Genomic DNA, 121,896 nt, shown 5'->3' with positions numbered 1-121,896 from the left:
ATGTCATGTAGGACACGTGTGTCTGCCTATTCAATTTTGTACAAGTTTAAGTCAATTTAAAGGGCATGTTTATATGACGATGATATGATATGATGATATTTTGAAGAAACTACAAGTTGTAGTGCCTCAATAAATTAGCCGTTGGTGTTAATGTGTTTGTTGATTAGTCACTTTCAAGATAGTAGAAGTCCATGTGAAGGAGGGTTAATAGTAGTACCTACCTAAAAGCCCTGCAATTATCAGCTTTCAATTTACTCTCAACCTATTTTCATTCTACCTTGTAACTAAGAAATCTAGTGAAGAATTAATCAATCAGATATGGAAATCTTATCTATTTTTGTGAAAGAGGTAACAGATTGCTTGATCCAGCCAATTGCACGAGGGATCGGGTATTTCTGTTACTACAAGAGCAACATCACATCTATGGAAAATGAATCTAAGAAGCTGGAGGATATCAGAATTGGGGTGCATCAAAGAGCGGAGGCTAACCGGAGAAACTTACAAGCCATTTCACCCAATGTTGAGGCTTGGTTTACTAGTGTTGATACCATTACTGCTGATGTGGCAGCTGTAATGCGACGAGGTGGAATTGAGGTTGAAAGATATGATTGGTGTCCAAACTTGAAGTCACGTTACTCGCTGAGCAGGAGAGCTAAGAAAATTGCGTTGAAGTTGATTGAACTTCGAAATGAAGGCAAAGATTATGGTGTTTTCTGCTATCATGCTGTTGGAAATGAACCTGTACCTATCAACAGTGCTGAGGAGTTTGATTCTAGAAAATTGCAAGAGGATGAGGTCATGGCAGCTTTGAACGATGACGGGGTCACTATTATTGGGATATGTGGTCTGGGTGGTGTTGGTAAGACGACACTGGCTGAGAAAATCAGACAAAAGGCGAAACAAGAAAGGTTGTTCAATGATGTTGTTATGTTAATTGTCAGTCAACAACCAGATCCTAAAAGAATTCAGGATGAGATCGCAAGAGGGGTCGGGTTTACATTAGAAGGGGATGATTTGTGGAGTCGTGGAGATCAGCTGCGTACAAGGTTAATGGATCACAACAGCCGTACTCTTGTAATCTTGGATGATGTTTGGGAGGCTCTTCATGATCTAGAGAAACTTGGAATTCCCACCGGTAGCAACCACAACTACCGGTGCAAAGTTATATTGACGACACGTCTCCGACCTGTTTGTGATATAATGAAGGCTCAGAAGATCATGGAAATTGGAACTTTACCTGAAGAGGAAGCATGGATCCTTTTCAAGGAGAAAATCGGTAATTCAGTCGACGATCCTTCTCTGCTTGACATAGCAAAAGATGTTTCCAAAGAATGAAAGGGGTTGCCGCTTGCAATTATTACAGTTGCAGGATGTCACGACCCGATTTCTCAAGTCATGATGGCACCTACTATAACCCACCAGCAGGTAAGCCAACCCGTAACCCGGAACAACAAGTAATGGGTCTAAGGGTAGAAATTAAACAAGAGTAGGAAAATAACAATATAAACAGGCGGAAGCAACCCAAAACATATATACAAATAAAGATCCCTCCCAGAACCTGGAAGTCACCAGTACAGAGCTACTACAAAATGAGTACAAGTCCCAAAACTGGACAACAGAGACTGGACTGTCTCGAAAGGAAGAAGACAAGTCTATAGATACAGATGGAGACTGAAATAGTACAAAACGCCGTGTGCTCACCCCCGTCTCCAGGTAAGTCTACTCCAAGCTCGATCAACGCTGGCTACTAGTGCTCGGACCTGCATCACAAAATAGATGCAGAGCGTAGCATGAGTACCAAAACAACAGGTACCCAGTAGGCATCATAGGCCGACTGAGCAAGATAAGCAAAAGTGAACTGAAATGCAAATAAAGGGTCACATCAAGTGCAAAGAGTAGTAAATGGGGGTATGTACACGAGCGTACAGGCAACAAAGACAAGTAATCTAACTAACTCCGCCGGGCTCCCATAAACCCGACGGGTACGCTCGTGCACAATAAAAGAAACCACCTGCACGGACCCCCATAAGCCCGGCAGATGCATCGACAGTTAAAGTAAAATAATGGAGCTAGAAGGTCTATCACAATATTACCAATTTCCGGACTTTTAACTGAACCATTCCTAATCATATTCCAGGATCTCATTACGTCCCGGACTTTAATCGGAATCTCTCCAACCTCCAAAACCTCAACCTACAGATGAGAGTAATCAAGACTAAACTGAAGCTTTAGTGAGGAATTGGGAATACACCACGTGCAAGCTGGACCACGGACTCGAACCGGGTACTATAGCTAATGAGTCAACCTATATGGGCTGGACCACAGACTCGAACTGGGTGCTGTAGCCAAAGGTCGGGCACGGGTGGGCTGGACCACGGACTCGAACCGGGTACTGTAGCCAAAACCAGATCACAGGTAAGCTGGACCACGGACTCTAACTGGGTACTGTAGCTAAGCCTGGACATAAGTAAGCTGGACCACGGACTCTAACCGGGTACTGTAGCTAATAGAAAAGCAGGGCATTATGGATACAAGGTCATAAGCTGAGTTACCGACTATCAGACTCAAGTCTGCTATATCAGTCTACAAGGAGCTGACCGTCTGAAACGACGTCGGAAAAAGTTCTACTACCCAACGACATCCGAAATCTCGCAAGTCTATGGCAACACTAGTCTAAGCCTAGACTAAGGCCAAACATACTACAAATCAATATTATTATATACACCACAAGATATGGATATTCAATAATATCAAGAGACATGTTGTCATAATCCAACACTTTCCCGAAATAACGTCTAAGGCAGGAATTATAGAAATTTAGCATGCTCGACACCCGAACCCCTCCATACTCAAGCAAATCAATAAACAATTGCCTAAACATGCTCAATCTCACGAGAGAAAGCCATAGCCTACCTGAAAGCCGACCACGCGTGCTCCAACTCACGGTACCAGATCTTTTCCCCTCCGAACGGTCTCCAAATGCTTCCCCACTAACAAAAGGTTAATCACCTCGTCATTACGAATATATTGACACTAAAATTATATTTTTCGGAGACGGACCAAAAATCGGGTCTAAAACGGGATTGTGGGGCCCACAATTGGAATCTCGAAAACGAATCCGTGAAAACGTCCCAAATACCTTACTAAACTAATACCCCAAAATTTAGCACAAACAGATGCCTAAAACATAGCAAATCAGCCACAACAATTAAAATGGGCAGCCCCTTGATCACCAATTTCTGGAAAAACGAGACCCTTTCAACCCAAACAGATTATACCACGACGATCCTTGCGAAAAACTCTACAAGTTAGCCTCAAGAATGACTCAAAACGGACCTAAGATGATCAAGATCTCACATTTCAAAATTCAACAACAATTCAATCCGGAAATCACCCTGGCAGTGGCTAAAATCGATTCCTTACCTCAAATGAAGCCTCCCCTCGCGTTTCTGAGATCACCGCTAGATTCCCCACGAGATTCTCTTGAAGTTAGCCTTTTGAAGCACCTAATTTGGACTCAAAATGAAGGAGCAATCTTATGTTGAAGTTGAGGGAAAAAAATGGACGAAAATGGTCCTAAAATCTGGAAATTTCCAGATTTCCATCGCCGCCACGTGGCGTCGCGTGGCTCTGCCACGTCACCGCCGCGTCAAAATTCTACAACCCTTCAAACTTAAATTTCGATGTTTCGGACTCGTTCGGAGTCGGAAAAATAGAAACCATATATGGAATCTGATTGGAAACGATATTTCGGACTCAACAGTGAAGGCGGAATTTCCATTTGGAGATTGCTTCGATGAAAAGTGGGTCCCACACCCAGTATCGTTTGAGCCAGATTCCACAACTGCCATCTAAAGCCTCGGGAAGTGAACAAAGGGTCGTTCTAGACCAAAATCGATCTTCCGAAGCTAGCCTAGCTGTCAGAATTTTCATCTGAGCACGACTTCCAAGAAGGTTGACCAAAGTCAACTTTTCAAGTTATAAAAATCTCCAAAACAGGGAAACGGGCCTAAAACCCAAACGAACGACCAGGCGACCGAACAGTCAGTGCCAGCAAGTCATAAATGACTTGGGGTCGCTATAGGAATGCTCTATACGAGGGAAAGAATTTTTTAATTTAAAAATGACCTGGAGGGTCATTACACAGGAGCACTAAAGCGTAAAACCAAGCCTTCCTGGGAGGATGCCCTTAAACAATTACGTGGTGCAGAAATAAGAAATATCCCTGGAGTGCACACAAAGGTGTATAGACCTCTGAGGCTAAGCTATGATCACTTGGAAAGTGATGAAGCCAGGTACCTCTTTTTGCTTTGTTCTTTGTTTGAGGAAGATAGTGATATTTGGATTGAAGAATTACTTAGATATGGAATGGGGCTTGGCATTTTTTCGGAAATGAACAATTTAGAACATGCAAGAAATAGGGTGTGTCTTTTGATAGAAATATTGAAAGACAGTTTCTTGTTATCCCAAGGTTCAAACAAAAACTATGTCAAAATGCATGATGTGGTACGTGACGTGGCTATATATATTGCATCTGAGGAAGAGCATATATTTATGGTAAGGCATGATGTGAACTCAAAAGAGTTCCCCAAAAAAGACTCTTACGAGCAATACAGTCACATGTCAATAGTTGCAAATGAATTTGAGGAGCTTCCTAGACCAATATTTTGCCCAAAACTGAAGCTTCTAATGTTGAAACTCTGTTTTGGAAAGCCATTCAAATTACAGGATAACTTTTTCAATGACATGAGTGAACTCAAAGTCTTAAGCCTGAGTAGATATAATATGTCCATTTATGGTTTTCCAGCATGGATTTGTCCTTTTCCAGCATCCATTTGTCCTTTTCCAGCATCCATTCAGAGGTTATCGAGTTTGAGGACGCTGCGTTTGATTACTTTAGAGTTTGATGACATATCTATTATTGGGGAACTTGTCAATTTAGAAATTCTAAGCATAAGAGATACTCGGTTAGATGAGCTGCCAGAGGAGATAGGAAATTTGACCAAGTTAATTGTATTAGAGTTTTGGAATAAGAAGAAAACACTTAAAAGGATTTCAACAGGTGTCTTATCAAGACTAGTTCGATTGGAGGAACTACATTTGGTGGGAGTAGAAGATTGTAGTTACTCCACCTTGAGGGAACTGGAATCCTTATCGAAATTGACTACACTGATGTTAGATGAATGTTCCAGAGATGTGATTTACAGTAAGGTGGTCCTTCACTCCAAGTTGACACGGTACAGTATTAAAGGGCGGTATGCTTACGAAGAGAGCATGGATGATTACGTCAAGAGTATTGCTCTCCATGTCATGGAGACCACCCCATTGGGTGATTGGATCTGCCACCTGTTGAAGGAGAGTGAATATGTAAGTTCATATGGAGAGGGCTCTAATATTGTGTTGACTGAGTTGCAGCTGAATGAATTTCAGAACGTGAAATATCTCCGCCTCTCTGATTGTGATTTAGTGACACATATATTCAACATCTCTCGGACGACACATGAAGTAATCAAGTTCCCCAATTTATATGGGTTGGAGCTTCAATCTCTGGTATGCCTCACTCACTTTTGCAGTGACAATGTTGACGGCATTGAGTTCCCTCAGTTACGGAATATGAGCTTCTATTATTTACCTGAGTTCCAAAATTTGTGGCCTACGGTCAACAACTCCATCACTCACTCAAATCCTCTTTTTGACGAAAAGGTTTGCTTCTTATCATAGAAAATAAAGACTTTTTTAAAATATGAAATGAGCTTACTTTTTCAGTTTTTATTTTGAGGGTTTTTATGAATTTAATTTTACTTGAGCATTAAAGATATTTACTACACAAAGTCTATTCTTTCACTGTTAAATACAAATGAATCAGACATACTCTTTTTGAAGTTTATTTTAAAAAGGTTATATAGGGCTATATTTGATTCTTCACACACCTGAATTTTTTTTTGACTTTTTTATTCAACGGCTAAGTTTTTAATATCTCTCTTATAAATTTATTTGCTTATCATTATTTGAGATTCTAATTCTTATTTCATTTTTTTTTTGAGAAAATAAATAGATATGGAAAAAGAAGAAAAAAGGTAAGAACAAAAATGTCCCATCGTTTCCGAAAATGACTTTTTCCTCAACACTTTGGTCCAAAAATGCCCTTTCCATTAATAGTTTGATCCAAAAATGACTCTATTGTTACTAAATAGGTCAAAAATTTACTTTTCTGAATAAATAAATTATTTCTTTTCTTTTTAACCAAATCTTATTCGTAAACTAACAAAAAATAACATTTTTCTTCGTAATCTCTTATCAATTTAAATAGAATAATTTCATGCTTCCTTTTAATGGATAATATATATATATATATATATATATATATATATATATATATATATATAAATCATAGTAAATCCATCATTAATTTTTACTTAGATAATTATAATAAAATAAATATTTTCAATATATAAGCGTGTCTAAGCACTTTTGGCATTGTTTTGTTTAAGTAGAAAAGGTTAAAGATAAAGAAATCCACAAGTATAGTAATTTAATGCTTCAAGTGTATTTGTAACAAAATAATAAAGTTTGCTACTTCATCCCTTCAACGTTTGCAGATTTCTTGTCCGAGCCTGGAATATCTATATATCAAGAAGGCCAACAATATAAGTGCTCTATGCTCTCACCAACTTCCAACTGCCTATTTCAGCAAACTTGAAACATTAAGTGTATTGAATTGTGGAAAGTTAAGAAACTTGATGTCTCCATCAGTGGCAAGAGGTCTTCTAAACCTCCAAACTTTATGGATAAAAGGGTGTCCATCAATGGAAGAAGTGATCACAAAAGAGGAACAACAACGAGAAGGAATCATGACCTTATTTCCCCGGTTGAAAGACCTGATGCTTAACAATCTTCCTAAGCTGGGGCATTTCTTTCTGGCGGAGCATGCTCTTAAATTTTCATTTCTCAGAAAAGTGTGGATTGATGACTGCCCGCAAATGAAGACGTTTGTCCAACAGGGAATATCTGTGAGTACACCGAGTCTCGAATGTGTGAATTATGATTATGGACTGAAAGTAGATGATCTCAATAAATGGACACAACAGAGGTTCAATTCTAAGGTTTGTCTAATGCCGCTACTTGTATAACTAATTAACTATAGTGCTCTCTTTCCATCTTAACTTAATAGTAATATTCAAATACTTATTTCTGTTTGCCAATTGAAGCAATTTCCTTATACAATAATTTTAATTAGAAATCTGAAGCATCACTATTCTTTGCTCCCAGGAACAAAAAGCTAGCCAAGGCACTACCAATGGCGACGAATCTGAGCTATTGTTGGCGACAAATCTGAAGCTGCCGATGACTACGAAAGGGTGAAACGTGATTTTGGGGTCATGATGTTGTTAGCACCATAGACATCTAAATAATTGTATATATTAATGTAATTATATAGTGCTATAAATTAGTATTATCATATAGATTTGTTGTAGAATCAGAGAAAATAAATATTGTGATAGAATAACTGATTTGGAGAGATAACAAAGCAGATTTAGAGGGATTAAAGACCAAATTTGTAGATATATATTAGTTGAGTTAATATCTCATATGGTCACTTAACTTTTAATAGTTTACTTAGAAAGTCACTCAACTTTGAGTTGTTCACTTCGAAAGTCACTCAACTTTGTTTTATAACTTAAAAGCTGCTCAACTATTAATAGTTCACTTAAAAAGTCACGTAACTATTGATATTTTACATAAAAAGTCACCCAACTAATTTAAATTAATTTTTTCATTAAATTTTGTAAAACACAAAAAAAATAATTAACTATTTAAAAAAAAGAAAAGAAGATGTTCATTTTAATTATTTTATTGAAGTATAATTTTTCTTTATACCTATTTTTTTTTTTTAAAATAAAGGCATTGTGCTGCGTAGTTTTTTATTACTTCTTACCAATTCCAACTTCTTCTTCTTTTTTGGATCATTTTTTAACATATTTAATTCTAGTTATATAATTGCTAAAACGGAAAAAGTTTTTTTTGGGGTCAACTACTACGGTACGTTTTTCAAAAAAATTATAATTTAAATAATTCGGATTAACAAAATAAATAAAATAAATATCTTATTATTTCTTTAAAAAAATAGTTTAACATAAAAATTAATTTCAATAAAATTTTATTAAAAAAAATAGTTAAATTGATTGAGTGACTTTGTAAGTGAAATATCAATAGTTGAGTGACTTTCTAAATGAAACATCAATAGTTGAGTGACTTTTGAGTTATAAAACAAAGTTGAGTGACTTTCTAAGTAAACAATTCAAAGTTGAATGACCATATGAGATATTAGCTCTAGATTAGCTAATCTTTAGGGATAGGAACGGAAAGACTATCTCAATTTGAGAGGCAATCAACAGAAAATTGACATGGTATTAGAGCCTTCTCTTGGTTGTCTTATTTCAAAGTGTCATTTGTGGTTTCTTCTATAAAAAACTGAAAATCTTGATTTTTTGTTGATTGTTCGTCGATAACCAGTCCTACCACCAAGGACTTTTGTTCTTGGTCATTCTAGTTACTTTCTTGAGTCTTTGTAGTTATCATAGCTATTCAAAAGCATGCATCACATCACTTTGAATCCTTTAGTGCTCGTTTCACTGGAATATAATATTCTTCTTGGGAGTTTCAATTTCAGTTATTTGTCACCGGCAAAGAATTATGGGGCCATATAGATGGAAGCAATTTTGCTCCTACTGATCTGACAAAGCTAGGTGAATGGAAGATTAAAGATGCGCGGGTGATGACATAGATTTTAGGGTCGATTGGCCCTCTAATTATTCTTAATCTCAGTCCGTACAAGACAGCTAAGGCCATGTGGGATTACTTACAAAAGGTTTGCAACAAAGATAATTATGCAAGATGCTTTGTAGAGTATGAAATTGCTAATTACTCTCAAGGAGGTATTTTTGTTCAAGATTATTTTTCTGGATTCTAGAACTTATGGGTTGAATTTACAGATATTGGCTATGCCAAAATACCTATTGAATATCTATTTGTGATTCAGGCAGTTCATGAGCAAAGTAAGCGAGATCAATTTTTGATGAAATTACGCTCCGACTTTGAGAGTATTCGCTCTAACTTGATGAATCATGACTCGTCTCCCTCTTTGGATGTTTGTTTTAGGGAATTACTCTGTGAATAGCAACATCTTGTTACACAAAACGCTTTCAAGAAAGAAAATGATGTCACTGTTGCATTTGCTGCTCAAGGTAAAGGAAATGGCAGGGTTATGACTAGAACTCAATGCTACAGTTGCAAGGAATATGGTCATATTGCTAGAAATTGTAGCAAGAAGTTCCGTAATTATTGTAAACAACAAGGACACATTATCAAAAAATGTTCCACGCGCCCTCAAAATCGTAGGGTCAATATTTTTCACGCTGGGATAAATGGTTCCACTATTGATAACTCATCTTCAGGACAAGTTCTGACTCCTGAAATGGTACAACAAATGATCATGTCAACCTTTCAGCATTGGGATTACAAGGTAATGATGTTACATCTAATTTTTGGATTGTTGATTTAGGTGCTTCCAATCATATGACCAACTCAACGAGCATCCTAAAAAATGTTCGTAAGTATCAAGGTCCATCAAAAATACATATTGTCAATGGTAGTAATTTACCCATTACCAAGGTTGGGGACATTACTCCAACTTTCAAGAATGTTTTTGTTTCACCAAAGCTCTCGACTAGTCTTATTTCAGTTGGACAATTGGTAGATAACAATTGTGATGTGATTTTTTCTCGTAATGATTGTCTTGTGCAGGATCAAGTGTTGGGGACGATAATCGCGAAGGTGCCTAAAGTTGGACGATTGTTTCCTATACACTTTTTGATTCCTCATGTTCTATCTTTTGTGTGTACTTCTACTGCTAGTAAGGCTGAGGTTTGGCTTAAGCGTCTAGGGTATCCAACTTCTGTTGTGTTGTCTCATTTTTCAAATTATGGTTTATTGCGAAATAAAAATCATTTTTCAGCTGCTTCCATTGATTGTTCTACTTGTAAATTAGGCAAAGTAAAACTATTCCTTTTCCTAATTTTGGTAGTCGTGCTACATAGTATTTGATGTCATTCATAGTGATGTAATTGGGACATTTCACCAATTATTTCTCATGCTCAATTTAAATACTTTGTGACATTCATAGATGATTATAGTCGGTTTACATGGGTGTATTTTCTTCGATCCAAATATGAGGTATTTTTCATGTTCAAAACATTTTTGGCTTACATATTGAGATTCAATTTTCTACGTGCATCAAGTTATTAAGATCTGATTCTGGTGGAGAATATATGTCTTATGAATTCAAAAAATTCTTGCTTGACAAAGGAATTGCCTCGCAACACTCTTGCCCATATACACCACAACAAAATGGAGTTGCTAAGCATAAAAATCGACATATTTTAGATGTCACTCGTACTTTATTGATTGAGTCCTCTGTACCATCTAAATACTGGGTGGAAGCTTTGTCTACTGCTTTCTATTTAATTAATAAACTGTCATCTAAAGTGCTAAATCTTGAATATCCATATTTTCGTCTTTATCACCAAAATTCTAACTATAGTGATTTTCATACATTTGGTTGTGTTTGTTTTGTGCATTTGCCTCCTTCGCAGTGCAATAAACTTTCTGTACAGTCTAATAAATGTGCTTTTATGTGTTATAGTACTTCACAAAAAAGTTTTATTTGCTATGATCCATGTTCTCACAAATTTCGTGTTTCTAGAAATGTTGTTTTCTTTGAGAATCAATATTTCTTTCCTACTATTATAGATTCATCTTCTACTTTTCTTCTTCTTCCTACTTTTGAGGATTTATTATCTTTTTTTAAAAGGTTCAAATATGAATTTGTGTATGAACGACGTCGATCGACTTTACCCCATACCGATATTGATCTGCCACGTGAAACTCTACCACAACTAGAATATGAGACTTCTTCGAGATCTGATTCTCTTGAGCCTACTAGGAGATCTACTAGAGTATCTCATACTCCCAATTGCTATGGCATTTCCTCTACTTTATTCAACATTTCTGTTCCAACTTGTTACTCACTAGCTTTCAAGCATAAATGTTGACTGAAAGCAATGGAGGAAGAACTTTTGGCTCTTAAAGAAAATGACATATGGGACATTGTTTCATGTCCTTCAAATGTCTTCCCAATTGGATGTAAATGGGTTTATTCAGACAAACTTCATTCTGATAGAACTCTTGATCGATACAAAGCTCAATTGGTTGTTCTTGGTAACAAACAAGAGTATGGGGTTGACTATGAGGGGACTTTTGCACCCGTAGCAAAAATGACTACGGTGCGAACTATTATTGCCATTGTTGCTTCACAAAATAGTTATCTTTATCAAATGAATGTCAATAATGTTTTCTTCATGGTGATCTTAAAAAAGATATTTATATGAAACCTCAACCTGGTTTGTTCTCATCACCTACATCAGATGTATGCAAGTTGAAGCGGCTTTTGTATGGATTATAACAAGCTCCTAGAGCTTGGTTTGATAAGTTTCGGTCTACTTTGCTACAATTTTCTTTTGAGCGTAGCAAATATGACTCATCTTTGTTTCTTCGGAAAACATCAACAAGTTGTGTTCTTCTTTTGGTGTATGTAGATGACATTATCATCACAGGAACCAATTCTTCATTAATCACTAGCCTACAACGGCAGCTTAAAGATTTTTTTCATACGAAAGATCTTGGTACTCTTACATATTTCTTGGGTTTGGAAGTTCATAATGATGTTTCAGGTGTGTTTCTACACCAACACAAATATACTCAGGATCTGATTTCTGTGGTTAGTCTTTAAGATTCCTCCTCCGTAGATACTCCATTGGAATTGAATGTGAAGTATCGTCGTGAGGAAGGCGATCTTCTTCCTGATCCAACTATATTTCGACAATTAGTTGGGAGTTTAAATTACCTTACTATTACTCGGCATAATATCTCTTTTGTAGTTCAACATTAGTCAATTTATGGAAGCTCCCCATCATCTCCATTTGGTGGTTGTTCGTCGTATCATTTGATATCTTCTAGGAACATTTACTCGTGGATTGTTCTTTCCAAGTGGTTCTCTTATTCATATTAATGCTTTTAGTGATTCTGATTGGGAGGGATGTCCTAATACTCGTCGTTCAATCGCTAGTTGTGCATGATTTTTGGAGAGATTGATATCTTGGAAGAGTAAAAAGCAAGATCGTGTGTCAAAATCTTCAACAGAGGTTGAATATCGATCCATGTCTACTGGTTGCTCCGAGGTTGTATGGCTTTGTGGATTACTTGCTGAGATTGGATTTCCTCATGAATCTCATCCTACTCCTCTCCGCGCTGACAATACAAGTGCTATTCAAATTGCTACTAATCCAATTTTTCTTAGGAGGACCAAACACATCGAAGTAGATTGTCATTATATATGAGAAGTTGTAGATAAAGGAGTCCTTACTCTTCCATATGTGTCCAGTGATCTTCAAATAGATGATGTATTTACAAAAACCATGGCACGACAACGCCATCAGTTTCTAGTAGGCAAATTGATGCTTCTTCATCCACCAACATCAATTTGATGGGGGGGGGGGGATGTTAGCATGATAGAAAACTAAATAATTGTATATATTAAAGTAATTATATAGTTCTATAAATTAGTATTATCATATAGATTTGTTGTAGAATCAAAGAAATAAATATTGTGATAGAATAGCTGATTTGGAGGGATAGCAAAACAGATTTAGAGGGATTGAATAGCATATTTGTAGAGATAGAATAGTTGATCTTTAGGGATAGGAATGATGGATTTTTAGGGATGCGAAATCTTTATACTCTCTATATAATGGAAAGACTCTCTCACTTTGAGAGGCATTCAGCAGAAAATTGACAATGACAACAATGCCAAACCTACTCATGGCAGAAGCTAGTGATGTCTATGAATCCAAAGCTAGCTAGGAAGGTAATAAGTATTCGATGAAATAGTCCAAGTTAGATTAAGCATCACCTGATACTACAACGTGGTTTGTTAATTTTTGAAAGAAGGGGCGGATCTTGAAGAAGTGACGCGAGCCTAGAGTAGCTGCCTATTACGTTTTGTCAGGCCCCTTTGATATCTTATTAGCCGAGCTTGAATCTGCATGTGGTTCTAAATTCTTCTTTCATTACATTTAACAGCTAATATGTAGCTTATTTTCTCATGACATCTTGCATTCTATATCGTTTTGAGAGATTTTAATGCACACTCTTTTGAGTGCTTGTTCATCCATATTTAATAGAGGCCTATATATAGCATCAAAAGAAAGCCTATGAATAGTTATCTTACTGCTTGTGATGGGAATGTTATATATTGTATTTTGGCTCAATATTGCATCCAAAAGCTCTTTAATATTGAGACAAAAACATATAGGTGTAAACAAGATGAATGAACAATGTTTTGGCATGTGAACTGAAGACTAAAAGTGAAGTCTTTGTTTAAAAATTCTTCTTTGATTTTTGTAGTCGCCAGTTGCCTACAATTATTATTTTGATTGCTCATTGCTAATGGCATTCTTGTATATTTCAAAGCTCCAAGCATTATCTGCTCAAGACTATTGCGATGTGAGTTAACATCTAACATTTATCCTTTTTTTAATAACCATGGTGCCTATGTCAACTTGCACGCACGTTGGTTGACTCAACTTGTAACTATATGGGGTAGCATTTGTTAGGACCGATATAAGCAGGTGTAATGCGGAAGCTAGCAAAGCAAACCTCGAAAGACCACGAGTAAGAAGACAAACGAAAAACACACCAAAAGAGACAGATTTAACGTGGTTCGGTCAATCGACCTACGCCACAAAGGAGATGAGCAATCCACTATAAATATGAGAGTACAAAAGATAGAGAGAAACAACCTCAATCAATTCATTCAGAATATAAGGAGGTACACAAAATTCTCCTCCATAACTGCAACTCTCAAAACCCTAGGACTACATTGTGAATGCTAATTAAGTTAGAAGGAACAAGCCTATATTTATAGAGTCATAAACCTTTCCTACAAGAAAAGGACTAGTTAAAATATTAAAACATTTTCCTAAAAGAAAAACCTATTTATGGTAAGAAATCAAGGCAAATAAATGCCAACAACATTGACTTGTACTTTCCAGTAAAATTCATTGATAATGTAAGAGTTGTTTACATTGCCGATGTATTCAAGTAAAATTCTTATTTGAAATGTCACTCAGACGTGTGAGATTCTATCATTTCCTTCAATTTGTGAGTTCTCTTATACTAGAATTTGTTGGATTTTTTGTGTTTGAATAATTTGCACAAGAATCATAAACACAAGCGCCAATAGTAGATACTAAACCACCACAAAACAACATAGTTGTTGATCAATACAAGGACATAAAAGTGACTGTTATAGTTATGTTGATCATTCTTATCATAGGTAATGATGATTCAGCTGTGATTCCTACCCATATTGTCGATATAGCTTTCCTGATTGGTTAAGGGTCTTGCAGTTCCATCAACTCGGTCATTCTTCAAGGGTGTTGAGGCATGGAAAGAAGAAAACAGAATGCATAAGGTTAATCTCTTTGAACCTTCTTTCTGATTGTAATGTGCATTAGAAATTGTGTTTTTTCTGATAAATTGTTCACTCGTGTTTCTTTTACATTCAGATGGCTGCCAGACACTTGCTACCTCCCAGTGAGTATTGGAACACAAAACCATATGAAGAAGATGAAGGTTTGACTATGTGAACACTACTCTTATCATGTAAGTATCAACAGAGATATTTGACCAGTTAGTAATATGTGGTATTATGGAACTGCAACAGATTATGGTGCTGAAGATATTATGTACAAACTTCTACCTAGAGGTCCAAGAATTAGAAATGAAGAGGTGATCACTTTCATATTTGTCGCTATCAATTTACTTGACTACCTACACGGTCAATGTCTAATTTTTCATAAACAAGCATTACCTCAAGTTATTTTGAACTTGATGTGCCTTTCGCTATACTGGAATGCTGACTTCTTGAGCTTCTCCAGGTCGTGTATACGAAGGATTTCAGCATACTTATTGCTGTGTGGGTCATTTTCCTCGTTCTGCATATCGTTAAGGTTTATTGCTTTAAATTGCTTGTCTGTTTGTAATACCTTCACATTTTCAGAACCACCTTCTGCACTATTAACTTTCTGACTAGAAGCTATCAATTTTTGGGTACAGACATATACATCAACTTGTTCAACGGCATATTGGATCTTAAACCTCTTACAGGTACTTATTGTTTGAAATGTAAACTATACTGTCTGTGTGTTTTCTCCAATTTTCACTCACCTGTTCCTGCTTCGGGTTGATATAGGAGGAATTAGCTTCTTCATATTCAAGAATATTTCTTTTCTACTTTTCAGGTCCCTGTTGCTGTAGGAGTTTGTGCATATGAAGCAGTTTTCTTGTATAACGGAACGAGGGTGATCAACGTCAAGTGGAAAAGAAGTAATAACCATGTATATGGGAGACAGGGTGGTCATGTCAAGTGGCGAAGAAGTGATAACCTGGAAAGTGCATCAGTTGATTCTTTACTGTTGCTGTGGCTTTTTGGATGGTATAGTTGGTGGTCTGCTAGGTCTTCATGGAGGATTCATTTTGGTTCCATTGTTTCTACAGCTAGGGGTTTTGCCTCAGGTGCATCTTGTTTTAGAAAGATCAGTTTTTTTGACTTCCAAGTTGCAACTATTGACACATTGCAAATGCAGGTTTCTAGCACCACTGCTAACTTTATGATGATATTCTCCTCTTCCATGTCTGTCATACAGTATTACCTACTAGGACACTTTCCAGTACCATATGGTAAGGACAGATCTTCGTTGGTTTTTATCGTTGATAGTTGAGAAATCATATATTCTATCACTATCTTGCAGCCTTGTATTTCGTAGCTGTGACCACTGTTGCTGCCTTGGTAGGAAGCCATGTCGTAGATGAAATAATTCGCCTTGTTAATAGAGTATCTGTGATCATCTTTATTATGTCCTTCACAATCTTTATCAGCGCTTTCATTAGGCAAGTTCCTTCTCTTTTCATTTCGCTTACATATTTTGAGCTATAATTTGAAGGAGGGGCAGTATATGGGGTTTGATAATATCTGTGCATATAAGCCTTAAGTTTAGTATCACTAGTGTTCTTCTGGAGTTTTTATAACAGATTTTGATTTTATTTGCAAAAAGAAATTGGTGTGTGATGGATTTAATCCTGTCTTTTGTAATGCATGGCAAAATTTACGAATTCACATTGAGCTCATGTGACTCGAAAAGCCCAATGATCAGAGTGTGACTGCTGAAGCTAACTATGAAATGACAATGTAGGGTCACTTTAATGGAGAACTTCCTAGAAGCCTTTGTAAAGTAGCTAACTGATTAGGAGGAATGAGTTACTAAATGTAGATGTTATAAACTTGGTAAACCAAAGAAGGAGAAAAGAAAAGAACTGCTGCTCAAGTGTGTTGACTGTATCGGCTCGATCTGCTGGACTTTGAATTTGCTACCTTGTGTGAATTCGGGCGTTAAAATATTGTTGGATGAAAAAGGCAAAAATAAATGAAAGAGTTTGAGAGACAGAAGGCTTCTTTTACTGCAAAACTTTCTTGCTTCAAAACCAAAACTCCTATTGCCCTTTTATAGGCTTACAATTAACTACTAAAGCTAAAATAAAGCAACACACAAATAATGGAAAACATGGAAAAGTGGTAAACATGGTCCACTACAATAAGAATATAATTTCATTGACTAAGTAAAACATAAACCCACTAATCCTAGAAAATAGACCCACAGACTGATTTCTGCAAACTAACTATTTTTGAAGAATTAGTCAACACTCCCCCTTTCTTCAAAATCACAAACTCCCATTTGTCATCTGAAGAAGTCATGCTTGTTGCGGGGCAGCGACTTCGTAAGAACATCAGCAGTCTGTGTATTTGTGCCACAAAATTCCAGTGAGATTATTCCACCAGCGACTAGATCGTGAATAAAGTGATAGTGAGTGTTGATGTGCTTCGTTCTACTGTGAAAAACATGATTTTTTGTCATAGCAATTGTTGCCTTGTTGTTACACCATATTTCCGTTGGACCAATCTGCTGTTGTTGAAGATCTACTAACAATTTCCTTAACCAAACAGCTTGACAACATGCTGAAGTTGCAGCCATGTATTCTGCTTCCGAAGATGACAAAGCTACTGTATCTTGTTTTTTTGAACTCCATGAGACTGCTCCAGAGCCAAGACTAAAAATGTTCCCAGATGTGCTCCTGCGATCATCCAAGCTACCTGCCCAATCACTATCAGTAAAGCCAATTAATCTGAAACCTGATACTTTTGAGTACCAAATTCCGTGACTTGTTGTGCCAACAACATATCGCAAGATCCTCTTGGCTGCACCTAGGTGTTGCTTTGAAGGACTATGCATAAACCTTGAAATCAAACTGACAGAAAATGCTATATCGGGCCTTGTGTGCGATAAGTAGTTTAGACCACCAACCAAGCTTCTATAATAAGAAGCATTTGCTGCACCTGTACCATCATCGAGTACCAACTTCTCATTCGTATTCATAGGTGTGGGAGATGGATTACAATTCAGCAGGTTGAACCTCTTTAAAAGTTCAGTTGCATATTTCCTTTGTGAAATAAAAATTCCATCCGAATCTTGTCTCACCTCAAGCCCAAGAAAATAATGCAGCATACCCAAGTCGGACATCTCAAATTTACTCATCATGCAACTCTTAAATTCAGAAACAATAGATTCACAAGAGCCCATATATATAATATCATCGACATAAAGACAAACAACCAGAAAGTCACTATTACCTTGCTTCTTCACATAAAGTGTAGGTTCATTGTCACTTTTTCTGAACTGCTGCTCTTGAAAAAAAGAGTCAATTTTGCTATACCATGCCCGTGGTGCTTGCTTTAAACCGTACAATGCCTTCTTCAATCTGTATACTTTGCTCTTTCCTTCAAGATGAAGCCTTTAGGTTGACAAACATAAACTTCTTCTTGTAAGTCGCCATTTAGGAAAGCAGACTTAACATCAAATTGGTACACATGCCAACCAAGTTGAGCAGCCAAGGCTAGAGTAGTTCTAACCGTTTCAAAGCGAGCTACTGGTGAGAACGTCTCATCAAAGTCGATGCCTTGTTGTTGAGAGTATCCTTTTGCAACAAGTCGAGCTTTATGCCTTTTGACACTTCCATCAGCATTGTACTTTGTTTTGAAAATCCATTTTAGCCCGATAACATTCTTCCCTTCCGGCAAATCAACTAACTCCCAGGTCTGATTTTTCTCGATAGCCTGAATCTCTTCAATCATCGCATCCTGCCACTCTGGTTGCTTTGCAGCTTCTTCATAACATGTTGGTTCAGCAGCTAACAGGGCAAAGCTACAAGATGCATAAACATCTTGCAGTGACCGGAACTTTGTTGGTGGCGTCTCGCTGGATGACGCCGAAGGTGGAGAACGAGAGCTTGATGGAGTAGAATTGTTGCCACTTCCATGAGCAGTATGGTCAGTATTGCTGCTACCAGGTGAGGAAAGATCAGAACTTGTTGTTTCAAGTATCCCTGTATGCCCTACTTCTGCGTGAGCTGGAATATGGATGACTGAATCTTCTTCCTTGTCGTTCCACTCCCAGGCTGATTCTTCATTAAATACAACATTCCTGCTAATAATCACTTTGCCACTAGTAGGATTATACAGTCTATATGCTTTGGATTGAGGACTATAACCAATGAAAATGCATTTCTCTGATTTTTCATCTAGCTTAGAACGTAAATTAACCAAAGCATAAGCTATACAACCAAAAACTTTCAAGTGGCTTACTTGTGGTTTCCGTCCCGTCCATGCTTCATATGGAGTTCGATTCAAAACAACTTTTGTTGGAGAGATGTTTAAGAGGTACACAGCTGCAACCACTGCTTCTCCCCAAAAATGAACAGGAAGTCCCCTTGCATTAAGTAAGCTTCTGGCCATCTCAACCACAGTACGATTCTTCCGCTCGGCGACTCCATTTTGTTGTGGCGAGTACGGTGTTGTAAGCTCCCTGCGAATTCCATTCTCTTCACAAAACAAAGTAAAATCATTAGATAAAAATTCACCACCACGGTCTGTGTGAAGAGCCTTAATGTTGCAGCCTATTGTTAGTGATTGGAGAATGAGCCATGAAGAGCTTACTTTCATTCTCTGTGTTCTCAGAGAAATTTGCTTGATTCTGCTCGTCCTTTTGCTTAGTCCAACAATATGTTTCAGTATGACCAGACTTCTTGCAATACTGGCACTGAAAGTCACTCTTGGGATGTCGAGTGTCATTGAATTGACTTCTGCCTCTACCGCGGCCTCGACCTTGGCCACGAAATCTGCCTCTTCCTCTACCTCTGCCAGATGACTCCTCTTTCACCTGGAATGCTTTTTCTTCAATTTTCTCATGAGACCTATTTATCCTATCTTCATGAGCTAATAAAGAACCCATTAATTCATCAAATGAATAATCAGATAAATCCTTGGATTCTTCAATAGCAGCAACCACATGCTCAAATTTTTTTGTTAAAGATCTAAACACCTTTGCCACAACAATTTCATCACTAATATTCTCCCCTTAAGACTTCATGAGATTAACAATGGAAGAAACTCTAGACATATAATCTTGAACAGATTCATTACTTTTCATAAGTAAAGTTTCAAAATCACGACGCAAAGTTTGTAATTTTACAGCAATTACCTTCTTATCTCCCATATACTCCTGTTGCAGAATTTCCCAAGCTTCGTGAGAAGTCTCTGCTGCTGAAATTCGCGGAAAGATATCATCATGAAAGGCTTGTTGAATCAGGAACAGCGCCTTCGAGTCTTTTTTGCGATTCTCCCGTAGCCGTTGTGCGTGGCCTTCATCCGAATCTGCAAATCCACTCTCCACCAAGTCCCACAACTCTTGAGACTTGAAGAGAGTCTTCATCTTAAGACTCCAAAAATGATAATTCATCCCTTTGAAAATTGGAAGATGTTGGGAGTTACTGTTAGAGTTTGTTGCCATTGTTTGTCTGGTTTGGTATTTCTAGGGCAAAATTTTTATCTCTCGTTACTCTTAAAACTGGCGCTGATACCAAATTTGTTGGATGAAAAAGGCAAAAATAAATGAAAGAGTTTGAGAGACAGAAGGTTTCTTTTACTGCAAAACTTTCTTGCTTCAAAACCAAAACTCCTATTGCCCTTTTATAGGCTTACAATTAACTACTAAAGCTAAAATAAAGCAACACACAAATAATGGAAAACATGGAAAAGTGGTAAACATGGTCCACTACAATAAGAATATAATTTCATTGACTAAGTAAAACATAAACCCACTAATCCTAGAAAATAGACCCACAGACTGATTTCTGCAAACTAACTATTTTTGAAGAATTAGTCAACAAATATTACCTTGTAAGAACACTTTGACAGAGGGGTGCAACCAGTAAACAATAGGGTTTGATTTCTGACCACATGTGATTACCTTTGTCAGGGTCGAAATGAGAGTGTTGGAAGCAGGTTCGCCAGAATCCAATAGTTGTAATTCAAATCCTGTATTTTTCTTTAAAAAAAATCATTTAATATGTCAAAAATTATTAATTTTGAACTCAATAACTCAAAAGGACTAAAATCCCTAACCCATAAGTTTCAAATCCTGATTCTGACTCTTCTGATCACACAAGTTTATTCATTCAAAATGTGATTAACTTTCTGCTCGTGTATTAACGTGTGCTGATTGTTGATTTAGATAAATATGATTTCTACCGAAACATCCTACATGTTGAGGAAAGTACTAGGGATCCCATGCATGTTGATAGAAAGAAATTCAAGAGTTCTCTCTTCACTGGAAGGATTCTTGTGCAAAAAAATAAAATGAAGTAGTTGGAAAAAGATTCATATCTCGTATGTTACTCCCTTCTATAACCTGAGGCTGGCATGCAAGCGAGGCTTGATGCACATGCCATCCAAAGTTTCAAGTGTTTTGGTCTCTGTATCCAAGGAAATGAGGAGATTGACAATGATGTGACACATCATACTAATGCAGGGTGGATGAAATGGAGGCTTGCATTTGTAGTATTGTGTAATAAGTAGTGTTACCAAAACTTAAAGGCAAGTTCTACAGTGTAGTGGTTCGACCAACTATATTGTATGGGGTAGAGTCTTGGTCAAGCAAGAACTCTCATGTTTAGAAGATGAAAATTGTAAAAATGAGGAAGCTATGGTGGATGTGTGGGCATACTAGGAGAGATTGGATTAGAAATGAAGATATCCAAAACAAAGTAGGAGTGACCTCGATAAAAGACAAGATGCGGAAGTGAGACTGAGATGGTTCAAACATGTGAAGAGAAGATGCATGGATGCCCAATTGCGGAGGTGTGAGAGGTTAGCTGTAGATGGTTTCAGTTTAGCTAGAGGTAAGCCGAAGAAGTATAGTAGAGAGGTGATTAGACAGGACATAGTGCAGTTGCAGCTTAGTAAGGACATGATCTTAGATAAAAGGTTATGGAGGATACGAATTAGGATAGAAGGATAGTAGGTTGTAGAGCGTTGTCTCACTAATCCTTCCATAGTAGTAGTCCGAGCATTTCTCTTGTAGTTTCTTGTCCTCTAAGTTCTGTTACTATGTACTGTCTCTTGCACTTCGATTATCGCACTATTTCGTTGTAGTCACTGGTTTTTTGTTTTCAGAATGTTTTTTCATGCTTTCTATAGTATTTTCATGATTTCTTCACTTCTATTATTTCTCTTTTTATCTGATTTTTCTTGAGTCGAGGGTCTATCGAAAACAACCTCTCTAAATCCAAAGGTAGGTACACTCTACCCTCCCTAGAACCCACTTGTGGGATTACATTGGGTATGTTGTTGTTCTTGTTGCAGAAGATACTGTTCCTTTTGTTCTTGATTTGCGCTAAACCATGCATAGATACTATTGATGCTTACGTTATGATCTAGTGCTTTTGCCGTCACATACTTCCACTCTATTGTGAAAACAGAGATTGAGAAGATAATAATTACTAATAAAATGTATGGAGTTTGGTAAATTGTTGAAACGATCTTATACTAAGGTAAAGTTGTGCAAATTTGTACTTAAATTGTATTCGTTTACACAATGATCTGAGGTCTGGGATGCTAGATATTTCCATTTAGGGTAAGGAATCAAATAGATCTGAATAGAAACAAGGAAAATAGGTCAATTAATTGATTGTTATTTTCAACAGGTGGTTGGGTACTACCAATCAGAAAAAAAAGATCAGGTTGTTGGATTCTTCTAATCGGCATGGCTAAGACCATTCTTAACAGGATTTGTATACCATCAGATCACGAAATGTAGCAAGCCATCAGACGAATTGCAAACATAGTTTCTATGTGAGGATTCAACTTTAGATTTCAGAATCTCAACCTCACGAATCACGAGTAGAAAAACTGTTTAATACATTTTGGACAAGCTTTTTAAATACTATGCCATACCTTAACATCATATGACTTGATGAAGGTCTCCATCCTTACCTTCTGGCGTGACAAATGATTCCCATTGAAGTATGTGGGTCTAGTTTGTGAAGTTCCCTCTTGGAATAGTGCGCTGATGGTAATTTGTTGAGACATAATCTTTTCTCATTGGCTGAAAACAAATAGACGTGAGACCTTGCTCTGATACTAATTGAAAGTGCAAAGATGGGTTGGAGGGTGGGTGAGTTTTTAGTTGTATTAGTCGACTTCCTGTTTCTAGTAGTCAACTATTTAACCGAAAAGCAACAACCAGTTAATCCAAACAATAAAGTGCTGAAAGGAAATTTAACACCATATATATTTTTTTGAGAATGAAACACCATATGTTTTTATATTGGTTGAGATTCATAATGGATCTTAGTCCAGTCCCCTTCATCGAGTTGCAAGGGTGTTCTCTTCTAGCTTTTGAGTATTTTGAACTTATACAGTGCTTGTCGAGTATAGCTCCTAAGTCTACACTCAATTCTTTTTTCTCCTTTTTCAATCTTTTGATACAAAGCTTTATCAACAATATTTTTCTCTCCTCTTTTTTAATACACCACTCAGAAAACAATGCTTGCTAAAAGTAGAATAGAGCTTGTGAGATGGTTCAGATGTATTGTATATCTTCTTCTTTCTTCAGTGACCTTCTTATAGAGGTGGATGATTAGCTTGAAGGTTTTTTTTAGAAGAGATGACAACCCAAGAGATTTGATCCTTGCAGAAGGAAGGAGGGTCCTGTTTCCAAGAATAAGGTCTTTATTGACTTTCAATCAATTAATCCGTTGATCAGCTTTGTGGAGCGATTCTCTCCAAGCGAGATTTAGGGACTCCAAATGAGATCTGCATCTTGGTCTGTGTCGTGATTTCTTCTTTATTGATGGGTTCTTGATAGCTTACTTTTGAATTCTCCTTGATTTGTGATGGTATCAATTATTTTTAATACCTTCCTTTGATTGATGAGATAAGAGGTCTTCCCGTTGATTGTAATCAATTTACAGCTTGCTGTTGGGATCCTCCTGTTGATTGTAATCAACATACAGCTAGCTTGTTAGCTGCTGTTCTTCTTTTTCCTTTTGTGCTGCTTTACTGAATTCTTTCTTGAATTCCTTTCCAATTCTTTAAAGCTCATAGGAGAGACCGAAAAACTTTGGATATCAGCAAAGCAACCAATCAAAGCTTTAAACTCCAGGACAGTGGATTATTGCAAATTAAGAAATATAGGAAATAATCAGTTAATAATGAGGCCGAGACAAAAAAGTTCTCTTTTCACTTCGTATTGTTTCAACTTGCCATCTGAGAATGATTCTTGTGAGAGGAAAGTATCCATAAAAGACCTCAAGACTATGAGAAATTATTTCCAGACTACAAGAAGTCCCATTTTTACCAGGCTGGCTAGAGAAAAATCCACAAAGTTAGGTGAATAAAAGAAGACGAAAACATAAAACTATCAAGTAAAAGTTCCTAAAGGCAGGAAGCAGTTATGGATAATTATTTTTGTGGCGATCGGCATGATGCATAGGATTCACAGTTCTCTTACAATTTACTCTATTGGATACCATTTCAAGGTCCACAATGATCCAACTAATAGATTTGATGCAGGAAGGCATAGAGGCCAATCTGAAGAAAGAATACAACCAAAAATATTTATGAGTGCAAGGCAGTAAAAGAAGCCAAATGTTGTCTGACTCGCAGGGAATATTTCTTTGCAACTTTTCTGACTACTTAATATGTCATATATCCAAGTTGAGAAGCTTCAACTTGGAGGAACTAATAGAGGTAAAGCGCAAGTGAAAGTGTCCTCCTTTGATTTATGACCGCTGACTAACAACTTAATACAATCGTGAAGACATGCATGTTTGGTCAACAAAGGCAGAGCTAGGATTTGAAGCATATGGGTTCAGGATTCTAGTTCTTTTGAGATATTGAGCTCTAAATTAATAATTTGTGCATAATCAATGAAGTTTTTAAGACAAATACAGGGTTTGGACCAAAGCTACTGGGTCTGGCTGTACCCTGTAAGCCATATTCTAGTTCCACCCCTGCTGGTCAAGCAATAGGCATGAAGATATGTTTTTATACCATGTTTGTGCATTTTTCCTCGATTTAATTCTATATAAATGTCTTTTTATCTTAGTATCTTTTCTTGAAATAAAATTTGTGCTCAAAGCAGCAAACAATCTGTTGCCATAACTTTACCAAAGTTTATTGAAGGATTTGATCCTTCTTCTTTGTGTTCAGAGAAATCATTTTTTAATAATGTTCGAGCATTTCTGTAGTTGTGACGGTCATCTGTCTTGGGGTTGAGTATGATGCTGTAAACTGCTTCATTGATGTAGCGGAACAATTGTTGATGCAATTGCTGTACCTCACCGCTTCTAGTGTTTCCCAGAATAAAGTTTCTTGTATTGTAGCTGCTTATGTAGGAGCTAAGTTTAAGAACCTACACTTCTGTATGCCTGTCATGACAAATTTATCTGTCTGTAAGCTACATGCATCTTTGAGAGATACTGTCTTGTTTCTTTTTTAAAACTGCAGTGTGATGAAGGCTGAATGTTTGCAATCTGTTGGGTCCAATAGCTGAATTAAACTTACAGTTGACCATTCTTTAGAACATACTATGACGACAGGCCTTATAAACTTAAATTGTCATTTTCCCCTTGTTTTGCTTCTCAGTGACGAGCTCCTCAGTTTTTGTCGACTTGCCTGCAGCCGCACTCTTAATTGTTTCCCTTCGTTATCTGTCTCTTGATTTTGATGCGCGGATGAAAGCTGTAACATATAAAAGTAAGTCATCCATATCAAACAGCACTTTTCAGAGGAAAAATATTGATATTCCAAGAACAGTTTGTTACAACGAAAAGGAAGAAGAACTTCAGATCTACAAGGTGTAAACAGTAGGAAATAGCAGCTGTAAATTGCTACAGAAAATCTGAAAGTGAAGAAGAAGGCTTAATTTTCTTGAGTTCAATTTTTTTCACTAGATGTTTCATTACATATGGTGTATTTATAGATAAAGTGTGAGAATTACAACCACATAATAAGCAAAATATCTCACACCAAACTATGTACCTATGTGGCTCACTATCTACCACTCATTTTAAATCAAGACTAACATATCTACTACAAAATATCTCCAACCTAGGAGTTTCTAGACAATTCTTACTTTTTTAACATATCTAATGCAAAATATCTCTAACCTAGGAGTTTCTAGACAAATCTTAATTTTCTAACACAGTTAATGAGTAGTCCACCTGGAGGAAGAAAGTAAATTCACCTGCTGTCGAAGAAGCAATAGATCACTTCACCAGGCATATTGTTTCTGAGTGGGTCACAGATCTCTGGTACTCCCGCATAACTTCTGCTACACAGGGTCCTGAGGAACTTGTGCAGATCATGAATGGTGTACTAGGGGAAATTTTATGTCGCATGAGAACTATTAATCTTATAGATCTTATCACAAGGTTTAAAATTTTAGTTCCTGGATGTTGCTGAAGATTTCCTCTCTACATTAACTTTTTATCTTAAAGAATTCATTCAACTGAACACATGCAGAGATATTATCAATCTAATACGCACTCACTTGGAGCTGTTTCGTGCAAGCAAAATAAATATTTAGAAGAAACGGCCAAGTTCCTTGACAATTGAAGAGCTAGATGTGGAGCTTAAACTGGTGTTGGCTGCAGACAACAAATTACATCCTGCTTTGTTTTCTCCGGAGGCTGAGCACAAAGTAGTTTCATTTTTATTATCTCTTAACAACTGATAATCAATTGATTTCTAGAAGTCCTTTTGGTTAGGATGTTTTATTTATCTTATACTAGTCTTCTTGATCTTCAGGTACTCCAGCATCTTATGGATGGTGTCATTTCATACACTTTTCAGACAGAGGATGCGCAGTGCTCTTTATTCCACAACATTGTCAGGGATCTTCTTGCTTGTGTTGTAATGCGACCAGTATTAAATATAGCTAATCCAAGGTAACAGCTTCCTAGATCTTGCTTGTTGTAGTCAAATTTTGTTTCTGCTCTTAATTTGTTCAATAACTTTTGTCAGGTTCATTAACGAGAGGATTGAGTCTCTAGTTGTTTCTGTAAAGAAGGGTGATAAAGGGAATACAGCAGGAGAAACAGAACCACAGTCTAGGCCGGTTGGATCTGGTAAAATATCAGCAGATCATTTTTCTCGGGTTTTAGATCCTTCTGCCAAGGGCGTAGAGCTTGTACAACTAAAAAATGACCAACCTAATAACAATGAGGAGCATGCCATGAACAGTATGAATGGAACAGATTTGTTGTTGGACCCTTTGCTTTCACTTGATGCTCGGTCTACTCGTTCTTGGAGTTCTTTGCCATCACAAGCCGATGCAGATGACAGAAGAGGTATTCAGAGACACCACTCTGGAGGAGAGTGGAGTGAAAGGCTAGATTTGCTTTCTCGTAGAAAGTCTGAAGCCCTGGCCCCTGAAAATTTAGACAATATATGGGCAAAAGGCAGAAACTATAAACGGAAAGAAGAGGCCAATTTAGCATCTGATAAACTCAAGAAGAGTTCATTGGTAAGTGCACCAAAATCGCCGGGACAGTCAAAGGAAGCTAAACAGAAAGAGAGTGAGAGAGAAAACAAGGTTGGAGATAATCATTATGTGACGGACAATGCTCCCTCGCAAGGTGATTTGAAAAGACCAATTTATCCTCCAGATTACTCGTATCAAGAGGAAAATGAACATAGCTCAGATGAGGTTGAATCAGAGAGCACTAGTTCTTACACTACTGAAGATGAAGAACCCAGCAGTGTGACTGGTTTTGACTCTCCTGGAACTCAAGTGTGGGATGGGAAAAATATAAGGAATGTCAATCACATTCATCATCCACTTGAAAATAATGAACGCCATAAGAGAAGAAAAGGAAAAGCTAGTAAAACACATATCCGCTCTAAACACTTAAATAGAGTACTGTCTGGACGGAAAAGGTCTAGATTAAGCAACCAAACGGAACACTTGTGGCAAGAGACACAAAGAGCCAGCTTCTTACAGGGGGGTGGACAAGATATATTAAATTCCAAAGAAAATGTGAAACCGGATGGTCTAAGTGATGACTCTGAGACAGAAATATTCAGTAGAATTTCTAGTGACACTAACGCATCATCATATGTCTCGTCAAGAAGCTTTTCGTAAATTCATAGTATGGGTCCTTATTCTACAACAGGTTCTATAATTGCTGATTCTTTTTTGAAATTAAGAAGTGAGGTATGAATTTGATTGTCATCCTTTTGTCCATGTTACCGACTTAAGGATTAACTCGGATGATCTTGGACGTCTACTGAATAAGCTTTTTCTCTGTTGCAGGTCCTGAGTGCTAATATCGTAAGAAGTGGCTCCAAAACTTTTGCTGTTTATTCCATATCTGTTACAGACATGAACAATAATAGTTGGTCTATCAAAAGAAGGTAGAGTGATTTGAACTTTCTACTGTTAGGCGGTGTGATGATCACTCTTTTGTAGAGATTGTCATCTCTAGAATCTCTTGCATCAAATTAAAATTTAGGCTGCTGGTTGCAGGTTTCAACATTTTGAGGAGCTACACTGGCGTCTTAGGAGTTTCCGGAGTACAATCTTCATTTACCTCCCAAGCATTTCCTCTCTTCAAGTCTGGATGTTCCTGTCATTCGAGAATGGTGCAAATCACTTGTCATATATTTGAAGGTGATACTTTAATAGACGGCATGTGACAGTCCCTTCCTTTAGCAATCAGTATTACTTTCTTCCAGATCATAGTGACATCATGTTAAACACATTTACTATGATATCTAAATAATGTTTAAATGTTACTCTTTCACTCCTTTTAAATATTGCTATACTTTGCGTTTTATCCAGTGTTATCAAAGGCGCGCTTAAGCCCTGAAGCAAGGCTCAAAACGTGTTGAGCGCTTCGCCTCGCTTTATGTGCGCTTCAATGTCGTCATCAAGATTCTAAGACAAACTTTGCCTTGCCAATGAGCCTCTTATGAAGAATTGACACTAAACAATTGATATTTCACTTTATAATAAAAATTTTTTGATTTCATTGGTCATATATTTGTCATTCATGTTTATAATTATTAGTCTTGGACTAAACTTATATATTTGTATTTTTTTTCTCCCTTTGTGCCTTTATTCATTAAAGCCCACGCTTTATTTGCGCTTCAAGCCCCCACGGACCTTAGAGCTTTTTTGCGCTTTTCGCCTTCGATAACAGTGGTTTTATCATAGCACTTAATCTTGGTCTTAGTTCTTTAATAGTACTTGGACTTTCATATCTGCCAAGAATTGTCTTTCATATTCCTGAAATCAATAAAATACCTTTACTATTTTGCTTTTATTTCATTTCTCTAATGTTGTCTTTGTATTTTTTTGGTTACTGTTTCTGCTTTCCTCAGAAACTTCTGCTGCTCCCAACTGTTTCCAACTCCATCGAAGTATGGGACTTCCTCAATGTGGATTCACAGGTTGAAAACATTATCAGCTTTACAGTTTTCTTACTCTGGATAGTTTTTAGAACAAAGAGAGTTGATTTTACATTCTTTCTTTGTTCCTTTATTTTGTTGTGCAGACATATAGCTTCTCAAACTCCTTGTCCATAATTGAAACATTACAGGGTGAGTAATCTGAGTTAGCATGATGAGAGGGAAAAGGGGTGGGGCATCGTCCTGTGTGTTAGTTATAAATAGTTTATATGGATACTGGATTTCAGCTGACCTAGACAGCACTGTACGCCAAAAGAGTAAAGAACCTCCGCATGGTATAAGCCCTCAAACTGATCTGTTATCCTCCAAGGGGAAGCATTCTAATACTGAAAGCAAGAATCCAACTTCAAGGATGGAACAACATCATGCAGGACATGAATCAAATAATGACAACAAGGTGCATGCAAACAGAAAATCAACCCCAAACATGCAGACGACATCAAAATCAGTTGAAAGTAACTCACGTGCATCACCTGAATCTCTTGTTGCTGCTCCCGTGGATCCCCCCTTTCCCAGTGAGGTAGTCACTTGTCTAATTTGGAAAGAATATACCTCCTTGCACTATTGAACTCTAAAGAATAGATTGCTTATGATTCATCGATTATGGAAAGATGAGAAGGTCCATTTATTCAAGGATGCTTTTATATTTGATGTAATTTCTACAATGGCTCTAAACCTCATTTTTATTTCACTGTAGTGGGTGCTACCAAATTTAACCGTGCCTATATTCATCTTGTCGACGTCATTTTTCAGCTCCAAGATGGTGGATGGATCAGGTAGTATTTAAGCTCTTGGACTTGATTTTAAATGCACTTGTGTCAGGGACTTCACTGGACCTGTTGTCTTGGGGCTCATTTTAGGAGGAATGCATTCTGGGTGGCTAAACAGGTTTTACAATTGGGAATGGGTGATGCATTTGATGATTGGCTGATTGAGAAAATCCAGCGTCTGCGCAGGGGTTCAGTAGTTGCTGCAGGTATCCAATGTGTTGAGCAGGTATTGTTCAAGTGCCCATTTGTTTATTTTTCAAGAAAGAGAGGTGCTAATGACAATTCTATTTGCATGTGGAACAGTAATGTTTTTGGCTCACTGGATAAGTGTTGTTTACTCTTAACATAATTTTGTTCGAGAAATTCTTGTGTCTTTTTATTCTTTTCTGATTGTGCTCTATGTTCTTTCTCCCCTTTTAGGGGGTGGAGACAGGGCACTGGAGTATGTACTGTCATCAGTCATCATCTAACTTGCTTTATTGATATATCTTGCACATCCATTCAAATGAAAGAGCTGGTGCATGCTTCTTTAAAATCCTTTTAAAGCAGTTTCCCATGACTCTGGACAGCCAAAATTTCAATGTTGGACCAAGTACCAGTTAACTATTTGTGCTCCATGTAGATTCTCTGGCCGGATGGTATATTCATCACAAAGCACCCAGCACGTCAACGTCCTGCACCTTCCTCATCCCCCAATTCTCCTCCAGGCATGCCTTCAACTCCATTATCTTCGCCTAGGCTGGAGGATTCACAGAAACTGGATGAGATGCAGAAGCAGGAAGCAGAGCAACGTGCAAAATTTGTTTATGAGCTAATGATTGGTTGGTTCTTTTACCATATTCTGTTGGATATATGCATTCAACTCAACTCATTTTCTTTTTTCCGTACTCTACAATTGTTCGACTCCTATTATCATTTGCAGATAAGGCACCAGCTGCTATTGTAGGACTTGTTGGTCACAAAGAATACAAACAGTGTGCAAAGGATCTTTATTACTTCATCCAGGTGATCACTATGCCATTACGTTTAGGAAACTCCCTATATGATCGATAGCCTTTTAAATTCTTTCATCTGTCTTAGTTTCTGTGTTTGACCTCTTCTAATTTCTAAAGAAACAACTCGTTGAGAGACTTTTTTTTCTTGTACAGTCATCTGTGTGTATGAAGCAGTTAGTCCTTGATCTTCTCGAGCTATTACTGGTGTCCGCATTCCCAGAGCTGACTTCTGTATTTAACACATTGCATGAGGAGAAGGAGAGATTTGGAGAACTCAAAATAGATTAAGTGGATCGTTTGCCAAAATGCCATTTCGTTATACAATTTTAAGGAAAATCGTCAACAAGTTTATCCCGTTAATCATGGTAAAGGTTTTGTTTGAGGATTTACCAAGACTTGTGTGTAATATTCTTCTTTCTGTGGAAGCACAAAATGCTAGGTTCATTTTATCAAATATGTAAAAATGTTGGGAGGGCCATGACTGTTCCAAATTTTTTGGCAATAGAAGTTATGGACCAACAGTCATAAATATTAGTATATGTTAAGATGTCTGGAAATCCACAAATGATGGATTAGTAGATAGCAAGATATGACTTATTTATACTGAATATGAATATTTAAGATGAAGCTAGAGTTTTGCTATTGATTCTCAAATATTTTTGACTGGTCATTTTTTGGTGAAGTTTCATTATGTGTTTTGATTATAATTTTTGTGAGAAATATTTGACTTTTTAAAGAAACATGATTTATATCCATAAGTTCCAAAAACTATTTAACATTCAAAAATTTACAAAAGCATAGAGAGACATGGACCTAACAACGAGGATAATCTAAACAATCGACAAAATGACTTAAATGGCATACTATAGGCAAAATACAATGGTTCAACTAACAAAAAAGTACATTTGTCGTATCCAGGGGCGGACCCACACTTGGTTAAAGGGGTGTCAGCGACACCCCTTTGCCAGAAAATTACATTGTATATAGAGGTCAAATTTTGATTTAATAAATATATATAAAAGTATTGACACCCCATGATAATAGTGAAATGTTTAGTCTAGTGGTTAAGAAATTGTAAATATTCCTTAAAGTTGTATCAGTTCATCGACCTCGAATAGCCAGCTTTCTTGCACCATCTGGTAACATATAAGGCCGCCATAACTTCATAATATTACTTAAAATAATATTTGAATGGTTTAGCTAAAGTTTTTTTTTTCTCATCTCGTATTCACATTGGAGCATGATTAAACTCAGATTCACATCAGAAAGTCCTATATTGAATTTGGGTGGGTAAAGTGATTAATTCTCGATTAAGATTGAAGCATGATTAAATTCAGATTCGCATCGGAAAGTCCCATATTGGATTTGGGTGGGTAAAGTGATTAATTTTCGATAGTAGACATTCTTTTGCTTCTGATAGAAGATTGGCTATTCAACATATTTCTCCGATAGAACCTTGTTATGGTCCAGCTAGAAATCGCGCTACTTCATTACATACTTTATCAACAGTTATATCTGCAGAAAAATAAAAAATTAAAATTGATCCTCGGTTAAACATTGTTCAAACAAATGATAAAGCATCTGATATTTCTGATAAGGATATTCCTTCTGTATCCGAGATGGATTTTAATCTTAATGATACTTAATGATAAGTGAACATCAAATTGATTTTAGTCCAGGTTCGCTGGCAAGAAAATATATTCAAAATGAATTTTTAAATGAAAAATGGAACCAGTTTAAAACTTGGTTTTTTGACACTTATAGTAAAGAAGATTTAAATAATATTTCTCAAGAGTTTTATGAAACTTGTGCATTACATAATCATATTATGTTCTTTGTGCCTTGGTTTATAACCACTTATTTGCCTTTATTCATCAATGTTCTTGAACGATCCTACAAAGATGAATCAGGTAATATTATTCAATCCATTTATCCTCCTCAAGCTCCGTTTATTTTACCAAATAATACTAGTATTACTTTTACTACTTTTCATAAATTTATTGATAATGATGTCACCGTTGTAAGTATAAATGAAATTAATCACCTTATTTCTCAAAATAATTATTTGGGTCTATATGTTAAAGTTATTGGTGAACATATTTGTTTTCTAGACAAAAAATTAGATAGCTTGTCTAATCTGATTGTTCAAATTGATAATAAGCTAAAATCTGTGAAACAAGTTTCAGAACAGGCTTCTTCGTCAAAACAGCCTGATGTTCATATTCAAAGGCCTCCTGAGATTCAGGATTTTATTCTTAGACCTTTGCATGACCTTGAAAATCTTCTTGATAAAAAGTTTTCTCAATTTGGTGCAAGTGCGAAACCGATAAGTCTCGCTGAAGATTTTGCAGATGAGATGGAAGCCACTTTTGATTTCAAAACTCAAATAGAAATGGAAGTTAATAAACTTCATGGGTATCCAAAGAAGAATAGCGGTAATACTGCTTATGCTAGAAAACCTAGCATGCAAACATATTACTATCTCAGGCCTACTCCTCAAGATGTTTTAATAGAGGAAAGAGATTGGAATCAAACTAACACTTCTTATAGTGTAAGTGAGATTTATGAATGGAATCTCGATGGGTTAACTGATAGGCAGTTGACGATTATGGTTCATAGGATGCTTATGTATGATACTATCTGCAAAAGTGTTAGTAACACTGACAAGACCATTTACAAGATGATTATTGCAGGATTTACCGGTCAACTAAGAGGATGGTGGGATAATTATATGCCCTCTGATGCGAGAGCAGCAGTAATTAATGCTAAGGCAGTAAATGAAGGAGTTGATAATTTAGGTTTTGCCCTTGTTCAAAATAGAGAAGACGCTGTGTATACACTCATTTTGACTATTCTTGAACATTTTAGTGGTAGATTTACCAATCAATATGAAACCATTAGATCTCTACTAAATGGTCTTAGATGTAGACATTTAGGTGAGTTTAGATGGTATAAAGACACTTATTTAAGTCGGGTCATGGAACTACCCGAAAATGGTTTAGAATTCTGGAAAGCCAAATTTATTGATGGCTTACTTTCTTTATTTGCAGAAAGAGTAAAAAAGACTCTTCGAAATCCTCAAGGAATTATTCCCTATAGTGATTTTACTTATGGAAAGCTTATTGGGGCTTGTACGCAAGAAGGCATAAATTTGTGCAATGAGTTAAAACTCTCAAGACAGCTTAAAATGGATAAGCTTAGAGAAAAGTCTCAATTAGGAGATTTTTGTACTCAATTCGGTTTACCGGATGCTTCAAAAAACACCAACCGAGAAACTTCTAAATCAGAATCTCATAGATCTCATCATAAGAAAAGAAGATCTAGAAGAAGGACTAGAGAAGAAAGAGATGAGCGTAGGGCTCATTGTAAATCTCATAGATTTACTAGGAATAGGTCAATGCGAAATCTTGATAAGATTAAGTGTTATAAATATGGAAAATTTGGGCATATAGCTCCAAATTGTAAGCTAGAAAAGCTTAAGACTCTAGAACTTGATGATGATATTCAAGAGAAGATTTATAGTTTTCTATATACTTCTGGTTCCGAATCAGATTATGATGATTCTGAAGCAAGTTATGCAACAAAGGATGAGCAACCTGAGTCATCTAGTAAGGTTCAACAAGATTCGAATGATGCTTGCAAATGTCATGGTGATAGTTGTCATTGCGAACATGATGAATTCTACAAGATACAATCTCAGTTCGAAGACATGAATATGTTCACTATCACTGTAGACAATGTGATAGAACTTCTTAAAGAAGTTACCGATAATACTCTTCGTGAAAAGATCATTCAATTGGCTGCTAGTAAAACTAGCTCTTCAACTAGTATTCCTAACGATAAAAAGGTTAAAGATGAGTTTAATTATTCTGCTCCTTACTCATTGTCTGAAGTTCATAATAGACTCTCTTCTAAACAAACCATGATTATTCGTGATACCTCTTTTGATGATTTAAAAGGAGAAATTGAACATTTAAAGGAAGAAATTAAATTTCTTAAACAAAATCATATTATTTGTGATCACCATCTTACTCAGATTGAGTCTGCTAATAGCAAAGGAAAAAATAAGATTGATGAATCTACTGCTGAAGAAAATACTCTTGCCAACACCTTGAATATTGATCCGAAACAAAATATGTTTTTAGGAATGATGCAAATCGTTATAGCTCATAAATGGTATGTTAAATGTACTATATTAATTGATAATACTTTTTCTATAACTAACATTGATATGATTGATAGTGACGCTGATGTGAGTTTCATTCAAGAAGGTCTAGTACCTACTAAATATTTTGAAAAAACAACTCATATGGTTAAATCTGCATCTGGTCATGCTTTAGATATAAAGTATAAATTATCTAATACTCGGATTTGCCAGAATAAAGTTTGTATTCCTCACTTCTTTTTCTTAGTAAAAAATCAGTTATACCCTCCTATTATTCTAGGAACTCCTTTTATAAATGCAATTTATCCTTTTACTAATATAAATGCTAAAGGATTTTCTGCTACTTATAAAAATCAAGATATTAGTTATACTTTTATCACCGAGCCTATTTCTAGAGATATTAATGCTCTAATTGAAATGAAACAAAAGCATGTTGATTATTTACAACTTGAGATATTTAGTATGAATATATTCGATACTTTAAAATCTGCTAAAGTACAGAAAAAGATTAAACTCATTTCTGAAAAAATGGCAATTGATATTTGTGCTGATCATCCTAGTGCCTTTTGGAATCGGAAAAAGCATATTGTAACTCTTCCATATGAAGATGACTTCTCAGAGGAAAATATCCCCACCAAATCACGTCCTTATCAGATGAATACCGAATTGGTTGAATTCTGCAAAAAGGAAATTGATAATTTATTACAAAAAGGTTTGATAAAACCTTCCAAATCACCATGGTCGTGTACTGCTTTTTATGTTAATAACGCAGCAGAAAAAGAACGAAGTGTTCCCAGGTTAGTTATAAATTATAAACCTTTAAATAAATTTTTACAATGGATTTGGTATCCTATTCCAAACAAAAGGGATTTATTATCAAGACTATATGATGCTAATATCTTTTCAAAATTTGATTTAAAATCTGGACATTGACAAATTCAAATATTTAAAGACCATTCTTATAGAACGGCATTTAATGTCCCGTTTGGACAATACGAATGGAATGTAATGCCCTTTGGTTTAAAAAATGCTCCCTCGGAATTTCAAAAGATTATGAATGATATTTTTAATCCTTATTTGGATTTCATCATAGTTTATATTGATGATATTTTAGTATACTCAAAGACTCTTGAAATGCATATTAAGCATCTAGACATTTTTAAGAAAATAGTTATTCAAAATGGTTTGGTCATATCTAAACCTAAAATGAGTCTTTTTCAAACAGCAGTTAGATTTTTGGGTCATTTGATTTGTCAAGGAAAGATGAATCCTATTCAGCGATCTATTGAATTCGCATCAAAATTCCCTGATATTATTACAGATAGGACGCAATTGCAGCGGTTTCTGGGAAGTTTAAATTACATTTCCCCCCTCTACAAAAATTTGTCTCGAGATTTAGCTCTGTTATACGACAGGCTAAAAAAGGATCATAAGAAGCCTTGGACTAATAGTCTCACAGATCTTGTAACGACTATTAAAGAAAGAGTTAAATCTTTGCCTTGTTTAACCCTTGCTAATCCTGCTTGGCCAAAGATCGTTGAGACAGATGCGTCCAATATGGGTTATGGTGGAATATTAAAACAGATTAACCCGCATGATTAAAATGAATACCTTATTCGATTTCATTCAGGAAAATGGAGCGATGCTCAGAAAAAATATGCAACGGTAGCTCATGAAATGTTAACTATCGTTAAATGTGTTTTAAAATTTCAGGATGATCTTTACAATCAGAAATTTGTGATAAAAACAGATGCTCAATCAGTCAAATATATGTTTGATAAAGATTTTAAACATGATGCATCAAAATTAATTTTTGCTAGGTGGCAGGCACAATTAGCCCTTTTGATTTCGAAATTCATTATAAAAAGGGAAGTGATAATTCCCTCCCAGACTTCTTATCTAGAGAATATCTTTCTTCTTAAAAAAAAATGGGTTTTCTTGACTTTTTTACTGATATTACTTTGGTTACAATTTTGAAGGCAGTTCCTCTTAATAGAGATTTACAGGAACGTATTTTATGGAGAATTATAGACGGAATGGTGATGGATATCGTCGCTAATTACATGATTGAACAAGAACTTTATGAAAGATTTTATTGTTCTAAAGTCTATGACCTTTTAGATGATTAAAACTAAATGCTATGTTTGCAGGATGGATCCTCCTTGGGTAACCAAGGCTAGAGGAAGGGGCAGTTATACTCGAGGAAGGGGAAGATCATCCTCCTCAAAATCATCAGGATCGTCATACGGATCCTCATCCAGCTCTCCAATTATACAAAGGGGAGGAATGAGCTTGGTAAAACTAACAAGCTCTTCAAAAGAAGCTACTTCTTCGATACATCTGGATGATATTCCAGAAAATAATCCATTATATGCCCAACTGAGAGCATATTTATCTCAAAAGCAAAGTGATACTTTTGCATCGGTGGTGAAAGAAGAGGTTGATGATATTAAATCCTATGAAAGGGTAGTAAAGAAAGAAATGATATTTCTTATTGAAAACTTTGAGATACAGAGAAAAGAAGAACCCTGGAAGATATTCCAGCGATATTTACTTAACGGATTATACTTCCCAGGAGAGTCATACAAAACCCGCTTGTATTACGAGACCATTTTAACAAATACAGGTAGTGTTGAATTTCAGCACTTCTCAGGTTATAACACCAGCGAGAACGTTTATAACTTCTCCAAAATGATCATAAAGTAGATTATATCAATTGAAGATTGGGGTATATCCTCGATGAAAGAAAGGCAGATCAGCCTCAATAAAATCCCTACCAATTTCACTTATTGGGATTATATTAACGCTTTCAGCAAAGTTCTTTACTATAACAATGAAAGGCATAAACATACTTGGTTTATCAAGGTGTGTGCAAAGATATTTGTTGACCCAATTCCTAACTGGTTCTTGAACTAGTGGTTATACCACGGACCGACGGTAAAGATTTTACCTGATCCCTTTTTAAAGTTAAACAAAAACTAGGTTAAGGTTTCACCAGACCTTAATGATTTATACCACTCAGATCATGTTTGTTATATAGAACAAATTGAACAAATTTATTTCTTCATAGAATTCTCGATTCCATGGATCCATAAATGGACCCCGGAAGTAGGTTTTACTGAAGAACAAATTCCATGCTTATATAGGATTTATTAGAATAATTTTTGGGATAAATTAATGAAAAAAGATCCCATGACTAAATCATTATATGGCCAAGAATTATTGGACTCTATTTCTCAAAGAATCCAAGATTATGGTACTATTCCTCACAAAGGAATAATTGCTGACAACTCAGTCAAACATATTGCCAGAAGAATTTCCATTCAAGATGGAAATAAAGAAGAAATGATAAAGGAGTATTTGGATGAAATTTGGAGGAATCTACTCCTCAATATCACTCACTATGAAAAATCAGACACCTCAATGAGAAGTGAAACAGGTGATGATATCGCAAATGATGCTCAAGAGGCCCAGCCTTGTGAATCGGCAAAACCCGTGACAGAAGATATGTTGTCTAAAGCAGAAGGTTTACTTAGGGAGTTGAAAAAGAAAGACAAGATGACCACTATTGATTAACAGTAGATACACTGTTAAACCACAGTAGAAAAACTGTTATTGTACATGTGGGACCCATTGATAAGGGACCCATGGTCACTGTAGATCACTGTAGATGTACTGTAGATCACTGTAGATCTACTGTAGATCACTGTAGATCTACTGTAGATCATTGTAGATAGATCCTTTTTTCTTCTATAAATAAGGTCTTTTGTAGTTGGAAGGAGGGGCGTCGAAAAACACTCTCTCTTCAAAAGTTTTTTTTTAAGTTGTTTGTTTCTCTTAGTTTGTAAAGCTCTCGGTTTGCCGGAGGTTCGCCGGAAGTAAATAAAGTTGTTGATACAAGGTAATTTAATTCTCTACTTTTATTTATAAATCCTTTTATATCTCCGATTTGGAAGCTGTGACTATGTCCGGCTAAAAAATTTATATCTATGCCGGATAACTAACTTCTCTTTTATATAGATCATGAACGGATCTAAGCTTTATTTAAATATAGAAGAATTTTAGTATGGCTTCTCGACTTGGTTCTGAGATTGAGGTACAGTCAGATCTAGTACTACTTTTATTGGCTTTGTCTTTATGACTCCGTCTGATGAACCGTGGTTTTTAGCCCGAAATTGAGTTTGATAAGTAGGCCGCCTCATACCCGGTTAGAACTATCAGACACATGGGCTTAATAAAAGTATGTATTAGCTTCTTGACAGCCCCTTTGCTTGGGTAAAATAATTAAACCATGCAATCTGAGAAACTATGTTAAAATTCTTGTGTATTTCGATTCTTATGTAGTTGGACTACCTCTAAGGATATTGACTTGCTTGATCTATGACTGGGCGGACCACCGCCAGGTCAGTGATCCTGTACCGTTGGTATCAGAGCCTAGGAACTTTCATGGTATATATATAATTGATGTGAAGAATTTCGGCATAGATATATTCTCTCTTTTATATTATTATTATTAGTAGTAGTTTGATTATATATATATATATAGGTAAAGATAGAACTTATAGATTATAGGTTATATTAAGATAAATACTGATAAAATAAAAGATTATCAACACATTTTTTTTATTGATTATAGGACTCCGTAGTAAAGGATGGAGAGTTATGAAATTGTTTTATCTAAAACTATTTTTTCCATTAATGTGTGTGTAGGAACTTTTAAACTAATAATAATAATAATAATAATAATAATAATAATAATAATAATTAAGATTAGGCTAAAATATATAATTATGCATAAGAAAATAATCCGAAATTGATTTTGTTTTCACGCATATTTGTTTTTTAATTAGATTTTTAACAGTTAATAAATTAATTTTATATAAAACATAAGTAATAACAATATGTTTTATGTTTCAAGCATGCATTTATAATATAAATTTTTTATGCAATTAAAATTAAACTTGAATGAATTAAAGTATAAAATGTTGAGAACTTCTTAAATTATATATCAATTAAAATGAAAATAAATTGTTAATTGGTATTTTTTTTTTGTTTTTTTATTTTTTTATATATAACTTGTGTGTTTTGTGTCAATTCACAGTTTCTATTGCATTACTTTTTTTTTGTTAAATTTCAAATGTCAGTTTTTATGTTATTTTTTTACGAAATACAATTTTATAATATTTATTTTTTAAAAATACTACAAGTATAGGTACTTTCATTACAAAATACAGCTTAATAATATTTTTTTTTTTTAAAATACTGCAAGTATAGGTACTTTCATTCCAAACCCATCCTGTTTTAGGATATAGTCTTCTAACATTGATAAGAAAAGCCTAAACTAAAAACAAATACATCACTTTCCAGTAATTAAAAATAAAATAATCTAATTCAATCAAATTTTAATAAATTTAATGAAAAGAAACAAAGAAAGTACATCTTCTTTTAAATGGAGTAATAAATTATATACAACTGCAAATCAATAATTAGATGAGCATCAAACTGATTTAGATTAACTTCAACTGATTAAAGGTTTACAACAACTTCGAAGTAGATAATCAAAGATAACAAAAGAAGACCTTCACATAATACTCTATAATTTGCACATAAAAATTTGATAAATAAATTTAAGAATAAACAAAACAGAGGGTATATGTATTAATTCTAATTTTTACCTTTTGAATGTTTGACAAATACTGTTTAGGTATAATTAGAGTTACTTCAATAACTAATATTTGCATATAACCTTGTGTTCTTCTCGCAATCAAAATCCTCACTCGACCTTTTCTTCTTGTAAAATCATCTCCAAAGTGTAAGGTATTTCTGCTTTGAATTTATCAGAAACTATCCACAATCGAATAACACGAACTTTCAAGTTCCAATGCATTGATTTGGATATAATTTTTGAGATTGTGTTAAATTGCAAAGCCACTTATTGTTGAATATAGGAGAACAATGTAAAGTTATTACTGGAAATATCTATATATAGTACGTGACTTTCAAGATGCAGTGAAAAATGTAGTTAAAAATTCCTTGTTTAGTGGATGGTTATTGAGAAGTTATCTTAAGGAGTTATAAAACTGCCTTATTTGTGTTTATATGCAAAAATATATTTATTTTTGATATAAATTTTAAATACAAAATACTGATATATTTAGACTCCTTAGGTAAAATATATACTCATTTATAATAAATGAGTATATTAAAAATGATAAAATTGTGAATCCAATATCTGTAAAAATATATTTATTTTTTGATATAAATGTTAAATACAAAATACTGATATATTTAGACTCCTTGTGTAAAATATATACTCATTTATAATAAATGAGTATATTAAAAATGATAAAATCGTGAATCCAATTTTCCTTGATTAAATGATTTATAAAAAATGATTATTTAAAATTATATGTAGTTACGTATAAGTAAATGGGTCTAAATCTAAAATATCTAAAAGCTAAAATATACTAAAAAATTGTGGTATTGTAACTACCGTACAATTACATAGGATCTAATTGTAATTATTGATATGTTTCAATATTTATTTATTATTGATTATTTAAAATTATTTAACATTTAAAATTCAAAAAATTGTGGTAATGACATGTGTCATTTTTTCTTCTCCTTTTATATATAGATAGATGATATGATGATATAATGATATATGATAGTCATAATACATAAATATGACCTTTAATTGGCTTCAACTGACAATCTATACCCTCCAACTTCGAGTGTGCACAAGGAGACACTTAAACTTGTATGAAATTGAACAAATAGAGACATTCGTTCTATGTGGTGTCTTACATGACAATTTTGTATCCTATGTATTTTATGTCATGTAGGACACGTGTGTCTGCTTGTTCAATTTTGTACAAGTTTAAGTTAATTTAAAGGGCATGTTTATATGACGATGATATGATATGATGATTTTTTTTTTAAGAAACTACTAGTTGAAGTGCCTCAATAATGTGTTTGTTGATTAGTCACTTTCAAGATAGTTCAGGTCCATGTGAAGGAGAGTTAATAGTAGTACCTACCTGAAAGCCCTGCAATTATCAGCTTTCAATTCACTCTCAACCAATTTTCAGTCTACCTTGTAACTAAGAAATCTAGTGAAGAATTAATCAGTTATGGAAATCTTATCTATTATTGTGGACAAGGTAACAGATTGCTTGATCCAGCCAGTTACGCGAGGGATTGGGTATTTCTTTTACTACAAGAGAAACATCAGATCCATGGAAAATGAATCTGAAAAGCTGGAGGATATCAGAATTGGGGTGCATCAAAGAGCGGAAGCAAACCAGAGAAACTTACAAGTCATTTCACCCAATGTTGAGGCTTGGTTTACTAGTGTTGCTACCACTACTGCTGAGGTGGCAGCTGTAATGCGACGAGGTAGAATTAAGGTTGAAAGATATAATTGGTGTCCAAACTTGAAGTCACGTTACTCTCTGAGCAGGAGAGCTAAGAAAATTGCGTTGGAGTTGATTGAACTTCGAAATGAAGGTAAAGATTATGCTGTTTTCTGCTATCCTGCTGTTGGAAATGAACCTGTACCTATCAACAGTGCTGAGGAGTTTGATTCTAGAAAATTGCAAGAGGATGAGGTCATGGCAGCTTTGAACGATGACGGGGTCACTATTATTGGGATATGTGGTCTGGGTGGTGTTGGTAAGACGACACTGGCTGAGAAAATCAGACAAAAGGCGAAACAAGAAAGGTTGTTCAATGATGTTGTTATGTTAATTGTCAGTCAACAACCAGATCCTAAAAGAATTCAGGATGAGATCGCAAGAGGGGTCGGGCTTACATTAGAAGGGGATGATTTGTGGAGTCGTGGAGATCAGCTGCGTACAAGGTTAATGGATCACAACAGCCGTACTCTTGTAATCTTGGATGATGTTTGGGAGGCTCTTCATGATCTAGAGAAACTTGGAATTCCCACCGGTAGCAACCACAACTACCGGTGCAAAGTTATATTGACGACACGTCTCCGACCTGTTTGTGATATAATGAAGGCTCAGAAGATCATGGAAATTGGAACTTTACCTGAAGAGGAAGCATGGATCCTTTTCAAGGAGAAAATCGGTAATTCAGTCGACGATCCTTCTCTGCTTGACATAGCAAAAGATGTTTCCAAAGAATGCAAGGGGTTGCCGCTTGCAATTATTACAGTTGCAGGAGCACTAAAGCGTAAAACCAAGCCTTCTTGGGAGGATGCCCTTAAGCAATTACGTGGTGCAGAAACAAGAAATATCCCTGGAGTGCACACAAAGGTGTATAGACCTCTGAGGCTAAGTTATGATCACTTGGAAAGTGATGAAGCCAGGTACCTCTTTTTGCTTTGTTCTTTGTTTGAGGAAGATAGTGATATTTGGATTGAAGAATTACTTAGATATGGAATGGGGCTTGGCATTTTTTCAGAAATGAACAATTTAGAACATGCAAGAAATAGGGTGTGTCTTTTGATAGAAATATTGAAAGACAGTTTCTTGTTATGCCAAGGTTCAAACAAAAACTATGTCAAAATGCATGATGTGGTACGTGACGTGGCTATATATATTGCATCTGAGGAAGAGCATATATTTATGGTAAGGCATGATGTGAACTCAAAAGAGTTCCCCAAAAAAGACTCTTACGAGCAATACAATCACATGTCAATAGTTGCAAATGAATTTGAGGAGCTTCCTAGACCAATATTTTGCCCAAAACTGAAGCTTCTAATGCTGAAACTCTGTTTTGAAAATCTATTCAAATTACAGGATAATTTTTTTAATGACATGGGTGAACTCAAAGTCTTAAGCCTGAGTAGATATGATGAGTACTCCATTTGTCCTTTTCCAGCATCCATTCAGAGGTTATCGAGTTTGAGGACGCTGCGTCTGATTAATTTAAAGTTGGATGACATATCTATTATTGGGGAACTTGTCAATTTAGAAATTCTAAGCATAAGAGATACTCGGTTAGATGAGCTGCCAGAGGAGATAGGAAATTTGACCAAGTTAATTGTATTAGAGTTTTGGAATGAGAATAAAACACTTCAAAGGATTTCAACAGGTGTCTTATCAAGACTAGTTCGATTGGAGGAACTACATTTGGTGGGAGTAGAAGATTGTAGTTACTCCACCTTGAGGGAACTGGAATCCTTATCGAAATTGACTGCACTGACGTTAGATCAATGTGCCAGAGATGTGATTTACAATAAGTTGGTCCTTCCCTCCAAGTTGACACGTTACACTATTAAAGTGGGGTATGCTTACGAAGAGAGCATGGATGATTATGACAAGAGTATTGCTTTCCAGGTCATGGAGACCACCCCATTGGGTGATTGGATCTGCCACCTGTTGAAGGAGAGTGAATATGCAAATTCACATGGAGAGGGCTCTAATAATGTGTTGACTGAGTTGCAACTGAATGAATTTCAGAACATGAAATGTCTCCGCCTCTCTGATTGTGATTTAGTGACACATATATTCAACATCTCTCGGACGACACATGAAGTAATCAAGTTCCCCAATTTATATGAGTTGGAGCTTCAATCTCTGGTATGCCTCACTCACTTTTGCAGTGACAATGTTGACGGCATTGAGTTCCCTCAGTTACGGAAAATGACCTTCAGTTATTTACCTGAGTTCCAAAATTTGTGGCCTACGGTCAACAGCTCCATCACTCACTCAAATCCTCTTTTTGACGAAAAGGTTTGCTTCTTATCATAAAAAATAAAGACTTTTTTTAAAATATGAAATGAGCTTACTTTTTCAGTTTTTATTTTGAGGGTTTTTATGAATTTAATTTTACTTGAGCATTAAAGATATTTACTACACAAAGTCTATTCTTTCACTGTTAAATACAAATGAATCAGACATACTCTTTTTGAAGTTTATTTAAAAAAGGTTATATAGGGCTATATTTGATTCTTCTCACACATGAATTTTTTTTTGAATTTTTTATTCAACGGCTAAGTTTTTAATATGTCTCTTATATAAATTTATTTGCTTATCATTATTTGAGATTCTTATTCTTATTTCAATTTTTAGAGTGAAAATAAATAGATATGGAAAAAGAAGAAAAAAAGTAAGAATAAATTTAAGATATTTTTTTTGGTTGCTATATTGTAATTTATTTTTAAAAAAAGGGTAAAAAAAAAAATCCCTTAAATTACATGAAAGGAACAAAAATGTCCATTGTTTCCGACAATGACTTTGCCCTCAACACTTTGGTCCAAAAATTCCCTTGCCATTAATAGTTTGATCCAAAAATATCTCTATTGTTACTAAATAGGTCAAAATTTCCTTTTCCTAATAAATAAATTATTTCTTTTCTTTTTAACCAAATCTTATTCGTAAACTAATAGAAAATAACTTTTTTCTTCGTAATATCATTTTATCAATTTAAATACAATAATTTCATGCACCTTTTAACGGATAATATATGTCATAGTAAATCCATCATTAATTTTTACTTAAATAATTATAATAAAATAAATATTTTCAATTTTTTTTCGAATTGAAACACTTCTTAATAAAAAAAAATATTATTAGGAAAAGAATGTTATAAAAAAAATAAAAAAAAATAAAAAATAAAAAATAATAATATATATATATATATATATATTTATTAGGAAAAGTGACATTTTTGACCCTTTTCATTTATATTTTGTATCTGCAAAAATAAAAATAAAAATGAGACATCTATGATAAATTTTACAAGCAGATGTATAATACCCAAATTATTCATTGAATTAAGGAAAAATGAGCAAATATATTGCTCAATTTTGCGATTTAGAGCAGATATATACCTCTCGCTAATAAAGTGGTGCATATATACCCAACTGTCTAATACAAGGTGCATATTTACCCTCTTCGTTAACATATTTATATTTACTTAATTAAAACCTGAGGTCATACATTAATACATTATCTCAAAATAAATTTGGATATTAACCTGAGGTCATCAGAGATATCTATAAATTTCAAATTCTGAATCTTTATCTTCATTCTAAATTCTTTATTTTTTACGCCTCGATAGGATTAATAAGGTAAGACGTAGCCCCCTTGCTTGTACTTGTTCTTTTGAGGTTTGTTTTTATTATATATATATATTTCATAAGTAGATTTATTTTCTGATGCATGTGATCTTGTATTGTATATCATTTAAAAAGATTTTAAAGAATGTTATTCTGGAGATGCTTATAAAATACTTCTTTTGTTTGAGTAATTTGACCTTAAACGATTTCTTTCATATTTTGAAAAATAATGGTGTTTTTATGGGACGTTTCTAAAAAATGAACGGTTGAAACTATAATAATTGCTTTATAATACTTCAACGTTTGCAGGTTTCTTGTCCCAACTTGGAAGAGCTAATCATCTGGAAACTTGAAAGCATCAGTGCTCTATGCTCTCACCAAATTCCAACTGCCTACTTCAGCAAACTTGAAACATTGGAAGCATCGTATTGTAGAAACTTGAGAAACTTGATGTCTCCAACAGTGGCTCGGGGTGCACTGAATCTACGAAGAATACGAATATACAATTGTGTGTCAATGGAAGAAGTGATCACAGAAGAGGAACAGCAAGGAGAAGAAATCATGACCTTATTTCCTCTGTTGGAAATGTTGGAGCTTGAAGAACTGCCTAAGCTGAGGCATTTCTTTCTGACAAAGCGTGTTACTGAATTTCCATTTCTCAGAGAAGTGAGAATTCGTGACTGCCCTGAAATGCAGACGTTTGTCCAACATGGAATATCTGTCAGTACACCGAGTCTCGAAAGTGTGAACAATGATGATGAGGTGAAAGTAGTTGATGATCTCAATAAAGCCATGTTCAATTCTAAGGTTTGTCTTGTGCCTCTAGCTGTATAACTAATTATTATATATATATATATATATATGAAGTTAAATGGCAGTTTCTTCAACTGTCGCATTGTTTTGTTTAAGTAGAAAAGGTTAAAGATGAAGAAATCCACAAGTATAGTAACTTGGAGCTCCAAGTGTATTTGCAACAAAATAATAAAGTTTGCTACTTCATCCTTTCAACGCTTGCAGGTTTCTTGTCCGAGCCTGGAATTTCTATGTATCAATAAGGCTAACAGTATAAATTCTCTATACTCTCATCAACATCCTACTGCCTACTTTAGCAAACTTGAAAAATTGGAACTATGGCATTGTGGAAAATTGAGAAACTTGATGTCTCCATCAGTGGCCAGAAGTCTTCTGAATCTCCGAATACTAGCTATATATGATTGTCAATCAATGGAAGAAGTGATCACAAAAGAGGAACAACAAGGAGAACGAATCATGACCTTATTTCCCCGGTTGGAAGACCTGAGTCTAGACAATCTGCCTAAGCTGGGGCATTTCTTTCCGACGGAGCATGCTCTTAAATTTCCATTTCTCAGAGAAGTGTGGATTGATGATTGCCCGAAAATGAAGACGTTTGTCCAACAGGGAATATCTGTGAACACACCGAGTCTCGAAAATGTGAACAATGATGATGAGGTGAAAGTAGTTGACCTCAATAAAGCCATGTTCCATTCTAAGGTTTGTCTTGTGCCTCTAGTTGTATAACTAATTATTATTATTATTATTATTATTATTATTATTATTATTATATATATATATATATATATTTGTGTCATACATTAATACATTATCTCAAAAAATAATGTAGAATTTGATTGGTGAGACGTAGGTCCCTCGTCAGTTTTGTAGTTAACTACTGTTAAGTGTGAACGACTTTGTTTCTTGCAATATTATTGGTGTTCCAAGACCAACTCATCCACCACCACGTGTCAAGTTAAATAGTGTCACATAAAAATAGGACAGATGAAGTAATATTATTAGCCTTTTTTGTATTCAGTATCCGTATTAAAGTCCAACTAATTTGAATTCACACAATATACAGACATTCAAGTTCGTAACATGTGACTAAAAAAGAAGCAATCTCATTTACCGCACCATATAGATAAGTGTGATATTGACCGTTACCTCTAAAAGAAAATGAAGTTTAATGGCAGTTTCTTCAAATGTCTCATTGTTTTGTTTAAGTAGAAAAAGGTTAAAGATGAATAAATCCACAAGTATAGTAATTTAGAGCTCCAAGTGAATTTGCAACAAAATAATAAAGTTTGCTACTTCATCCCTTCAACGTTTGCAGGTTTCTTGTCCGAGCCTGGAATATCTATATATCGAGAAGACTAACAGTATAAGTGCTCTATACTCTCATCAACATCCAACTGCCCACTTTAGCAACCTTGAAACATTGGAACTATGGCATTGTGGAAAATTGAGAAACTTGATGTCTCCATCAGTGGCCAGAAGTCTTCTGAATAACCGAATACTAGCTATATATGATTGTCAATCAATGGAAGAAGTGATCACAAAAGAGGAATAACAAGGAGAAGTAATCATGACCTTATTTCCCCTGTTGGAAGACTTGGGTCTTGAACAGCTACCTAAGCTGGGGCATTTCTTTCTGACGGAGCATGCTCTTAAATTTCCATTTCTCATAAGAGTGTGGATTGATGATTGCCCAGAAATGAAGACGTTTGTCCAACAGGGAATATCTGTGAGTACACCAAGTCTCGAATGCTTGAATGATGATTATGAAGTGAAAGTAGATGATCTCAATAAATGGACAACAGAGGTTCAATTCTAAGGTTTGTCTAGTGCCGCTAGCTGTATAACTAATTAACTCTAGTGCTCTCTTTCCGTCTTAACTTTATAGTAATATTCAGATACTTATTTATGTTTGTCAATTGAAGCAACTTCCTTCTACAATAATTTTAATTAGAAATCTGAAGCATCACTATTCTTTGCTCCCAGGAACAAAAAGCTAGCCAAGGCACAACCAATGGTGACAAATCTGAAGCTATTGTTGGCGACAAATCTGAAGCTTCCGATGACTACGAAAGGGTGAAACGTGATTTTGGGTTGATGGTTGTTGGCATGATAGACATCTAAATAATTGTATATATTAATGTAATTATATAGTGTTATAAATTAGTATTATCATATAGATTTGTTGTAGAATCAGAGAAATAAATATTGTGATAGAATAGGTGATTTGGAGGGATAACAAATCAGGTTTAGAGGGATTGAAAAGCAGATTTATAGAGATAGAATAGTTGATCTTTAGGGATAGGAATGACAGACTTTAGAGATGTGTAATCTTTATACTCTCTATATAATGGAAAGACTCTCTCACTTTGAGAGGCATTCAACAGAAAACTGAGAATGGCAACAATGCCAAACCTACTCATGGCAGAAGCTAGTGATGTCTATGAATCCAAAGCTAGCTAGGAAGGAAATAAGTATTCGATGAAATAGTCCAAGTAAATACGTATTTGATGAAATAGTCCAAGTTAGATCGAACATCACCTGATACTACAGCGTGGTTTGTTAATTTTTGAAAGAAGGGGCAGATCTTGAAGAAGTGACGCGAGCCTACTGCCTAGAGTAGCAGCCTATTGCGTTTTGTCAGGCCGCTTTGATATCTTATTAGTCGAGCTTGAATCTGCATGTGGTTCTAAATTCTTCTTTCATTACATTTAATATCTAACATGTAGCGTATTTTCTCAAGACATCTTGCATTCTATATCGTTTTGAGAGATTTTAATGCACACTTTTTTGAGTGTACGTTCATCCATATTTAATCGAGGTCTATCTATAGCATCAAAAGAAAGCCTATAAATAGTTATCTTACTGCTTGTGATGGGTATGTTATATTGTATTTTGGCTCAATATTGGGTCCAAAAGGTCTTTAATATTGAGACAAAAACATATTAGGTGTAAACAAGATGAATGAACAATGTTTTGGCATGTGAACTGAAGAATAAAAGTGAAGTCTTTGTTTAAAAATTCTTCTTTGATTTTTGTAGTCACCAGTTGCCTACAATTATTATTTTGATTGCTCATTGCTAATGGCATTCTTGTATATTTCAAAGCTCCAAGCATTATCTGCTCAAGACTATTGTGATGTCAGTTAACATCTAACATGCATTTATCCCTTTTTTATAGCCATGGTGCCTATGTCGGCTTGCACGCACGTTAGTTGACTCAACTTGTAACTATATGGGGTAGCATTGACTTGTACTTTCCAGTAAAATACATTGATAATGTAAGAGTTGTTTACATTGCCGGTGTATTCAAGTAAAATTCTTATTTGAAATGTCACTCAGACATGTGAGATTCTATCATTTCCTTCAATTTGTGAGTTCTCTTATACTAAAATTTGTTGGCTTTTGTGTGTTTGATTAATTTGCACAAGAGCATAAACACAAGCGCCAATAGTAGATACTAAACCACCACAAAACAACATAGTTGTTGATCAAAACAAGGATGTTTATGAATCTTTGTCATCTTTGTTTTGGCCTTCACAATCTTTGTCAGTGCACTCTCACTAGGCAAGTTCCTTCTCTTTTCATTTCACTTTCATATTTTGAGCTATAATTTGAAATTCTCTCTTATCAATTAACTGACTCATTCCTTAACTAGTTGTGTCACTGATTCGTTGTATTGTCTACACGTATTTGGTTACAGGTGGTGTAGGCATAGAAGACACGATTATAAGGATCGAGAAAGGGCAGTATATGGGGTTTGATAACATCTGTGCACATAATCCTAAAGTATTGTATAACTAGTGTTGTTATGAACTTCTTGTAACAGATTTTGAATTTATTTGCAAAAGAAGTTGGTTTGTGATGGATTTGATCCTTGATCTCCCAAGGTCTATTTTCGCCTTCACTAATCACTAAGTCACAATGTTTATCCTAAAAATGGTACAATTAAATTTAAATGAGTTCAAGAGCACGTGTCTCAATTAAACTTTAATAGTGTGGTGGGGGGTTAGGCTTGACCCGTACCATGTCTATAACATCCAAAAAGTTATAAAAGCAGAGGGGGACATGGACCTAACCTAACCTAACCTATGATAGAGAACAACGAGGATAATCTAAACAATCTATAGAATGGCTATAATGGCATAGATTTTCATATTATAAGCAAAATACAATGGTTCAACTTTAAAAAATTACATTTGTCGTATCTTTGGAGTATATATTATATAATAAACGGTATATAATTTTGAAGCAAATCAACTAGGTTTTGGAACTATTGTTCCTATACCACATATGACCCAATAATTTGTAGACCATGAAAAAAGATTTATGAGTAAAACATATAATTTTACTTAAAATAATATTTCATTGTTTTACTTTAACATTGAAACTACTGAAGAAGTTCACATTGTAACTACTCATCCTAAGCAATGTGAAATGAAATAAACTATTTTATGAAGCATTTAATGTCAATCTTAATCATGCAACCATCCAATTTGTTATTATTTTATCCTACCTCTCAACAAACCAACTACAGCAAGTAGTAGATTTTCTATATAGATAAAAAGATCAGAACCAAAAGGACAAAATTAAAGAAGGAATTTTTAAGCATAAGATGCCATTATAGTTCAAAAATAGTTAGTTGGTTAAGTGTAATGATCTATCATTTCTTGTTCTCAGCTTGCTTTTTTGGTCAATGATGTTCTAATCTTGATTGCCTCAAAAGGGTGCTGCTGGTTTATAAATATACCAATTGATGGCTGAAATAGGGAAGGCATTGACAGGATATGTAGTTGGAGTGATTGTTCTAGCTTTTGCACTTTTCGCGTCTGCTGAGCGAATTGCAAATGATGCAACAAGTGATGACTTTGAATCAGGACTGTTCAAGCTTCTGCTTCACAAGGCTAAAATGCATTACCAACATTTTTGGCCCGTAAGTACACGTAAACATCAAGATTTTTTGTAAGGATCATTTTGTTTAATTGACAACTTGAAGGTGTAGCCGTTTATGTGATCTTGTGGTAGATGTTATTACTCAAGTGTGATATGTATTTCAGGACTTGGAATTTGGGTGGAGAGTAATTGTTGGTTCTGTCGTTGGATTCTTTGCTGTCATTTTTGGGAGTTTAGGAGATGATAGGGGAGATGGTATCTTTGTTCCCATGCTTATTTTGATCATTGGGTTTGATCCAATAGCATCAACTGCAATTTCAATATGTAAGAATCAAATATTCATAATCATCATGCTTGTCTTGCTTGTATGCTGATTTGTGACTCCCAAGTTTATGCTAGATTATTTCTCGCGCTAATACTTCTTGTTTCACTTCACTGTGTATATTATCGTTGTTGTTATATTCTGTTTTCTTTGTCAGGTATGATAACAGGTGTATCAGTGGCAACTGTGTTGCTAAGCCATCCAATAATTGAACACCCTATCATTGATTCTGATCTAGCCCTTCTTTTAACACCAATGCTGTTGCTAGGGATCAGTATCGGAGTTGTTCTTAACGTTATTTTTGCTGAGTGGATAGTTATAGTTATGTTGATCATTCTTATCATAGGTAACGATGATTCAGCTGTGATTCCTACCCATATTGTCGATATAGCTTTCCTGATTGGTTAAGGGACTTCAGTTCCATCAACTAGGTCATTCTTCAAGGGTGTTGAAGCATGGAAAGAAGAAAACAGAATGGATAAGGTTAATCTCTTTGAACCTTCTTTCTGATTGTAATGTGCATTAGAAATATGTGTTTTTTCTGATAAATTGTTCGCTCGTGTTTCTTTTACGTTCAGATGGCCGCCAAATACTTGGTACCTCCCAGTGAGTATTTGTCACAACCCAAGGTACACCCTAGGCGTAGCATGGTGTAAAGGACCCTGAGAGACCCTACACAAGCCACTTAGCATACATTAAACAAGATAATAGAAATTCGAGAGAATTTAAAAGACAATTCATATCAAATAGTTTCATAAAATGAAGCGGAAGTCTATATAGTCTCAAAGTCATCTAGTACATCAAGAGTGATCGGGACGTAACCCGTACATCACATACAATCCCTGATAAAGAAAAGACATAAAGCAACAAAATGAATGCCGTCCTCAAACCATGAGGACTCACCAAGTCTTCAAATGCTCTAAGTGTAGCTACTAGCCACGAGTGGAGGGAGAAGAGTCACCACGCCCTAGTCCCTACATTTGGGGAAAATGTAGGCAAGAGTATGTGTTAGTACAAATATGTACCAAGTATGATAGCAATGCATAAAAGTTATGTAAATCATGCTAAACAGACATTTTTATGATATGCATAGACCAAGTTAAACATAAGGTAAGAGTATGAAAACATAAAGCATAATCATGGTCAATGCAAATAAACATTGAGATACTTCTTGAAGTAACCTTAGTTCATTATTGTGGGAGATTTACCTTTTTATCGACACAGAGACCATGTGAGCTAAAACATGGAATCCGGTGTCTACCCCACACCGAAAAGAGGTGTTCTTACTTGTCAAGGTAAGAACCATGAACTTCTAGCTTATGTGGATCCACTAGCTAATGTCTATCTAGACAACCTATGGTGGCACATAGTTTATGGGACATTGGTAATCGCCACTTGTCCACTCGGTGCTAAGCATAAATCCCACGGAATCTTGATTAGTCTTATCTTTTCTTAACATTCATGAGGCATTGGTAATTGCCTCTTGTCTTATCATTGGAGGTCATGGGTAATCGCCTCTTGCCTCATTATTAGAATAGCTCCTTAACATTGGTTCATTTTAGGTGAGAAAGTCTTTCAACCTTAAGAACCCTTTATGTGAGAAAATCCTTTCACAATCTTACTTTCATGTGTATGTGAGAAAATCCTTTCACAATCTTACTTTCATGTGTATGTGAGAAATCCTTTCACAACAACAACATGGATGCTTCACTCTCAAAGCAAATCTTAAAACATTTTCATCAATTTCATAAGAACATGCATATTTTCATAATTTCATGTGTTCAAGGATGGGTTCACTGACCGTGGACTCTTCCACCGTCCTTGAACCCTTCCTTCCATTCTTGAACCCTTCCTTACAAGTCCTTTTTTTTTTGAGGTGTTAAGTATTGGAACACAGAACCATATGAGGAAGAAGACGAAAATGAAGGTTTGACAATGTGAACACAGATTGCTTAAATTCTCTACTCTTATCATGTAAGTATCAACAGAGATATTTGACCAGTTAGTAATGTGAAACTGCAACAGATGCTGGTGCTGAAGATATTATGTACAAACTTCTGCCTAGAGGTCCAAGAATTAGAAATGAAGAGGTGATCACTTTCATATTTGTCGCTATCAATTTACTTGACTACCTACATGCTCAATGTCTAATTTTTCATAAACAAACATTACCTCAAGTTATTTTGAACTTGATGTGCCTTTCGCTATACTGGAATGCTGACTTCTTGAGCTTCTCCAGGTTGTGTATACGAAGGATTTCAGCATACTTATTGCTGTGTGGGTCATTTTCCTCGTTCTGCATATTGTTAAGGTTTATTGCTTTAAATTGCTTCTCTGTTTATAATACCTTCACATTTTCAGGACCATCTTCTGCACTATTAACTTTCTGACTAGAAGCTATCATTTTTTGGGTGCAGACATATACATCAACTTGTTCAACGACATATTGGATCTTAAATCTCTTACAGGTACTTATTGTTTGAAATGTAAACTATACTGTCTGTGTGTTTTCTCCAATTTTCACTCACCTGTTCCTGCTTCGGGTTGATATAGGAGGTATTAGCTTCTTCATATTCAAGAATATTTGTTTTCTACTTTTCAGGTCCCTGTTGCTGTAGGAGTTTCTGCATATGAAGCAGTTTGCTTGTATAACGGAACGAGGGTGGTCATGTCAAGTGGAAAAGAAGTAATAACCATGTATATGGGAAACAGGGTGGTCATGTCAAGTGGCAAAGAAGTGATAACCTGGAAAGCGCATCAGTTGATCCTTTACTGTTGCTGTAGTTTTTTGGCAGGTATAGTTGGTGGTCTGCTAGGTCTTCATCGAGGATTCATTTTGGTTCCATTGTTTCTACAACTAGGGATGTTGCCTCAGGTGCATCTTTTGTTTCTCCTGATCACTCTTGTTTTAGAAAGATCAGCTTTTTTGACTTCCAAGTTGCAACTATTGACACATTGCAAATGCAGGTTTCTAGCACCACTGCTAACTTTATGATGATATTCTCCTCTTCCATGTCCGTCATACAGTATTACTTACTAGGACACTTTCCAGTACCATATGGTAAGGACAGATCTACGTTGGTTTTTATTGTTGATAGTTGAGCAATCATATATTCTCTCACTATCTTGCAGCCTTGTATTTCGTAGCTGTGACCACTGTTGCTGCCTTGGTAGGACGCCATGTCGTAGATGAAATAATTCGCACTGTTAATAGAGTATCTGTGATCATCTTTATCTTGGCCTTCACAATCTTTGTTGGCGCAGTCTCATTAGGCAAGTTCCTTCTCTTTTCATTTGTTTGCATATTTTAAGCTATAATTTGAAACTATCGCGCAACAATTAACTGACTGGTTCCTTCACTAGTTGTGGCACTGATTTCATCGTATTGGTTACAGGTGGTGTAGGCATAGCAGACGCGATTAAGAGGATCAAGAAAGGGCAGTATATGGGGTTTGATAACATCTGTGCATATAAGCCTTAAGTTTTGTATAACTGGTGTTTTTCTGGAGTTGTTATAACAGATTTTGATTGTATTTGCAAAAAGAAGTTGGTATGTTATGGATTTGATCCTGTCTTTTGTAACGCATGGCAAAAAATTACGAATTCACGTGCCCCATAAATTCATTTTTCGCCATGGTGTGGTTTGAGGAGAGGTAGAAATAGACCATGTATTGGGAAGAATATGATTAACCAAGACATAACACCACATGTAACTTATAAAGGACATAAATGTAGGAAGATTAGGGTAAAAGGTTTAGTAGATAATCGACAATTAGAGCAAAAGGTTAAAAGGACCTCTTTGGCTGTCAACCCAGAATGATAAACAACGCAAAAGACACACTGCTAGGAATTTAAGACATGCATAAAACTTGCCAAACATAGAACAGGGAGGTTGGAATTACATCCATTATAGCGAGGAGTCTGTCAACATATCACACAAAATTAACGCCAATATGAATTATTGATAGGCAGAGGCACCACAATACATGTCAGTATATATTGGAAAGGAGCAAGTGCCCCATCCTAATTCATTCAGTCAACATAGAAACATCCCAAAAGTTAACAAAAACGTAACACTATTTGAACTTAGAACACCAAACCAAGCCATGGGTAAGGCTTTTTAATACTAGGAGGAAGAATATCACATCCTCACTTCTTTCCGCTCTTTTTCAGGCCAGCACCACCAATGGACCCTTTCTGAGCCTTTGCCTTGAGCTCCTTCAGGGCCTGCAAGGTCACAAAGAGAGGGTTAATTGAGCCATAATGATTAGTCTATCACAAGCTGCAATGACAAGAAGAATGAGTTACCTTTTCTTCTTCCTTCTTCTTTGCAAGAAAAGCCTTGTCATTCTGCAGATGAATCAAACACGTACAAGTTAAAGAGAGCAGCAAGTATCACATGTAAGGCTCATGAGCCAGAGACGGAATTAATCTAGTGGATACCAAATTCTGAGCATGAAGCATAATCCATAACAAAGGTTTCATTATTAGTCACCTGTTCTCCCTTATTCATAACTTAGATACCAATAAATATCCCGACAAACAGAGAATCTCTGAATGTGTGTCCATCTAAAGATATATTCCTCAAAATAGCCGAAGATCTTGCATAACAATCTCTATTAGCTTCACTGATCTAGATATGTCAATGACAGTATATGGGGCAGGGATAGAACTGTGACATATCCACCCTGCTTTGCACCTATCAATTAACTATGACTCAAATCCAAACTAGTTAGGTTGACCTACTTGAGTCCTTATTCTGGTCACCCTTCCCCACACCCACATCAACAAAAAAGAATGGTGCACCCTATCTGTACTGCTTGCAACCCTACTGAAAAACCAACCTAACTCACACAAATTCCCCATAAATGTATAAATGTTTTTTGCCTTCTACGTCAGGCCAATTCTTCTTCCATGAGGGACTTCAATGAAGCCATTTTTTTATTTTCCATTCATTGTATCGACCATTCAGACCCTCTATCTGTCCCTGATGAAAGACAGGATGAAACCTTTTTCCTTTGATGTTCCTTTTCCTCCTTAAATATCTTTTCTATTTTCAAAGATCTTCCAGAACCAAATAATAACTTTTTTTAATGCAGATACAAAATATACCTTTATTATTTGCAAAATAGTTGCTAGAGTCTAATAGCATGTTTTCTTCTGCAGACTGTATCCCTTACCAACCTTCTCCTTGCTATCTATAGGGCTGAGGAATAACTATAACCACAAATTCTAAGACCTATAGCTTGTCTACATCTCTATTAAAATTATCCAGCAGTATCTTAGTGCTCGTTTTTTCATCAAGAGAAAATTATTTCTGATCACTTATCCCAAAACAGAACAGAAAAATTCAGCTGACACACACACACACACACGCTTAGCGCCAATCCCAAATTAATTTAGGTCCAGTACACAAATCCTTTATTCCAATTCAAACAATCCATCACCCATAAATACAGACTATATCTATCCAAACAAAAGACCAAATCACCATTACCCATATTTGAAACAAAAGTGTCTATCAGCAACAACCTATTGACCCCATAAAGATGGGATAAGGTTTGGTTACATCATATCCTACCCTCCCCAAACCCCCACTTGTAAGATTACACCGTTGTTGTCGTTAATATATTAAATAAACAAATTGTAGTTAAAACACAAGATCTACAAAATAACAGAAGAATCTATACAACCAAACATCAGGTAAAATTATCACAAAAAAAGATATTTCATGAATTACCTCATCATACTCCTTCTTTTCACTCTTTGGTGCCTTCAAAGGCTTTGCTTTTCCACCTATTCAACAAAACCAAAATCAATATAGTTCTTATAGCTTTTCTCACACCCTTTTGAAAAAAAATCAACCCCAAATCAATTAGGTCAACTATAAGCACAAAAAAATCAAATCTAACAAATTATATCCATTTGAACATAGCTCGACAATAAAACAACAAAAAAAAATTCAAAAAAATAATAATCAAATCTTTCAAGAACAATACAAGGTTTGTTATACAACGAAAAAAGATCAAATCTGTACCTTGCTTGGAAGACATGGTTGATTTTCTAGGGTTAAGAGTTTGGATCTGTTGATGAAAACTCTCTCCTAACCCAAATAAGCTTTTTTTGTAAAGTGGCGTTGTAATTTTGATGGATTGTGCCAAGATTTATACTAATATTTTTTTTTATTGTATCATTGGAGTAGGAATAAAAGTAGTGGTTTTTTACTATTTTATCCTCTTTATTGAAGTGTGTGAATAAGAGATTTGAGGGGTTTATTAGGTATTTGAATGAAGGAATAAGCCAATTGGGAGGTAGGGCTAGCATATTCCTTGAGCAACTTGCCTTCTTCTGGTTTCGGCACCTCGATTAATTCCACGAAATATTAGTTATCTCTTATTAACACTACGTACTAGGTAACTCTGTTTACCAAAACTAAGACAAATGAAAAGAATGCATACGGTTTTCTCTTCTTTTTTTTCCACTTTAATTACTTATTACTCAACTATAATAATATTTAGGATCAATCTATAATTTACAACAAAAAAAATTAGTCTGAATTTCGGATCATTCTTTGTTATATTGAGCGTTAATTAGAATAATATTTGATTCATTGGCTCGTTTTCAGAAAATTCTTCGATTCTTGTTAAGATTATAGGAATTATTTTAGGCATAGTCTCAATTTATATCATTCAACACTCACTGAATCGTTTAAATTTAAGAGCATGTTTAATGTTGTCGCCATCAAAGAAGGTGTCCAAACCATATATTTGTTGTGATACTAGAAAAAAATCAGCACATTTTTAATTTTCAGTATTAACAAATGAATGAAGTGGGTGTTGGACTTTGATTCACTTCATGAAGTCCTTACTCCTGCACAATATTGTTAATCATAATTCTTAGATTGTCAATCAACACTCTCCAATGTCCATCTTGGCATAACCAAGTTATTATTGGGTCATTAAAATTGGTCTCGTTAATACTTTCATTAGTGATTACTGAATAATTATTATTGGACTTGATCCACTTACGAAAAAGTGATCGTACTGCGGAATTTTGTTTGAGCTTTTATCATCTACTATTTTAGTATAAAGTATAACAGATTTGTTGTTCGAAAGAATAGTGATTGCTATGGATTAAGTATCATATTTGTCAAGCATTTTTTATGGATATATTATGGACTTTAAGTTGATTCAATTAATCATGTTCGTGAATTTTGAATGAGCCCAAAAAATATTACCTCATACTTCTTCTTTTGAATTGTACTAATAAAATAAATTATAGATTTTGTTATAATACATTGAACCTATTAAAATATTAAAAACAACGACCAAATTAATTAATATACATGAATTAATATTTTAGCTAAAATTTAATAAAAATTTATTAAATACAAAATTTTGATCTCACCAATGAAATCCAACGTTTATTGTTTGGATTACCCAATCAAGACCACCACATAAAAAGAAATAAATAAGCAAATATATATTTGAGAAGAGGTAAATATATATATATATATATATATATATATATATATGCACCAATTATATCAAATAATACTAATTTTTATCATAATTAAAAGAGAAAATATTTAATTATTATTTATGATAATCTTGCTTGTTACAACACATCTCCTCATATATTTATTGGTGCAACCATAAACAAGAATCATATGCAATTAAAAACATTTATTATATCACCGCTATATGTATCTTATCTATCTATAATATCTTAAAAGCATGAACTCCCTAAGTTGAATGTTAAATTACTATAATATTCCCAACTTAAAACACTCAATTTAGTATATAGATTCTATATTTAATATTATATTTATTTACGTTATAGTAAATTAAAAGCAGACGCCTTTTCACATTGATGAGTAGTGATTTTTTCTAAGGATTGTGACTTTTTTATAGAGTTATGACTTTTTCGATGAGTTATGACATTTTCAAAAAGTTGTGATTTTTCTGAAGAATTGTGACTTATCTGAAAAGATTGTGTAGTCATTTTTAGTAAATAACACATTTATAGCTATTGAACTTCAATAACCCTATAAATATAGTCATATTTGTAAGTTGCTCTATCTGAAAAGACACGATAAGCACATTTTCATATCATTCTTTGTTGTCTATAAATAGAGGGGGTCTCTCACACTTTTAAACTACGAATTTTGTAAGTTTTCTATTCTTCTTCTTAAAACAAGGAAGATTGTGAGAGTTGTTCAATTATGCAATTACAATATTTTTTTTGTGGGTAAATTAGATAGACCAACAAAAATTGATGCAACAAGAAGAATGAAACAACTCAACTTCAAATGAGAAGAGTATCTTGATAATTAATATGTACTCATTTTCATAGCCATAAACTATACTTTTGCAACAACTTTTACATGACAAGAAGTTCAATGATTTTATGTTGCACAAATTACAACTTGGTGTTCAGATTCTAAAAAGTCTCAAATTGTTGGAGAATAAGTATTTGATCAAAAACTTGTTTGAAGAGTCCAAACTACATTTAATAAGTACTCTTTCGTTTCCAATTTATTTATTGCACTTTTATTTTTATTAAGTTTAATATAGAATGTTCTTTTTTCTTGGGTGGGGGCACATCTTTAAGACCACAAAGTTAGAAGATATTTTTAGGGAAAAATGTTTGAAATATATTCGAACTTTGACCGAAATTGCTGTAACAATACCGAACTTTGAAAATGACCTTTTACTCGCATCCACTATTTAATAGTGTATTTTAATTTAAAGGTATATATGTGCTCACGTGAACATTATAAATATTGCATCATTATAAATAGTAACGTATCCACGTGGGCACATATATACCTTTAAAATACACTATTAAATAGTGCAGGTGGGTAAAAGATCCTCCATAAAGTTTGGTATCGTAATAGCAATTTCAGCCAAAGTTGGAATATTTTTCGAACCCTTTTCCCATATTTTTATATATTCTACATATGATCCTTAAATTAAAAGTCTTCTTTATTTTTTAAAATTTCACAAATTAAAATTAGACCAATCTATATCAATCTTTTTTTTTATATCTATCTATACTACTTTTAAAGAATGAACTACTTAAATTAATAATTAAATTATTACAATAACCCCAAACTTAAAACACAAAATATAGTATGTTTTCTATATTTTATATTGTATTACTTTTAATTATGTGTATTATATTATATTAATGGCAGACACCTTTTCACATTGAAGGCTTGTGAAATTTTCGAAGAGTTATAACTTTTTTGATGAGTTGTAACATTTTTTATGGATATATTATGGGCTTTAAGTTGATCCAATTAATCATGTCCATGAATTTTGAATGAGCCCAAAAAATATTGCCTCATACTTGTTCTTTTGAATTGTACTAATAAAATAAAAATTAAAAACAATAACCAAATTAATATACATGAATTAAGATTTTAGCTAAAATTTAATTAAAATCAATTAAATATAAAATTAGATCTCACCAACAAACTCCAATGTTTATTGTTTGGATTATCCGATCAAGACCACCACATAAAAAGAAATTAAATTTAAAATGATCAGTAAAGCTAGTTCAATGCAATTAAAAACAAAAAAATCAATATAAGCAAAAGGGATAAGGGTCTGAAAAATACCCCAACTTTGGTCGAATTTGTTGTTGCGATACTAAATTTTCACAAGGACCTATTCCCTCCCTAGACTATTTAATACCATATTTTTTACCCCATGAACTATTTAATAGTGTATTTTTAAAGGTATATATGTGCCCACGTGGACACATTGCTATTTATAATTTTGCATTATTTTTTATGTCCACGTGAGCAAACATATATGCTTAAAATACGATATTAAATAGTCTAGGGAGGTAATAGGTCCTCATGAAAGTTTAGTATCGCAACAACAAATTTGACCAAAGTTGGGGTATTTTTCAGACCCTTATCCCTAAGCAAAACAAATAGAATATTACCCAAGGGCATAAAATAAATAAATAAACAAATATATATTTGAGAAGAGGCAAATATATATCTGCACAAATTATATCAAATAATATTAATTTTTATCATGATTAAAAGAGAAAAATATTTAATTATTATTTATGATAATCTTGTTTGTTACAACACAACTCCTCATATATTTATTGCTGCAACCATAAACAAGAATCATATATAATTAAAAGCATATATTATATTACTGCTATATGTATCTTAGTATGTGAAAAAAAGTAAAATGAAATAAATAAAAATAAAAAGCATAGACAATCAAATAATAATAAGCAGCTAAAAGAACACAACCAAATATAATTTATTTTTGTCCAATTCAACTTTTAAAATCTTAATAATTTGTCATACGTGTGTGTTGTGAAATTTTTAAAATTTTAATAAATATTAATTTTAAATATATAAATTTTTTAAATGTTACACTAACAAATTTACATACTAAATTCCCTCTCAAATATAAATATAAATATAAATATATAAATATATAAATAAATAAATAAATAAATAAATATATATATATATATATATATATATATATATATATATATATATATATTAAAGGTGTAACTTTGTAATATTATAAGTTAATGATACTTTTAATTGCATAACATGGCGAAAATGTCCTACTCCATATGGAAAAAATATGTTTCAAACATAAATAAAAGAAGAAAAGAACAACTAAAATAATAAGACTCCTTCAACTTTCATTAGATCTACATATGAATATGTATATATATAATTATTTTAGGCATATATAATAAATATCAATTTGAAATACAAAATAAAATATTCAAAATTATGGATTAGTCTCAAACAAAATTGTATTTGTAGTGTTTAAGCGATTAAAGATGATATGTTGTTGTGCATATATATATATATACATACTAGATGATTCTTGCCTGTGCTAAGCACGGACCCAACAAGTTAAATTCTAATATAATTTATTGTGTTTGATCTACCTAGGAAATATGTTCGAGAAACCAAGTACCATAATAAACATTTTTATACAAAAAAATACATAAGACAAAAAATAAAAATACGAATAATAAGTAAAAGTTTTTATAAAGATCAACAATCTTAGTGAGCTCTAGCTTTGAATCAATCAAGAAGTTACTAAATTCTATCAACCTATTTTTGTTTATGGCTTTTGTTCTTGCACTTGAACTCCACTCTGAGCAGTCTTTACCCCAGGTACAAATATAGTTGTGAACTACCAGGACACTGTGGGGAGGGACCTTACATTTAGAAATTTTACAAAATCTCCACCAACATGTTCACTACTCTTCATCTTGATCACACTATATAGTTTAAATAACTCACTCGTCTAACTTTTTGGTTCAGTGCATACATTTTCAGAGGTGTGATCATAATTATAACTCCTCCCTGACATTGTTGTAACTTTTCTGTTCCAACGAATATTCTTCGGAAAAAAATCCAGTCAACCATAGTCCATATGTTTAATACTATTTAGTATGGTTATATGGTGATATAATTTCAACTTTAAAGGCACATTTCATAGGTAAAAACAACTCAAATAAATATAAACATACGATTTTTGTACATAGATAATAAAATCAGTGAAAAGGGAGATAGGCATATCCAAGATGATCAAACAAATCTTGACATTGACGTATTACCAGTCAAAAGAGCACCATAGACCTCGAAAACTTGACATTTTAATGCGAAGAAGCTAATTGGGAAATTTAAATCCTGCAGAAGATGACACTTACTAAAGTTAAGAAGGTTGAACACACACAAAGACAACAATCACCACAACAGACCTAAAGACTCCCAAAACAACTTAGGCTTCAAAATGGGAGAAATATTTAAGAAAATGGCTAACCAAACCAAAAGCATGGATTGATTTAGATGAAATCCAAGCATCTTGTTGTGTCCTAAGTGGAGTATCACCTGAAATTCTAAAAAAGAGCTAAACTCGGGACAATTCAAAGAGACGAGATAGTCTAAGGAAGTTCACAACAGCCGAACTCACATATTTTAACAGATGTATGATAAGTGAGATTATGAATTATTATTTTTTTGCTCAATGATGCATTGTTCTCACTCTTTCTGTGATCTTCTATCCTCCTCCAATTCCATGGCAAGCTTCTCCAGCTCTAATTCATACTGATGAATGAAAGAATAAGCAGTCATGAACTACGTCAATGTAAGAGAAGACTAATCTTCTACTCTTAACAAAAACAAACAAATAGTAATACTGGAAGGATGCATCATACATGTCTGAGCTAGATTTTAATAAGGATTAAGAAATATAATCAATTTCATTTACTTTCAAGTTTCAAGCACCCCTTTTCAATTTTTTTTCGTGCAACAACGCAATCAGAAAGTAAATACTTATATAAGTTTTAAAAAAATTGCAAGCGGGAAGAGCCATCCAAATATACACTCACTTGACTTATGTTTATAAACAAATGAATGACAATTATGTTTCAATCCTAAACAAGTGGGGTGTGTAATCACAAGCACATATATGCGGCTGGTCGTAGAATAGTCTTTTCAGTAAGTGTTGTTGCAGTTGTAGAACGATTGGCAATTGATTCTTCCTCGCCAACCCTTCATCCCCGTTGTCTAGCTCTCTCGTAATCCAAAGCTAATTCAATCGTATCCGCCTTCGCGGAAAAGACCAAATAAGTCTTTGAGCCATCCTAATAAATCCTCATAGGTAATGCCAAGAAAAAATATCAGTGCATGGATCAACTAAATGGGATTCTTGAAGGATTTCTTTTGACTCTTGAATCTCTTATATATATTAGAATATGTGATCCATAAAATTAGTGTTCCTTTTTATTAAGTCATGGAATGATGGTAATCAGTCATTTAAACGTGTCAAAATATAAAAGGGAATGGAAAAAAACATTAGCCATCTCTTTCCTAGAACTCCAAATTCTACTAATATGAATAATATTGCAACCCTCAAAAGAGTAATAGCAGTATCTATGTATTTTTTTCTTTTCCTTTTTTGATGGGTTAAAGGACGTCATCTTATGTCTGTTCAAATATTTTAACAAGTTAACTATTAGTTCAATATAGGAAAGGCATTGTGTTGTGTTTGTTGAAGAATGTAAGTATATTGTTGTTGTAAAAAATAACAGAGACAAACACTTCACAATGAATCTAAGATCTACACAATTTCAAAATTATAACTCTTTCAGTATGAAATAAATTAATTAAAATAACAATTTTTTAAGATCAAACAAATTCAAGAGGTGAATAAATGATGGGCTTGTATGCTTGATATTGCTTTCATGTATGTACCCTTTTTCTAGTAATTCACTTATATATATCTTAAATTCTGTTAAATCATTAAAATTATATTTTAATGGTTTTTGGGTTATTATACTATTATTATCAATTAGCTCAATTTTATTTTTTTTAAATATTTTTCCCATCCTTGTAAAGGATCTTTACTATATAATAATTCTAACTTATCTTGAATTATTTTTACTTTATCTATAGAGAATATAATTAATTCTATTTTAGGGTCTTCTTCTTTTATATTTTCTAATTTTTGTATAATTTTTTCACTTCCTTTTATCCATTCTGTTGTTTTCCGTTTTTTTGTTATTTACTCTTTTTGCTCCTATTTTTTGTTTACACGGTGTTGTGTACCACCAGTGTGTTTTTGTTATTATATGTGGGTATAATTTTTCTAAAAATGGCATTCCTAATAACATATCTTTTGTAGTCAATTCAAAGTTATATATTTCTTCTATAGTTAATATCTTATCCCATATTTGTATTTTTATATTTTTTGCCTTATATGTGATCATGCTTTCTTTATTATTAAATCCTGTTACTACTATCGGTGTTTTTAATTTTTCCCATTTATCTTCTGGTAAGCAATTGTATTTACATATATTAGCGTCTGCTCCTGTGTCTATCATTGGTGTATAATATCTGTTATAATATCCTTCTATTATTATCTTTGCAAGTATATATATTTTCATGTTTTTATCATAAGAAAGTTCTTTTTATTATTATCTTCTTATTATTATAATTTATTGTTAACTGTTTGTCTTCTAAATTATATGGTTTTACTTGTTCTAACCATTTTATTCCTAAAGTGATATTTTCATCTCCTTGATATATTTTAAATTTTATTATTATTGGTACTCCTCCAATGATTATTTCCTTTTCTGTAGTTTCTTCGGTATACATTAATGCTTTTGGTAGTTCGGGGCATAATTATTCAGTAGTTATTATTTCATCTTCTGTCACTAATTCCCTTGTAATATAGTTTTCTTCCTGTCCTGTAATTATTAATATTAAATATTTTCGTTGTTCCATTACTCCCGTTATGTAATAATGATGTGGTTTTATTTCATCTTCCATTGATTTTTGTGGAGTTTTATCTATTCTTCTTGAGGTATTCATTTTTGATGATATTTGGGGTATTTCATAGTTTATTCTTTTTGATGTACTTAGTCTTTCTTTTACTATTTCTAAATCTTCTTCTATATCAATCTCATTATAACTATAATCATTATTATCTATGATTGTAACTATCCTTTCAAAAGGATTTTCTATTTTTATTTTTTTTATTTTATTTTTTGCTGTTATTTTGTGTTTTGTTGTTAAAACAACTCACTATTAGTAATAAATCACAACATATAATACAAAGTTTACAAGTTTGATTAGGTTTTTTATATGAAAAAGCAAAAGTGAAACTAAAGAGAGCCTAAAATTGAAAGAAACCTTGAGTTGCTGCCGTGTTGCTGCATCTGTTTAGGGGAGAGAAAAAAAGTCAACCGGACTTTCTAGAGCTCCATTTTAATGGCTCGCTGCATAATTATTGTTTTCTCCTTTTTGATTGTTTTAAGAAGGAGAATTGAAGGAGTTCTCTGTTTTGTTTCACAGAAGAAGCAGAAAATGAGAGAATAGCTTACCCGAATCGGAAGATACTGTAAAATTGAACTTGAAGGTACCAAGAAATTAGGTTTGGAAGCAAAAAATGGAGATTTTGAGTTGTTCTTGTATTTGTCGGTGAAAGAAAGTGCAGAAATGGTTGCTTCGAGAACTATGTGGAATATTTTTATTAGTGTTAAATGACCAATATATCGTTTGTCGTCCTCCTCTTCATGTTTCTATATAATAGAAATATAATTTTTTTATTATAGTCGTCCGTCAAAAATTTATTGACAACAACATATCATTCTTTTTAACCTCCAAAACACTAGGTCAAGTGTGATTCAATAAAATTACAAGGCTAAAGCTAACTTCCAACAAGATGTCTTAGTTTGTTTTTTAATCTATGTTTACTGTGTATCATGTAATATTTTTATAAGGTATAATGTTTTTAAGTTTATAATAAAAATTTGATACTAATAGTGTTAGTAGAGTTATTACAAGTTAATAAGTCATCCATGTGTATGTAATACATTACTTTAGATCTTGTAACATAAAATTTTTTAGCTAATAATATGAAGATTTGAGTAATTTAATTCAAACATCTAAAATATTTCTATTGAAAAAATAAATCTTTCTTTACTTATTTTAAAAAAAAAGATTTTGCACTCTTTTTTTCTTGCAAATTTCAATATTTCTTTCCTTTTTAACAATTTTTAAAATTTAATTATATTTTTCCATGTAACATGCTTAACACCACAAGATTAAATTTTTTTTTTGATTCATTTAATATGCCACCATATATATATATATATATATATATATATGAGAGAGAACAAAGAGAAATAACACTCAGGGATCACCGCCCTAGAGGACCCAAGGTCATTGGAGCAATATCTTTGATACAAAAAGCTGGGCCGTCTTAACCCAGGCCACTAAAGCTATCGCTTTGGGCCCCATATTTTTTTTGGAGGGGAGGGGGGGAGGATTTAAAAAAAAAAATAAAAATTTATAAATGACTTGAAGTAACTTTAGGAAATCTCTAAACGCATAGAGAAAATAGCATAGGTCATTAGATGTGAAGGTTCAAATAGAGAGATTCAACGATTTGCTTGAGAGACAGGTTGGGGTAATGCAGATGTTTCCAACACAATCAATCCCATATCTAATGGATCTTAAATTCAACAAAGTGAGGCATAATATCTTAGATTTCCATGTTGAATTTTCGGAGATAATTGCTCTGCTATTTTTATCAATTGCATGGTAAAAATTCAGGATGCAATCCCACCAAGCCCAATAAATTTCTTTCAAATTTCTTTTTGTTTTCACATGCTTTTTGTTAGATTTCTTGATTTACAATATTCATACTTATTGACTATTAATATTACAAATGTCATTGGCTCTTAATATTACAATATTCATATTTATTGACTATTAAAGAAATTGTGTTTCTTGCAGGGGCGGCTCTAAGGCTTGGCTAGTGAGGCCATTACCTTAGGCCTCAAAAATTTGAAGGCCCCAAATTTGTTTAAATTATTATTATTAATTTTATTATATATGAATATAATTTATATAAATAAAATTGTTATTGTATATTTTTTATTATTATTTGTTTGAGAGTATTTTTTACCAGTAAGTTCATAAATTCTCATAATCTTTTCACTCATTATTTGATATATTTGTTTTAACTTCCAATTTTAAATTTTATCCTTTTAATATAGGAACTAATTTATATATATTGATAACATAATGGATTTTTTTCTATCTTTTCTTAAACTACGTGAACACAAAAATATTCATGCACAAGTTTCCTTTTCGTTATAATTTAATATATTATATGAAAAATTTATAATTTGTTTTAGATATTCACAAAATGAGTGCTACTTAATGGAATGAATTATATCATTTAAAAAGAATTATATCATTTCAATTGATCAGAAATTTGGATATTTTTGTTACTATCCATGCTCAAAATTTCAACTATTAAGTTATGTATGTTCTTTTCTTTTTCTTATTTGTGATGATAGCCAAATTAAAATTTCAATTTGAGTTTTGAAGCTTAACATCGATGATCCATCACTTTTATTTTTTTGTTCTCATCTTCCTTTCTTTTTTGTTTTTGTGTGAAATTTAATATTTTTTGTCTTAAATAATTAATCTATTGTGTAGAAAATAGATTTTCTTGTTACTGTATAAATTTTATAAAATAAATTTAAGGGCCTCTTAATATGATTTTAGCTTAGGCCACGAGATTTGTTGAGCCTCCCCTGGTTTCTTGCCAATCCTTTAGTTTTTAATGTATTTGTTTGTATCTTAAATGAATGTGCATTTAAGATCAAAATTTGATGTCTCGTGTCATTTCAAAGAAGGAGATATACAAAATACCTCTGTGACGTAGGAGTATGATCTATGTACACTTTATTTTCCTCATACTTCACTTTGTGAGATTATTTCACTATGTATGTTATTGTTGTTGTTGGTACTTCACAATGACACTTATTCTTGTATGTGGTGCGGTTAAATGTTTGATTTGCATCATTGCCTAGAGTAAAATGTTTTATTCTTTCATTCTACACGTTAGACTTCTTTAGTTTTTGGTAATTGTGCACTTGGAGCAGATATCAAATTCTTCTGCATTTTCCAATTTTGAAAAGGTAAATGTAATTTCAACGTTAGCTTATTATCTTAACACTCACAAATTAGCTCTAAATTAGTGTCGTCATAATAATTTTATATAAAAGACCAAATTCAGATCATAAAACATCTTGCATTATAGCAATTTCTGGAAAAGATCACATGATGTAGGATATTCTAACATGTATTTTAGTGATTGTTTCCACGACTCGAACATCTAAGTTATAGGTGACAATATTTCAAAAAAGACATATTTATTTTGTAAACAAAATGTCCGATTCCTTGAACTTCCACATTTTCTCCCTTGTTCAATTTATAATTTCTTAGCTCGACATTTTGCTTTCTCAAGTTTTTCGATTCTTCAACGGGCCATTGAATAAAATGTTTGACACTAAATTCCATTTATAATTTACGAGAAATAGTCTAAATTTCATACCATCCTTTGTTGATTGTGTCCATTGAAACACCATCTGATTCCTTGGCCTTTCCCACAAAATTCTTCAATTCTTGCTAGGATATAGAAAGTCTTTGATGTATAAAAATTATCATAATTCAATCTCAATCCACACAATTAATCAATTATTGAATTATCCGAATGTACTTTTTTTTTTTTTTTATGTGTTGTAGATATCAATTTTGTAGTAGTCAAACCTAGTATTATCAAGGCTAATTTTAAGAACGTGTTTAATTTTATCGCCATCAAATGATGTGTCCAAACCATTTGTATGCCCAATAATACCGGAAAAGATCAACACATTCCCAATTTTTCATTATTAGCAAATGAATGAAGTGGGTGTTGGACTTTGGTCTATTTAATGAAGTCCCTATTCCGATACAATATTGTTAATCCTCTCCGATTTCTAAGGCTGCCAACCAACATTCTCCAAGGTCCATCTTGGCCTAACCAAGTTTTGGGTCACAAAATTTGGTCTTGTTGATGATTTCACCATCAACTACTAACGGATTGTTATCAGGCTTGATCAACTTATGGAGAAATGATTCAAATAAGTTAGTTGGTATTACATAATTTAGCTTGTGTTTGTTGTTTAGATCATCCGGCTAAGACCACCACATAAAAAGAAATTACATTGAAAATGATTAGTAAAGTCATTTAGAGAGAGAGTGAGAGAGAAATTTCAGATCACTAACGAATCACAAGGATTATATATATATATATATATATGTCTTAGGCATATAAAATATATCAATTTGAGACACAAATAAAATATTTGTGTTTGTAGTGGTTAGGCAGTTGAAAATGATAACCAGTTCCGATTTGGTCAAAAATTTATGAAGAACTGGATATCGTTTTCAACCTCCTAAACACTAGATCAAGTGTGATTCAATAAAGTTGGTAGGCCAAAACTAACTTTTAACAAGAAGTTTTGATTTTATTTTATCCATACTAACTATGTATTATAATATTTAAGGTCTAATGTTTTTAAATTTACAGCAAAAATTTGATAGAAATAATGTTATTAGGCTTATTACAAGTTTATAAGTTAGCCATGTGTATGTATTATGTAATACATTACATAAGATCTCGTTACATAAGAAACTTTATCTAATAATATAAAGATTTGAGTAGTTTAATTCAAGAACTAAATACTTTTACTATTAAAAAAAAAGCAAATCTTTCTATAACGACCTGTTCCCGTCGTTATAGAAATGCCAATGGGGGAAAATTTGGGGTCGGAAAACTTTTTCGTAGTATTTGAATTTTTCCAACCTTGTCCAGATTTGGATGAAATCGGAGTCTTTGAGGTGTAGGGAAATCTGGTAACAATCGAGTGAAGTATTTGTGATTTTGATTACATGAGTGGCTAGATAACTCATTAAAGAATCCGTACGACTTTACAAAATTGAATTTGGGTGAGTAGAACTCCCGAAATCGATATTGGCATAAAGGGTATTTTCTGAGCGTCGTTGGTTAGAGGTGTATTGTGAAATGGGAATTTTGGAATTCTTGAATAGCTCTTTGTCTCGCGTAACCCACATTGGTGCCGTTTTTTGCCGCTACAGCGGGGTGACGGCCGCTGTGGCGGGCTCGACATGAATTAAAGTCGTTAATAAACCCCTAAACGACCTCATTATGCACTTTTTGACTTTTAGAGCTAAGGAACGAACCCCAGGCGACGCCTACTCGTTTTTCACCATTCTTGAGGCTAAAGGTAAGCTTTCACTCCCCGAATCCATTTTTCAATCCGTAGAACGTAATAGAATGGGTGAATATTGATGGGGGAGAGTTTTGTTATAGATTCTATGGTTGAAAAAACCCTAATTTGGATAATTGAGATCATGGGTTTGATCTAGGGTACATATAATTGTTAGTAATTCGGGTAATTAGTGATTATTTATTGATTCCCATATTATATTGATTGTTTGTAGACCAAGAACAAGCGGAACGAATTCGGAAAGGCAAAGATCAAGTTTCTTAGGGTTTCAAGCTTGTTTCGAGGTAGGTGATGGTTGTGATTCTATGATTGTGTGATGTATGTTTGTTCTTGCTTCATTATGATACTTGTATATGTATGAATGTTGCAATGTTGATCACACTTGTTGTAAGTGAGATAGATGAATGATGATTGTCATGAAATCATGATTAAATGTATAATCTTGATGATATACTTGTGATTGTGATTGTGGTGTGTTGAATGGATCGGTTGCCACGTTCTGGTATAACTAACTTGGATCGGTTGCCACGTTCGGGCATAACTATGGGATCGGTTGCCACGTTTCGGCATAATTATGGGATCGGATACCACGTTTCGGTATTCTAACTGTTTGGGTTTGGGTTCCATGAGAGGACCAATGATTTGATATAAAATGTGAAGTTGTTCGTTGTTCATAAATGTTAATAATATTGTATATGTTAATATATATGAATGTGATTATAATGTTGTCTTGACTTGCTTATGTTGCACTTAGTGGGATAGCCGCGTGATCCTACCAGTACACTGTGGTTGTGTACTGATACTGCACTTGTTCTTATTTTTGTTGAGTACAGGGCATCTTCAAGTGGCTACTGACAGGCCTTGCTTAGGAGATCAGTGATCGTTCGAATTCAAGGGTGAGCCAATTCTTCCGGACGGCCATGGAATTCTCCTTCGTCTATGTCCACCATTTTCGGACTTAGACTATGTTTTAGTTAGTTGATTAGTTCATTAGATCGAGGTTGCATTCCTTCTTGTTTAGACTTGGTTCATTGTTAGATGTTTTGGTACATTGACTTTCACGTTCTAGGTTATTTCTTCCGCATTGTTAGTTCATTATTGTTAGACTTTTGTTAGAGTTTATAGGAACTCTATTTATTTCCTTAGCATTTAACTTGCCTCCGTAACTTAAATGCCTTAGTTTTGGTTTAGTTGCTTGGTTTGAGTTGTAGTAGTGGTTCTCCCACCGGAGAGTTAGTGTGGATATCAATCACGACTGTTTGGGTCGTGACAAAGTTGGTATCAGAGCCTAGATTTGTTGATCTCGATATACCAAAACGAGTCTAGTAGAGTCTTGCAGAACGGTACGGGGACTTCTTTAATTTTCTTCGAGAGGCTATAGGACTTTAGGAAATCTCTCTATTTTCCCTTGTCTCCTTTTGTGCTATGACTTGATTCCAATTGGTATATGGCGATTCAAATTGGTATCTAACCTCCTTCACTCTTCTGTCCGCAGATGGTTAATACTAGATTCAATGGCATAAGGCCCGTAGCTCCCGTCAATGCTCCGGTTGAGCAATCTGCAGCGAGAGGTCGCGGTCGAGGCAGGGATAGAAGTCGTGGAAGAGTAGTGCCTGAGGAGAATGTTGATGTTAAAGATATTGAGGATGTGGGACAAGAGGAAGATGTGCAGGCTGGGACTATCGATGTCCCCCCCATAGACCCAGTGCTAGCTCGACAGATCATGTCATTCTTGAAAGGGTTGGTTGGTCCTGGAGTTCTTCCTTCTGTTCAAGCAACTCAAGCTCCTACTAATCCTCTTGTTGCTAGCACTGTGCCCAAGGTGGGTGGGACTGGAGGTAATGATGTTTTCTTCCATCATTTGTTGGGTTCTGTTATGACTGGTAATGAGCATGAAATGTTGACTAAGTTTCTATAGCTAAAGCCTCTTGTGTTTCTTGGTTCTGAGAATGAGGATGCCTATGAGTTCATCTGGATTGCTATGAGAGGCTTCATAAACTAGGTATTGTTCATCAACATGGGGTTGAGTTTGTGTCTTTCCAACTTCAAGGTGAGGCTAAGTAGTGGTGGAGAGCTTATATGGAATGCAGATCATCTACTTTACCTCCACTTACTTGGACCCAATTTCATGCTCTGTTTCTAGAGAAGTATGTGCCTAGGACCTTGAGGGATCGCAAGAAGAATGAGTTCATGGCTTTGGAGCAAGGTGGTATGATTGTGGCTGCTTATGAGGCCAAGTTCCATGCTTTGTCTAGATATGCTACTCAATTGGTGACGACTGAGGAAGAGAGAATCCAGTTATTTATTAGGGGGCTAAATTCTGAGTTACAAGTATTATCTGTTCATATGACTTCTGCTGGGAGGAGCTTTAATGAGGTCACATACTATGTTAAGAAAGTGGAGGGGGTAAGGCGAGACGGTCAAGCTAAGGTATGGGCAAAAAGGGCCAAGAACTCGGATAACTTTCAAGGTTCTTATTTCAAGGGGTTCGGAAGGCCAACGTTTGTAGCCAAGCCAATTCAGTCCGCTATGCCCACCTCTACAGGTAGTTATTCGGAAACTCCATCTCATAATTTTCAGGATAGCCAGGAAGTCGCACCTTCAACGGGTGGCAAACCATCTTTGATTGTACTTGTTACAACTGTGGAAAACTTGGGCATATGAGGAGAGATTGTCCCCACCCACGTGTGTTAGATTCTGCGCAGTAGCAGTCTAGAGCAGTGGTACCCGCGGGGAATGTTAATAATGGTCGAAGGCGTTCATAAGGTGGGTGATGAGGTAATCAGTGAGGCCGTGGAGGTAGAGGAAATGGTAATGCAGGCAGAGGTAATGTTTAACCAGGCAGGGAAGTGGTTCGTCAAGATGATAGGGATCAATGTTATGCCTTTCCGGGCAAGAATGAGGCAGAGACGTCTAATGCGGTGATCACATGTACTATTCATGTTTGTGACCAAATGGCTAATTTGTTATTTGATCCGGGTTCTACTTATTCATATGTATATGTACGATTTGCCTCAGAGTTTGATATGATTTATGATATACTTGATGCCTATATCCATGTTTCTACCCCAGTTGGAGAGTCAGTCATAGTTACCCATGTCTATCGTACTTGTCCTATTTTGTTTATGGGTTTTCAAACTTGGACTGATTTGGTGATTTTAGATATGACTGACTTTGACATCATCTTAGGTATGACTTGGTTGTCCCCCTATTATGTCATACTTAATTGTAATACTAAGTCTGTAACTCTATAAATTCTGGGAAGGGAAAAATTAGAGTGGGAAGGGGTGTACAAGCCTAAGCGAATTAAGATCATGTCCTCCATTCGGGCTAAGAAGTTGATAGGGCAGGGTTGTTTGGCTTAGTTGGCTCATATTAGGGATGTTAAGATTGAGGCTCCATCCATTGGGTCTATTCCTGTGGTGTCACAATTTATAGAAGTGTTTCCTAATGATTTGTCTAGTATGCCTTCAGATAGAGATATAGATTTTTGCATTGATTTAGAGCATGGTACGCGTCCCATTTCTATCCCTCCATATTGCATGGCTCTGGCAGAATTAAGAGAGCTTAAGGCTCAAATCCAAGATCTTTTTTATAATAGATTTATTCGTCCTAGTGCTTCCCCATGGGGTGTTCCAGTTTTGTTTGTTAAGAAAAATGATGGTAGTACACTACAAAAAAATGCTTAAATAGCGGGGGCTAATTTTAAGGTTTGTGGGGGTTTAAAACCCCCGCAATCTAGTATTGCGGCAGTTGTAAAAACTCCCACAATAAGAGTTGTCGCAAGCAATTTGCGGCAGTTTTTCTTTGACCCCCACAATCAATTAGCGGGGGTTACTTTGCGGAGGTCGACCCACGCTAATTTAAAATTAAATCTTTTGATATTATTTTTTTAGTTACAAATAGCGGGGGTTTAAAACCTCCACAATTTTGCAATTGCTTATATTGAAAGATCTGAGCAATTGCATAAGCTCTACAATTCATTCAATATACTTTTATTCATATATTATTTATAGAATCACTAATTAAGCTATAGACCATAATCAAATCCAAAATATGTCTCAAGGTGAAGAAATATATATTCTTTAATGGCATATCATAAAGTCACAAAAATATTGCATTATCATTAGTCGCTAAAATGATATTGTCAACATCAAATATGTTCATCAAAATCAAACACTAAATCTAAACACAAAATATCCAATCCAACATTTTAACATCCCCTCCAATCACACAATCTTGTCATCAAATTAATTAGCTAAGAATATAGGCGGAATTGGTTCACTACAATATAATCAACGGTTGTCATGGCTAGGATTACTATCACCACTGCTTGATCTTTTTGTGTGCACAGGCGGAATTGGTTCACTAGCAGCATCACTTGGCTACATAAAAAAATAAAGTATAAAATTAATTAAGTGATATGAAAAAATGTAAAATCCTTGGCCAATATTATGTTTCAAACTATACTTATCATCAGTTAATATATGTCAACAAAAAATGCATTAAAGAAAGGAGAAGCAATATACAAATCAAATGAAAATAGAAATGTAAGAACATTACTTACAGTTGTTGTAGAAGAATTTGTCGAAGGAGAAGCAAAGAACCCCGCAAATTGTTCTGGTATCATCCCTTCTTTCATTATCATATACGCCTTAAAAGCATTCATCATTTGATTATGAGCATTCATCATTGATTGTGGTTTTCTTGCCATTGGGACGAACATGAGCCTTCACTACTTGAAGTACTTGCACCACCAAAACGCGGTCTTACTTGTTTAAAAACTTTACTTGGGACAACTCCTAATCCCAAACATCTAACCCTTCCAGAGTGCTCTTTTCCTAAAACCTTACCAACAGCATCATTTGGCAAAATTTGAGACTCATCCATGGTACTTTGGCTCAAAGTTAGCTCAATTTTTTCCTATACATACAAAATCAATGCCGCAAATAAACAAGCAATAATATTGGAATCACCTTAGTAAAGACAGAAAGATAAAAACTACTTATATGTACACGTAAGAACATGAGTAGTTAGAGGTACGGGACCACAAGCCATCATAATACAATTAAATAGCAAAGGATTGAGTCTATATAACCTCCATCAATTAATCAACTAGTTCACAACTATTGCCCTATTTTTTTTTTTTTTTATCTTGTTGAAATACAATTAGAATTCATGAAGAAACTTACACATATTTCTTTTGCAGCTTCATTAACATATACTCCATCTTTATTTTTATGAGTAGCAATATATATTTGTGCTCGTCCAGGTCTTTGTCCTGTTTCAGCCATCTACAAATAAAATATCCAAATAAGAATAGTTTACTACTCAAAAATGAATACATAATAAGTTAATTTACTAATCACCATTTCTGCCCTTCTCGTAGCATTCGCTTTGGAGCCACCTGTGTGTGGAATTGTCTGTTTTTTCCGATTTTCAGTATTTCTTCTACGCATTTCCTTATAAAAAATATACAAAACTTAATTAAAAAAATCAAATAGTTACATGATAATAAAGACTAGTAAAAACAGTAACATAAGTACCTTTGTTGAATCTTTATATTGGTAATCAACAAAAGAAATCCATTGATCTCGTGGAATTCCATCTGGCACATTATCAATAATCTCAACCTTACTTTTAAGTGGGTCTTCAACTAACTTCCACAAGTTGTTCTTATTTGCAGCCCACTTCTTTCCAATAGATTTATAAATATGTTGCCGCGCATTTGACTCTGTTGTCTTAAAGGAGAACTTGGGCTTCAAGAAAAAAAATATTAGTTAGCTTATCTATTGGTTGTAAATATAATATTGAAATTACCAATTATCTTTCTCACCAAAAAGTAAAATAGAGTAAGAGTCTAGTTGTAAGCTTATACCTTTATAATTTGATCGAAGACACGATTTAAGTATGACATAGGCACACTCGACCACTTCTCAAAGTTGATTGGAAATAAAGAGCAATCACATGCTAAAATTCCACAAAAGCCTGAAAGAAGGCTACGAGTCTCTCCAAATGGTTCATTCAGGTAATCAAAATTAATCACAATAAGTTCATCACCTGATAAATTAAGCACATCTGTTTTTTTTACTTTGAGCCTTTTGACATTGTTTTCTGAATCTGCAATAAAAACAAAGATAAGTTGAAGCTATGAGAGAAACAAATAATGGTTATTGAATATGCGCTGCTACTCAAAATTATTTACCTATTGCTTCTACAGTCCAATATGACTGTGATTCACGCCCAATACGCTTTTTGAATGGAGCTTGAACTGTTGGAACTTGTTGTGACGAGTCTTGTTCTGTTGAAGCTGGATGTGATGTCGAGTGAACTAAATGAGATGGTTGTGATGTAGGATAAGCTGTCGGAGCCAGTTGTGACATAAGTTGATTCATCGTAGCTGAATGTGATGCCGAGTCAACTGATTGAGATGACTGTGATGCAGGCTGAAATATTAGAGGCGCCTGCAATGTCGGCTGAAATAGTGGGACTGAATGTGTTGTGGCCAGAAATGATGTGGTCTGATGTGGTGGCAGACATGATGTTGATTGGAGAAATGAATGTGTTGATTCCGCACCTTGAGAATCAGATACTAATTGATTTGAGTTTTGTTTTTTCTGTAAACGCTTGAACTTTGGCATGCTGGCAATTCAATATATTTCAAATCCTGTAGCATGAATCAATTAGTTTCATAAGAAGTTAAAAAAGATTCAGCCAAAAACAACAGCTTAAAACTTCATCTTAATCCCCTGAAACTAAAAAAAACAGCAACCAAAAATCTGCAGAAACAGCAGCTTAAAACTCACAAAATCAGCAACTAAAAATTGAAAAAGTAGTAGATAAATCACAGTAGAAACAACAACTTAAAACACAAAAATTCAGCACCTAAAAGCAACAAAATAGTAGCTAATAACTGCAAAAACAGCAATAAAAAATCTGCACAAACAGCAGCTTAAAACGCCAAAAAACAGCAACTAATAACCTGCAAATACTACATCTTAACCATAAAAAATAAGCACCTGAAACTAAAAAAATAGGAACAAAAAATCTGCAGAAACAGCAGCTTAAAAATCACAAAATCAGCAACTAATAACCTGCAAATACTACATCTTAACCATAAAAAATAAGCACCTGAAACTAAAAAAACAGCAACCAAAAATATGTAGAAACAACAGCTTAAAACTCACAAAATCAGCAACTAATAACCTGCAAATACTACATTATAAAAAATAAGCACCTGAAACTAAAAGATCCTCTTCAGAAGATAAATCACAATAGAAACAACTTTAAACACAAAAATTCAGCACCAAAAAGAAACAAAATAGTAGCCAAAAACTGTAAACACTACAGTTTCAAACACAAAATAACAGCAGCTAAAAGTAGAAAAAACAGCTACTAAAATATTGCAGAAATTGCAGCGTCAAACACATAATACAAGAAACTAAAAAGAGAAGAGCCAACAACTAAAAACTTCTTAAAAAACAGCTCAAAATGCAAAATATTGTCCAAATCTTTGCAATTTCATTCATTCATATTCTCATCTATTGCAATTTGGATATTCTCGTAGTCATCATCAAAAAATTGTCCAAATTCTTGTTGTTGGTATGGCTCATTCTCGTACAGATCTTCTTCATCAACCTCTCCCATTTCAAACAAATCTCTTGGCTTTAGATGTACAACGACACTCCATTCTTTATCAGTCTCATCATCAACATAGTAGACCATATTTGCTTGTGATGCTTCAATATATGGATCATGATCCTCGCGATCACCAGTGTGAATCAATTTAGAAAAATTGACACAGTTAAACTTCCAAGCATATGTTTTGTACCCTCTATTTCGAGTAGTATCAGCCCATAGACACTTGAAAAGAATAACTTTGAACCTGCCGTAATAATTAAGCTCGATAATCTCTTCTAACTTTCCATAATATGGCAGGTCCGCTTGTCTTGCACACCTATCTACACTAGACGCAATACAAGAAGTGTCAGAGATAAGAAAAACTCCACTATTTTGAGTTTTTGATCCTTGTTCTCTAGATAAAGTTTGAAATTTGAATCCATTAATGTTATAAGCACTAAATCTTCTTGCATCTTGTGCAGGACCTTGTGCTAAAAACTTCATATCATCAGAGATAGTTTCTGCGATATCTGGGTTCATAATCTAAACAAACATAATATATATGTCAGAGATACTAAATTGACAAATAAATATGTTCAAAACAAACATTCTAAAATTATTTACTCACTCGATTAGGAAACCAATCAGGAAACTCTTTACTAACTCTCTTCTCTACCTCTGTTGTTGAAACTCTTCGACCTCTTGTACTTCTTTTGATGTGCTGTCTGAATTCACTACAAAATTGTTACATATATTAAATTTTTACCTGATTATTCTATACATTTCGTAAAAATCAAAATCAGTTTAAATTTCATACTCAATGAATGGCTTCACTGCTGCGCAATTAAGTAACACATATTGATGAGCTTGAGTTTTCTCTAAAGTAGTCAATGGTTCTGTTGTGGAGCCTCCAACAGGTTTACCTTGTTGTGGAAACATAGATGACTTTTCAGAAGCTTCATTTTGATTTGGTTCATCGTTTACACGTTTAGGTCGATTCAACCTTGACTTAATTTCGTCAAAATAACGAGAGTAAAGAGTTAGAACTTCTTCAACCTTATGCCCCTCAGCTATTGAGCCTTCTGATTGAGATTTGTTCCGTACGAGAGACTTAAAATGACCTAACAATCTATGATCAAGATAATGAAGTGTTAGAAAACTTATTTAAATTTAAATTCTATTCCAGATTCAATTCAATAATTTTGAATAAGAATTTTTTTACCTTTCAACAAAATACATCCAGCGATAATGTACAGGCCCACCTTGTTTTACTTCATCAACTAGATGGACAGTCAGATGAATCATTACAGTAAAAAATGAAGGGGGAAACACTATCTCTAGATGACTCAAGGTTTCTACAATTCGATTTTGTAGCTTTTCTAGGTCAGAAATGGTTAAGATCTTCATACAAAGCTGCCTAAAAAAGGAAGAAAACTCTACCAGAGTTGCAACGACCTGATTTGGAAGAACATTGCGAATTGCTATCGGTAACAACTGTTGCATGAGGATATGACAATCATGACTCTTTAATCCAAATATTCTTTTTTATCCAAATCAATGCAACGAGATATATTACTTGCATAACCATCTGGCACTAAGATATTCTTTAAAGTCTTGAGGAAGGCCAATTTCTTCTTCTTTGGAATTGTAAATGCACCAAGCCGACATTCACCATTCTCATCCGGCCATAGATCACGCCATATACCCATGTCTTGTAGATCTTTTCGAGCCTTAATATGATCCTTTGATTTTTCTTTATCATTTAGCAAGGTATATATGATGTTGTCAAACACATTCTTTTCAATATGCATAACATCTAAATTGTGGCGCAACAAATTAGACTCCCAATATGGAAGATCAAAGAAGATGCTTTTTTTTCTCCATTGTTGAGTTCCACCTTCATCATTATTTCTTTGCTTGTTTCGTTTTCTATTACGATTCAACTCTGTTGGTCTTCCAAATGTGACATTGATATCTCTCACTTGTTGAAAAATATCTGATCCTGATAACTTCTTTGGAGGGGTCCTCTCTTCCACGGTTCCATCAAAACGATGCCTCATCATTCTAAATTTGTGATTTCTAGACAAAAATCGACGATGGCCAATAAAACACCACTTTCTACTATGAGGAAGTCGACAAGGTTCTGCGTCAAAATTACATGAGGGACATGCAAGACCAGTATGTGTGTTCCAACCAGATAAGCTATCAAGTCCAGGAAAGTCACTAACTGTCCACATAAGAGCCGCTCGCATTCTAAACATTTCATTCTTTGATGAGTCAAAAGTGTCAACACCATCACTTCACAACTCTTTCAACTCCTTAATAAGGGGTTGGAGGTATACATCTATGTTATTTCCTGGTGCACGTGGACCTGGAATAATCATTGAGAGGATAAAATTTGGTTGTTTCATACACAACCGTGGAGGAAGGTTGTATGGAACCAAAATAACAGGCCAAATGCTATGACTAGTACTCATTGTCCCAAAAGGATTGAAACCATCACTAGCTAGGCCTAATCGGACATTTCGAGGATCAGAAGAAAATTCAGGAAAAGTTGTAACAAACTTCTTCCACGCCTCACCATCTCTAGGATGTCGTAGGGTTCCATCTTTGTTATCATCCTTTGCATGCCATCTCATATGCTCTGCAATTTTAGAACACATGAACAATCTTTGCAATCTTGGTTTTAAGGGAAAGTATCGCAAAATTTTTGCAGGGTTCTTCTTTTGCTTCTTCTTTTTCTTCTTACTTGTGGTCAGTGTATGATCTGTATTGCTCTTCTTCTCTGGCTTCCATCTAGAAGTGTGACAATACTTACATGTCTCGGCGTTAACATCATCTTCCCAATACAACATGCAATCATTTGGACAAGCATCTATTTTGATATAATCAAGACTCAACTTATTTATGGTTTTCTTGGCCTCATAAAAAGAATCAGGGATCTTTGCAAATTTAAATGCATCCCGAAGTAGATCTAGGATCATAGTCATTCCCTTATCACTTAATCCAGACAAACACTTAATGTGATAAAGCTTTAACAAAAATTCTAACTTTGAGTACTTGGAGCCTTCATACAATTCTTGACTTCCATCTTCAAGCAACTCAAATAATTTTTTCTTATTTAAAGCAGGCGTATCATGTAATGTTTCTTCTTCTTCCACTACCGGTGATGGACCTACATCAACACCCTCATGCCTTAAGCCCCCGAATGCTTCATTAACCAATAATTCTATTGGATTTTCTATGGGTGGTGTAGCCTGAGTGGTCTATATGTTTCTCGAATTAGGAAACACATTTATTTCTCCATGCATAACCCAAGTGACATAATTCTTTGGCAACGGCTTGTTGATCAAATGGTCAAACACTATATTTCTAGTTTGCCACTTTCCAAAACCACATTTAGGACATGGACATTTAATTTTATCTCCTATAGCTCCATTGTTAAATGCAAAATCTAGAAATTGATTCAAACCAAGCAAATACTCCGATGTGTTTCTTGGCATTCCAATCCAAGACTTATCCATTGAAAAAATAGATTAACGTGCAAGAATATCACCTATAAGATTTCATGAGTAAGAAAATGAGTGTCCATTAGCATCACTTGATGAGAATAAAAATTAATTAACAAAGAACACAAAATCAAAGAATTCATAACAAAACTCACACTTGATGCCAAATCCTCCCTGTTAATGACGAGACATTGTCTTATAAATGTACTAAAAATGTATAAAATCATATTCAAAATAAACTTGTAATACGACAAAAGTTTCATTCAACAAATCATTAAAATAACCAAAAGAATGAGGAACTTATAGCTTATGGAATAGATGCAATACAATAAATATGAATCTCGTAACTTTAACTACCTAATTGGAAACTAAAACACATCCAAATCTCATTGTGCTGTGGCTATGTACCAATAAAATTTATCATAATTCATTTTTTTTACAGCAAACAAATACAACAACCACTCGAGTTGATTCAAACTTCAAAGTAGAATCAACACTAAGACGTTCCTCCCATAAATTATCAACATATCATATGGTAGAGCCTTCAAAACAGATTTTGAAACAAAAAGTACTTCTAGGTATAGTACTCTACCAACAACCAACACAAAAATGACTATATATAATGAACATTTAATTCTACAATGTTATCATTCCATCTATTATCAAACCATAAAAAATAACCGAGATAAATTTTCAACCCTATACATCAAAGTACATAAAAAAAAAATGAAAACTCATTTTCAATAGACCATATCACTTTCATCTAGATAAATCTTATTAGCTCAATTGATTGACTATCTAAACTTACATAATTTCAATCAGCCATAATCAAAACATAAGGAGATAAGGTAAAAGTTACAACTCATAAAAAATCTAAGTCAATATAAGTCAAAACAATGGTCGTAAGTTCTAAAACAATCAATAGATTAATGTACTGCAAAATCACAATCACAAGAAAAAATAAGAATGAAATCTAATTAGTAGATGGGAAACCCATTTGTGAAAATAAGGGAACAAACATCTTCCACAAATGAGAACCCTTCTCAAGAACATACTGCACCTTCACAGATTTTGAACCCATCTATGAAAATTCCAAATTCAAACGAGCACTAAATATAAATCTATCAAAATTCGAGATACCAATACCGAAATTTGAGATACCCATACAAAATTTGAGATACCCATATGAAAATTCGAGATACCCATATCAAAATTTGAGATACCCATAAAAAAATTTGGGATTCTCATATCAAAATTCGATCAAACTCAAAAAATAGCAATTATTTTGTTGAAAGATAAACATAAAGTTGTGTACCAGATTGTGTGGAGAAGCTGCAAACAAGAACTCTTTGATTGTGATCAAATTGCACAGGAGAAATATTAAAAAAAGTAGTAAAGAGTCAAAACTTGTGAACTGAAAAGTGAGAAAGGTTTTTGAGATATGAAAAATATTTACTAGAAAAATTGAGGGAAACCAAAAGAAAAGCGGGAACGTTGCTGGCGCTATTTTTTTTTGGGATCTATGAAGGTTTTAAACCCCTGCTAAATATTTATATTTACGTTAGTTTAGAAAACCCCCATTATTTAATATAATTTGCGGGGGTTGGAACTGACCTCCGTTTTTAAACTCCCGCCATTCAAGCATTTTTTTGTAGTGGTATGAGAATGTGTATAGATTACCGGCAATTGAATAGGGTCACTATTCGAAATAAGTATCCCTTGCCTCGAATATATGATTTTTTTGACCAATTGCAAAGTGCATCAGTTTTCTCTATGATTGATCTAAGATATGGTTACTATCAATTGAAAATTAGGCCTGAGGATGTGCCCAAGACGGCGTTTAGAACTCGCTATGGGCACTATGAGTTTTTGGTTATGTCGTTTGGTTTGACCAATGCACCTGCAGCTTTCATGAGTTTGATGAATGGGGTGTTCAAACCGTTTCTTGATTCTTTCGTCATAGTCTTTATTGATGATATTTTGGTCTATTCAAAAAGTGAGGAAGAGCGTGCCAACCATCTTCGTAGTGTTTTGGGTGTTCTTGGAAAGCAAAAGTTATATGCTAAATTTTCTGAGTGTGAATTTTGGTTGAAATCGGTTGCATTTTTTGGGGCATATAGTTTCAAAAGAAGGGGTAATGCTAGATCCCCAAAAGATTAAGGCGGTTAAAAAATGGGTTAGACCAAGTTCTGTGACGGAAGTTAGGAGTTTTGTGGAGCTCGCTAGCTACTATCGTCGATTTGTGAAGAATTTTGCTTCCATTGCCACTCACTTGACTAACTTGACCAAAAAGGAGATACTATTTGAATGGACTGAAAAATGTGAGAAGAGCTTTCAAAAGTTCAAGACTCTTTTGACCACCACACCTATTCTAGCATTACCGGTTGAAGGTAAAGATTTTATTGTTTATTGTGATGCTTCACATTCTAGTTTGGGTGATGTGTTGATGCAGGATAAGAATGTTATAGCTTATGCCTCATGTCAATTGAAGGTGCATGAGAGGAATTATCCAACACATGATTTATAGTTGGCAGCGGTAGTGTTTGCTCTTAAGATATGGCGGCATTACCTCTATGGTGTTAAGTGTGAAGTGTTTACTGATCATCGTAGTTTGCAGCATGTATTCACTCAAAAGGATCTGAATTCGAGATAGCGAAGGTGGATGGAGTTACTTAAGGATTATGATGTGACCATTCAATACCATCCGGGCAAGGCTAATGTGGTGGCAGATGCTTTGAGTCGAAAAGCGGTCAGTATGTGTAGTTTAGCTTGCTTGAGTGTATCCAAGCGACCTTTGGCTAAGGAAATTTAGACCTTAGAGTCTAAGTTCATACAGTTGGACATCTCAGAAAGAGATGGGGTGAAAGTTAGTATTGAGGTAAGGGCCGCATTCAATGAGTAGATCAAAACCAAACAATTTGAGAATGAGAATTTGGAGGAGCTTAGAAAGAAGACTGCGATTGGTAAGGCGTAAGAGACCACTATTGATGCGGATAGTGTGCTCAATTTTAAGGGGATAATATGTGTCCCTAGAGTAAATGAATTGATTGAGAAATTATTGGCGGAGTCTCATGGCTCGCGATATTCTATTTATCTGGGTGTGAACAAGATGTATCGAGATTTGAAGCAAATTTATTGGTGGTCGGACATGAAGAAAGACATAGCGGAGTTTGTGGCTAAGTGTCCAAATTGTCAACAAGTGAAATATGAACATCAAAGGCCTGCGGGTTTGCTTCAAATAATGCCAATTTCGGAATGGAAGTGGGAAAGATTGCCATGGATTTTGTGGTTGGTCTTCCCAAGACTTTGGGGAAGTTTGATTCTATTTGGGTAGTGGTTGATAGATTGACTAAGTCAACCCATTTTATTCCGATAAGAATAGATTATAATGCTGACCAATTGGCTAAGGTTTATGTGAAAGAGATAGTGAGGTTGCATGAGATGCCCCTCTCTATCATCTTAGACTGTGGTGCCCAATTCACATCCAGGTTTTTGAGGAAATTGCATGATGAATTGGGCAAACAACTCACTTTTAGTACAACCTTCCATCCACAGGCAGACGGACAGTCAGAGAGGACTATTCAAGTGTTGGAAGACATGTTGATGACATGTGTGATTGATTTTAGAGGGCATTGGGATAAGTTCTTACCTTTGTGTGAATTATCCTATAATAATAGTTATCACTCCAATATTGATATGGCACCATTTGAGGCATTATATGGGAGGGGATGTAGATCGCCCATAGGATGGTTTGAGGTTGGAGATGTGAAACCATTGGGGGTTGATTTAGTGAAGGATGCTCAAGATAGGGTTAGGAGTATTGAAGCTAAGCTTCTAGCAGCCCAGAGTAGACAAAAGAAGTATGCGGATCATAAGGTAAGAGACATGGCGTTTTAATCCGGTGAAAATGTTCTTCTTAAGGTAGCACCCATGAAAGGGGTGATGAGATTTGGTAAGAAGGGTAAGCTAAGTCCTTGAGACATTGGTCCATTTGAAATTCTTAAATGTGTGGGATCGGTAATGTATAGATTGGCTATACCTCCTAATTTATCAAATGCTCATCCGGTATTTCATGTGTCCATGTTGAAGAGGTATCATGGTGACGGGGATTATATCATTAAGTAGGACTCAATTGTGTTAGACAAGGACCTCCAATATGAAGAGAAATTATTGCAATTTTTGATCGTGATGTGCGCAAGTTGAGGACCAAGGAGATTAAGTCCTTGAAAGTTCAATGGAAGCATCGTCCAGCTAAGGAAGCTACTTGGGAAACCGAGAGAGACATGCGAGACAAGTATCCCCAATTGTCCGTCGATTCAGGTACTACTTTATTCCTTCCTTATAGAAATGGGTAAATTGGTATCTACCGTAATGACCTATTTTTGTCGTTATAGAAATGCCAATGGAAAAAAATTTGGGGCCGGAAAATATTTTCGTAGTATTTGAATTTTCCCAACCTTGTCTAGATTTGGATGAAATTGGAGTCTTTGAGGTGTAGGGAAATCTGGTAACAATCAGGTGAAGTATTTGTGATTTTGATTACATGAGTGGTTAGATAACTCATTAAAGAATTCGTACGACTTTACAAAATTGAATTTGGGTGAGCAGAACTCCCGGAATCGATCTTGGGGCAAAGGATATTTTCTGAGCGTCGTTGGTTAGAGGTGTGTTGTGAAATGGGAATTTTGGAATTAGCTCTCTGTCTCGCGTAACCTGCATAGGCGTCGCTTTTTGCCACTTTGGAAGGGCCGCTACAGCGGGGTGACGGCCGCTGTGGCGGGCTCGACGCGAATTAAAGTCGTTAATAAACCCCTAAATGGCCTCAGTATGCACTTTTCAACTTTTAGAGTTAAGAAACGAACCCTAGGTGACACCTACTCATTTTTCACCATTCTTGAGGGTAAATGTAAGTTTTTTACTCCCTGAATTCATTTTTCGATCCGTAGAACGTAATAGAATGGGTGAATATTAATGGGGGAGGGTTTTGTTAAAGATTCTATGGTGGAAACAACTCTAATTTGGATAATTAGGATCATGGGTTTGATCTAGGGTTCATAGAATTATTAGTAATTTAGGTAATTAGTGATTGTATATTGATTCCCGTATTATATTGATTGTTTGTAGACCAAGAACAGGCAGAACGAATCCGGAAAGGGAAGGATCAAGTTTCTTAGGGTTTCAAGCTTGTTTCGAGGTAGGTGATGATTGTGACTCTATGATTGTGTGATGTATGTTTGTTCTTGCTTCATTATGATACTTGTATATATATGAATGTTGCAATGTTGATCACACTTGTTGTAAATGAGATAGATGAATGATGATTGCCATGAAATCATGAGTTAAATGTATGATCTTGATGATTTACTTGTGATTGTGATTGTGGTGTGTTAATGGATCGGTTGCCACGTTCCGGCATAACTAACTTGGATCGGTTGCCACGTTCGGGCACAACTATGGGATCGGTTGCCACGTTTCGGCATAATTATGGGATTGCATACCACGTTTCGGTATGTTAACTTTTTGGGTTTGGGTTCCATGAGAGGACCAATGATTTGATATAAAATGTGAAGTTGTTCGTTGTTCATAAATGTTAATAATATTGTATATGTTAATATCTATGAATGTGATTATAATGTTGTCTTGACTTGCTTATGTTGCACTTAGTGGGATAGCTGCGTGATCCTACCAGTACACTGTGGTTGTGTACTGATACTGCACTTGTTCTTATTTTTGTTGAGTACAGGGCATCTTCAAGTGGCTACTGACAGGCCTCGCTTAGAAGATCAGTGATCGTTCGAATTCAAGGGTGAGCCAATTCTTCCGGACGGCCATGGAATTCTCCTTCGTCTATGTCCACCATTTTCGGACTTAGACTATGTTTTAGTTAGTTGATTAGTTCATTAGATTGAGGTTGCATTCCTTCTTGTTTAGACTTGGTTCATTGTTAGATGTTTTGGTACATTGACTTTCATGTTCTAGGTTATTTCTTCCGCATTGTTAGTTCATTATTGTTAGACTTTTGTTAGAGTTTATGGTAACTCTATTTATTTCCTTAGCATTTAACTTTCTTCCGTAACTTAAATGTCTTAGTTTTGGTTTAGTTGCTTGGTTTGAGTTGTAGTAGTGGTTCTCCCACCGGAGAGTTAGTATGGGTGTCAATCACGATGGTCTGGGTCGTGACTGTAACATTTCTCAAATTGAAATAACTAGGAAATAGTTAAAAGCTGGGGAAAAAAACCATTTTTGGAAAGTATATGAAAGTCTGGAAAATTGTGAAGTATGTTAGTTGAGTTTTTGGTCAAATTCAAACAGTCATAACTCCTAGCTCAGGATGATTTAGGTGTATTTCCAGATATGTTTGAAAAGCTCTTGGAATAACCTTTCCAACGCCGCTGAGTTTATGTGATTCCGAGTTCGTATGAGTGAGTTATTCCCTTTGGAAGTTGGGTTGTTTGAATAAGGAAAGTCTAATCCGGATTTTTTTTGAATAGTAATTTAGTCTTTTCCTTACCTAATTATTCTAATTCGTATTTAGGATTTAATTGGGGTAAAATCTGATTTTAGTCAGTTTAGAAAAGTTGAAGTTTCACGCTAGGGCTTGTTGAAAAGTGAAAAGAGGAGAAGGGAGAAGAGAAATCAAGATTCGTCAAGATCGTCGAGTTTAGCTTGTGGATTTCGTCAAGGGTGATCCCTACGAGGTATGTGAGATCACATAGTGTTAGGTTAGTACACCCACGTGCCAACCATGATTCAATTCAGCGAATTTAAGTCTTTGAAAGTTTAGAAATTGAGTTCTTGATGAACATTATTGAAAGTTTCGTTTGAACTTCTTGTGGGTTGTGTTGTTGGAGTTTCTTGCGATTTGATTCATGTTTCCGGGTGTAATTTCAGTTTGAATCTATCATATTTTGAGGGTCTAAATGATTCTAAGTGTTTGGGAAAGGAACCATTGAAGTTTAGAGGGTTTAGAGTTGAAAAACGAGCATGAAAAGTCGTAGAACACTTGGGGAAAGGGGTGGGGGGTCGTGCCAGCCAGCGCGCCCCAAAAGTTCCTCTGAACTTTCACCCTTGGGGCGCCGCGCCAGCCAGCGCCCCCCAGGTCTGGTTCTAAACTTCAAGGGCTGGGGCCTCTCAGAGCGCCAGGGATGCCAATTCTTCCCATTTCTTCTCCACCATTTCGTACTTGTTCCTTAGCAATGTACCTATGTTTTCTAGTTGATTCCAACACTCTAAGGTACATATAAACATAATGAAATCATCCATAAAAATGAGATCATGAACCTTGAATCCATAATTCAATTCAAGGAAAGTTAGGATCAAAGTCAAGAGAAGTTAAGAGTCAAGTCTAGAAGTTAAGAAGCAAGTCAAGAGAAGTTTATAAGTTTTCAAAAGTCTTTCACAAATGTTTTAACTTTGATTTAAGACTCAAGTTTTAAGTTAAGCAAAGAGTAAAGAGGTGAGTTCATTTCTTCAAAGAGAATACGGGAACTAAGTATTCCCAAGAGTTTAAAATGTTTTCACATTTGAACAAGAAAGGGAAACACCGATTTCCAAGAGAGCTTTTAAGCTAAAGTTTCGAGTAATTATCTCAAACCAAAGAAAGAAGTTTTGTTTTAAAACATATGATCTAAGTATATTTTGGGAGTAGTATTGAGCACCGATATGGGGATGCGAGTTCATATTAATTCAAGTCTCTATAAACCATGTAGCCATCATGGGTAGTAAATGATCATACTTTTTAGATGACTCCTTAAGATACTTATAGCATAGACTAGTGGATCCACTTAGTTAAGGCATCCTATATGACGGCAAAGTATAGGACGATTCTGGAAGTGTGGGCAAGACGTTGTATCACCACTTAGGCTCATAGTGGTGGTTGTCAGTTAGAGAAACTCTCACATAAGCTATATTACTTTATTTTATGAGTAAAGTTGAGTTTGTTATTGCATTTTCTTTAACGAACTAAGTTGATTTTACTGTATTATAAAGTTTTTCTTATATTGCATGTGTTTCATTGCTTTGTTATGAGTTAAGTTATTCATGAGTTGAGAAGAGTCAAGGTAAGTGTTTCTTTCAGATTCTTTTCAAGCTTAAGTTGTGTTTAGCATTCCAACTCGCATACTCGTACGTTCAATGTACTAATGCCAGTTGGTCTGCATCTTATTATCATGCAGACGCAGGTAACCAGGATCAGCATTCAGCGCCTCATTGATCCAGTTGAGCACTCACAGTCAATTGGTGAGCCTCCTTGCATTCTGGAAGACTCTTTTTTTATCATTTGCTTTCAATATTTCATTGTTAGGATGATCGGGGGTCTTGTCCCGACATCCCTCTTTGTTTTAAAGGTTTCATAGACAGTCAGATAGTTAGTAGTTCAGTTGTCTTTACATTTTTCATTTCATATGTTAAGACTTGAGTTGCCATTTTGGCCAAGTTGAATGTTTGACTTTTTAAGTATTCTCAGTATTTTATTATTCAACTGAGTATAGTGATATTGATCATTATAAATATGCATAGAGTCTTCCGCTGAGTAAGTAAGCCAGACCAAGGGTTCGCTTGGGGCCAACAATGATTCTGGAGTGCCAGCACGTTCGGGGTGTAGACTCGGGGTGTGACAGTGACACTTTCCTTCCTTACTTTTTTTGTAAAGATTTTGCACTCTTTTATTCTTACAAATTCCAACATTTTTAAAATAAAAATAAATTGATAAATCAATATTACAAAAATTTTGGCCTCCAAATATTTCCGGGCTTAAAATAAAAGTTCTATTGGTCTCCACTTGGAGGCATATTTGCAAGTGAGTTGTATCACATAATTCAATATGGTGTCATCATATGTATAAGAGAATTCATAATATGAACTTTATGAGATTCATATAATGATCTTAAATTGATATACAATAGAAAAGAACTTAAAGTATTCCTAATGTATTTAAAAAAATGACTCTCAAATAACGTCCTTCGACTTTTAGATCTACAAGTACCCTAAACATTTAGGTTTTGGTTTAAGGGTACCCCTCAAATAAATTTTGAATGTGGGTCAAATTTTGTTATTTAAAATAGTATGTGATCTATTGTGATTTGTCATATTTTTTATTTAGAATTAAATAGAACTTACTTATATTTAAAACTCATTCTGCTCTTGACCCATTTTCCCTTAAATCCCTTATACTTCATCCTCATTAGAACAAAACCTTCAGACCTTGACAATAGTCGACCAAACACTTTCTATATAATTTTTGTAAGAAAAATTATGAATGTTCTTAAAGGATCATTATATATATATATATATATATATATATATATATATATATATATAATGAAAATTTTGCACTAGTGGCCAGGCTTGAAGAAGTTAGACTTCTTGTTATTTTTGCTGCCTTTTGGAATTCACTCTTTATCAACTGGATGTGAAGAGTGTATTCTTAAATGTAAATTTGAAAGTAGAAGTTTATGTGAGGCAACCAGCTGAAGTTGAAAGCATTAAGTTCTGTAATCATTTCTATAAGCTAGATAAAGTTTTGTATGATCTGAAACTCTTCTCAAATGATAATATAAAATACTTGAACTTACTTTAATTATGAAGTCAATGCATGAAAATAACTATGCAAAAGTTTTCAACAATCTTTAACTAAATATGGTTCGTGTGATAAAATAAGCATGAACAACAATTCAAGAACCAAAATACATGAAGAACAATAATCTCAATAATATGAATCAGAATTCAATGATAAGAGATCAAAACATACTTCGAATAGAAGAAACTTGGGGCAAAAACCCTAAGTTTAAATTTTAATGACTGAAATTAGGTATAGGGCGTGAGGACGAACTTAGTCCGTCACTATGAGTAGCCTTACATACCTTAGTGACGAATCTTGAAGAAAAAAATTGGAAGATGAAGTGTGGAGAAGAATCTTTGATTAAAAACCTTAGGTATCTTGAAGAGAATCTTAAACCTGGAGCATTTAGATCTTGAGAAATTGGAGAAATTCGTTTCTTGGAGTTCTTGATCTTTTGAAGAAGGAGAATTAGGAACTTTAAGAGTTCTTATACATATAATAATGTATTAAGTTATAAGATGGTGTAATGCCTCAAAAAATTCTAAGCTAAAACCTTAACCATTCTTCATATGCATATAAGGTCATACCAAGTTATTCTTAATTGTACATAGGTGTTAAGGTCAATTCTTAAATGTGAGAATATATTTGGAGATAAATTCAGGTCACAAGAATCCCCTAGCATAAAATTGAGTTAAAAGCTTTCTTACCGATTAAATTTTGATATAAGATTCTACTTAGATAAACATGAAAAGATCATATTAATCAGCACATAATGAACTAGTTGTTTTCTTCTTCTTATTTTCCACTTTAATTACTTATTACTCAACTATAATATTATTTAGATCAATCTTTAATTTACTACAACAAAAAGTTAGTCTGAATTTCAGATCATTCTTTGTTATATTTATAGCGTTAATTAGAATAATATTTGATTGATTGGCTCGTTTTTATAAAAGTCTTTGATTCTTGTTAAGATTATATGAATTTTTTTAGTCATAAAAATTATTATAATATAGTCTTAATGTATGTCATTCATCACTCATTGAATCGTTTAAATTTAAGAGCATGTTTAATGTTATCGCCATCAAAGAATGTGTCCAACCCATATATTTATTGTGATACTAGAAAAAAAATCAGCATATTTTTAATTCAATATTAACAAATGAATGAAGTGGGTGTTGGACTTCGATTCACTTCATGAAGTCCTTACTCCCGTACAATATTGTTAATCCTAATTCTTAGATTGTCAATCAACATTCTCCAATGTCCATCTTGGCCTAACCAAGTTATTATTGGGTCATTAAAATTGATTTTGTATTGAATTATTATTGGATTTGATCCACTTACAAAAAAAGGGATCAAACAAGTTAGCTGGTATTGCAGAATTTTGTTTGAGCTTTTATCATCTACTAATTCAGTATAGAGTATAACATATTTGTTGTTCGAAGATCAAGTATCATATTTGTCAAATGTCAAGCATTTTTATAGATATATTATAGGCTTTAAGTTGATCCAATTAATCATGTCCATGAATTTTGAATGAGCCCAAAAAATATTGCCTCGTACTTCTTTTGAATTGCATGTACTAATAAAATAAATTATAGATTTTGTTATAATACATTGAACCTAGTAAAAACAATAACCAAATTACTATACATGAATTAAGATTTTAGCTAAAATTAAATAAAAATTAATTAAATATAAAATTAGATCTCACCAACGAACTCCAATGTTTATTGTTTGGATTATCCGATAAGACCACCACATAAAAAGAAATTAAATTTAAAATGATTAGTAAAGCTAGTTCAATGCAATTAAAAACAAAAATTCAATATAAGCAAAATAAATAGAATATTACCCAAGGGCATAAAATAAATAAATAAACAAATACTCCGTATATATTTGAGAAGAGGTAAATATATATCAATATCTGCACAAATTATATCAAATAATACTAATTTTTATCATGATTAAAAGAGAAAATATTTAATTATTATTTATGATAATCTTGTTTGTTACAACACATCTCCTCATATATTTATTGGTGCAACCATAAACAAGTATCATATACAATTAAAAACATATATTATATCACTGCTATATGTATCTTATTATGTGAAAAAAGTAAAATGAAATAAATAAAAATAAAAAACATGGACAGTCAAATAATAATAAGCAGCTAAAAGAACACAACCAAATATAATTTATTTTTGTCGAATTCAACTTTTAAAATCTTAATAATTTGTCATAAGTGTGTGTTGTGAAATTTTTTAAATTTTAATAAATATTAATTTTAAATATATAAAAATTTTTAATGTTAAACTAATAAATTTACATACTAAATTCCCTCTCAAAAATATATATATAAAAAGTGGATACATTAAAGGTGTAACTGTGTAATATTATAAATTAATGATAGTTTTAATTGCATAACATGGCGAAAATGTCCTACTCCGTATGGAAAAAATATGTTTCAAACATAAATAAAAGAAGAAAAGAACAACTAAAATAATAAGGCTCCTTCAACTTTCATTAGATCTACATATGAATATGTATATATATAATTATTTTAGGAATATATAATAAATATCAATTTGAAATACAAAATAAAATATTCAAAACTATGGATTAGTCTCAAACAAAATTGTGTTTGTAGTGTTTAAGCTAGGAGTGCGCATCGGTCGGTTCGGTTCGATTTTAGGTGTTATTGGTTCGGTTTATCGGTTTTCGGTTTGTAAATACTTCAAACCGATAACCAAACCAATAACATATTTCTTATCGGTTTTTGGTTAATCGGTTTATGGTACTTAACGGTTCGGTTTTCAGTTTAACCAATAAGAAATACTCATATATATTATATACACGATAAGAAAATTTTCAAATAAACCATATGATTTTTCCAGCATTTGGCATGAAAGTAATAATCATAAAAGTAACAATCATTTTTCTTGCAAGTTTAGACACTAGACACATTCAAAGGAAAAAGTGTGAAAGTAACAATCGTTTAACCATTAACAAAAAGTGTGAAAGTAACAATCGTTTAACCATTAACAATAAGACTAGTAAATTTAATATAGTCTTATTGGGTTATCGGTTTAACCATTAACAAAAATTATAAAACCGGAAACCGAACCAATAACCCAATAAAAAAATTTGCAAAACCGTTTAAAAACCGTTAGCCCAATAACCCAATATCAATAAACCAATAGTGTTTTTTTCGGTTCGGTTTATTGGTTAAATCGGTTTTTGCACACCCCTAGTTTAAGCGACTAAAGATGATATGTTGTTATGAAGATATATATATATATATATATATATATATATATATATATATATATATATATATATTATTTTTAATTATAGTCGTCGGTCAAAAATTTATTCACAACAACATATCATTCTTTAACCTCCAAAACACTAGATCAAGTGTGATTCAATAAAATTACGAGGCTAAAGCTAACTTCCAACAAGAGGTCTTAATTTTTTTTTAATCTATATTTACTATGTATCATGTAATATTTTTATAAGGTATAATGTTTTTAAGTGTATAATAAAAATCTGATACTAATAGTGTTAGTAGAGTTCTTACAAGTTAATAAGTCATCCATGTGTATGTAATACATTACTTTAGATCTTGTTACATAAAAAACTTTATCCAATAATATGAAGATTTGAGTAATTTAATTCAAGATCTAAAATATTTCTATTCTTTCTTTACTTATTTTTTAAAAAAGATTTTGCACTCTTTTTTTCTTGCAAATTTAAATATTTCTTTCCTTTTTAACAAATTTTTAAATTTAATTATATTTTTCCATGTAACATGCTTAACACCACAAGATTAAAAGATATTTTGATTCATTTAATATGCTATATATATATATATATATATATAACACTTAGGGATTATCCAATTACCTTATTCCTCCGACTTCTTTAGCCACTTCTGCCGTATTCGGGAAAGCTTGCTTCGTGGCGAAGCATTTAGCAATGCCAGCAGCCTGGTGAGGGTTGGTTGTTTGAGGACGGGTTAAGACAGGGCTTGCTTCTCATGAGATTGAGTGAGGGAATCAGAAAGGGTCTCAAAAACCGGGCGGGCCGCCAAAAGTGGGGGATGGTGTCATATTCTCTTATAAGAGAGGCACTACTGCTTTTAGCTCATAGTTTCACTCTAGCCTTTGCTTTACCATCTATTATATTAGTAAAGGACAAATGGGGTGCGTGGAGCACCGCCCTGGAGGACCCAAGGTCATTGGAGCAATATCTTTGATATAGAAAGCAGGACCGTCTTAACCCCTAGGTCACTACAGTCATCATTTTGGGCCACATATTTTTGGGGGGCCCCATTTAAAATAAAAAAGAATATTTACAAATGACTTGAAGTAACTTTAGGAAATCTCTAAACGCATAAAACATGATAAAATAGAGAAAATAACATAGATCATTAGAGGTGAAGGATCAAATAGAGAGATTCAATGATTTGCTTGAGAGATAGGTTGGGGGTAATACAGATGTTTCCAACACAATCAATCCCATGTCTAATGGATCTCAAATTCAACAAAGTGAGACATAATATCTTAGATTTCCATGTTGAATTTTTGGAGATAATTGCTCTGCTATTTTTTCAATTGCATGGTAAATATTCAGGATGGAATCCCACCAAGCCCAATAAATTTCTTTCAATTTTTTTTTCCACATGCTTTTTGTTAGATTTCTTGATTTACAATATTCATATATTGACTATTAATATTACAAATGCCATTGTGTTATAACCGGAAACTAGTGAACTAAATTAGAGAGTTCTAGAGCCTTGTGTTAGGATTTTAGAGTTTTAGTAAGAGGGTTAAAAATCGTAAAAATGATTCCCGTACTTAGAATGAGGGTTTTAGGGTTAGGGCGTCAAGGTATGACCCCCCAAGGGGTCCTTGAGGAGGACCCCAAAACAGCCCAAAAGCTGTCAAAATCAGTAGCTTCCCACGAAAGGCATCCACGAGCCGTGGATGGACCCACGCCCCGTGGGAAGGGGTCATGGATCAAGGCCTGACTATTCCTGCAACTTTTAGCCCCAGACCCTCACCCACAAGTGACCAGTATGGTCCGTGGACCCACCCACGGTCCGTGGTTACGGTCTCGTGGGTGAGGCAGATTTTAAGGGTGTGTTTGGTATGAAGGAAAATGTTTTCCTGGAAAACAAGTTGATTTTTGACTTATTTTCTCATGTTTGGTTGGTGAGTAGAAAATATTTTCCGGAAAAGATTTTTAGTGTTTGATTTATGAATGAAAAATATTTTTGAGAAATATCTTTTATTTTTATTAGAGTAGAAAATAATTTTTGAAATTGAAAATAGTTTTTAAAAACAAACTTAAATTTTTTTTGGGGGGTGTGGGTGGTAGGGAGTGGGTGAAACAGGGGGGGGGGGTGTCGAGGGTAGTGGTGAAAAATTGAAATTTTGAAGTTGAAAATATTTTTGAAAAACAAACTTAAAATTATTTTTTGGGGCTGGGGGGGGGGGCTGGTAGGGGGTGGGGTGGGTGGGGGTCGAGGGTAGGGGTGAAAAAATGAAATTTTGAAATTGAAAATATTTTTAAAAAACAAACTTGAAATTTTTTATTTTTTTTTGGGACGGGGGGTGGGGACTGGTAGGGGGTGGGTGGGTGGGGGTTCTAGGGGTGAAAAAATGAAATTTTGAAATTAAAAATATTTTTTAAAAAAAACTTAATTTTTTTGTGGGGGAGAGGGGAGGGGGGGCTGGTGGGGGTGGGTGGGGGGGGGGGGTCAAGGGTAGGATGAAAAAATGAAATTTTAAAGTTGAGAATATTTTTTAAAAACAAACTTAATTTTTTTTTTGGGTGGGGGGGTGTAGGGGTGGGTGGGTGGGGGGTCGAGGGTAGGGTGAAAAAAATGAAATTTTGAATTTATAAATATTTTTTAAAAACAAACTCAATTTTATTTTGGAGTGGGGGGGGGGGGTGACCGGAGAGGGGGTGGGTGATCGAGGATCGGGATGAAAAAATAAAAATTTGAAGTTGAAAATATTTTTTAAAAACAAACTCAATTTTATTTTGGAGTGGGGGGGGGGGCGAGGGTAGTGGGTGGGGGGTAAAAAAATAAAAAAATGAAATTAGAAATATATTTTAAAAACAATTTTAAATATTTTTTTGGGAAGGGGTGGGGGTAGGGGTGAGGGTGGGGTAAAAAAATTGAATTTAAAAACAAGCTTTAAAATTATTATTTATTTTTTTTGGGGTGGGGGTTGGTTGGGGGTGGGTTTGAGGGTAGGGACAAAATAAATTAATTTTTTCAACAAAAAAATAATTGTAATTTGAAGTTGGAAGAGACTTTTGGAAAATGTTTTCCTTAAGTTTAGAAGGGAAGTCATTTTCCTTAAATTTGAGGAAAATGAGTTGATTTGGAAAACATTTTCCAAAACATTTAGCCCAACCAAACATGAGAAAATTGGAAAACATTTTCCGGAAAACATTTTCCTTCATACCAAACACACCCTAAGTGAATTAGTTTTTAGTTAGGGGCTTAGGGTTAATTGGTAATTAGTTAGGAGTTAAGGGAGGTCAGTTAGTAAGATATTAAACCACCTATATAATCCTAATAGACCCCTAAACTAAGGAAATTAATTCATTCTTCCAACACCCCAAATTCTCTCTAAATAATTCTCTCTCTAGAAGTGAAGAAGAAGAAGAGAAGGAAGTAGGGCATATTTCCTCCATTGTTTCAAGCTTGGTTAGGGCTTTGAATTAAAGTATGTTGGCTCGTTCATCTATGGGTTCTTCCACCCATATAGCCCCTAGGTTTTCCCCCAATTGTGAAGTCAAAACCAAATTCTAGCTAGGGTTTCTTCCTACATTGGGTAGTGTTTAAGTATGATTCCAATCTAGTGGATAATTCTTAATTATGATTGAATTAGCATTGAATTATCATATTATGGTGAATTTATGTGATTTCTATGGTTAACCCTAGTCTAATTGAAGAATTAGAATTGATACTCTAAATCAATGTCATGTGTAGTAGTTGTTAAACGTTAGGAACATAGAAACATGAATTGAACTAGACTTTATCGAATATGAAGGATCATAACTAGTAAAGTTAAAATTGAACCTTTATGATCAATTATGACTAGAATCACCTATTAATGAAGAATGTGATTAGAATACCTTGTGTAACGACCAGTTCCCGTCGTTATAGAAAAGACAATGGGAAAAGAATTGGGGCCAAAAAACTTTTTAGTAGTAACTTGGAATTTCCCAACCTAGTTCAGATTTGGATGAAATCAGAGTCGTTAAGGTGTAGGGAAATCTGGTAACAATCGGGTGACTTATTTATGATTTTGATTGCATGAGTAGTTAGATAAGTCGTTAAGGAATCTGTACGACTTTACGGAATTGAATCGATGAGTAGAACTCCCGGAATCAATCTTAGCGTGAACGGTATTTTATGAGTGTCGTTGGTTAAAGATGTGTTGTGAAATGGGGTCTCGGAATTATTAAAATAGCTCACTGTTCCGTGCAAGCCGTTGGGGCGGGATTTTTGCAGCCAGGGCGGGGCCGCTGTAGCGGGGTGAGGACCGTTATGGCGGGTTCGACGTGACTTAAGTCGGAAATAAAACCCCAAAAATGTTTTATTTTGCACTTTTCGACTTTGAGAGCTAAGAAATGACCCCAGGGTTTTCTTGACAGTTTTTCACCATTCTAGAGGCTAAAGGTAAGGTTTTCACTCCCCGAATCCATTTTTCGATCTGTAAAATGTAAATTCATAGGTAATTATTGTTGACATCCAATTTTGACCCTCCCCGATAATGATTAATTTTCGAGCTTCTTATTTCAAACGATTCGGAATAATTAATTTGATAAAAGATTCAATACTTTCCTAGTTGTTTTTAGGTAATCTTAGTCATTTTATAATTTCTTAAATAATATATATATTTTATATAATTTTGTATATAATTAGTATATTTTACGAACATTCGAAAATCATCTCAAAAGATGATGCTAGTTTCCTTAAAATTTTGTCAATCAGTTTAGTTGACCAATAGTTAACGTTTTTGAATTAATTAGTTTATATGTAAAGTTATTTATTTTCATTTCGTTAAAATTAAGAAGCTTATTAACTAATTACATCTTATTGTTATAGTTTTGGCCAAATTTGCTAACCGACTCGATTTGGCTAATTTCCTAAGTCGATTTATACATAACCTTTAAATCCAATCAAAGACCAACCTTGGGCCTTTTCAATGCAATTCCAGCCGATCCAATTCAAGTATCCCCTGGCCCACCAATTTTTCCAATTCAAACCAATAGTAATACGTATAGATATATGTTCCAGCCTACCAATTACTCATTCTGACTCCAATTTCCCAGCCCACCTTGACTTTAACAACTCCAATGTCCAGCAGCAGCAATTCCTCCGGCCCACTCTCAATTAGCAAGACCCGGCCCACTCCTCACTCCACAAAGAAGACCCAGAAGACAAAGCAATGTCTCCAAACGTTAACAATATCGGGCAGCAACGTGAAGCAATATGCAACAGTACACGGTATCTTCATAGCGTGAAGACAGAAGCAACAATGTCACTTCCGTCAACGATTTCAATGCCAATTCCAGTCAATTTCAAGCGGCAAATACACAGAAAAGCAATGGGACAGGCGGAAAAGCAGCAGCCTGGCAGTGCTCTGCTTTCATTTGGCTTCTTCTTCAAACGTCCCTATACACATTAATGTCGCAACAGCACGCGTCTGTCCCTTTCCTCTTTCGGAATGGGGCGAAAATCGTGGGAAAAGTATGTTTGCCTTTAATGGTGAAAGAAATTTGAAGTTTGAATTATTGGGCCTTGAGCCCAAATTTTCGTCCCTCTTCCCCCAAATCTGCCCTAGCTCTTCTTCTATATATATTATGTTGTCTTTGCTGCCAGAAGCAGGGAGGATTTGAGTTGGAAAATTTAGGTTGGAGAAAGAGGAGACAAAAAAGAATACTGTTGGTACAGAGTCATAAGAAGAATTCCAACTTCTATAGTTATAATTCAATAGTTTCGAGTTTTGAGGTCTCGGCTTAAGCTCTCCGTTCTTTTTCGCCGGAAACTTCCATTGGAGTTCCTTTCACGTGGTGGTGGAAGCTTCGTAGTTCAAGTTCGTTGTTCCGGAACGCTGCTCCGAGGAAGGTAACCCCTCTTCCTCTTAAATTCATTTTGTCATTTCGACTAAATTCAAATGTATATTAAGTAGTTTTAATTCACTTTGTGATTGGATTCGATGATTTGTTGTTTCCTATGATCTGTTTCTTTATGAAAGACATGGTCATGTATTGTTTAAAAATGGATAAATTTAAGATCCTATCCCTAGTTACTGTCTCTTTCCCTTTTCCTCATGGTATAATGTATAGCATCTAGGATACAAATCAATTTAAGTATTACATGCCATTGTTGCTTTAATTTCATGTTATTTTGAAAAGGGATAGGTTGATGTATCTTACTAAATCTACCAAGACTTCCCCCTCTTTTCATAGCTTATAAATATGTGATAGCTTTGTTTCGGCCACTACAGGTTAGGATTTGGTAAATGAGTATTGGCTAGTACTGTCTTTTTCTTCCTATTTGAGATCATTTGTGTATGCATCTTGTTTTGGAGCAGTTTACTACTATTTGCTAGCATGTCGGATCTCATTCTTGTTTGGTCGCGAGCTCTTCGCGGCTTGATTTCTTTCCGTCGTATTTCTCTTATTTCGATCTAGGTTGAGTGTAAAAATGATTATCAAATTGTTTATGGTCTTTGGTTTTGGTACTTTGTTCATCGTATTTGCTTAAGCCATGATACAAAGTTCAGTAGAAATTACTCTAGTTTGCCTATTGTCTTTCGAATCTCTTTGCCCTCTAATCCAGTTCGAAATGGTTCATTGTTTGTAAGTAAAAATGGTATAAAGTCTGAGTTTCTTATTTTATTTTTTCGGAGCTTAGTTTGTTGGAGCTTGGCCTCTAAGATTATTTGATGCATGATTTATTTTGGTAGCAAACTTCTCTTGATGTCGATCCCTTAGCTCCCCCTTTTGAAGCAAATGAGCTAATTTATGCTCGGTCACATCCCAACAAGGTGCAAAAATTGAGATTTCTTGAACCGTGGTGTAGGATCATGTTGTTAAAATTCATTGTCCCTTCTATTTGAATCTGGCTCTTGTCTAAATTGTTTACTGTCCAGCTATAGATGGCTAAGTATATGAATAATGGTAATAACAAATAGCTTGTCTTGCCTCAATGATCATTATTAAGGTTGCCTCTCCCGCGGCCTGATTATCATTGCTATATTAGTTTGAACATTTAATATATTTTCATCATATTCAAGCCATGCTAGATTATAGTGCATCATCTAATATGCCCCATTTTATTGATTATTAATATTAATGTGCTATTACCTTCTAGAATGAACATGTGTGAGGCATTTTTAATGTTTTTTTTAAGTATGATAAGCAGTGGTATGTTTTCTTTGGTCAACTCAAACGTGCTTTCTTACTGTCAAAATTAGACTTCTTCTCTTCTTAATTTGCGTCCCCTTGAAATCTGTCAAGTATACATTGGTAGTAGCCTTATTTTGTTGTGAATTTCCTAGTTTACCTCGTTAGGAATCAAACTCATACCTTTTTATTTATTACTTTATTTATTTGCTTTTTACTAGAGATGTTATTTTTATGAACAAGTTTAAGCGTGAATGCTAATTTTATTTATTTATCGTTTGCATGTGAAATCGGCCCGAGTTCACCATGAACTCCCATATTTTTCCCTTGCATATCGAGAGAGCCATAAAGGCTCGAATGCCACCCCCATTGAGTTAGTCAATTGCTAAAGTCGACGAACAGGTCCCGAAGTTGAAAGGAGCAACTGATTGAGAAAATTTGAAAAGATTGGGCCAAAGGCCTAATCTTTATAAAAGATTGTATTTTGTTATTTTGGGCCTAAGCCCTTGTCATTTTAATTGCTATTATCGTGTTAGTTTAGGACAGGTGGAAGAATTGAGCCTAAGGCCCAAATAGAAAATATTTCTATTACGTTAGAATAGGGCAGGTATGAATGACTCAAATGGGCCAAAAGTCCAAAACGAAAATGGGCCCAAGTATTGGTCCAGGCGGACAGAAAAAACCAAACTTGGGCCCAAACTTCCTTTCCTTATCCATTCAATTGCTACTATATGTTTTATTTGTTAAAATTAATCTTAAGATTCTAAAAATTCAACTCCCCAAAAGAAAGCCGTTTTGAATTGAAATTAAAACCAACTCATTTTTTAATTGACCTTAATATTTATTATATTTCACTTAAGCAAATGCTCTTATAGTACTTTCCTCTCCCTTAAAAAATGATTTCAAGTTTCAAACTCTTTATTTTCGTAACTTAGTCAAGTATGCTCAAGTTAATCTACTTTAGCCAAATAGTTAATTGTTGGATAACCGCATTAGCGGGTGTTCTAGGTGCTTTAAAACCCTTTCTAGAACACTAATATGAACCCCCGAATCCCCTTATATTTTCAAATTGATTTCCTGTTTAATCAATTGAAAAAAATAGTTTTCTTGATTTTTCTTTAAAACTGTCTACTTGTTTTATTTATCCTATATATTGAACTGTGGCATTCATGGCACCCGATTCCGCCAAACGGCAAATAGATTGCATTAGGAAAAAGGCGGTTACGTGGCTTACCACGGCTCTCCTTCAGAAAAAACACCTTTGAATTCTTTTGAAGTGATAAACGAATAGTTGGCTTGTGGTCATCCAACGTCGTTTATCATACTTCACCCCGTAGTTTGTCCAACTCGGGTTCCCGGTCTTTCAAAAAACCAACTCTTAGTCAACTAGCATAGAGCGAAACCAAATCCTTTTTAGCGCATTGAACTAAGATGACCCAACACCCAAGGCGTGTTGGGCCCATTAGAGAGACCACCTTGAGTTCAAAACGGCCCACGGCCTAAATGAACGATCATATTTATGTGTTTAAATTTGAAGGATGTATACGTTGTTTGACAAACCATTGTCTCTTAGGGTAGATAGCTTAATAGTTTGTTCGAGTCGAAGAAGGATCAAGTTACTAGTCCATCCAAAGGCGTTGACACTCGGAGATGACAAGAATTCAATAAAGAAGAGGGACCTCACATGGAAGAATAGTTTAGGATTGTACCCCTGTGTGGGATTAATTATTTGTATCCCTTTTCCCTATTATGTATCCTCATTTAGTTTATTTATAAAACTTGTATAATTTTGGGTTTTAGGGGGCAATGGAATGTTTCAAATGACATATACATCCTTTAAATCGTTAGGCCTACCCTTGACATAAAAGGGTCACATATCTGTTTAAAAACGCATAATATTTGTTTGTGTGTTATGTGATTAACTGCTTGTATGAATATGTTGCTTCATTTGGAGATATTCTAGCTTACTCCTCTTCGAATTATTTTTAGAACCCCTAAGCACAAATATCAAGTCACTATCAATAGTGCGTCCAAATACTCTTGGAGTCTTTAGTTTCCCAATAAATTCGAACTTCACTTTCAAACTCTTACTCTCCTATCTGAGAAAAGGTCGATTTATTCAAGTCAAAAAGGAAGGTCGAACTACGTAGGACCTGAATTCTCTTTTGTGAGATATGTAGGAAGCCTTTCAAGGTTCGGTCCCCATTTTTGAGAAATTCTATATTTCCAACTCTTACAAAGAAATTAGAGTTACATCTCAATCGAAAAGCAAAGTATGACAATGAAACATACAATAGACTTTGTCCCGACTCAAGTCGACATTCTGGTCCATTAAGCTCAAAAATCAAATAGTCAAATTTTCGTCTATTTAGTCATTTATTTATGTGGGCTAGTTTATCTTCAAATGAAGCAACTTTTATGTGTTTACAATAATGTGTGTGATATTTTGTATTATTTATCATGGACACAGACTAACACATTTGCCTTTGAGTTGTTTTTCTTTGTCAGGTACTCAAAATTGATCTGTGTTGAGAAAAATGGCTGAACATCCGTACTTTACAAGGTCCAAAGACCCCAAAGATTCCTTCTCCGACCAATGTTTGTCAAAAGGCAAAGAAAAAATGGTTGAAAATGTTGAGAATACAAATTTGACCGAAATTACTGTAAATGACCCCATCATTGTCGAACAGAACAAGTTGATTGCACAATTGTTCCAACATATTGCTGAAATGAGGGCGGAAATGGATAAGACACGAAATTTGACGAATCTAGCCATCATTGCCAACACTCCTACTCTAGACAACGGAAGACCTCCACTCCATTTTCCTACTTCGAAGCCAACGCTCGAGGATTTTTCAAACAATTCATCCCCCTCTACCATACCAAAACCTCCCATCATCGACTTAACCACCCCTAACCCACATCATGCTAGCTCTTCACACCAAAAGTTACCTACTCCTCCAAACCCAAATACCAACACTTTCCAAAATTTTCCTCCTGTCCATCAAACCCCTACTCAAATTGTCCAAAACCCATCTACCACTCAACCCATACCTCTAAAAACCGCATGTCATCTTCCAATATCACCTGAATTGTACCCTCCCTTTACCCCACATGTTGAACTCGAGCATTATGAGAAGAATGGGAAGGAGTGGAAGGTCATAAAGGGAAAGACTGAGCAAAGCATCAGAGATGAAGTTATGGATGCAATGAAGGACGTTCAATACACCCCTGAAATCGTGGGGTTGAGTTATGAAGATTTGTGTCGTCATCCACATTTGGAGCTTCCAGAAGGTTTTAAAGTACCAAAATTTGACACTTATAGTGGAGTTGAAAATCCTTTTACTCATTTGAGGTCTTATTGTGATCAACTTATTGGAGTAGGGAGAGATGAAGCTTTGCTGATGCGACTCTTTAGTCGTAGCCTGAAAGGAGAAGCCTTGGAATGGTTTATTTCTAAAGAAATCAAGCAGTGGCCAAGTTGGAACGCTTTGGCTAAAGACTTCATTGAAAGGTTCGGTTACAATGCAGAATTCGTTCCTGATCGATACTTTTTAGAGAGAATCAAACAGAATTCTACCGAAAACTACCGAGAATATGCCTATCGTTGGAGAAGAGAGGCTGCAAGGGTTAGGCCTCCCATGACCGAGAAAGAGATTATTGAAGTATTTGTGCGCATTCAAGAGCCGGAGTACTACAATAGGATGTTGCTCATTTTAGGAGGGAAGTTCAGTGAGATAGTTAAAGTTGGTGAAGCTATTGAAGACGGTCTTGAGACCGGAAAAATCATCCGAATGACTCCTCAAGATGAATCCTCGGGACCATTGAGGAGGAAAAGGGAAGATGTTTCCTCTATCTCATTTGAATCAAGCCAAAAATCAAAGAGGCATGCTGGTCTCAATGGTCGAAAGCCTTTGCCATCCAAAACCTATCCTTTAGCTCCACAAAATCCTCACTCCACCCAACCAGATTACCAAGCTCCACCACCATGTTATCCAAATTGCCAAGGTCCATTGCCAAATTAACCGAATGCTCAATCAAGTTATCAAGCTGCATTGCCAAATTACCCAAATTCCCCTCATAGCTACCAAGCTCCACAATACCAAAATTTCCAAACACCAGCACCTACTCGCCAAAATCCTCCCAGTTACCGCCAAGTACCTCCATCTTCACGAAATAATTACAATCTTTCTTCTCATGAGTATTCGAAGAAACCTTCTCGAGTCTTTACTCCTTTGGTTGAAAGTCGAACCCAACTCTTTGAGAGATTGAAAGTGGCTGGTCTGATACAAATAATTGATCCAAAAAATGTCAATGTCAATTCTAGACTCTACCGACCCGATCTTCATTGTGCTTACCATTCAGGAGGTGCTAGACATACCACTGAGGATTGCATCAACTTGAAGCATAAAATTCAGGACTTGATTGATCAAGGAATTGTCACCTTTCCAACGGTCACTTCCAATGCCAACGGTAATTTATTGTTGAATCGTGGGGGATTCACTAGTAGCATGATTGACCCAAAGTCTCAAGCACCTCCCCGTCTAAACGCCCTAAATTATTGTCAAATGCATCATCCTCAACAAGGTCATTATGATCCTTATCGTCCGAGATTCGAGAAGAAACCTGCTCGAAGGTTTACGCCGCTTATTGAAAGTCGAACAAAGTTGTTTGAGCGATTAACTGTGGCAGGTCTTATTCATTCAGTTGGGCCCAAGCCTGTTGATACTAGCTCTAAATTCTATCGAGCTGATCGAATGTGTGCGTATCATTCCAACAGTGTTGGGCATGATACTGAAGACTGTATTAATTTAAAGCATAAGATACAGGACTTGATTGACCAGAGGGTGGTCACTCTCCAGACCGTCGCACCCGGCGTCAACAATAATCCTCTGCCGAACTATGAAGGCGCCACTATCAATATGATAGAGACAGATGATGAGTGGTGCACGGTAAAGGCAATATTTACGGCTGGTCCTGACTACCTTGAGAAAATTGTAACTTCTCCGAGCATAAGTGAGAAACTCAATTTTACGAGCATGACACTCCATCAAGCTTTTGCTTCTGCGGCAAGAGATGGTCAGAACGAGAAGGGGATTAATCATGCTCCACCAAAGTCTTTGCCTTATTTATGCCAGTCCTTTCTGGTGGAGGAATATGCCAATGATGAAGGTTTTGGAGAAGGAATTGGGAATCTTTTTGAAGAAGGTGATGATGCGCCCAAGAAGAGGATCGAGACACCAAGCATACGAGATGCCGAGCCAATGGAGCAAGTCCTTAATTGGACTTCCACTCCACTCTTGATTCCTCGTTCATCTTGATAGACAAAGATGAATCTTATGTTATTTCTAAAATCGAGGGTAGTTCGAATGAGGCTCGGAACCCACCTTTTGTGTTATTTTACCTAATTATATTTTAGTTTTCCTCGTAATGTTTGAAAAAGGCAAAATGGCTCATGGTCATAGCCAAAGTTTGTATTTCCTTATTTTCAATGAAGGCCTTTTCTATTGCGAAAAAATATTTTTCTTGCTTTATTTTTCTATCTAACAGTCTTTGTTTTTAGTTTCAGTAAAAATAATTTTTTTTTCTTTCAACCTGTCAATATCATGTCATGTCACAAGCTGAATGAACAAAATAAGGTAGATAAAGATGAGTTTGAAGAGCATGACGAGGAGATCATGATATTCGAATACCTTGTCAAAGATTTGAAACAGTTCGAGAATCCGAATACGTTGAATCTGAATAAGACATAAATTGCAAATCTGGAAAAGGATGACTGTGTCAAAGAAGTCAGAATTAGGGTCCATTTGGGAGAAGATCTGAAAAGAGAACTCAGTAGTTCACTTGGAAAATACATCGATGCATTTGTTGGATCACATGCCGTGGTTGAACATAAACATTCACCTCAAGTTTCCAATCAATGCAGATGCTATCCGGAGTTATGATATTTGAAGATTCAGAGTTTCTTTTATTTCTTTCCTTGTAATCGCATCTTTTGTTTGTAATTGTCTTATGTTCTGTAGTTAGAAAATTATTATTTGTAATGAACTACGTTCGACCTAAATTCTCAAGAATGAGATACGTAGGCGGTCTATGTCGGCTTCGGTCACCCCTTCATATATTTTCAATATTTCCCTTTTGTACTTGAACTAAGTTCGACCTGAATTCTCGAGAATGAGATACGTAGGCGGCCTGTGTCGGCCTCGGTCATTTCCTTATCAAATTTTCTTTTTCGTCCATCATCGAGGGGCAACTACGTTTGACCTGATTCCTGCCTAAACGGGATACGTAGGCGCCACAACGGCTCGGTCATATCTCCCGTAAGATTTCTATTTTTCTTTACAATAGAAACTGGGACAGAATTTTTGAGAGGGACTCAAAAATTCTCAAGAAGAGGATCTCTATAATAAGTAAAGACTGAAGATACATTGTGAGTTGCAAGTGGGACAAAATTTTTGAGAGGGTCTCAAAAATTCTACAAGTCATAAATCTACATTTTGAGATATCCCAAGACATCTAACTGGGACAGAAATTTTTGAGCATGGCCTTAAAAATTTATTCAAGTATCACTAGAAGTTTGTAGTAAATTTCGAACATTTCAAGCATATTAGAAGTTTAAAGCTAACTTCAAGTGATCTTTGGCATCGTTAAAGTTCACAATCAGCGGCAGCAATCTCCGACACCTTTGGATTTCAGAGTCAACTGCAAAACCTTTCAATCATAGCAATAGGACGTGTCAGAAATTTTCCAAGCCTTAAGGATTTTGGAATTCTCCAGAACAAGCTATCGGATACACCGAAGTTTTGAACCAAGGACGTTCATTTAAGCTATGCACGACATGACATTTGACAATGATCATTTCCAAGTTGATTTTTGAGAAAAAATAAAAAATAAAATAAAAAAATTAAAAAAATTAAAAATAAATAAAATAAAATAAAAATAAAAAATTAAAAAAATAATATATATATATATATATATATATATATATATATATATATATATATATATATTTAGGCTTTTGATATGACAAACATTTCGTATAGTTTCATCTTATGTCTATCGAGAAGCAAGAGATCGAAGTGATCAACCGAAGATAGCAAGACAAGGAGCGAGCAATTGAAGAACTCAGCACATATCAGTTTGTTTTAAAAAACTAATAATTTTTCTGTGGATGCAGGTCTACAAGTTTGCCTCAAGATCACTATATTCCTCCATTAAATGAATATGGAATAGTTAAAGAGCGAGTAGCTCTCCAAAATTGTCAACTTTTCTATGGATAAAGCATCAAGGGGCATTTCTACAGGATTATCGGACGAGATAATACCACTACCCAGAGGGACATACTTGTGGTATTATCAAATGAGATAGTACCACCACCGAGAAGGACATCATCGTCATTTTATTGATGGATCAACATCATCCTACTAATGGATCATCAACGAAGCATCAACGTTATCATCCAGAGTGACATCAACATAATCCTTCCAATGGATCGTCAATGAAGAATCATCATCATATCAATGGAGCATCAACGTCATCATCCAGAGTGACATTAACACAATCCTACCAATGGATCATCAACGAGGAATCATCGTCCTATCAATGGAGCATCAACATAATCCTACCAATGGATCATCAACGAAGAATCATTGTCCTATCAATGGAGCATCAATACAACTCTACCAATGGATCATCAACGAAGCATCATCATCCTATCAATGGAGCATCGACATCATCATCATATCATGTAGCAGCATTATCCTACCAATGGATCATCATCATCCTATCAATGAAGCATCGTCATCTACATCGTATCAAGTCATCATCTACTACGTCAAAATCGACGAAAGCTGATGTCAGAACATTTATAGAAAGAAACATTTGTTAAATACGATAAAACGTATCACTTATCTATTTAAATTATAGTTTCTGCTAACAAGTTTATTCCATTCTTTGTTAAGAACATCCAAGAGGATGAATTCTCAATTCAAACCACAAGTATAGATAATATCAAAAAAGATGCAGTACAATGTGGAACTTTTCCTTAGCATAAGCTAAGGAGCGAATATTTATCGAGTCATCCACCTCGTTACAGTTGGCATATTATCGAGTCATCCACCTCGTTACAGTTGGATAATCATTGAGCCATCCACCTCGTTGCAGTTGGATAATCATTGAGCCATCTGGCTCGTTGTCACGCAGAAATCAAGCAATGACATCTCCAAATCCGCAACAAATCATGAGTTTCTTATTTCAAACGATTCGGAATAATTAATTTGATAAAACGAGGGACAGTTGTTGACATCCAATTTTGACCCTCCCCGATAATAATTAATTTTCAAGCTTCTTATTTCAAACGATTCGGAATAATTAATTTGATAAAAGATTCAATACTTTCCTAGTTGTTTTTAGGTAATCTTAGTCATTTTATAATTTCTTAAATAATATATATATTTTATATAATTTTGTATATAATTAGTATATTTTACGAACATTCGAAAATCATCTCAAAAGATGATGCTAGTTTCCTTAAAATTTTGTCAATCAGTTTAGTTGACCAATAGTTAACGTTTTTGAATTAATTAGTTTATATGTAAAGTTATTTATTTTCATTTCGTTAAAATTAAGAAGCTTATTAACTAATTACATCTTATTGTTATAGTTTTGGCCAAATTTGCTAACCGACTCGATTTGGCTAATTTCCTAAGTCGATTTATACATAACCTTTAAATCCAATCAAAGACCAACCTTGGGCCTTTTCAATGCAATTCCAGCCGATCCAATTCAAGTATCCCCTGGCCCACCAATTTTTCCAATTCAAACCAATAGTAATACGTATAGATATATGTTCCAGCCTACCAATTACTCATTCTGACTCCAATTTCCCAGCCCACCTTGACTTTAACAACTCCAATGTCCAGCAGCAGCAATTCCTCCGGCCCACTCTCAATTAGCAAGACCCGGCCCACTCCTCACTCCACAAAGAAGACCCAGAAGACAAAGCAATGTCTCCAAACGTTAACAATATCGGGCAGCAACGTGAAGCAATATGCAACAGTACACGGTATCTTCACAGCGTGAAGACAGAAGCAACAATGTCACTTCCGTCAACGATTTCAATGCCAATTCCAGTCAATTTCAAGCGGCAAATACACAGAAAAGCAATGGGACAGGCGGAAAAGCAGCAGCCTGGCAGTGCTCTGCTTTCATTTGGCTTCTTCTTCAAACGTCCCTATACACATTAATGTCGCAACAGCACGCGTCTGTCCCTTTCCTCTTTCGGAATGGGGCGAAAATCGTGGGAAAAGTATGTTTGCCTTTAATGGTGAAAGAAATTTGAAGTTTGAATTATTGGGCCTTGAGCCCAAATTTTCGTCCCTCTTCCCCCAAATCTGCCCTAGCTCTTCTTCTATATATATTATGTTGTCTTTGCTGCCAGAAGCAGGGAGGATTTGAGTTGGAAAATTTAGGTTGGAGAAAGAGGAGACAAAAAAGAATACTGTTGGTACAGAGTCATAAGAAGAATTCCAACTTCTATAGTTATAATTCAATAGTTTCGAGTTTTGAGGTCTCGGCTTAAGCTCTCCGTTCTTTTTCGCCGGAAACTTCCATTGGAGTTCCTTTCACGTGGTGGTGGAAGCTTCGTAGTTCAAGTTCGTTGTTCCGGAACGCTGCTCCGAGGAAGGTAACCCCTCTTCCTCTTAAATTCATTTTGTCATTTCGACTAAATTCAAATGTATATTAAGTAGTTTTAATTCACTTTGTGATTGGATTCGATGATTTGTTGTTTCCTATGATCTGTTTCTTTATGAAAGACATGGTCATGTATTGTTTAAAAATGGATAAATTTAAGATCCTATCCCTAGTTACTGTCTCTTTCCCTTTTCCTCATGGTATAATGTATAGCATCTAGGATACAAATCAATTTAAGTATTACATGCCATTGTTGCTTTAATTTCATGTTATTTTGAAAAGGGATAGGTTGATGTATCTTACTAAATCTACCAAGACTTCCCCCTCTTTTCATAGCTTATAAATATGTGATAGCTTTGTTTCGGCCACTACAGGTTAGGATTTGGTAAATGAGTATTGGCTAGTACTGTCTTTTTCTTCCTATTTGAGATCATTTGTGTATGCATCTTGTTTTGGAGCAGTTTACTACTATTTGCTAGCATGTCGGATCTCATTCTTGTTTGGTCGCGAGCTCTTCGCGGCTTGATTTCTTTCCGTCGTATTTCTCTTATTTCGATCTAGGTTGAGTGTAAAAATGATTATCAAATTGTTTATGGTCTTTGGTTTTGGTACTTTGTTCATCGTATTTGCTTAAGCCATGATACAAAGTTCAGTAGAAATTACTCTAGTTTGCCTATTGTCTTTCGAATCTCTTTGCCCTCTAATCCAGTTCGAAATGGTTCATTGTTTGTAAGTAAAAATGGTATAAAGTCTGAGTTTCTTATTTTATTTTTTCGGAGCTTAGTTTGTTGGAGCTTGGCCTCTAAGATTATTTGATGCATGATTTATTTTGGTAGCAAACTTCTCTTGATGTCGATCCCTTAGCTCCCCCTTTTGAAGCAAATGAGCTAATTTATGCTCGGTCACATCCCAACAAGGTGCAAAAATTGAGATTTCTTGAACCGTGGTGTAGGATCATGTTGTTAAAATTCATTGTCCCTTCTATTTGAATCTGGCTCTTGTCTAAATTGTTTACTGTCCAGCTATAGATGGCTAAGTATATGAATAATGGTAATAACAAATAGCTTGTCTTGCCTCAATGATCATTATTAAGGTTGCCTCTCCCGCGGCCTGATTATCATTGCTATATTAGTTTGAACATTTAATATATTTTCATCATATTCAAGCCATGCTAGATTATAGTGCATCATCTAATATGCCCCATTTTATTGATTATTAATATTAATGTGCTATTACCTTCTAGAATGAACATGTGTGAGGCATTTTTAATGTTTTTTTTAAGTATGATAAGCAGTGGTATGTTTTCTTTGGTCAACTCAAACGTGCTTTCTTACTGTCAAAATTAGACTTCTTCTCTTCTTAATTTGCGTCCCCTTGAAATCTGTCAAGTATACATTGGTAGTAGCCTTATTTTGTTGTGAATTTCCTAGTTTACCTCGTTAGGAATCAAACTCATACCTTTTTATTTATTACTTTATTTATTTGCTTTTTACTAGAGATGTTATTTTTATGAACAAGTTTAAGCGTGAATGCTAATTTTATTTATTTATCGTTTGCATGTGAAATCGGCCCGAGTTCACCATGAACTCCCATATTTTTCCCTTGCATATCGAGAGAGCCATAAAGGCTCGAATGCCACCCCCATTGAGTTAGTCAATTGCTAAAGTCGACGAACAGGTCCCGAAGTTGAAAGGAGCAACTGATTGAGAAAATTTGAAAAGATTGGGCCAAAGGCCTAATCTTTATAAAAGATTGTATTTTGTTATTTTGGGCCTAAGCCCTTGTCATTTTAATTGCTATTATCGTGTTAGTTTAGGACAGGTGGAAGAATTGAGCCTAAGGCCCAAATAGAAAATATTTCTATTACGTTAGAATAGGGCAGGTATGAATGACTCAAATGGGCCAAAAGTCCAAAACGAAAATGGGCCCAAGTATTGGTCCAGGCGGACAGAAAAAACCAAACTTGGGCCCAAACTTCCTTTCCTTATCCATTCAATTGCTACTATATGTTTTATTTGTTAAAATTAATCTTAAGATTCTAAAAATTCAACTCCCCAAAAGAAAGCCGTTTTGAATTGAAATTAAAACCAACTCATTTTTTAATTGACCTTAATATTTATTATATTTCACTTAAGCAAATGCTCTTATAGTACTTTCCTCTCCCTTAAAAAATGATTTCAAGTTTCAAACTCTTTATTTTCGTAACTTAGTCAAGTATGCTCAAGTTAATCTACTTTAGCCAAATAGTTAATTGTTGGATAACCGCATTAGCGGGTGTTCTAGGTGCTTTAAAACCCTTTCTAGAACACTAATATGAACCCCCGAACCCCCTTATATTTTCAAATTGATTTCCTGTTTAATCAATTGAAAAAAATAGTTTTCTTGATTTTTCTTTAAAAAATTAAGTGGCGACTCTTAAACCAGTCAAATAATATTTTCTTAATAAAACAATTATTGTGGGGGAAGGGTTTTGATCTGAAACTAATGGTGGAAAAGCCCTAAGTTGGGTATTAGGATATTGGGTTTGGTCTAGGGTTATTGGGTTTGTTATAATCTAGATAATTAAACTTTTGATTGTTGATCCTTGCATTAATTGTATGTTTTTAGACCACAAACAAGTGAGAAGAATCCGAAAAGGGAAGATTCAAGTGCCTTAGGGGATTCAAACTTGGATTCGAGGTAGGTGATGGTTGTGATTTCATGTTGGTGTGATATATGTTTGTAATTGCTCATTATAATGCATGTATGCATGCGAATGTTTCATTATTGATCACCCTAATCGTAAATGAGGATAATTGAATAATTGTATGCCATAAATCACCTCTTGTTGTATGATTGTGAAAATATACATTGTGATTGTGATTGTGGTTTGTTAAATGGATCGGTTGCCACGTTCCGGCATAAACATGGGATCGGTTGTCACGTTTCAGCATAAACATGGGATCAGTTGCCACGTTTTGGCATAAATATGAGATAGGTTGCTAAGTTTTGGCCTAAACATTGGATCGGGTACCACATTTTGGTATGCTAACAGTTTGGGTGTGGGTTCCATGAGAGGACCATTGAATTAGGTTCCGTGAGAGGACTATTGAATTGTGTTGTGTATCTACTTGTGATGATTACGTTGATATCTAATGATGATTGATATGGGAAGACTGTATGTTTCTGTAAAATGATAACCAATGTGTATTATTGAGAACGTGTGATGCTACATTGATCCTGAAAAGATGACTAATATTGTATCTGTTCGGTATACGCCTCATTTTATAATATTGTGGTTACTTGCATATGTTTCACTTGTTGGGATAGCCGTGTGATCCTACCAGTACATTGTGGTTGTTTACTGATACTGCACTTGCTTGTTCTTTGTTGAGTATAGGGTATCTTCAGGCGACTATTGATAGACCTCAGCTAAGTGACTATTGAGCGTGACCGAATTCAAAGGTGAGTCAGTTCTTTCAGGCTGCCATGGATCTCTCTTGTTTAAGTCCATTATTTCGGACTCAGAGTATTTGTTTAAGGTGTTTTGTTTTGCTTCGGAGTTGTACCCCTTGTTCTTAGGCTTGTCGTTAGTAGAGTTTTGGTATAACTGATTAAGACTTCCGCATTAGTTTGGTTAAGTTATTTGTTTAAACCTTGGAATTTATGGGAACTCCATATTTTATAGTCATTTAAACCTGCTTCCGTATTTTTAAATGCCTTAGTTTTCATAAAATTTGTTGGTTTGTAGTAATGGTTCTCCCACCGGAGGGTTTGTGTGGGTGTCAATCACGAATGTCTGGGTTGTGACACCTTGAAAACTAGGTATAATGATGATAGTAAGAAGTAATTCTTGAGAATAAGGCTTGTAGTTATCAATGTTAGGGCTTTGGGGGCAAAGCTAATATGATGTGATCTTGCTGTGTATTGTTTCTCATTTACACACTTAGGCATAAATATGCTAGGAGATCAAGGTTCTGTCACATAGAATGATTCTAGGTTGGCTTAATAACCTAAAATGAATCAAAGTTTGTTAGTCTAGAATAGCTTGAAATTGTGATGTATGATCCCTTCATGTATAGCTTGACTTGGTAAGACAAGACCAAGATTGGTAGCTTAGGATTGAGGATCTATACTCTCCTAAGGGTAGCTTGACTTAGCATTGTAAGATGCATTTCATAGTAGCTTGAGTTAGGGATAGTCATGGTAGCCTAGGATTGAGGATCTATACTCTCTTAAGGATAGCTTGAACTAGCATTTTTAGGATGTCTTCATGATAGCATGACATGGCTTGGACAAGACCATTTTATGGTAGCTTAGGATTGAGGACTTATACTCTCCTAATGGTAGCTTAGAATTGAGGAATTATACTCTCATAAGGGTAACTTACATTAACATCTTAGTGTGCTTGTAAGGGTAGCATGACTTAGTTGGACTAGGACTATTTCATGGTAGCTAGGATGGAACACTTGTACCCTTCCTAGAATAGCTTGGGCTTGCATGATAGTGTGCCTTCCAAGGTAGATAGTTTAGCATAATATATTTATGCTAGCAAGAAGATAGCATGGTCTAGACTATTAGGGTGTTATTCCTTGGTAGCCTTGAATTGAGAAATAGAATTCATTCATGTGTTGAGAACTTGCTTTGTACTAAATATAGAAGTACCTTAAGTGACTAATGGAAAATAGAAAGGAGGGACTAGTCCCCAACTAATGAGTATGTATGATAGCCTAAAGTGGTACTTAATATGAATAGTAGTATGTGATGTTATTCATACATTGCACAAGTATGACTTGAAGCTACTTATGAAGTATTCTCTTATATAGTGTAAACTTAGCTTGGGTTATTGCTATAGTGCCTTCTAAGATATGTTTGACTAAAGGTGATAGTTCCCTTGTCTAAATGAAGTAAGCTAAAGAATGAGACCATGTGAATGGTAGATATGCTTAAGGTGAATTCAAGGTTATGCTTAGTGTGAATGGTAGTATGGGATGCCCTTCATGCATTGCACAAGTGTGTTTTGAGGTTACTTAGAAGCATAGTGCTCTTAGTACATGAAGCCTAGGTCTTGACTATGCATATAGACTATGATTAAGATGACCAAAAAGGGGTGCTTAACTTGGGTGGTATTATGGGATGCTATTCATGCATTGCACAAGTATGCCTTGAGGTTACTTGAGAGTTGTTCTATTATGGTATAAATGACTAGGAGTTGAATAATGTTTATATGATGCTTATGATGGAGACTTTGCTTATTATTATGATATTGTCTCTTATGCTTATAATTGATGTTTCATGAAGTATTTCATATGATTATGGATTATGTCTTATATTGACTAACCCTTGTCTTATGCTCTTATGATTATGCTAGCTAACATATTTAGTACATTTTGTACTAACACATACTTTGCCTACATTCTCATCAAATGTAGGGTTCGGAGATTGAGTTCTACTCTTGGATATAGATTTCTAGAAATTGCAAAGAGTTGAAGATTTGTTGAGTCCTCATAGCTTCGAGGAAAACACCCACTATTTCCTTTGTGTCTTTTATTTCATGTTGAGACTATTGTATGGGTTATGTCCAAGGAGTTTTATTCTAAAGTTGTATTAGATGGTTTGATACAAAAGTGTTGTAAAGAATTTCGCTTGCATTTTATGAAAACACTTCGATTGTATGGATAAAAGTTTTTAATGTTTTCGTACTTTTCTATTACCTTATGTTATGATATGCTAAGGGCTTGAATGAGACCCCTTTGGGGTCAAGTACGGCATGTTACATCTAGGGTGTACCCCTGGGTCGTGACAAACTTGGTAATCAGAGCATAAGGTTTAGAATGGTTCTAGGATTGTCTCAAACCACATCTAGTAGAGTCTTGTTCATAAATGTGAAGCGCACCATATTTATGAATAGGAGGCTATTGGATGTTTAGGAAATCTCACTTCTTCATTCTCTAGGTTGTGCCATAGAGTTTGGCTTTGGTAGGCCCTTCTTTTAATTCGTGCCCATTGATTTTCAGGGTATGGCTAATACAAGGGCAAATGCTAGGAGAGAAGAGAAAGGTAATGTGGATAAAGAGGTTCCTCTCCAAGTTCCACACCAAGCTCATCCTCAAGCTCCAATTTCTCCTCCAGATATGTCTAATGCGGAGATTAGGTCAACTCTCCAAATGTTGGCTCAAGCTTTGACTACTCAAGCCCAAACTGTGACGGCTTAAATCAATAGGGAAATGGTAGCTCCGGCAAACCCAATAAGGGGGATGACTGCTTCTAGGGTGAGAGAGTTTTTAATGATGAACCCACCGGAGTTTAGTGGCTCCAAAATGAAAGAGGATCCTAATGGGTTTATAGAGGAAGTTTATAAGGTGCTAGCTATCATGGGAGTGACTTCAGTAGAGAAAGCGAAACTAGTCGCTTACAAATTGAAAGTTGTTGCTCAAATATAATATGAACAATGGAAATATGCTAGGCCGGTAGAAGTAGGTCCTATAGAGTGGGAAGTGTTTAAGAAGGCATTTCTAGATAGGTTCTTTCCCCAGGAGTTGAGGGAAACTAAGGTGGAAGAATTCATCAACCTTCAGTAAGGTAGTATGAGTGTTAAAGAGTATTCCTTGAATTTTGCTCTATTGTCTAAGTATGCTCCATCTATGGTAGAAGGTCCGAGGGATATGATAAGTAGGTATTTGACGGGTGTGTCCAAAGTGGTAGTAAACGAATGTCGTACGACAATGCTCTATGATGATATGGATATCTCATGTCTTATGGTGTATGATCAACAAATTGAGGAAGATAAACTTGAAGAGAAAAAATCTAGGAGAAAAAGAGGTCTAGGGTGGATAATGGTAAGTCATTTCATGATGGGTCCGATGGACATGGTCATTCTAGGAATCGACAAAAGTTTTTTGGACAAAGTTTTTCTAATGCTCCTAAGAATAAGGATGAGAGGGTGTCTACCCTTAGTCTACAAGGGATAGGTAATGAGTCCCTATGGCCCCCCTTGTTCTAGGTGTGGTAAGAGGCATGAAGGTAGGTGTTTGGCCGGTAGAAAGGGTTGCTTTAGTTGTGATGAGAGTGGCCACAAGATGAAAAATTTTCCAAAGGCAAAGGCTACAAGAAGAGAGGGTAAGCAAGTTTCCTCTAGTGGTATAGATCCGGAGCCTCAAAAGAAGAATAGGTTTTATGCTCTCCAATCTAAAGAAGATCAAGAGTGATCTCCTCATGTTGCTTCCGATATGTGTTTCATGCTTTAGTAATTTCCGGATTTCTTGTCTTTTGTGACTTGTTACGTTGGATTGAATTTGTCTTTAGTATGAATGATGTTTAGAAGAGTTTGTGTAGGCTTACTCCTAAGGGGGAGATAGTGTGCCTACCTAGTAGAGTTATTGTGTGATTATCTGTTGCCATGATTTCCTTATATGCATGTTCATGAAAATGCTTAGGTCTTGTTAGAAATGACTCATATGCATTGTTTTGCCTCATGTTGTAGTGCATTTGAGTAAAGTTGCATATAGACTTCATGAGATGAGTTAATGAGCATGTCTTCGTTTGGAGTTGAAAGATTCCTCCATGAATAAATGTTTTTTGTGAGTAAATTGCATTTAGGCTCCATGAGTGTGTGTTGAGAATGTTTTAGCTAGGAGTTGCTAGTTCCTCCTTGAAAGTGAGTAGATATAGCATTTCATGCATTTTGGGTTGTTAGATGTAGTTCCTACTCCCTTGTGTTGCATTGAATGTGTTTAGCTTGGAATTGATATTTTCTTCCTTGGTTGTGTGCATTTAGATAAGTTAAATGCATGATGGGCTGCTAGTTTAGAGTGGTGACCTTAAGAAGTGTTTAGAATCGTCATTCGAGGACGAATGATCCCAAGGGGGAGATATTGTTATACCTGAAAACTAGTAAACTAAACTAGAGAGTTCTAGAGCCTTGTGCTAGGATTTTAGAGTTTAGTAAGAGGCTTAAAAATCGTAAAAATGATTCACGTACTTAGAATGAGGGTTTTAGGGTTAGGGCGTCAAGGTACGACCCGCAAGGACCACCCAAGGGGTCCTTGAGGAGGACCCCAAAACAGCCCAAAAGTTGTCAAAATCAGTAGCCTCCCACGAAGGTCATCCACGAGCCGTGGATGGACCCACGCCCCATGGGAAAGAGTCGTGGGTCAAGGCCTGAATGTTCATGCAACTTTTAGCCCCAGACCCTCACCCACGAGTGACCAGTATGATCCGTGGGTGGGGCAGATTTTAAGTGAATTAGTTTTTAGTTAGGGGCTTAGGGTTAATTGGTAATTAGTTAGGGGTTAAGTGAGGTCGGTTAGTTAGCTATTAAACCACCAATATAAGCCTAATAGACCCCTAAACTAAGGGAATTAATTCATTCTTCCAAGACCCCAAATTCTGTCTAAATAATTCTCTCTCTAGAAGTGAAGAAGAAGAAGAGAAGGAAGTGGGGAAGATTTCCTCCATTGTTTCAAGCTTGGCTAGGGCTTTGAATTAAGTTATGTTGGCTTGTTCATCTATGCGTTCTTCCACCCATAGAGCCCCCTAGGTTTTCCCCCAATTGTGAGTCAAAACCCAATTCTAGCTAGGGTTTCTTCCTACATTGTGGGTAGTGTTTAAGTATGATTCAAATATAGTGGATAATTCTTAATTATGATTGAATTAGCATTGAATTATGATTTTATGATGAATTTATGTGATTTTTATGGTTAACCCTAGTCTAATTGAAGAATTAGAATTGATCTTCTAAAATCAATGGCATATGTAGTAGTTGTTCAAGGTTAGGAACATATAAACATGAATTGAACTAGACTTTATCGAATATGAAGGATCATAACTAGTAAAGTTGAAATTGAACCTTTATGATCAATTGTGACTAGAATCGCCTATTAATGAAAAATGTGATTAGAATACCTTGAAATCTAGGTATAATGATGATAGTAAGAAGTAATGCTTGAGAATAAGGCTTGTAGTTATCAATGTTAGGGCTTTGGGGGTAAAGCTAATATGATGTGATCTTGTTGTGTATTATTTCTCATTTACACACTTAGGCATAAATATGCTAGGAGATCCAAGGTTCTCTCACATAGAATAATTCTAGGTTGGCTTAATAACCTAAAATGAATCAAAGTTTTAGTCTAGAATAGCTTGAGGTTGTGATGTATGATCCCTTCATGTACTTGACTTGGTAAGACAAGACCAAGATTGGTAGCTTAGGATTGAGGATCTATATTCTCCTAAGGGTAGCTTGACTTAGCATTGTAAGATGCATTTCATGGTAGCTTGAGTTAGGGATAGTCATGGTAGCCTAGGATTGAGGATCTATGCTCTCATAAGGGTAGCTTGAACTGGCAATGTTAGGATGCCTTCATGATAGCAAGACTTGGTTTGGCCAAGACCATTTCATG

The 121,896-nt window shown here is 34.8% G+C and overlaps 5 protein-coding genes, 3 long non-coding RNA genes and 1 pseudogene across 8 annotated transcripts; 6 read left to right on the top strand and 3 right to left on the bottom strand.

Annotated features, from left to right (window-relative positions):
* Window positions 1-318: 318 nt before the first annotated feature.
* On the top strand, window positions 319-10,097 carry LOC125830371 (disease resistance protein SUMM2-like). The gene is given in 8 exon segments (XM_049509555.1): window positions 319-1,372; window positions 4,151-5,119; window positions 5,180-5,703; window positions 6,600-7,103; window positions 8,672-8,773; window positions 9,179-9,523; window positions 9,805-9,944; window positions 10,049-10,097. Coding segments are annotated over 8 exon segments (3,687 nt in total).
* Window positions 10,098-15,085: 4,988 nt separating this feature from the next.
* On the top strand, window positions 15,086-15,479 carry LOC125830502 (uncharacterized). Its single transcript, XR_007443145.1, has 3 exons — window positions 15,086-15,128; window positions 15,235-15,285; window positions 15,420-15,479. It is a non-coding gene; the product is annotated as an uncharacterized LOC125830502 (long non-coding RNA).
* A 4,011-nt stretch (window positions 15,480-19,490) lies between these two features.
* Window positions 19,491-19,842, bottom strand: LOC125830501 (uncharacterized). The gene is made up of 2 exons (XR_007443144.1): window positions 19,770-19,842; window positions 19,491-19,610 (listed from the first exon to the last, which is right to left on the bottom strand). It is a non-coding gene; the product is annotated as an uncharacterized LOC125830501 (long non-coding RNA).
* A 1,565-nt stretch (window positions 19,843-21,407) lies between these two features.
* On the top strand, window positions 21,408-29,622 carry LOC125830370 (uncharacterized; annotated as a pseudogene).
* Window positions 29,623-29,811: 189 nt separating this feature from the next.
* On the top strand, window positions 29,812-31,272 carry LOC125830369 (uncharacterized). Its single transcript, XM_049509553.1, has 7 exons — window positions 29,812-29,820; window positions 29,867-30,051; window positions 30,235-30,331; window positions 30,437-30,635; window positions 30,737-30,819; window positions 30,963-31,177; window positions 31,221-31,272. The coding sequence occupies exons 1-6, from the start codon at window positions 29,812-29,814 to the stop codon at window positions 31,095-31,097; spliced, it is 708 nt and encodes a 235-aa protein (XP_049365510.1). The 3' UTR covers window positions 31,098-31,177; window positions 31,221-31,272.
* A 10,835-nt stretch (window positions 31,273-42,107) lies between these two features.
* On the top strand, window positions 42,108-48,937 carry LOC125830368 (disease resistance protein RPS2-like). The gene is given in 6 exon segments (XM_049509552.1): window positions 42,108-44,675; window positions 46,313-46,810; window positions 47,021-47,515; window positions 48,132-48,610; window positions 48,612-48,633; window positions 48,800-48,937. Coding segments are annotated over 6 exon segments (4,200 nt in total).
* A 2,513-nt stretch (window positions 48,938-51,450) lies between these two features.
* Window positions 51,451-55,508, top strand: LOC125830367 (sulfite exporter TauE/SafE family protein 3-like). The gene is made up of 12 exons (XM_049509551.1): window positions 51,451-51,745; window positions 51,870-52,029; window positions 52,185-52,373; window positions 52,437-52,510; window positions 52,606-52,656; window positions 54,037-54,135; window positions 54,258-54,338; window positions 54,445-54,495; window positions 54,630-54,902; window positions 54,995-55,088; window positions 55,160-55,300; window positions 55,423-55,508. Exons 1-12 carry the CDS (start codon window positions 51,569-51,571, stop codon window positions 55,506-55,508), a joined length of 1,476 nt encoding a protein of 491 aa, XP_049365508.1. The 5' UTR covers window positions 51,451-51,568.
* A 451-nt stretch (window positions 55,509-55,959) lies between these two features.
* On the bottom strand, window positions 55,960-58,205 carry LOC125830467 (uncharacterized). The gene is made up of 4 exons (XR_007443143.1): window positions 58,065-58,205; window positions 57,768-57,823; window positions 56,336-56,377; window positions 55,960-56,254 (listed from the first exon to the last, which is right to left on the bottom strand). It is a non-coding gene; the product is annotated as an uncharacterized LOC125830467 (long non-coding RNA).
* Window positions 58,206-76,378: 18,173 nt separating this feature from the next.
* Window positions 76,379-78,330, bottom strand: LOC125830365 (uncharacterized). Its single transcript, XM_049509550.1, has 5 exons — window positions 77,895-78,330; window positions 77,568-77,809; window positions 77,059-77,151; window positions 76,882-76,983; window positions 76,379-76,612 (listed from the first exon to the last, which is right to left on the bottom strand). The coding sequence occupies exons 1-5, from the start codon at window positions 78,328-78,330 to the stop codon at window positions 76,379-76,381; spliced, it is 1,107 nt and encodes a 368-aa protein (XP_049365507.1).
* Between the last annotated feature and the right edge of the window lie 43,566 nt (window positions 78,331-121,896).

This window comes from Solanum verrucosum, unplaced genomic scaffold (genome assembly GCF_900185275.1).
Source record: "Solanum verrucosum unplaced genomic scaffold, falcon-dt-bn FXZP01000228.1, whole genome shotgun sequence".
Classification (NCBI taxonomy): Eukaryota; Viridiplantae; Streptophyta; class Magnoliopsida; order Solanales; family Solanaceae; genus Solanum; species Solanum verrucosum.
The sequence above is the reverse complement of the archived record's forward strand: the minus strand, read 5'-3'. Positions and strand labels throughout refer to the sequence as shown.

Bases quoted from the DNA above. Each gene is read 5' to 3' on its own strand.
- LOC125830369 (XM_049509553.1), top strand. The intron at 30,052-30,234 runs GTGCCCATTTGT...CTCCCCTTTTAG, and splicing joins GTTGAGCAGGTATTGTTCAA to GGGGTGGAGACAGGGCACTG. The intron at 30,332-30,436 runs GTGCATGCTTCT...TGCTCCATGTAG, and splicing joins CCATTCAAATGAAAGAGCTG to ATTCTCTGGCCGGATGGTAT.
- LOC125830367 (XM_049509551.1), top strand. From the start codon at position 51,569: ATGGCTGAAATAGGGAAGGCATTGACAGGATATGTAGTTGGAGTGATT. The intron at 52,374-52,436 runs GTAACGATGATT...TGATTGGTTAAG, and splicing joins GTTGATCATTCTTATCATAG to GGACTTCAGTTCCATCAACT. The intron at 54,496-54,629 runs GTACTTATTGTT...TCTACTTTTCAG, and splicing joins GGATCTTAAATCTCTTACAG to GTCCCTGTTGCTGTAGGAGT.
- LOC125830365 (XM_049509550.1), bottom strand. From the start codon at position 78,330: ATGCCAAAGTTCAAGCGTTTACAGAAAAAACAAAACTCAAATCAATTA. The intron at 77,810-77,894 runs GTAAATAATTTT...TTTTTATTGCAG, and splicing joins TTGGACTGTAGAAGCAATAG to ATTCAGAAAACAATGTCAAA. The intron at 77,152-77,567 runs GTATAAGCTTAC...ATTTTTTATAAG, and splicing joins TCTTCGATCAAATTATAAAG to GAAATGCGTAGAAGAAATAC.